The sequence below is a fragment of the Sarcophilus harrisii genome, chromosome 3 (assembly GCF_902635505.1).
Source record: "Sarcophilus harrisii chromosome 3, mSarHar1.11, whole genome shotgun sequence".
Classification (NCBI taxonomy): domain Eukaryota; kingdom Metazoa; phylum Chordata; class Mammalia; order Dasyuromorphia; family Dasyuridae; genus Sarcophilus; species Sarcophilus harrisii.
Genome location: NC_045428.1, coordinates 524,657,613 through 524,801,791, shown reverse-complemented (window position 1 = coordinate 524,801,791; position 144,179 = coordinate 524,657,613). Strand labels below are relative to the sequence as shown.

At 35.2% G+C, this 144,179-nt stretch overlaps 4 protein-coding genes and 1 long non-coding RNA gene across 11 annotated transcripts in view; 2 read left to right on the top strand and 3 right to left on the bottom strand.

Annotated features, from left to right (window-relative positions):
* The window catches only part of THSD1 (thrombospondin type 1 domain containing 1), a 25,406-nt gene extending 3,023 nt beyond the window's left edge, over positions 1-22,383 (bottom strand). The window contains exons 1-4 of one of the 2 annotated variants that reach the window (XM_031961969.1): positions 21,996-22,383; positions 14,776-14,926; positions 10,129-11,091; positions 5,744-5,902 (exon numbers count right to left, since the gene is read on the bottom strand). In XM_031961969.1, the coding sequence (XP_031817829.1) occupies positions 5,744-5,902; positions 10,129-11,091; positions 14,776-14,833 (1,180 nt within the window). In that variant the 5' untranslated portion in view covers positions 14,834-14,926; positions 21,996-22,383. The remainder of the gene's footprint in view (positions 1-5,743; positions 5,903-10,128; positions 11,092-14,775; positions 14,927-21,995) is intronic. The other variant, XM_031961970.1, reaches the window with a different exon arrangement.
* A 2,941-nt stretch (positions 22,384-25,324) lies between these two features.
* On the bottom strand, positions 25,325-66,142 carry VPS36 (vacuolar protein sorting 36 homolog). Of its 2 annotated transcripts, XM_031961967.1 has the most exons (14): positions 65,866-66,142; positions 57,949-58,017; positions 54,523-54,593; positions 49,682-49,796; positions 47,254-47,343; positions 46,184-46,270; positions 38,342-38,374; positions 38,010-38,087; positions 36,700-36,834; positions 35,629-35,694; positions 32,688-32,752; positions 30,915-30,999; positions 29,256-29,332; positions 25,325-27,903 (listed from the first exon to the last, which is right to left on the bottom strand). In XM_031961967.1, exons 1-14 carry the CDS (start codon positions 65,959-65,961, stop codon positions 27,810-27,812), a joined length of 1,161 nt encoding a protein of 386 aa, XP_031817827.1. In that variant the 5' UTR covers positions 65,962-66,142; the 3' UTR covers positions 25,325-27,809. The 2 variants fall into 2 exon arrangements, with proteins under 2 accessions (XP_031817827.1, XP_031817828.1); XM_031961968.1 differs by lacking the exon at positions 47,254-47,343.
* A 645-nt stretch (positions 66,143-66,787) lies between these two features.
* LOC116422764 lies at positions 66,788-82,553 on the bottom strand. Its single transcript, XR_004233287.1, has 3 exons — positions 82,488-82,553; positions 70,338-70,422; positions 66,788-69,571 (listed from the first exon to the last, which is right to left on the bottom strand). It is a non-coding gene; the product is annotated as an uncharacterized LOC116422764 (long non-coding RNA).
* Positions 82,554-82,664: 111 nt separating this feature from the next.
* CKAP2 (cytoskeleton associated protein 2) lies at positions 82,665-107,059 on the top strand. Of its 2 annotated transcripts, XM_012545257.3 has the most exons (9): positions 82,665-82,824; positions 85,020-85,104; positions 91,345-91,429; positions 91,546-92,429; positions 93,023-93,230; positions 98,274-98,444; positions 101,786-101,855; positions 103,492-103,774; positions 106,193-107,059. In XM_012545257.3, exons 1-9 carry the CDS (start codon positions 82,767-82,769, stop codon positions 106,452-106,454), a joined length of 2,106 nt encoding a protein of 701 aa, XP_012400711.2. In that variant the 5' UTR covers positions 82,665-82,766; the 3' UTR covers positions 106,455-107,059. The 2 variants fall into 2 exon arrangements, with proteins under 2 accessions (XP_012400711.2, XP_012400713.2); XM_012545259.2 differs by lacking the exon at positions 85,020-85,104 and having other exon boundaries at positions 82,667-82,824.
* Positions 107,060-114,286: 7,227 nt separating this feature from the next.
* Positions 114,287-143,423, top strand: LOC100927409 (serine/threonine-protein kinase Nek3). Of its 4 annotated transcripts, none has more exons than XM_012545260.3 (17): positions 114,287-114,341; positions 114,753-114,885; positions 116,708-116,842; positions 119,560-119,653; positions 119,753-119,850; positions 121,134-121,217; positions 124,395-124,462; positions 124,554-124,640; positions 127,068-127,122; positions 130,701-130,901; positions 131,081-131,153; positions 134,147-134,190; positions 136,736-136,838; positions 137,679-137,822; positions 139,213-139,347; positions 140,790-140,913; positions 141,387-143,423. In XM_012545260.3, the coding sequence occupies exons 3-17, from the start codon at positions 116,726-116,728 to the stop codon at positions 141,469-141,471; spliced, it is 1,512 nt and encodes a 503-aa protein (XP_012400714.1). In that variant the 5' UTR covers positions 114,287-114,341; positions 114,753-114,885; positions 116,708-116,725; the 3' UTR covers positions 141,472-143,423. The 4 variants fall into 4 exon arrangements, with proteins under 4 accessions (XP_012400714.1, XP_023355409.1, XP_031817825.1 ...); XM_023499641.2 differs by having other exon boundaries at positions 114,310-114,407; XM_031961965.1 differs by having other exon boundaries at positions 114,310-114,885.
* The last annotated feature ends 756 nt before the right edge of the window (positions 143,424-144,179 follow it).

The following is a 144,179-nucleotide window of genomic DNA, read 5'->3' as shown; positions in this document are numbered from 1 at the left end:
TGGGCAGTTCAGCCTGAAAGTCCATTACTAAAGACAAATTTTATTACAAATACAAAATGTACCATAAACTGAATACATGATCACCAGAATAATTAAACAATGCAAGACATCATAACAAGAATAACAGGCTGGTATCACTAGTTGGAAACTAGAACTTCTGTCCTTCCTAAATCACAAATCAAAGAAGAAAATATTTTTAAAGCACTAAGTACAGAGCCTGGCACATAGCAGGGACTCAATATATGCTTGATCCTTTCCCCTTCCTCTGACAATAACATTTTTAAATGGCATTTTGAGGCAAATAATAATAATAATAATAATAATAATAATAAGCTTACACTATGCTCAAAGGGCTATAAAACTATGCAAACCCTTTAACCCAGCAGTGCCATTACTGGGTCTGTGTCCCAGGGAGATCACAAAGGAGGAGAAGGGACCCACGTGTGCAAAAATATTTATAGCAGCTCTTTTTATAGTATCAAGGGACTGGAAATTTAGCCATCAATTGGGGATGGCTAAGTTAAGTTATAGTATATGAATAAAATGGAATATTATTGTTTTATGAGAGATGATGAGCAGGCTGATTTCATAAAAGCCTAGAAAGACATGAATTGATGCTAAGTAAAGTGACAGAACCAGAAGAACCTACCAATGAAATCATACATGTTAGGTGTTTCTAGATTTAAAATCTCAACAATTCTGAAAATATTTCTTCTATTTATTACCCAGAAATGCCCTGGCTCTCCACTGTATACTTTTGACTTGTTCTACTGTGATTTTTCTCCTTTTTCAAATCTTTATCACTTTTTCCCTTATTTCTGGTTCCCAACTTTGGAAACAGTGAAAAGAAGGCTGACTAGATTTGGAAGAACTGGGTTTCAATACTCTTTTCCCTACTGTGTGGCCTCATTTTCCTCATCTGTAGTGAACTGGACTAGAGGGCATCTGAAGTCTCCTCCCATGATAAGTCTCTGCAATCCTTTGATCTCTGTTCCATGAAGCTGTCTGCCCTAGCTATTATAATCAACATTCTCTATCAATAAAAGGGAAATTAATTATTAATAAAAGAAAATTAATATTCCACTAGATGGAGCACTGATACAGCAGCATCAAGCTGGCACAATCTCTTGCTGAACAAGACCAGCCAGTCAGTCAATCAACAAGTAGTTATTAGGTACTTACTATGAGCCAGACATTGTGCTAAGTGGCCAAAAGAACATACAGAACGGGTGGAGTCAGACCGCAATGAAAAATATTATTTTTAAAGCTAAACCAAACTTTAAACCCCTAATAAAATGTGATAACTTAATAACAATTTTTTTTTCTTGAATTGTCCCATTTAGGATTCTTGATTCTTTAATTTTCTTGAGGGCAAGGGCTGGTCACTTTTGCATCTGAATCCCACTGCCTGGAACAGTGCTGACATATAATAGTGGCTTATAAATCCTTCTTGCTAACTTGACTATATAGTAAATTCAATGAAACTCAGTTGCAATATAAGTCATGATATTGCCTGATTAGCTTATATTTTGAATCAGAGACCCGAGTTCAGATTCTGAATTGCCCCTTAAATCTTGGGCAACAGCCTCCCAGCATCTCCAGCTGTCTCATCTCTAAAACTGCAGTTGGATGAAATTACTCCTAATGTCTTTTCCAATTACAACTTCCTTAGCTTCCTTAGAACCTGTAGTCTGAAACTTTCCTGAGAATGTTTTCCTGGCCCACCTGTGGGCACCAGCCAGGCAAAAAGTATTTATTAAGTACTTACTATGTGCCAGACACTGTGCTAAGTGCTACTGTTACAAAGAAGGGTAAAATATAGTCTCTGCCCTTAAAGAGCTTACATGGAGAACACTATAAGCAAACAAAAATGAACAAGCTATGTATAGGATAAACTGGAAATAATAGAGGGAAGGCCCTAGAATTAGAAGGAGGGAAAGAGTCCCTGTAGTCAGTGGAATTTTACTTGGAATTTGGATTTTTAGGCAATTGCTTAATGATCCATGATGGCCTGAGCATTGGTATGTCCATTTCTAAGTCAGAAGAGTAAAATAGACCAGAGAGAAAAGAATATTTTTTTCAAAGTATTTCTGGGACTTTTTTTTTTAACCCATCTCAGAATTCAACCATAAAGGGGCTTAGTGCCATCTAGAGTATTTGTCTTCATGTCCATTATAAATTAAAGGATGTGAATGAAGTTATCAACTCTGAATGCAAGGAACACTTCCATTTCCTTAAAAAAAAATCATGAATATAGAAAAAATCTACCAGACATGTAGTTGCAAGTATGTATATTAAAGTGAAAATACAAGGTGGGAGGCAATACTATAATGGGTGTTACAGGTTGTACATAATGTTGGACTTGATTGATGTATTACTTAGTTTTGCTGAGCTGGGTTTGGTAAAGTGCTCAGCAGGATGCCTAACATATATTAGACCCTATATAAATGTTAGCAGCGATAGCTATTTATTTTAGGGTCTAATATATGTTAGGCATTGCTATTGTTATAGCAATGCTATTGTAATAGCAACAAGCTATTGTTGCTGTTAATAATTATAAGGTCTTAAATGTAGAAGGTAATTAGAGTTGCCTTTAAAAGTTAGATGTGTATTGTGAAGCCCTGAGTAGATATGCTACAAGAGAATGGGATATCCCAATAAACAGAATTTCAGCATGAACAGGTAGCACCTAGGTGAAGATCGGTGGAGATTTAAGACAACTCACAGAAAAAAAAAATCAAGGGAAAAAAGCCTACATGACCCAAGAGAAAGAAGACAGAAGGTAGCTCACAAAGGTCATAAAAAAGACTGAGAAAGGAAGACATGGGGAGAAAAGCTAAGATGTTGGATCCAAAGTACTTAGTTGGAAACAGGAGAGAGATGTCTGTAACAGAGAGAGAGACAGGAATGAGGGGGTGAGGGGGGGGGGAGAGACAGATAGACAGACAGACAGAGACAGAGAGAGACACAGAGAGACACAGATAGAGACAGAGAGAGAAAGAGAGAGAGAGAGAGAGAGAGAGAGAGAGAGAGAGAGAGAGAGAGAGAAGAAGAAGAAGAAGAGGAGGAGGAGGAGGAGGAGGAGGAGGAGGAGGAGGAGGAGGAGGAGGAGGAGGAGGAGGAGGAGGAGGAGGAGGAGGAGGAAGGGAGGGAGAAAATAAGAAAGAATATAAAAGAATAGCCTATATATGGTAATTTAATAAGTTGATCAGGGGCTTTGTCACAGACTAAACAGAGAAACTAGTGAAAGAATTTCCTAGAGATAAAAACAAGGGTACCAGATGAGTCAGTGAGGAAAGGGCTGCTAGGTCACTGAGGTTTTAGAGAGAAGACAGGATGAAACCTGGAAATAAAAAAAAAGGAACTTTACTCCTTGAGTGACAAGAAGGCCAAGAAGAGTGGTCTACTGTTCTAGAACTAGAGGATAAAATCACTTGGTCTGAAAGCATGATCTATAAAACCCAGGATCAGGGCCTAAGACAGAGGCTTTATAGACTAAAGGAATAGACTAAAAAGGAATGACAAAGCTGTTGCTTAGATCCAAAGCTTTAAAACTGAGTAAAGTTCATTGAGAATTATGTACTTGAAAGTTCATATTACCAGCAAAACATTTACTTGGTATCTACTGATTTGTGCCTCTGAAATGTTCTCATATTAAGTTTAATTGTACACTTAAACTCTATGTGAGTCCATATGTGTATTGAACTCCAGGATACAAGTTGGAGAAAAGAAAAATACAAAGAACAATTTTGATGGGAGAATGTTTTTAAAAGAAATGAATGTGAATGAATAGGAAATCCCTCAATCAACTTACTTAGATATTTTATAAGCGATATTCAACAGATGGACGCATATCTCCACACTCTGTCATTGTTCAGTCATTTCATCATGTCTGACACTTCATGACCCCATTTGGGATTTTCTTGGCAAAGTGGTTTGTCACTTTCTTCTTCATATTATTTTACAGATGCAGAAGCATTAAGTGACTTGCCCAGGGTCTCACTGCAAGAGTGATTAAGGTCAGATTTGAACTCAGGAAGATGAGTCCAAAAGGTCTGGCATAATGCAGCAAGAATAGTGTCAGAAGTGTTAAATCTGAGAATGAGTTGAGGCTGGTGAGGAAGGATGCGGGGGGTGGGGGTGGGGAGGGCATTTTTAAGCTATCTCAGAAAAAGAAGAAAGGGCAAAGAAGGCATAGAACTGTTCTTCACAATAGATGGCATTATTTAATAATAAATGGAGGAGTTAACTTGAAGCTTATTTTGCTTATTTTTTCTGCCAAAGAAAATGGTCTTTGTACGGCTTGAGATAAAAGAAAAATGGCTATAAAAAGCTGAAATTCGAGACAAATAAAGTGGTGGTAAGAGAGTCTCTGGTTCTTCTTGTCACCTGGTCCCGTTGAGCTACATCTTTGGGTGCTCAAAGAACATGATCTTTAAAAAAGTATAAAAAATTAGAAAGGGGCAGAATGGGAGAAGAGCTAATGTCCTCATTTTCAAATATACAAGAAGAAAAAAGTCTATAGGGACAGCTAGGTGGTTCAGTGGATAGAGCACCAGCCCTGAAGTCAAGAGGACCTGAGTTCAAATGTGACCCCAAGTGTGACCACTGGGCAAGTCATTTAACCCTGATGGCTTCAGAAAAAAAAAAGTCTATTAACTTTAGACAAGTGAGCCTGACTTCAATTTTTGATTCTAGAATCTATCAGGATATTTAGGGAACATTTTGAGAAGAAAGCAGTGGCCACAAAAGACCAGCCCAGCATCCTCAAGAAGGGATCATACAGACTTGTTTGGACTAATACGCAGTGAAGTAAGCAAAACCAGGAGAACAATATACACAGCAGCTATAATAACATCAGTAAAAACAACCTTGCAAGGCAGCCAAACTCTGACTAACTGTAAGGACCAATTTTGGCCCTGAACAACCAAAGATGAAACTTTCTTCCTTCCTCTTAGTAGAGAGATGGAGGACTATGGATATATAATGTTGTATATGTTAGCATCCCTATGTTGGCTGCATTTACTTACTTACTCTTTTTTGTCAACAAGAGAGAGTTCAATAATGGTGTGAGGGGGAAGAAGATGGGGATATTGGGAAATCCTGTGATGTATATTAATAAGACTTTAAAAAAGGAGAGGAGGAACATTCAGAGAATCTAGAAAGTTGGAGAAAGGCCAGAACACAAGAGTTTGGCCTTTAATGGAAGAAACATCTTCTATTCTTAGTTCTGTTTCAATAAAAGAAAAAAGTTTCAGTAAAAAATTAAGATTATCTGTCTAAAGATACAATGAAGTGCTATTGACACTCTACTTGGGTTTATATATTTCTCACCACTTTCTTCAAACTCTGACATGAAGGCATGAGAAAAAAAAAAAATCTTCCAAAAAACTACAACAAAAATCCTCAGGAAAAAAAGGGAGGGGAAAAAAGTTTTCTTTTCCTCAAATTTGTCATGTCTCCCCTTTCACATTCTTTTCTTTCTTCCCACCACAAGGCAGCCCTTCGTATCTTTAATTCAATTATATCTCCTCACCAATTTCCTCTGTTTTGTATCACATACTCTTTTCTTGACCCTCTTAGATAATAGTGAATATGTGCATTGTTATTGGGACCAGGTCTGTCTAATTGCCATTTCTGGAAGCTCAGGACAGAATGATTCCTGGGCCTAGTCTTTGGTCCCCTCTGAGACCATCATGAATGTCATGCCCAATGTGTTGGAAACAGAACAAATGATACTTACTAAAGCACTCTTCCAAAGAGCACAAGGAAGTCTCTATAGATGTTCCAACACAGCCAGGCTTGGAAGGGAAGGAGGTGAGACAGATTCGCTGCCGATCCCGTACGCCGTCACCACATGTTACACTGCATGGGTTCCAGGCCTGCCATAGGCTCCATGTTTCTGTGAGGGCACAAGGTCAAATATGTGATGCTATGTCCTCTAGAGAAAGTTTGGAAGTTTCCCCCTATTAGGGAAAAGGATAAAGAGAAAAAAGAATATGAGCAAACAAAGCAGAATTTGATTTTAGGTCTTCCTTACTCCAACTCTAGTTTACTACATCATGCTGTCTTCTGAAAAGACCAAAAATCAAACAAACAAATGACTGAATGAATGAGTGCTTCTGCCTTATTGATAAATTCACTTTAAAAGTAAAAACAGGCAACACTGCATTGCATTGACTGCTGGAATAAGTTTACCATTAAAAAATCCAGCCTTTGTTTCCTGAGCCACCAACAGCTATCTTATAATACCTATGGACACTGCCCCAAAACTAAGTCAATCCAGACAGATCTCACTTCTGCTCATCAGCTGACCGAGAATTCCATAGCAACCCGCAGTGTTGGGGAGATGCACTCTTGAGCTAGCCAGGAGGTACTTTCTTTAGGATGAGTCATGGAACTTGAATTCTTGGCCCCTTCTGGTAATTAAAAGTCTCTGGGGACTTTCACAAGAGCTGGAACATTTACAAACTAATTCCCTGGGCCAGCTCCAACTCAGGTGTGGTAATTATGTTCCATCCAGCATTTCAACAGAACCCAGCTTTGTGCTCTACCTACTGGGTATCACAGTGGGGCCAAAGAAAAACCAGGAATATGGTTTCTTTTTTTTGTTGTTGTTGGGTTTCTCAATTTTGCCCAGGTTGGAAGTGTGATGGCCACCCACAGGTCCAGTGATCACTGATTGTAGGCTTTAAATGTTCTATTTCTGAGGTTTGCCCTTTCTTAGTTAGTAAGAAGGCTTTCTGCCTCTTAGGGATCCACCATATTGGTGCTGGATTTAGCATGGACCTCTCACTTCACCTTGACCCTACAACAGCTCAGAGCTCTGTACTCAAGCACTCCACCAGCCTTCTTCCCCCTATTCACCTTCCATCCAATCCCCCCATCCCTCACAGTGTCAGGGATTTCAGGAGTGTGCCCCTACCATACTCAGAAAGGTCCTCAGAGGCAGTCTAGTCCAACCTGTATCTAAACAGGAACTCCCTCTACAACATCCAATCTTTGCTTCAGGGGAGAATTGATGACCTCTCTACCATATTGGTATAGCCTTGATCTTTAAGCAGTTTTTCCTGAGCTTCGCCCTAAATCTCTATCTTTGCAACTTGTACCCAGTGTTCTTTCCTGCTTCTATTCCTTGGATCCAAACTGAACAGGTGTAATTCATCTTCCTTCTATGTGACTGCCCCTCATGTACTTTAAGACAGCTATTATGGACTTTCAGGCTTAACATCCCCAGTTCTGTCAAGGGATCTTAAGAGCTTCAGCGTTATAGTGATACTTTCCTGCAAAAGGTAGCTAAAAATGCATTCCTTATAAAATGTTTTGAATATAAAAGCTCTATGAAAGTTCAAAATGTTATCATTAGTGTTCTAGTATATTGTGCTCTATACCATTATACTAGAATATATTATGCTATACTATATCACATTCTAAAATAATTATATTACACTATAAAACATACTATTATATCATACTGATTTTTAAAATATTACTATTGCTGTTTTTCTTTCTTCTCTTTTTTTGAAATCTGCAGAGAATAAATACCACTTTAGTGAAAAGTAAAGCCTCAACTAATATCTATTTCCCCTTTTCATCTTTATGCATTTGCAACTTTTGACTTCAGAACAATAAAATAGATTCCATAAAAGCCACACACACACACACACACAAAGCAGCCTGGTTATTTTTCAGTCACAGCACTTCATACATATGTGTAAAATAAGTCCAGCTGGCTTTTTATTCTGTGAGCCAGCTGCAAAAGCTAAAGACTCATTGATATTTCTTTAATCTTTTTTAAACTGCATATAAATGCAAGAATCTTTAAATATGGGTCAGTTAACCAAATTAATGTGTTTTAACCTAAAAGCAAGAATTCAGTTAGCAGATGTTTGCAAAGTAAGCAGTTTCTATGCAGAATAATCTCCTTTCCCATACCGCCATTCCTCTCTTTCCACAGAAATATAAAATCATGAACTGGGCCTGGCAATAATATTTTAAATCGGTGCATATAATCTGTCTGCAATTTCCTTACACCCCCATACAATACAAAGGAATTAGTCTCAGAAAAGAATTGATTCTATGATAGTAACATCTAAACAAGATATGTTTATAAGAAATTCTAATGGAAATGGGAGAGTCCTAGTGAAATGCTGTATTATAAAGTACAATCTATATAGCTAGAGATGAAGAATCCTATCCTTCATCTACTGTATTGGGTATTAAGGAATACACACATGCATATGCCTTTCTCTTGAAATAAATTCACATGTCTCATGGACTTGTGATAATTGTTTTTAGTTAACATGGGGAAGCTTCATGGGAACATTAGTAATGGAGGAGGATATATGGTGACAGAAGAAAGAAGACAGAATGGCCAGAATCAAACCTGATTTGAGAGGGCTTTTTAATTGTTAAAAAGAAAAAGAAAGAAAAAAGCAAAGATGGAGTAAGAAGGAGTGTGATTTTTCCTATACACTTATTGTGTGTGAACTGAGCAAGAAACTCTCAATGGAGAAGGACTCCAAAGAGCTTACATTCTGAAGACCCAAAAATTTATACAGAAAAGGAGACATAGACCTAGACACACACACACACACACACACACACACACACACACACACAAAACATTCTCTCTCTGTCTCTATCTGTCTCTCCGTTTCTCTCTCTTCTCCCTGCCCCCCTTTCATTCCATTTCAAAAAGATTTGGAGTCACTGCCAAGCTAGTGGTTTATGGAGCACAAATACATCTACTTCTATAGAGGAGTGTGGTATTTGGGAAGAATTAAACTGAGATGCTGTCTTGACTGGCTTCCTAGAGCATTAGTTTATATTTCAAAAATAAGAAATAAAAAATAACTATTCAAGCACACTTGAACATTTGATTTAGGAGGTGAAAGCCTAAAAGTTACTGTAAAAAATCTGGGTAGGCACCATGTTCCTAGATTTACTGGGGATCATGTCTCAGCCACATAGATTTTAAGTCAAGATTTATTTACAAAGGTAGGCAAAAGAGTGTAAAATCCACAGTCTTTAGCTTCTTTTACCATTTCTAATTTGGCTGTATGTTGTGAGAAAGATAACAACTCCAGGCAAAATGTTACATAACTAATAGGACACTTGAATTCTTTTTTTTTTTTTAATATTGCTTCTAAAATTCAACCAATTTCCAATAAAATCCTACCTGATATTTCATTATCATGTGTTACTTGGTTTTTGTTGCTTTTTAATTTTTTTATATTTTTTGTTTTTTATACTACAATTATTTCTCAAGTATCCCCAGTGACCCCTTCTCTCTCTACCTCCAAAGGCATATGAACCTTAAACTAATTATAGGTCTTTGAAAACCATGGAAACCCATGCTAACAGAAAGAACCTGATTCTAAGTCAGAGGATCTTAGTTCAAATCTCCCTTCTGATACTTTCTTCGTATGTGCCCTTGGATTGAAACAAACAAACAAACCTCTTTAATCCTCATTTTTTTCTCATTGATAAAAAGGAGGGTTGAACTAAATGGCATCTGAGCTTCCTTCCACCTAGAGATCTATGCCAACTAGAAGATTCTCTTTCATTCAAATATGGCTCTAGTGAGCAAATCAATGGCTATCATCTAATTACCATCCTAGCAATGTTCAGAGATGTGCATCCATCCACCCAAAGACTGGCTCCCACGTAAAGAATTTTTGTTTGCAGCAACAAAGGAAGATCATCTGAGACACAGAAGAACTATGACCTGAGAAGGAGCAAACCCAAAATCACTGACTATAAAAACGAATTAAAATAGGTGTATTTCTCTCATTTATGATGGTAATTAGTTATGGCCTACTCAGATAAGAGAAAATTGATAAGTAAAGCTCAGCAAGATATACCAAGAAATGAGACTGGGCTCTGAATGTCAATCCTCGTTCTGCCACAGACCATAGTCTTTTTACCAATTACTCAAGTCTCCTTATCTTCCAAAATAAGAACAATAATGATATAAATTGATTTCCTGGAAGGAACAAATGACCAAATGGATCTACCTCACTTGGAAAATTAAGGAGTCTTCTAAATGTTAAGTAATAAAGCTAAAGACTGTGGGAAGAGCCAATTCAAGACATTATAAGAAATAAAACAGATTGCAATACCAACCTATATTTCTCTGAATCACCATGCACTTCTCCCTCGAGGAAAAATGGCTTTTGCTTGAAAAGCTGAACTCAAAGCAGTATTTATTTTTCCCCATGGCAAACAAAGTACAGTTAAATGCCGTTTTGCTGGCTCCTAGGGGCACGATGTTTTCAGCCAGCCATCCAGGCCTGTCCCCAGAATTCCTGGGGGTGTCCTTGTACACAGTAACCATTCCTTGGGCAAAAGTGCATGGAGGGGGCACAATGACCACATCCACCAAGGACTCACACGTTAGTTCTGGCAATGTCATCAGCTTGTAGCCAAATCTATGGACCAGGTCAATGGGTCCTATTGAGGTAATGACTGATTCGGTATTATGCAGTTTCAATAACACAGAGACATAGGCTTGGGAACCAATGGGAGCACAGTCAAACTCTATCCACTGGACTGGAGCAAGGTTAACCCTCTTGCTGATCCTTATTTCCAGTGGTTGATCCCTGCTGTCTTTCAGCTCTGAGATACTATTAGTAAAGGTGACGTCCACTGAAATGTCTGGTCTGTCGGTAGTGAAAGAGCACAGAGGCTGATTTGTAAAAAGTCCCACCTGCAAGATACTTCCTGTCGTCTTTGATGTCTGATTGAAATCGATGTGGAACACTGGCCACTCCACCTTCAGGAAAGCATGCTTCTCTTGCCAGGGGGCTCTTGTGCTATTGTCCATTTTTGCCGGACTCAGTAAGAACCGATAGTCACCTGCTTCCCTGAAATAGAAACATTCAAACTCCAAAGTGCCCTTGGACTGGTTGGTCAGGAGGTACTTGGTGGTGATGGTCTGATTTTTGCTGGCCTCCAGCAGAAGGACGGACACATTCCTCATTGCCGTATTATTTCCATCAGAATATTGGAACTCTACATTCACCGAGTTGTTGCTTAAAGCTACGTGACCTGGCTGCCCCAAGAGGAGGTACTCGGCTTCACCAAGGACTGAAAGGAAACAACACAGAAAGCATTTAATAATCCTGATGAATATTTACAGGCACCCGTGCATGGGTGGGAAAGATAAATGCAAGAAAAATGCCCCCAATCATTCTTGACAGCTCTATTGTTTAATGTTGATGATACTGAGAGGTCCTCAATCAACTCAATTCAATTCTACTCTACAAATAACTGGCATCATAGACTAAACAAAGGGTAAATGCACCAGCCTAAACATCAAGATATTCAGCGCGGATCGCAGCACTGAGAGCTTAAACACTGTGTAATTGGATCAAAGGCTGGGCTGCGGCCAAATGATCCAGAGCTATTCAAAGATGAGATGGGCTCCCATAGTTGGGAGTGAGTTACACATCATTAGAAATCCACAGATTCTTATCTAGGTACAGATTGGGCTGGATGACTTTAGAGGTCACTTCTGAAATTCTGTGATTTAACCATTCTGTGGTTCCCTTCCATCAGTCTAAAGGGATGAAACTAGTACAAAACACATTGAGATTATAGCATGCAATAACCTCCCTTCACATACATTTATGTGTATGTGTGTATAATATGTGCATACATATAGGTACAGACATACAAATATGTACATTTATAGGCAAATATATGTGCAGATACCTACAAACAAATACATGTACATCACAAATACATACACATATATGAAGCAGGGGAAATAATTCAAAATTTTAGAGGGGAAAATGGCAAATCTTATTTCTAGCACTTATTATATTTGTTGTTGTTCAGTTGTTTCAATCATGTCTAACTCTTCAAGACCCTATTTGAGATTTTATTAATAAAGATACTAGAATCATTCGTCAGTTCCTTCTACAGCCCTTTTACAGATAAGGCAAATAGAGTTAAGTGTCTTGCCTAGCATCACACAGCTAGGAAGTGTTTAAAAACAGATCTGAACTCAGAATTTTGAGTTTTCCTGACTTCAAGTCCATCACTCAATATATTGTACCGTCTATCTGATTACTTGGGCATAGGATTTTCTGGTCAATGATTTATGTATAGAAAGGATATTTAAATAATAAAATCATAGGCTTTTGCGTTTTCAAGGGACCATAAAGATAATTCCATTATTTTACAGATGAGAAAAATAAAGTCCAGTGACATAAACTCAGATCTTTTGTGATTCAATTTGGTTCCTTTTCTACAGCATGATAAAGAATCAACTGTGTTGCATCTCTGTAAATGAAAAGGAGAAAAACCTAAAATTGATTTGAAATTCATAGTTTCCTGAATAGATAGTTCAAAGTCTTCTGCTATGCTGGGAATTTTTGCCAGCAAAGAAACCAATGTCAGGCTAGCTGGATGTGGTGCTGAATTTTGGATGGCTATGTAATGTTGGCGCTTTGTTCTGCCAGGCTAATAACAGAGACGCTTACAAAATCCAGTAAGGAATGAATAGATGCTGTGATGTTTTTATTTATAAGTTAACTAATCTTTTCTCTGGAAATGTTGATGACTTTATAGTAAATGGTCTTATTATAGAACGGACAGATGTACAGACACTTAAGGATTAGTTATATATATATGCTTTTTTTTAAAATCTAACTCAACTTGGAAATAATTAAAGTGAAATATACAAACAGAACCCATTGCCTACAACACACAAGTATCCTTGTTTCTCTTTTGAAATGTGTCCAAACATATATCACAGGAGACAAAATCTGGCTTTGTTACAATTAACTGTAACCCTGCTGGGATGAGAGTTTGTTCTAGAAATAAGAGCTTTATAACCTCTGAAGAATATCCATTCTGCTCTAACGGGCCCATACATAATAATGGACTGATTTTTCAAATTATTTGAATTACTAATAGGAAGAAATAGGTAAACAATATGATTTTATCCCTTCAGTTTATTTTCCTTTTCTCATTTTTATGAGAAATCTTTTTTTTCCTGTTTAAAAAGTACTTTAATAAAAGTGTTTAGGAGGGTTCTTACTGTTATACTGTCCTTGCAAGATCAGTGATAAAATAATAAAATGATAAATCATTCAAGTACATCATATCAGTGAGTTCATTAGCTAGTATTTGCTAAATAATGTGCTAAGCACTATTATTTGAGAAGTAAAACAGCCAGATGATAGATGACACAGTGGATAGAATACCAACTGTGTAATCCAGAAGACTCAATTTTTTTTTAGTTTAAATTTGGGCTCATATATTTATTAGCTATGTGATCCTGGGCAAGTCCTTTATACCCTTGTTTGCCTCAATTTCCCCACCTATAAAATGAAATGAAGAAGGAAATATCAAATCATTTTAGTATTTTTGCCAGGAAAACCCCAAATGGGGTCATGAATGACTGAATAACCAACAATAACAAAGCAGCCATGAAAGAAGAAAGAATTCAGCTTCTACTTCTATTTCAATGTATTTTATCCCCATATTTTCTGATTTTGGTCTCAGTTGTCTCCTTAGTTTTTAACCCATAGCAAGTTATTTGTATTTTACACTTTTCTGTATTCCTAAGGGAGGGGACTGCTGTCTTTTTCATTGTGACCCTCAAATATGGGAGAAAAAACACACTCCAAAATCAAGTCACTTAACAGCCAGTCAGGAACATCTAACAACATCTGTGCCTGTATCCTCTTGATATGTACAATTGGTCTTCCTTAACTGAGTCAGCCTTTTATTCTCTAGTCAGGGTTATCTGAAATATCACTACACAACTCTCTAACTAGACTCTTGGTCACCATTTAATTGAAAATGATGAGACGATGAAATTGCCTTGTTCTTTTTTTTTTTAAGTTAAACAACAATGGAAGGAAATCCTCCATTTGATTGATGGCTATAAAAGGCTAAAAAAGGATGAGATAGGAGTTGATGGAGTTTAAAATGGGTTTTACAAACCACATACACTCTGTTACAATCTTTCCTTATTGGCAATCTTGGTTTATTTACCAATTTTGAAATAAATTCTTCTTCTACTTTCATGGTATTTTGATATTTACATGGTATTTTGAAATCATCAAAAGAGCACATTAGCTCAATGCAAATTGTGGGGTTTTTAAGCAATTTTCCAAGTTTCAGACAATCTTTCTTTTCTATTTTTCTCAAAAGTATCTTATTTGTTATTTATTACTATTTATTATTTTATTTTATAAATTTATAATTTGTTATACAATTTTATAAAAATTCTATAAATTATACATATATATTTATAAATGAATTATTGTTTTATTTATTATTTATTGCTATTTGTCCATAGTATTTTATTTTTCCAATCATGTGTAAAGTCAACATCATTTTTGTAATATTCTGAGTTTCAAATTTTTTTCCATTCTTCCCAAGACAGCAAGAGATCTCTTATAGGTTCTACATGTACAATAATTTTCAACATATTTCCATATTACTCATGTTGTGAAAGAAAAATCAGAACAAAAGGGGAAAACTACAAGAAAGAAAAAGCAAACAAACAAAAAAGGTGAAAAAGAGTATGCTACAATCAATGTTCAGTCTCCATAGTTCACCCTCTGGATGCTAATGGCATTTCCATCCCAAGTCTATTGGAATTGGTAAACAAGTTTTCTACCAAATAATATGATCTCTTATCCTTCAAAAAGAATTATCAATCAACATCATGAAGCTTGTAAATTTTACATCCCAATTCCTTTTTGTTTTTAGCTTTGTGTGTAGGGTAACACTTGTACATATTTTACTCACCATAGTCACAGAGCATCACTAATAATAGATTTGAAAAGTCTTTCAACATTTGTTTCATTCTGATCAGCAGCACCCCAAGTCCTTGGACTCCTCATGTCCTTTCTCACAACCAAGTCACGTGTACTTTTCTCAACAACACCTGCAATTGCAACTTTAGAAAATAATAGCCTCGATCAGTACAGTTCATAAAATTGAAGTCCCTCCAACAGTCAAAGTCTAGGATAGCAAATACATTCATTTTCTCTCAAATAAATGTGACTCCATTCCCTTCTCTTTATCCAATTATAAATAAGTCACTTAAAAGCTGTAGCACAGTGGATCAGGGCTTGAGGTCAGGAAAACTCATCTTCCTGAATTCCAATCTGCCCTTACACCCTCACTCACTGTGTGACCATAGGCAGGTCACCTTATCCTGCTTTCCTTAGATTTTCACCTATAATATGAGCTGGAGTAGGAAATGGCAAACCACACCGGTATTTTCGCCAAGAAAACCCCAAACGAGATCAATGATGAGTTGGACACAACTGAAATAACTGAACAAACACCACTGAACAACCTGACATAAACCAAGAAGGCATTTCTGAAATTGTTGCTTGTCCTCCATGTTTGAAGAAGACTAAGAATTCACAGATGAATTCACAGTTGCACAAAATCATCAGCCTCATTCTATTTTCCTGAATCATGGAATCAAGTGAAAAGACAACAGTCAAGGGGGCTCGTAATAGCCCAGCATGCGGTGAATGATGCAGGTATCTCTGATGTCCCACCAAGCTCTAAGCCCATCACAACACCTGCTTCAGTCACCTTTACAGCGGTTGGAATGCATCACTCTTACCTGCCCACTCCACTGAGGGAAGTCTTCACAGGTTTGGAGTAGAGAACTCTCTAAATCAAGAACAGTTACCCCCCAGTCCAGTTTAGTGCAAATGCCACAGATGAGATCTGGGTCAATCAAGTAGATACCAACGAGAGATAATCAGCTGTGGAAAGGGTTCAATAGCCTCCCAACAGAGATGCTAGTTCCCCTGAACACCCCATAGACCCTTATGTCTAAGATATAAAGATATAAAGTTTATATTCTCAGAGCACAGAGCAGAAGCACAAATTTTACAATTATCTGGCAAATTTAATCAGCATAAATCTCCAATCAAAACAATATGGTCAGTAATAGTCAGGTAAGTGGTATAGTGATTACAGCAGTGGACTAAGAGTCAGGAAAATCTAAATCTAGCCTCAGACACTCACTAGCTGTGTGAGCCTGGTAAGACACTTACTGGCGGCCTGCCTCGGTTTCTTTATTTGAAAAATGAGGATAATAACAGCCCACTCTCCTTAAATCATCTTGTGAGAATAAAGTTAAGATTTGTAAAGTGCTTTATAAGTCTGAAAGTGCTATGTGAGTGCTAGTTGTTATTATTATTTTAATCTAATATTCTCTTGTTTGACTGCTTCTTGCTGTTCAGTATTCAACCATGTAGGATTCTTTCTTATTAAAGATACTGGAAGAGTTTGGCATTTCCATCTCCAGTGTATCCCCAATTTACAGGTAAAGAAAAAGTAAAGGCAAACAGGGGGTTAAATGACTGCCAGGGACACACAACTAGTAAGTGTCTGCAGTAAAATTTGAATTCAGATCTTCTTGACTCCAGACCTGATGCTCATTGTCCATTGCTCAAATTTCTAGATTTTTGCTAAACTTCCAATTCAATCCAACAACCATTATATTAAGGATCTACTATGCATGCAGCACAGTACAAAGACAAAATAATATCCCTTCCCTCAAGAAGCTTACATTCTACTAGAAAAATACTACATATAAACAGATAATCATACATATGATCATTTGAGAATAGAGGAGAGAGAATGATCAACTAAAGAGATTAGGAAAAGTTTCATGTAAGAGAAAACTTAGAAGGTAAACCTTAAAAGAAGCTAGGGAGGAGGTTGTTTGCAATAATTCAAGAAAAAAGTGATACCTTCTTGAATTCTTGACTTGAATTCTTGTGGTGACTTTATGAGTAAAGAGAAAAGAATGGATGCCAGAAATGTGAATACAGAAACAAAAAGACTTGGTAAAGGATTTCAGACACTTTTAAGGACATTTACTTAGAGATGTTCAAATGACAGGCAATTAGTGATATGAAACTGGAGCTCAGGAAAAAGTTTAGAGCTACATAGACACATGCATACAGACAGATACACACATATATACATATATAAATATATCCACACATATATGTATGTTTATGTATGTATATGTGCATGTATATTTCATATTCCTCAGAATTATCTGCACAGAGATAACAATTGAACCATGGAAGCTGATGGTTTGACTGAGAGAAAGTATAAAGAGAGAAGAAGGAGGATCCAGGACACAGCTTATGAAACCCTTCATGGTTGGGGAAGAAGGAACATTCAAGACAAGAGAGTATTTAGAAGGAGAGAATGTTCGATGATGGGAGGTCAAGAAGGAAAATCAACTCCACTCTTCATGGGATGTAAAAAGAAAACTCTAGTCTTACTTTCCTAGTCTCAATCATTGGTCCATTGGGGCTGAATCAGTAATCTATCTGTTCTGCTGCATAAATTTTGCTAATAATAAAAAAAAGCCAGCATTTATAAAGCACTCAAAAGTTTGCAAAGCATTTTACATATAGTATGTCATTTAATTTTCACAATAGCCCTGTAAGGTAGTGGTTATTATTAGCCCCATATAACAGAAGAGAAAACTGAGAATGAGGGCAAATCACACAGATAGTTAAGTGTCTGAGGCAGGATTCAAATTTGAGTCTGTCACTTCAAGTCTAGTAGTGTATCCATTACACTTCCCATGGTAAAAAGTTGGATCATAGCTGTTGATGTTTTGGATATAGTGACAGTTTTAAAAATAGTTATTAAGCCAGATAGTTTTATTTAGAGGAGGATTTATATCTCTTTTCTCTTTTTCTGGTCCTTGGAGCTTATCACAGACTAGCAATCTGGGTTTGGTACAGGAATAAATGACATTTTTGTCCTTCCAAAAAACTAGACTTATTTAAGGTGATATCATCTAAAGAAGGATTAAATGAATAACAAATATCTTGTATTCTAAAAATAAAATCATTTTACTGGTTTTTCTTTTGTCAGTGTTCCAAACTTTGCTCTTGCTGAAGCATATCAGTATAAGGATGATTCATGCACCATTTAAAAAAATTTTTTTTACTGACCACCTGGGAGAATAGGGAAAGTCTGGGCGGCTTGTGGTTCAGAATGATTTAAATCAGAGGCTCTCTCTCTCTCTCTTTCTAGAGTCAGATCAGGCTATTTGACTGTAGTGTAAAATCTAAGGTATTTGGGTGCCCATTTCTTCTGGGAAAAAAAAAAATCTGTTTTTCAGATCTTGTTATTCAAACATGGTTTTTTATGTGTGTGTATATATATACATATATGCAATATATATTGTTAATTACTCATATATACATATAATACATGTATTTATATATATTTGTAAAAAAAGTTATAAATTGTTTTAAAAGTTCCCTGTTGCATCTCTAATGCATTTGACATTTAAAAATATATATATTATATGTGTTTGAAAAAATGTACAGGTTATCTATCAGATTGCTTACTGTCTTGGAAAGGGGGGAAGATAAAAAAGAAAGGGAGAAAAATCTAGAACACCAAGTCTTACAAAAATGAATGTTGATGCCCATCAATTGGAGAATGGTTGAATAAATTGTGGTATATGAATATTATGGAATATTATTGTTCTGTAAGAAACGACCAGCAGGATGATTTCAGAAAGGCCTGGAGAGACTTACATGAACTGATGCTGAGTGAAATGAGCAGGACCAGGAGATCATTATATACTTCACAACAATACTATATGATGATCAATTCTGATGGACCTGGCCATCTTTAGCAATGAGATGAACCAAATCAGTTCCAACAGAGCAGTAATGAATTGAACCAGCTACACCCAGCGAAAGAAGATGACTATGAACCACTACATAGAATTCCCAATCCCTCTATTTTTGTCCGGCTGCATTTTTTATTTCTTTCACAGACTAATTGTATACTATTTCAAAGTCCGATTCTTTTTGTACAGCAAAATAACTGTTTGGACATGTATACTTATATTGTATTTAATTTATACTTTAACATATTTAACATGTATTGGTCAACCTGCCATCTGGGGTAGGGGGTAGGGGGAAGGAGGAGAAAAATTGGAATAAAAGGTTTGGCAATTGTCAATGCTGTAAAATTACCATGCATATAACTTGTAAATAGAAAGCTATAATTAAAAAAAATGAATGTTGAAAACTATATGTATTTGGAAAAATAAAAAATACTAAAAAAACTTTACAGATTAGTTTTAAAGCCCCCACATTATTAACTTTTGACATTATATATGTACATATATATATGCATACATTTCAAAATTGTCTATTATGCTCCCATACCCAAAACTTCCATCATTGAAATTAAGAATAAATCTAATTTCTCTCAATGTTGGATTACTCAGTATTTAAGAAAAAAAGATATTTACATCAGAATTTTTCTTTCTCATTCAACAATAATGGATTGAAAGAAAAACCAGATGTTTTCCAGCACTTGTATGATAAATTAGAGCAAAATAAAAGTTCTCCTAGCCAGAATGATTGAATCCTTACAGAATTCCTCACCTTCACAACTGAAACAGCGAAATATAGCCAAAAGATGCAAACAAAATCATTACAGAAAGCATCATTATGATCATGGACCAGAATAAGGTTTTATGAATTAAGATGTGTGTCTCATATTCAATAACATGGATTAGGAAAGATTGTTCAGTTTCAAAAAGTTTTGCAGCTTTGCCAAAACTGCATGCTTCATAGTCAGGACCATTTAAAATAAACTCGGTGATTGAATGATAGAGATTATGATAACAGCAATGATGACTAAAATTCCTCATCTTTAAATATGATGAAAGTCTTTCTGAGATTTGTATTGTATGGCTATCATGGAGGAATTCTAGGCAGACTTTCAAAAAAGAAGAAATATGCTCAGGCTTTCAGAAGTAAATGAGAAAATTCTGCTAACTAGACCACTAACCAAAAAGTAACAGGACACCCAGAAAAAAAAAGAACTTTTAAGAGTAAGAAACAAACTTTGCTGAGTGTTATTTCTCATTTATTTTTGTTCTAGCTGGTTCTTATTGTATTTCTTCTAACTTACTGTGCACACCCACCACTGAGTCATTTAGGAATGTTTAGCTTTAAAAAAAATTTAAGGAAAAGAGAATGTTGATATATATACTATGTATATAAATATAAGCTCATATTTAAAGAAAAAGCAACTCCAAATGTATATGCTGGGAATGGGGAAAGGAGCTGTTTGTAAATACTCTCACTGGGCAAAGTATCAAGCCAAAAAGAAAAAAAAAAAAAGCCCAGCAAGAAAAATATCTGTTTTGACCAAAAGTAATAGCTTGGGGTTCCCACAGACTGCTTTCATAACTGGGGGAAATGAACTAACAAACCCTTGAGTATTTTCCACAATATAAATATCTGATATCTTTTCAGTGACATCCTCAACTGAGAGAAAAGTATATAAATTGGTAGAATTGAAGAAAATTTTTAATTCCAGAATCTTACTTAAAAAGAGATCTTATGTCATGCTATATGTGTTCACATTTGGTTTGTTTTCCTTGTGCCCTGCTTCATTTAAGAGTATACCCTAGTAGAGAAGTTCCTATACCTGGTCTGTGTTACAAAGTTATACACCTTTACTCTATGTTCTCAAAGTTGTTAGGTTGTGTCCAACTCTTTGTGACTCTGTGAACTGTAGCACAACTTTACTGTCCATGGGGTTTTCTTGGCAAAGATACTGGAGGGGTTGAGCATTTTCTTTTTTCCACTGGATTAAGGCAGACACGTTAAGGGTCACATAGGTACTGGAACTCAAATCTCTTTGACTCTAGCCCCAGTACTCTATTCAGCAAACCATCTAGTTCCCTCATTCTAAAGGTACACCACAAATCCCTATTTTAGCGGTGATTCTTTGCTTCCAAAATATCTATATCGTGATCACAGGGTCCTCTTAAAATCACTTTCATAGAGTAGGTGCTTAATAAAATAATAATGGCTCATAAAGCCATTCAATGCTTGATGTCCCAAAGACAAAGACGGGAAACTTTCTGCCAGTTCCTTAGACTTCCGTACTGCAGAGCTTTAGAATTCCATCTGTCTGGGTATTCCCTGGGCTGGCTGATACAGCGCCACTTTAATGAGCTGTGGCCAAATAAAGTCATCACCTGGTGATGAGCTACTCAAAATGGAGCAAGGGTGGTCCTCAGAATGCCAACAAGTAGTCTGTCCACACTTTGGTAAAAGCCTCACAAAGCCTGCACCTTTCTGGCACACCTTAGGAGAATCCAAGATTACCTGCCCAATATAAGCAACACAGATATGGGGAGGTCGATTAGTACTAAAAGTCCTCAGTATTTCCACAGGATTATTAATTATTATCACTATCAGCATTACCACTATCCTCACCATTATTATTAATCACCACACTGGTGATTTCATCAACGTAGGGAACTCCCTGTTGGGCACTGCCTCTACCCTTACAGATTAGCACTCCTTAGTAATTTATTATTTTAGAGCTGGAGGTGGGTTTGAAGAGGATGACTTGCTAATGTTCAGAAATCTAGTTTATGTGTCAGAACAGAACTTGAATGAAAGTAATCCGACTCCTCTACCCTAAATTGCCTCTACAAGACACAATTTAAAAATCCTACTACAAAAGTTGAATGACTGCATACTTTGGGTATTTCTGATTTCAGCCAAACTCTAGTGCCCGTACCACATGGCAAAGCAAATGTGAAGGTAAAATCTCAGCCACTCGTGTGTGTGTGTGTGTGTGTGTATAATGTGTCCTCGTCCAGAAAAAAGCCAATGGGAAAGTAGAGGGAATAGAAAAGGGGCAGTCGGAAAAGTAAAGGGGAAAAAAAAGGGGGGGGGGGATTTTACTTGAGGTTTTTGATGTGAAACTCGTCTCTTGACCGAGAAGGCAGCTGTGATTCAGATAAAATTTCTGAACACAGCAAGAGAGGAAGTCCCAGTAAATCCACGCGTAACCAGGTGGGCCATCACGCATCCCAGCGCAAAAGCGCACAACTCCCCAAGTGCCAGGAGGCTGAGAATAACTCCTGAACTGGATTACTTCAAGAAAAAAAGCCAGCCAGCCCGGTCTCTTACCTCCGTAATCTGCAATCTTTCAGTACTCTGCTGGGATGTTTGGGCTCTTCTCCTGGGCTAAAGAGCTCGGTGTTCTTAGTCAGGGCGACGTTAAGAGCAGAGACGCCGAAGCCAGCCCCGCTTGCTGCGCCCGGAGGGACGTCTTGGCCCCGCCGCTGTCCCGGAGCATCTGGGAGTCGGTCCTTCCTCCCACCGCACCTTCCCGGCTCAAGTTAACTGGGCAGCCAGCAAACAGGAAAGGGGAGGGCGAGGAACGCCCTGCCCGGCTCAGCCCTAGCCCGGCCGGCACGCCCCGCCCGCGGACAGCCCTCGGCAGCTGGCTGCACTGGATGGGAGGGAGGGAAAGAGCGAGAGAGCAAACGCGCAACCTAGGCAAGTTTCGTGTGCGTGTGTGTGTACGTGTGTGTGTGTGTATGTGTTTCTTTTTCTCTGCTGTGCAATGCATCCTTTCCTCCTCCCACCCCTTGCCCTGCAGGAAACGGGACAGGAAATATGCAGGACCGTAGAGAATACTGCCTCCAATCTCCCCAGCTCCCAGCCCAGCCACTAGAAGCCCAGTCAGCGCTTTAGCTTCTTCAGCCAAGGATATTCCCTCAGTCGGAAGCAGACGGCTTAGTCTATCCCCAATTCTCCAACTTCAGGAGTTTCAGGGGGAGTCAATGGTGGTCTATCAAGACCTTGGGAAATTCTAACAATTACCTCTCTCTCTAAGACTTTTTCTTGCTTTCTAAGAAGGAAAAATAAATCTAGCGGAAATGTGGAACGCCCGCTTCTCTTATTTAGTGGCAAATGCCATTAACTTGAATGCCAGTTTCTGGGCACTGCTCTGATCCGACCCGGGAACTCTGATATCCTGTGCTTCTAAGGGTTTCCTGATGAACCAGAAGAAATGGAATTTCCCATTAGGAAAAATTAGGGACGTGGCCCTAAATTGAAAAGAGGATTCGCGGGTGTAGATTGAGAACTAGAAAAGCATCAATCATTTTCGACTTCGATATCTTTTTTTAAAAAACTCAGAAATGACTCCTTAAGGTTATCTACATGCCCCTAAAGCAACATATTATAGTTATTTGCTCAAAAGTACAAGACAACAGAAGAGAAAATTCTCTTATAAATCCATTCACGTGTATTTACTTGTGCGTTGGGCAGTTTGGGTTTTGCCTTTTTATCACCAGCATGGAGCAAAGCCTTGCACTAACAGGTGTTTAATAAATGCTAAATTGAATCGAATTATATTACATTTTAGTGTTACATAGACTGCTTACAATTTATTTGCTTTTATATAAAGTATTACATTTTTAACTTAAGTTAAAACCTTCTAGCTTTGGCTCCTTGAAATTTTCAATGGGCTTTTAAAGACCAATACGACCACTTACATCATCTTAAGTCAAAAGAGTTTCAAAACATTTTTACATCATCTTTAAGAGTCAAGAGAGTTAAAAACACTTATCTTTTAAATTAATTTAGCCAATAGCACTAATGAAATTGTTCAACTGCAAAAAAAAAAAAAAAGACATCACTGTCCCCTTTAACTCCTGGAAGGGGGTTAGTTTATTTGGTTAATCCCAGTTAATTCTGTAATCAAGTGTTCCTTGTGTAGCATTTTTAGATCAGCTTGTTTTCTGGAATATTAAAACGCAAAAGAAACATCCTCCTTTCTGTAGGAAGAATCAGGTATAGAGAACTAAATTCATATTGCATGCAATGTTATAGGTTAAGGTAAATTCTTTCTGAATAGGCTTTTTGAACAAACCATACTTAGGTTTAGCAATCTTTTAAAAGTGATAAATAATTAACAAATTAAAATGTATTAAAGAATTAAAGTGAAGAATAGCATTATTCTTGTCAACAATGGACTATAAGGTATTTAAATACCTAATTCAATGTTCCTAGTGCAATGGGATATTTAGCAAAGCTTTGTAGGATTAGTGATCAAGCTGCTCTCCTTATCCTCAAAGAACTGTTCTGAGGTCTATATTCTTCCTTTCTCCCAGTGATCTTTTGTGAACTCCATAGGTTCATTTTTTCTAAAAATGACTCCTAAATTCAAATACCTACTCTTTCTCCATTTCCCTCCCGAGTTTCACTCCCCTATCAACTGTCTTGATTACCAGACATCTTCACTCAGACATTTCCAAATTCATGTACAAAATAGAAGTCATTATCTCCTTTCCCCTTTCCTCCAGCTCTTTTACTAATTTCCCTATTTCTGATGAGGGCACACCCTCTTTTTTGTTATCCAGATTTACTTCAACATCATCTTTCTCCCTTACTCCTCTCTCCATATACACTGAATTACCAAATATTATGAATTTATTCATATGCACCCCTTTTTTTCATTTATGTGGCCAACACCCAGTTGGTCCTTCATCATATTTTGGCTGAATTACTGCAATAGGCAAAACTTTTACACAATTGCTAAACTGATATTCTTAATGTACATCTGACCATACTTCTTTTCTCCTCAAAAAACCTATTGCTTCCAAGATAAAAACTCCTATACGATTTTTAAAGTCCCTAAGTCTTATTCGAATCTCCTTTTCCAGGCATTATTATTCCCTCTCATACAGTATCCTCATACACTACCTACTTTCCAGCCAAACTGGTCGGAATTTCTTAGTACCCATAAAAACATTCCATCTCTTACTTATGTACATTTTGCAAAGGCTTTTTTCCCCATCCCATCTAAACTATTACCACTAAAACAGCCAGATATTTTTCAGATAATGCTGTTTCACTATTCGTAGACCCAATATATATGAAGGTGATTTTTTTTAATCCAAATTTAAGACCTGACTAAATTTCATTTCATAGGATCCAATTCTCTAGTCTTTTTCTGGATTGTCCAGTATTAGTAATTCCTCTTAATATTTCTACGAAGATCTTTATCCCAGGCAATAGGCAATGAGTTATCAACGAGTATGGTTCAGCCGTAGAGAAATGGCTAAGGAATGATGAGAGAGGTTGGACAGAGCAAAATTATAGAAAGGTCTTGAATATAAAATATGAACTTAAATATAAAACCTTTATAGCCTGATGCAAGTAAATGACATAATGAAAGTCATGTCTTAGAAGGACTGTTAGAAGGGTTACAGGGTGGATTAGGGTCATTTTAATATATGTTCAGTCATTTATATAGTCATAGCAAAACTTTTTTAATAACAGTTCATTATAAGAACTCTTAAAATCATTAAAACAAAGGGTTTGGTAGTATCTTTCACATTTGTATTAGGCATCTAACCATCTAGAAGGAAAATGGTGATCATATTTTAGATTACTATCTTTTTTTTTTCCAAACTTAAAAAAGGAGAAGAAAATGCCAACTTAGGAAAAAATCTCTTTATTGTGATGATTTATTAATATATATTATATATCAATCATTTAATTTAACCTTGAAAAGAGCTTTACATACACAAAGTATAAAGTTTTGTTTTGACAGTAAGTGGCTCAAGAAGTGCCATTATAATAAAGCTAAGGATACAGATCTGTGTCTTAATGCTCCTAAGAGGTAAGTCATGAAAGCACTAAATAATAAATATATCAAATAAGAAAAGCACCGAGACAGCATTTTGAATGGGAGTCAGAGTTCAATAGTTCTTATTTCAATATAAGCCTACTAAGAACAAGACCTGAATGATGCCCCCGTAAGACAGTCCAAAGTCATAAAAAATAAGGGTTGGGACAAGAAATAGTGGAAAGATGTCCAGTTAAAAATAATGCAAAATAAGAAATTCTTAACATATCTAAACATTGATTTTTAAAAGATAATAATGCCTCCAGAATAGTGTCCATATGTGATTTCCCCCTTTTTTCTTGTTTCCTTCACTTTATAATTAGTTATTGGCATCTCATTCATGTTTTGCCACTGTCTCATGAGGGCAAACATAATAGCTGAATTGCATTAATTTGATGTGACTGACCTAAACCCTTAAAGCTCGAACCACTGCTTAGTATAGCTATAATTCATCAGTAAGAGAGAATAAAGTTGACATATCAGTAGTTTAAAAAAAAAAAAAAAAAACTTGATAAATGAGATTTTCTGAGTATCATGTATAAAAAGCATGCTTTGCATCTTTGGAGATCCAAAAATCACAAGGAACGAACCTAAAGTATAAACTTAAGGGTTTTAATAATGGAGGCAGAATAGAGAATTTGCAGAACAAAAATAGGTGTGGCAAAACAAAGCCTAAAACAAGGTTCTCTAGAGGCAGCACTTCTGATGATACTCTACCAATATTAAATAACTAAAGCCGATATCCAGGAACTGACAATTATGTATAGAGAATGGCTAGCTGGCCTAGTAGGAGGTATTTTCTGAGTGTGAGGTTGGAAATTCCTTGAGATCTTCACACAAAGGTCCTGGAATGGCTACTAGCAGTGATACACAAAGGGACCCCACATATCTTATAAGTTCCTTTGAGAGACTCCAGTATAAACTTGAGTTGGCTAAATACAGTCACTGAAGGTTGGTTCTTTTATAGGTACTAATCATCCTGTAAAATGGTGTATACATACGATGAAAAAGTTTCCTAATCTATCTCCTTGGCTAAGCATTGCAGGGGACTCTACTCTGACCTCAGGCATATGTCCTGAATTTTAAGTTATGTGTTGTTATACGATACACTGTACAATTGTAAAACTGGAGTCTTAACTATTTTCATTAGTGGCGATGCGTTTTTGGTCTTAAAATAATGCACAATGTATTTCTCTCAGTAATATTTTTCCTTACAGAGCAATAATACAACAGAGCAGGCTTTTTTGCATGTTAAGTAAATGAGGGCAAAAGAAATAAAAAATATTGCTGGAATATGGTAGAATTTCTTGCTAGTGGTGCACCAGAATTGTTCATTGTTGAAATCTTTTAAAAGGAGGAAAAGATGGAGATGCGTGTGTGTGTGTGTGTGTATCTCTGTATTCTGACTTTCTTCTTTTTCCATTTCAAAGAAACAAGGTAATCAAGTTTCCAGGTTCTTGATAACTGTTTCAAGATTTTCTATAGCAGCCTAAAAAATCCCTAGGGTGGCTAACTTCCAAATTTGGAATCATCTCTCTAAACATGTCTAAACAACTTCTAATTCAATTTCAAAATCCAATGCATTTTAGAAATAAAATGACATAGGTGCATTCTTTAAATGCCAGTCATGAATTTACCACTTAGTTAAAAATAAAGAAATTACTGTATCAAGTCTCTACATAAGTAAGCCAAATAAAATACTTAAAAAGGATATTCGATCTGGCCTCTGGAAGAGACACAGCCTATGACTGCTTCTAAAATCTCCTGAAAGGAGGTGTGTGTAATACAGCATTATCCAGTATCACATTATGTTTCCATAGTGTCACAGCACTCTCACTGCAGATATGGCATATTTCAGATATCTCCAAAGGGTAAACATTTGACATGAACATGAATCCTATTGCGATTCAATCCATTTCAGTCATATTATCAATATAACTATTAACTGGGCTAACCCAGATTTATTCTCATGAACTAAACTCCTTTCTTTCAAAGCAGCTGAACTAAAGAATTCAGTTATAAACTCTTATTTCACACTGACCTAGGAAAGGTCAACATAAACATAACATGATTTAGTTTTCATGACAGCTTTGACTTTTTTCTTTAGTACATTTCCATATTAATCCTAAGTGAGCTTTCCTAGAACATACTATGTAGGGAAAAACATTAGAAACGCTGTCCTATACTGCAGTGTTCTACCAAAATTCCTAATTGAATAAAGGTTTATCTCATAGTTGTCTGTCATTCAGCCAATGCATGATGAAAGGGTATGGGTAAAGAATATTACAAGTACAAAATATTTAACTCTGGGTCATGAACAAATTTGGATAAAACCTCAAGCCTTCCACTGAATCATCTCTGCAAAGATGGCCCATCTTTTCAGCAAGAAGCAACCTAAAAGACAAAGATAAAAAGAAAATGAAATCATTTGTATATTCAATTAATCAATCCACAAGGATTGATTAAATCCAAATCATGCTACCCACTAGAGACACAAAGAGGAAAATGGAACAGTACCCTCCTTCGAGGAGCTTAAATTCCAGATGGAGGAATCGTGTATATCTATGGGGATATATGAAAAAGAGGGCACTAGCACCTGGGAAAATCAGGAAAGGCAATACATAAAAGGGAGGATTATTTAGGATGTAAAGTAGGAAGTCTAAAAGGCAGGGGGAAAGAAGAAATGCATTCCTTTTGGTCAGAAGACCCAGCTCAAAGGCACAGAGATGGAAATGGAATAATAAAAAGATTCATTTTAGATGACTAACAGAATATGCAAAGGGGAATGATAGACAGGAAGATTCAACATTTAGGCTGGAGTGAGATTTTAAAGGTTTTAAATGCCACAGTGAGCACCTTATATTTGTCCAGGTGGGTAGCTCAGTGGACAGAGCACTGAGCCCGGAGTCAGGAAGAAAAGAGTTCAAATTTGGCCTCAGATACTAATTGTGTGACCCTAAGCAAGTCCCATATCTGGAGAAGGAACTTTAGATTTTTGCCCAAAAAATCCCAGAGAGCACTGGCATGCTATGGTCCATGGAAGAGTTGGACACAACTAAATGACCGAATAAGATGTAAAGATGTAAAGTAAGAAATGTAAGTGACTGGAGGTTACCAGATCTGGCAATCTATCTGTGGTGAGAATTTGTTGAAGAGACCCTAAAACTGTGAGCCAGGGTGATCAGAAGAATCTAGCTGTCCTTGGGAGTGATAGATAAGTTTGGAAGAGAAGTGGGTTTGGAAAGAGAAGCATGAGTTATTTTGGATAATTTGAGTTTGATATGTTGATGGAGCATGCACTTTAACATATTCAATAGTCAGTGATGTATGAACCAAAGTTCAAGAGAGACTAGAGCTGCATGCATACACACACACACACGCGCGCACGCGCGTTTTTAATGTGTATATCTGAGAGTCACATGCAAAGCTTCCATAATTAAATCAATGGGAGCATAGAAAGAGGAAAAAAAGGTGGCCTGAGGCAGAGCTTCAGAGTACACCCACAGTGACAGGCTATGATACGGATGATGATCCAACAAATGAAATTAAAGAGGAGCACTCAATTTGGCAAGATAAAAACCGAGAACAATTCATGGCAACCCAGAGGAAAAAAAAGTATCCAGGGGAAGAGGATGGTCAGCGATGTCAAAATGCTTAGGGATTAAGTAAAAGCCTTCAGATTTGGCATTAAGAGAACACAATGATAAATAGTAACAAAAATGGGCAATACACCCAACATAATTTACCTTTCTTTAGCTAAAAGAACAGACATTCCTACAAGTTTGGCAAATTCTTCGGATGTGAGAGATCCCTTTTCCGATACCTATCACAAAGAATATCAAAATAAAATGTGTTATGAATTTAATTGGCAAGACACAACACTTAGTCCCATGAATCTGATCAAATGGGACATTTTAAGATACTGAATGTATTACACATATTCAAATAGTATTAACAATTAATTTAATTTTCTTTACTGTTGTTTTGACTCTACCTACCTCACAGTATTATGAGGAAAGCATTATGTAAACCTTAAAGAGCTATAAACATGAGATAATACTATTACTAAAATGAGGACTCAAAAGAAAATATTTCAAAACCTAACAATCTAAATTATAATATCTCCATAATAGCATAAAATATATCTATAATATATATGGCAGATCTATGTGGTATCATGCTGCTGCATGGTTCAACTAACCATGGAAGAGGTTAATTTAAGAACTTCATGAACTGAAACATTTGAAATTCAGAGATCAGAGTGAAAAGGGATCTTAGTGAATCATTTTGTGAAACTTTTCCTTTCACAATGAGGCTATTGAAACAAAAAGGAATTCAGTGATCACCACAGTTGTTAAAATTATGCGAGTTCAATAAAGACAAAAATATTTCAAGCGTCTTACAAAAGTAACATCAACAGAGAAAGGAGCTTGGTCACTCTCCTCTAGGCTTAGGGAGTCCTGTGCACACAGTAAGCACCTAGTCTCGCTGCTGAAATGAACTGAAGCAAATCTTCTGACACAGTTGCCTGAGTCAGTAGCAATTCCTGTACTCACTACTGTCAAAGCTCAACCACATAATGCTTTAATTCAAAACCAAAAACAAAACAGCCAAAGCTAAGCCTACTTTTCATTTAGTAGGCTTTTTAACATTAACCTACTTTTTCACTTATTTCCAAGAAAAAAGGGATAGGTAAACTGATGTTCCAGAGAACTATTTAATTATATGTTTGATGCACACTGCCTCCTTAATATACTATGGTGCAAAAAGATCTGTGACTTTGTGTGTCTGGAAAACTTCCAGACTGGGACTATCCTATCCCAACACAGAATGACTTAGCAATGTGACATGCAGTGACTTAGCAATAAGCAACCATCTCTCAGAAAGCTTTTATTAAGTGCCTAAGATGTTCCAGGTATCAGGGAGTGGATACAAATAGGCTGTAGCCTTTGTCCCTCTTTTGTTAGTGAGTAAATAAGAACACAAGCTGGATACTCCAATATACACACTGACTAATGAGAGTGGTGGAAGAGGCACCCACTGGGGGAATTAAAAAAGACTTCAAGAAGTAGGTGGTACCTGAGCTGACAAGGAGGCCTGAGGGCAGGGAGGCTAGGTAGAGCTCCTGGCAGTACAAAAGCCAGTAAGTTGCCCAGGGTTGCACAGCTCCAAGAGTCAAAGTTGAGATTGAAACACAGGCCTACGGGATTTTATATCAAGGGGTATTATCTACCATACCACAATGCTTCACTCCTTAAGAACAATTTAAAACATTAGAAATTATATATCTGAAAACAGCTTTTTTAACATGGCAAACTTCAAAAGGAATTTGTATTCTTCAAGTTTTACACCTAACAAGCTTAAAACATCTTTGCAGACTGTGAAAGGATATCCAGGTCACATACCGTCTCTAATGCTGAAGCAAGCATTTCCTCCTCATTGTGGGACTGAAGCTCAATGACCATGACACCACTGTCAAAAATTCGGAGTCTGAAAACAAAAGATGAGAATAAAAATAAATCATTTGGACTCTTCAGCAGCTAAGTAATCTCAGCAGTTGAAAACTTGTAGAGGGTTTTTATATTCATATGTAGGAATGATGTCACAGCAGAAATAACATTTAAAACATAATAGCCCAAGAAACTGTGAAAAAATATTTGATCAGTGAAATACAGATTACTTCATGACTTCCTCTCATAATATATTCTTATAGTGGGAAAAAGAGGATAAACTGAAGCCTGACTTTCTTACTTGTAGATTATGCAGATCAACCCTATGTGAGAAGAGCTAATCATTTTGCCTTTATTTCTTATTTCACTGCCAAATTCTTCTAGCCAAAGAATCTGTTCATCTGTCCAATCCCGACCCCTCCACTAATTATATTATTAACTGTATGTCTACACCCGCCACCCTCCACTAAAATCTATTACTATCATGTCTAATGTGGATATGACTCTTAATTATTAAAGGTTATGCCAGAGGACTGAAAGCTCTGGTTGAGTTTAACTACCAAAGCAAGAAAAGCTTAAGCCGTGAACCCTGCCACAAATCGTACTGTATACATGCTGTCCAAGGATCAACTTTACTAAGAGACATTCATCACAGAAAGTTAACTATCCAAAAACCTCAATTAAGGCTTCAAGAGATTACAACTTGAGCTAGTGGGAAGAATATGCCAAGAAAATCAAGAGATTCTTGTATTCCTGCCATATACAATCTCAATGGAAACTCAGGAGATAGAGGAAAAGTATCCATGTAGGGGAAGCATTTGGTTCTCCCTACTGGCTCCTGTCCAGCTATTAAAACTGGCAAAGCAACCGAATGAGGCCCAAGTGTCCCTACTCAGTCCATCCTCCATTCAGCTGTCAAAATGATCTTTCTAAAGAGCAGGCCTGACCATACCACCCTTCTACTCAATAAACACCAGTGATTTCTTATTTAAATATTTGGCTTCTCTCTATACCTTCCAGGATCTAGGAACACTAGCCTTTGTGCTATTGTCACACAAAGCTGTGGCTTTGGGCCTTTGTGCTGTTGCTCATATTTAATGTTCAACATCACATGCAGGCCAGTTTCACTGGTTCCTCCTTTCTCATCTCTGTCTTCTCATTTGCCTAATTTCCTACAACATTCAGTTTAAATTCCAGTTTCTTCACAAGATTTTTCCTGTTTAAACCCCACCCCTGATCCCTATACCTCTAGTGCCTTCTCTTAGAGGGCAGGGGCCATGGATCTTTTTTTCCCTTTTCTTTGAAATACCCAGCACTAGTATATAATGTGTTTAATAAATATTCGTTGAAACAAAGAGAAATCAAAGAATTAGTCAATTTATTCAAGTTCCTGCAAAAAATCAATAATAGGCTTTTAATTTCTTTTTTGGTTTCAAGATTATGACCTTTAAAATATAGCTATAAAAAGTTTAGCCAAAGACTCCCTGAATCACTGACAGAATATAACAAAAAGAATCTGGGAATGCAGAAATAGCCCTTGAAGTTTAGACAGGCTACTGAAACAGATTCAGTCAACATGCATTTTCCAAATATCTTTAGTATGGCAAGTATGATTTGGGGTCTTTGCTGTGCACTAGTATAAAGATCACATTAGTAAAATAAGCCTAGCAAGTACTATCAGAGTTCAAATTGCAAAGATTTATTGTCCATCTTAAGACTTCCCCTTACCTGAGAGGTAATTTCAGTGCTTCCAACATCTTACAAGCATTTACTAAGTCCTCTGGCGAGAGTAGCTAGTAAAAAGAAATAACCTTGTTGATATTATAAACAAACATATAATGTTATTTAAAAGATACATGAACCACAAACGAGAGAAGCTTGTAATCCAAAGGCATATTTATCAAAGATTTTAGGTGATATGACCTAACCACCTGAAGGGCAATATGAACCTAAGTGGAAATTAATCAACTCCCCAAGGAGGCGATACCCAGATGTTCACCATTACCTTCTCTCTTCCATGATCAAGTCCTATTCACGAAGTGAGGATGCAGCTCCCAATAAACTAAGCCCACCCTTGTTCTCTCTGGCAAAGGAGGGAACTGAGGAGTGTTCCTGGATGGGTCTCCATGCAGTTTCCACTGTGTCAAATTCCTGGAAGTAACTCCTTTAAGATACAGCTCAAGTGCAACCTTCTATGGAATAGTCTTTGACCATCCCAATAGCTGTCAGCTCTCTCCCTTCCAAACTACCTTGTACTTAACCACTTTGTATTTATTTTCTTTAAACTTATTCCACAGAGATTATTTCATTTGTACTTGTTTCCTCTGCTTTACATATAGCAGGTATTAATAAATGCTTTACTGACTGACTAAAGTAAGTTGTGTGAAGATGAAACTTCAACTTTCCCATTATATGTTAGATGGAATTTTTAAAAAATAGTAAAGACATTTACAAGATGCCCAACAATAGTTGGCTTAAACATAAAAAAAAAAAAAAAAAAAAAAAAAAAAACCCAACACACCAAGCTTATAGAAACAAAATCCCTTTGTAGCAAATGCTTGTAAGATATCCAAATTGCTTTATTTTTAATGGAATTCCGTTAAAGGGTTACAATGCTAGACCATAAGATTCAGAACTGGAAGAATCACTAAAGATCATCTAAATCCAAAGCCTTCATCTGACATAAAAAAAACACACAGAGAAATCACATTCCTAGATTGCAAAAACTAGAGAAGAAATGAAGCTAATATCCATCAGAAGTACTTTGAACCAGGAGAGGCAATATAATAACAGTAACATAAAACATATATTAAATACCTATTATAAGCCAGGCACTGACTAGATAATGGGGATACATGTACCAAGAATAAAACAATTCCTAGTCACAAGAAGTACATGTTCTAAGGGATGAGACACATTACATATAAAGATATATGTAACTTAAATATAAGGTGAATAAATACAAACAAATATAAAGTAGTCAAATTTAAGACAGGAAGAAAAACACTAGTAGTTAATAAAATAAGGAAAGGCTTTATGGAGAAGATAGTACTTGGGCTGGGACTTTTTGAAGGAAGTAAAAAGGAAGTATTTCAGGCAACCAGCAGAGCATAGAACAAAGGCACAGAGATGGCAGATGGAGTATTGTTGCTGGTGGGGTTTTTTTTTAAGCATTTAATTATTATGTTTAGTTAAATATAGAACCCAATAATTTAAAATAGAATCACTCTGGATTTTACATGTTCTAGTAATTTTCTAATTTTTTTTTTCCCCTCAATAGCATTTTATTTTGCCAATTACATGTAGTTTTCAATGTTCATTTGTTGTAAGATTTTGAGTTCCAAATTTTTTCTCCCTCCTTCTCTTTTTTGGTCCCTCTCCAAGAAAGCAAGTAATCTGATAAAGATTATATATGTATAATCATTTTAAACATATTTCCACATCTGTCAGGTTGTGAAAGAAACAGATCAAAAGGGAAAAATCATGAGAAAGAAAAAGCTAACAAAAAAAAAATGAAAACAGTATGCTTCAATCTGCATTCAGTCTCCATCATTCTCTCTCTGGATACAGCTAGCATTTTCCAAGAGATGTAGCACTGTGTGTATAGACCAGCTAGAAGAACACTCTGGCTGCATTAGAGAGGTACAGGAGGATAGTGTTGTTCAGTGAGGCAGAAAGGTGGGGTGGGACAAGGTTGCAAAGGCTAAATAGAGAAATTTATATTTTATCCTCAAGGCAAGATGAAGTTGGGGAGTTGAATGAATAGGGAAGTCAGATAGTCAGATTTATGCTCAAGGAAAATTACTTGGAACATGGAGGATGGATTAAAGAAATGAGAGACTTTAAGGCAAGGAATTCATTTAAGAGGCTGTAGTCAAAAAGTGTTAAGAGCCTAAACTAAAATAGTAATTTTGTGAGCAGAGAAAGAAGGGTGAGATGTGAGGGACACTGTGAAGGCAGAAGGTAGAAGGCCAGATTTGGTAACTGAGTGAATAACAGGGTGGGAGAACACTGAGGAGTTGAAGATAATGCCAAAGTCATACAGCGGGGAGACTAAAAGACTTCAAGAGAAATAGGGAAGTTTGGAAGAGGGAAGGGTTTAGGAGAAAATAGGAAGAGTTCAGTTTTTACATGTCTTTGGCTTGAGATCTGTCTAGGACATCCAATCATACTTACACCATTTCAACCCTTTCCTCATCCTAGATCCATATGGCACCTTTGTTTAGGTGGTTGAATTTTTGGACATGGAAAAGGATAGGAAATATGGAAAAGTCAAAAAAGAATGGAACACTTTTAAGTATAATGGCTACTTTGACGAGAGGTCAAAATAACTTCTTTCTTCATTACTACCTATTACTCCATATTCAAGATCTTTGGTACACTAAGAAACCAGACCAGGGGCTTTTTATACAGCATTATCCAATGCATTGAATTTGATATGACTAAGTTAACAAAATACTTCTCCTATAGGCAATTCTTCATTAACATATTTAACATTAAAATGAAAAAAAATTAAAATCTTTTAAAGTATTTTTAATCTTATTAATAATAAAAATTAACATAATTTTTTAAATAAATAGAATTATCCTTGAGAGATTTATTATAATAGGATTTTCCCTAGATTTCATCAATGTCTAGATTCAGGAGAATGTCAGAAATGATTTCTTACTTCCATTCCTCGAGCTCGGTTTACTAAACAGTATACCTCTGTGAGCGACATTATTCCCCCTCGTTCCTGTTTAAATATGAAATAAATAAACTTAATACAAAATATTGTGGCAAAGCTTCCTGAAATTAATATAACAATATTAAATCAAAGTACACCAGAAAATATGAATTAAAAAATACTGAGACAAATTCCATATTCAAATTTTAAAAGTTCCTTTTCAAGTTCAAAAATAGGGTTACAATTAATGTTTAATATTTACTAATTGTTCTATAATTCATAGTTTTATAATCATAAGGAACAAGGGGCATTAGAGATCATCCAAGAAAGATATTCCTATTAGAAACAAAAATATATTTTACAACAACCCTGACAAGTGGTCATCCAGATTTTTTTTTCAACACCTTTCCAGGCAGTCCTTTGCTTTATTATATTAAGACATTCCTGCTTATAAGGAAATCTTCTTTGCAACTTCCACTATTAGGTGGAACTGTAATAGTTCCACTCCCTTGAATCACAAAGAATAAATCTAACCTTTCTTTTCATATGGCAGCTGCCTTTTAGGCACTTGAAAAACGCTATCACCTCCTCCACCTTCTTCCTAAAACTCCTTTCTTCAGGATTAGGTGCAATGTAAAGCCCTTTTAGAGAATATATATGGAAAAAAATATGTACATTTCCCCTGTATGTAAAATTAGAATATTTACAACTATCATATAAAATAGCCCACTAATCTGTCTTAAAGACTATTTTGTTTTAGGTATTTGGAAATGACATGAGTTAGAGATGGAAAACAAATGAACCTGTAATAAGATATACTAGTATAATTTTTTACTAAGAAAGCTGTATATCTAATAATAATCTATAAAATATAATTACAGTAAAAATTAAATGTAAGAAAGCAGAAAACTTAAATTTCATTGAAACCAATTAATACTTATTTCAGAAAGAAAAATTAATTAGCTGAAGGCTAATCAAAATATGAGAAGGGGTACCTCTTTCAAGGTTTCTGATGACTTGACACTGAAGGAATTAAATACTAACAAAAATAAGGAATTTTTATTTTGCATTTACCTCTAAAGGCACCTGAAGTATTCCCGCTAGTTGTTTTGCCAACTGCATATGGTAATGTGTGCCTGAGCCATGTGTTTCCCTGGTAACTGGATTAGCTATACCCATGCTCAGCAAGTAAGATTTAAATCTGATAGTCTAAATGGGAAAGAAGAAAAAATATATATATCAAACATATGGCAATTAGATTTTTTTTCTTTTAAAGTTTAAGATCTTTATTTCTCCTGGCCACCAATTAAATGTTTAAATACTTTCACTCTTTCCTTCCCACTTCCTTCAATTTATTGAGTCTTGAAATGTGAAGGGACCTTAGCAGTCAAGTCACTACATGCTAAGACATCTTTACAACATTCTCAACAAAGCACAGCTAGCCTCCATTTCAAAAACTTCAGTGAGAGAAATTCACTATTTTCCCAAGGCAATCCATCACTTTTTGTTTTTCAGTTATTTCAGTCATTTCTTATTCTTCATTACCCAATCTGCGTTTGGTTTTGTTTCTGGCAAAGATACTTCAGTGGTTCATCATTTCCTTCTCGAGATCAATTTACAAATGAGGAAACAAAGGCAAACAGGGACAAGTGACTTGCTCAGAGTCACTCAACTACTAAGTATCTGGGGTCAGATTTGAACTCTGAAGGATGAGTCTTCTTGATTCCAGACTTAGCAGTCTACCCACTGCACCATCTAGCTGTCTATCATTCTGGGCTAGTTCTTTTTGCAAGGAATTTTTTCTTTACATTGAATGAAGAGTCAAAATCTTCCCCCTCCCCCCCGCAAATTCCTATACTATAATTTATAATCTCTCATTATTTGTAATAGAAAAAGGATTTTCAGCAATACTCTGGATAAATTTAATAATATAGCCTCCCCTTCCTTCAGCCTCCCCTCACTTCACCAGTCTGGCAATTATGAACATTAAGGTAACAACCACATTTAATACCAATCACAAGGTTATCATTAGAATAAATATCCTCAAAAACCTCAACTTCAAACAATTTTGAGCCTAAAAACTGATTTTCAAAAAAGTTGTAGAAAATCATCATCTTTTAATCCCCTCCTTTAATATTCCTAGCACCCTCATATTTATAGTTCAAGAAAAGACTTAAAAATCATCTATTATCTGTTATTGTTAACACAACAACTTTAAGTAAAAAGTCTTATACTTCTGAAATATTTTCATTCAGTTTCAAGTCCCCAGAAACAAAAACTCTCTATTAAAAGGTAGACCATCAAAATATTTATACTGTTTGCTTGTTTACACACACACACACACACACACAGCTTTCAATCCTTAAAAAATGCAAAACACTTACTTCATCTTCTGTGATATCACCTTGTTTATCCTTAATTTTATTAGCTATAGATTTGGATAATTCAACCATTTCCTTTGCCTGTCAGAAAAAAGTATCCATATTTTCTATTTACAAAAGAAGGTTCATGTTTAACATATAATGGATTACTTGTTTAGGGGAGGAAGTGGGAGGGGGGGGATTTGGAACACAAGGTTTTGCAAAGGTGTTGAAAATTGTCTTTGCATATATCTTGAAAATAAGAAAATATTTTCTATATACAAAAATTTTTAAAAGCAAAATATGCTTTAAAACAACACAACTATTGTGAATATAACAAATGTAAATTAATATACCTTGACCATGAGCTTGCTGAGGTCTTCAAAAGCCTGAAATGAAAAACAATGAAGTTTTAGTAGAATGGATATAAAAGGATCCAAATATTTTAAAATAAAGAAAGAAATGTTCCTTTGATAGCTTCATTATGATATAAATTGAAGATGGAAAGGTCTCTCTAGCTAAGAAATTTATAAAACTTTCGGAAAAATCACTATGAGTAAATACAAATATGCTAAAACTTCAAATAAACTGAATAACTTTTTTTTTTTTTAATTTCCTCAAAAGCACCAAAAGAGTGCTGCACCTGAAATAAGGAAGACTCCTCTTCTTGAATTCAAATCTCACCTCCATTACTTACTAGTGTGGCCTGGATAAATCTCTTACCCCAGTTTGCCTCAGTTTCCTCATCTATAAAATGAACTAGAGAAGGAAATGGCAAACCACTCTAAGCTCTGTCAAGAATATCCCAAATGGAATTACAAAGAGTTGGACAAGACTGAAGCAATTAAACAACAAAAATTTTTATTGGTTTAAAAAATAAAAGGGCACTTCAGAACTTTCAGAAAACACAACTTAGTTTGCCTTGAAGTCAGTAATAAAATACTGCCATTTGATTTCCCTCATTAAGAATTTAAGGACCAAAGCTGTTTTCCATGGGGTTGCTTTGTTGGCCAAAAATGGCTAGTACAAATGCAGAAACATTCAGTAGAGACATTTTTACCTTTAATAGGAAGGTGGGATTTTGTACTTATATGCTTTGAATATCAGATTTCTTAATAGTGATTTGATTTGAATAGTGAGATTTGTGTATGAGATTTTTACAGTGTGGTCTTAATACAAATAATGAACCTCAGTGAAGTGATTACATGTAATAAAATTTGCACTAGTTGAAGTTGTAAAATTATGTAAAATTTTCATAATTGGTTCTTATTAGATGAAACTGTACAGTAGAAATTTGAATAATGTAACTTTCATACAATTCATTATTTGTTATTCATTTATTAATCAGGATCTGGTTGCATGTTTGTAGTGCTGTGTATGATGGAAAGGATTAGATTTAAAAAGACATACACACTACATACATATATGCCTACACACATGCACACATAAATGACAAAAACATATTCCTAGGACTACAGCTAAATAACCCATTTCAATGATTCAATGATTAAGTCAACATTTAGTATTACACCTCATTATATTCTGATCTCATTAATATAGATAGTCCCTTCAACAATGCCCACCATGACCCATGCATTTCATTGCTTAATTTACAAGGTATATGCATGGGTGATTTTACAGCACTGACAATTGCCAAACCTTTTGTTCCAATTTTTCCCCTCCTTCCTCCCACCCCCCCTTCCCCAGATGGCAGGCTGACCAATGCATATTAAATATGTTAAAGTATAAATTAAATATAATTTCATTGCTTAATTTAAATAATGAACATAAAATTTTTTTAATTTACTGAAATTTTCTCCAAAAATATCATCATGAAATTCCACAGTGAAAAGGACAGATTTTGTTGTTCAACCTTCACTCAATAAGTATGCCAGCAAAATGTAAAACTTAACATTCTAACAGGAAATGACTAGTTATTGAAGTGGTAATTATTTCTGGGTCAGCTGACTATATATACTTGTCCACAGACATGTTACAGCAACAATCAAAATCTAAATTAGATACTAAATTAGAAGAAAAAAAGATATGACATACAATTGGGGCAATGCCAACCTGATCTATTTAAACAAGTTCTTAGAGCCAAAAAAAAAAAATAGATAGAAAGCAGATATTGATGTAGATATGACTATTCCTAAGGAAGTTTAACCTATATAAATCAATCACCACAAAAAAGAGATTAAAAAAGCCTTGAAACCTCCTCTGGTAGCACACACTTGATCTCCTTGCCAAGTAAAGAAATAAGGCAGCCAAGGGCAATACCAATTTAAAATAAACTCATTTGTAGAATCTGACAGAGGAAGATGATGGAAGATCATCAGCAGTGCTCACTCATAAAAACAGCAAAACGTTAAGGAGAAAAATCAAATCTACAGAAATCTTGAAAAGTGAACCAGATTTTAGGGATATTTAAGGATGACATTAGAAGAAAAACAACAGATGAAGAGTCGAAATAATTTCTAAGGTTTTTCAAAACCAACCTTTTCCTCAATCAAAGGAAATAAAGTGGAAAGAGTCCACCCCAAATGGACTCTAAAATCACAGTTCCTGATGAACTACCTGAGGATGGAGAAATGGCCCTGAAGAAAAAACAAAGATGGGATGAGCACCGGACCAGACCTCATCTAGGCAAAGGGTATCTGTGAGGCTGCTATTAAAGGACTGGGAGCCTAGGGTTAAAAAGGGCCTCGGGGACCCTGTCACACTGGAATTCGAGTGGCTTGCCCAGGATCCCAGAGGTAAAAGGGAGATCTCTGGGGCCAGCACCCTTCCCACCATCCCACAGCACCCCAAGCATTTGGAAAAATCAAAGTTCTCACTGGCAATGAAAACAAGGCAATTAAGAAAACAGCACTGACCTCCACCCACTATGCCTCCTCTCCTATGAAATGTGTGAAGATAATCCATCCTTGCATTGAAGGCCTCACTGATTAAAATAGGAGTAGAAGCAAGGAAGGTTTTTTTTTTTGTTGTTGTTGTTGTTCTTTTAGAGCAGAAATGCAACTGACTGAAAGGGGTAAAGAATAACAAATGTGCCAATACTCAATTTTTGTCGGCTCTGAAAAATCCCATTATTTGATTGACCAAAATGCTACTTCCCTTTCTTAAAGGCTCTCTACCCAAAGGGTATACCCCATTTAATTTTCAAAATCACTTAACAGTTCTTGAAAGATAAATCTTTACTCAGTAATTCTATAATTATTAACAGCAAATGAGGCATAAAACAAGATCTACAAACTAAAGATATTTATCAATGTTATGGAGACTCTCAGTGCAAAGTCCAAATAAAAACATAGTAAGGTCTTTCAGAAGCATCTGCCTTTGCAGATGACATTGCTGATGACTAAAAAAAGCAACCCCCAAAACACTATATAGACTCCCCTAAAAAGACCCATAATCACTCAGAAGAATTTTGGCTAACAATCTATGCAAGAACAAAAAGTGGAAGAATGCTTTATCTAAGCTATGGCATGCAGCTGGATGCAGGAGGCTCATGCTGCTGGTCCTTATATCTTAGATCTTACTGCATATGGACAACAAACTGGGCATAGAATTAAACAGGAAGAGATTAGAAAGAATTGAAACAAAGACCTATCTTTTTAAAAAAATCAACATTCTTTTAGTGATGTTGTGTGTCAAATCATGAAAATATTAAAATACTAAAGCTGTAGGTCACTCTAACAAAGGGGAGTGAAAAGACAAGCAAGTGTGATTAGGCAACAACCTATCACCAAAAATAAATGGTTTAAAAGATTTTACCAAAGAGAAATATGAAAAGAAATAAGTTGGGCTGCTCATGTATCAAGAACAAAGGCTAAGTGGACAACTCACATCCCTGGTCAGAAAAAGTCAAGCGTACAAGCATTTATTAATAAGCAGCTAGCACTGCTAAGCACCAGGTACCAGCAAGAATACTGGCAACACAGAGAAAGGCAAAACCGTCTCTATTCTTTATTCTAAGGAGCTCACAGGCACTACAAGGGGAACAAGATGACAACAACCATGCACAAATGCATACACAGATAGAACGGAAAACAGAGATATAAACAACATGTAATCTGGAGAGGATCTCAGAAGGAAGACAATAGAAGGAGCAGGAAAAGCTTCTCTCTGAAGGTGGGACTTTAACCAAGACTTGAAGAAAGCTAGTGAAGTGAGGGGGTGAGATAAGCAAGGAGAGGAGCAGGCCCAGGGGACGTCTAGTGAAGAGGCACCAGCCCAGGAGGAGCATCATATAGGAGACTCAGCAGGAGGGCCAGTCACTAAGTCACAGAGTACTTAGAGGGTAATGGGGTGTAAGAAGCCTGGAAAGGGAAGTTTTATGAAGGGCTTTGGCTATCAAATAAGCCAGAAAAAGCCCGTTATTTTGGATGGATTCCACCTCAGAGACTCTGTAGGAAGACGTGGGCAAAAGTCACCCACACTGAGAAGGAATGGGCAAGTTGCAATATGCATTACTGGAAGAAGTCTTCAGAGCACTGAGACTGCAGATTCATCAAAGTAACAAAAAATATTGAAAATTTACACTGAGTATAAAAGAGCACATAAGTTTCGGTGAATCTTAATGTTTTAAAAATCAGAAAAAAACTTTTGGAATCAATCATTTAATCCAATTCTAATCTAAAGCAAGAGAGCCTTTCTATGATCCTTCAAAATGTGTAGCCCACACAAATATTATTTCTCAGTTCACCAACCATTCCAAATTTAAAAAGAACTGTTCTGAGTATTTTTTTTAATAATTAAATAGCAATAGGTTTATGGCCATTTCTATACTAGTAGAATATCATCCATCTGCAAAAGGATTTTGCTAATGAATAGTGTGTTCTGTAAAATTCTTCTGCCCACCAAGGGCAGGCCTGGAAACAAAGAGGAATATGCACACACCTAACAGGAATTTCCTCAGATAAACAAAGGCTAAAACATTGGATTCTTATCAGCAACAAACAGCAGATGCAGGAAACCTTTTGTGGGAAACTCTGGGCACCAACTCTGAAATTAAGTCATTAACACTGAAGGTCTGCCTGGGGCAAACTAAAAATCGTGCGTTTTCTCTGAACATAGAACACATACATGGAGATTTCACACACAAAAATCCTGGAAATATAAGTACTAACAATATCAAATTACTTTATTAATAAAATACATCTTCACTTGGAAAAATATCATTATATCTAAATACTAGTAAATTCACAAGGAACACAAACATATGACTGTAAGTGACTTCTAATTTATAAACATTTAAAGTTGGAAGAACCATGGAAGAACCAAGAAACATGATGTGAGTCTATAACTATTCTTAAATGTAGTTTTTGACCTTTGAAAGGAAAGATTAAGTGACTTGCCCAGCGTCACAATCAGAATTATCAAAGAATATGAATTGCAAGTACAAAAGGTCCTTGCCTGCAAGCTATTCAGTCTCAGGATCAGATCTTCTAGCCCATGCCCCTTTTCATTTTCCTTTTACCATATCAATTCCAAGTTTCCCCTGAAGTTGTGAACTGGGTGTTAAAAGTACACACAGCTATAAAAAGTGAGGTGTATAAAGGAATCCCTGGCACAGTAGATTCAACACACCTGGTGTTAGGGACACCTGTGTTCAAACTCTGGCCTTGTGTTACCTGTGGCACCATGGGCAAGTCCCCTAACATCATAATTATCTCAGAGAACTGCCCTATGAAGGTATGCAAGAGATCTGTTTGGAGGAGTAAAACCTGAGAAACAACAGACCCTCTGATATTCAGATACCTTCTGCTCAAACAGGGCATCATTTCTCTGGGGTTTATAGAGATTAGATTCAATGACTATGGTGTCATGTTAACTAGTAAGGTAGCACTGAGTATGGAAATAAATACTAAAGGAGTCAGATTTAACACATTAGCTGTGTATCTCTGGCCAAGTCGTTTATCCTTTTACATCCCTGATTTCTTTGGCTAAAGAAATCCTCAATTTCTTCAATTATAAATAATTAATAATAAATAAAAACAATAAAAATTATTGTGAGGATCAAATGAGAACACATTTTAAAAAGCATACTATTAACTTTATTTTGTATAAATAAAGTACTATTACTATCACTATCATTATTAAATTCGTATCAGAGCTACAGAGCTTCTCTGTGCCTGGAATGCCTTCTCCTACTTTTCTACCAGCTATAATCCTATCTGTTTTTAAGGCCCAATTCAAATGCCAATTAACCCTCCTTGGTCCTTCTTCAACTAAAATTCTTCCTTCTCATATACTCTCATAGTATCCTTTCAAAATCTACTTTGCATCGTGTGTGTGTGTGTGTGTGTGTGTGTGTGTGTGTGTGTGTATAACACGTATATAAGTCTCCTTACTAAGCAGGAATTGTGTTTTATTTACCTTCAGCTCTCCCACTAAGTTTCATAAGACTTGCTCAATAATTACATTTTATAATGAACTGACTTCTCCAACTTAAGGCACAAAAAGTTAATCAGTGGAATCAGCATGAATAAAATAAAATTGTTATCTTCTATATTTTATTCACTATTAGAAATTTCCTTCAAGAGCACCATGAAAAACTTCAAAAAGATCCTGGAGAGTCCAGCTGCAGAAACCAAGTAGCAATGTTATCTACAAGTAAAATAAATTTCTTCTAGCTGGCAGATTCTTTTAAAACAAAGTAAGACAGCATGTGCTGTCATTTTCATTCATATATGATATAAAAAACGTAGGCAGTCAGATGGCAACATGGACAGATTGAGCACAGGCCTTAGAGTCAGGGAGACCTAATTTCAAATCTAGCCTCAGATGTTTATTAGTCATGTGTCCCTAAGAAAAGCATTTAATTGCATTATGTTTCAGTCTGCTCATATAAAAATGTAAAATGGGGAAATAGCACTCACCCTACAAGATTATTGTAGTGATTAAAGTTAACATGGATCAAGTGCTTTGCAAATCTTAAAGCACTATAAAAATGCTATTATTACTTGTACTATTATTGCTATTGAGCATATTCATAACTAAGGTAGAGCAGGTGAGCATGGCATATGCCAAAATGAATAATAAGAAAGAGATGAACTCAACGGTATAGAAGTACTCCAAGACAATAAAAGGATAAGAAGAATTCTAGTTTTGGCAAATTCCCTAGCAGAGGATTTATAGAACATGGCAATAGTCACATAGAAGGAGGAGCAGATGTGCTATGGAAAAACCATTACAAGATGCACAAAAGTGATGATTAAGTGGTAGGCTTCAAAAAAGTCAAAAGTATAAAATTTGCTTACAGATAAATAAAGTATACAGATCAAATCTTAGTAAACAAAAAATACTAGATTTCCAACAACACAACAAAGTTACCAAAAACCAAGATAATTTTGGATGTTACTAGTAAGTCAGTCATTACAATACAGAGTATGTATAAAACAAAGTACCAATAATCTCTTTCCTTAGACTTAACCACAAATTAAACAACGAAATTTTGCTATATGTGAAGTAACCACTAACCACCATCAAAGTTTAGAATTATGGGGCATATGCTAAACAATTTTTTGTGACTTTTCATTACGTTAGACTGACATTTTAATGATGTATGCTTTTAGAAGTATCAGCTGAAAATGGAATTAATGTGTTTAGAAAGATTTCTTTTAACTGAATCATATGGGAATCAAAGATCATTTAGATATATCATAGAAAACTACAAGTAATCTTACCTATATCAACTACTATATAATTTAATTCAAGTTTTGTTTTATTAGATAAGATTCCTTTTAAATTTTTGTTTACATGTTTTCTTCCTTATGATCACTCTCTATTCAAACATCTCTTGTTTGAATCACCAATTCCCCAATTATCAACAACCCAAACTTGTGAAAAGTGATGTCAGGGTTAATACTCATGAAATGGAATTTTCCCTCTAAATTAAGTCAACTGACCTGAAAAAAGAATTAATATTTGGGACCCTTTACTTAAAAGCACAGCTTTAACCAATTAAGCTGAAACTTCAAAAAGAGTTGATCTGTCTTTCCTTTACTTCTTTCTGAAAAAAGTATTTGACTAAATCATACCCACCTACAAGAGTTGTATTAAAAGCAGGGGTGACTTTATGCCCCTACATACATAGCAGTTTATAGGATAAAATGAGTCACAGTTGTATCTAAAAACAATAAATGCAGACAGGCTCAAAGGAAAAAGTGACCTGGAAGCAGAGCAATAATTACCTCGGAAATGTTTTTGTCAGTTTCTTTTCTCTTTTCTTCTAGTTTCCTTTCAATCCCTACAATTCCAACGGCTCTTATTCTTCCTGGCTGAAAAACAAAAACACAGATGATTCAGGAAGGAAACTTCAGACCTTTTTCACCCACCACACTGTTTTCAGTAGAGGAAAAGGGTCTACAAAGAACCAAAATAAAACCATGAATTAGCCTGTCAACAGTATACTCTTTTCATCCAACTTCCTTTCAAAACATTCCCTTATCAGATGGCTAAATAGCAGAAAATAACTAAGCATAAACAAAAGTATATATGAACCTCTATTTTTTAGGTAATTATCAAAATTTCCAACTTTCTCCCCATGTTTTTATTACTTGTGACTCTTTGCTGAGTATGGTATTATAAGCATGCTAGAATAGAAGTCAGGAAGATTTCAAAATTCATCTCCAAAATTGACTGTGTCACCATGAACAAGTCACCTACCCACTTTGTGCCAGTTTCCTCATTCATAAAATGCCTGTAATATCTATCTCACAGATTATTAAGAGGATCAAAAGAAATAACATATGTAAAGTGTTTTACAGACAGTAAAGCCAAAATTCCACAGACATATCAGTAATTATTGTTAATATTATTATTATCTGAACTGACAGTATAGCATATACAAGATTTTTAATGAAGTCTTCCCTGGGCCTCAAATCATCAGCTCTATCTTTTGTCATTGCAGTAATTACACAAGTAATTTTCAAATATGTCAACATCTCTATATAACCAATGTGATTAATTTAGACTAATTAGAAAAGTTCCCTTCCATATAGAATATTTTCTGAAATAATTTCTTTCTATGCATCAATAAAAATTATTTTAAAAATTAAGTTGTCTATTTCTATTAGCAATATATATCTGTACTTTTTATCATGAATCATTTAGAAGAAAAGAAATTATACTGTGTCAGAGTACACTGGTAATCAAAATGTCTTTGCTCCTGTTAAGTTCTGTTTATAATATGTATTATTCCTTTTATGATTATATAGAAAAGCATAAAAGTAAAAAATGTCAATGGTTTTAAAAAAAATACCTCTTGTCCACTTTTTCTCTGCATTAGTTGAGACACTGGCATATTCTCCCATCTTCTATGAGTCATTTCTTCTGATAAACGCCTATAAAACTATGTAAATATGTAAAATTGAGATCACCAATCTGTAGAGCCCTTCTATGTCATTACTTGAAATCTCTTCACTCTGATACAATAGCTAGATATTAACTTCAGTCACTCTGACTGGTGCTCTCATAAATGACTCTTTTCTGAGGGCACCAGCAGAAAGACAAAACTAGTTGCTTATACTACTCTCAACAAAAATGTCCTAAATTATAGAGATTGTTTAAAAATAACATTTCATTTGCCTAGCATGTAATTTGTATCAAAGTAAATACTTTAGAGACTGCTAAAATAATGTCAGAAATAATGTATAACCATTTTTCAAAAAGGGAACTTTAAAATAATGTATCTAGTTAAAATGTAAAGGCAAAAATCAGGAACCAAAAAGATGGTGATTTTCAGGTACACTAATGACTTCGGTCACTCAATATTACTTAATATCTACGGTAAACTTGGTGTCCTAGAGAGATAACAAAAGGAGGCAGAGAGAGGAAGGGACATGAAAGAGATAGCCAGAGAAATCAAACAAAAGAAAAATGACTTGTTAATGTTTTTAAAGCAACATACCAACAAGTATACTCTAATGGTATAGAAACTAAGTTCTATACTTAGCCTGGTTGGGGTTGGGGTTAATCAAGAAAATCTTTGTAGAAGTGTGTTTTGGTAGTCTTTGAAAAATAACTGCTTCTCCAGAAGCTGGGGACCATGCTCTTGAGAATCAGTCTGCAAATAAGCTCTAGGCAAGAGTGCACGCAGACAACACATGTATATATGTATTTAGTTATCTAGCCAAAGTGTGTGTCTATATCTATTTATTGTCATCATCTTCTCACCAAGGCATTATAAAGGTTTTCTACTCTTAGTCTTTTGCACTCTCTTTCCTTCCCCATGTCTCTTCAACTCAATTACTTAGCGTATAAACCAAAGGCATAATTGAAAAAAATTACCAACTTCCAGCCCTCCTTGGGCCTTCCACTCTCACCATGATCTTAAGCTGATTAATTCTATTCTGTCAGGGTTCTTGTAGCAACAAAGGACATGTGCTTCTGTCTAGAACTGGACTACCATTCACCCTGAGCTCTCTCAGCCTGGTAAAGGGACAATGGGGTAAGACACCACCAAGAGATGATTCTCTGAACACGCTCAGGCTAGAGTATGATCCACATTTCACGGTTGTATTGCTGGGTGAGTCCCACATTGGAGAGAATCGACACTTGCACCTACATGCTCAAGTCTGGCAACTCCCTTAATCACCTATTGGGTGCGAGGCACTGTGTTGTGAAGCAGAAGTACAAAGAAAGGCAAAAGACATTTCCTGTCCTCAAAGCAGTTACAATCTAATGGGGGGAAACAATATGTAAATAACTATGTACAAACTCCATACATAATAAATCAGAATCAACCAACAGAGGGAAGGCACTTAAATTAAGAGGGATCAGGAAAGGCTTCTTGAAGAAGGTAGCTAGGACTTGAAGGAATCCAGGGAAAGGAGGAGCAGAGATAAGAAGGAAATCAGGAGACAGAGTGTCTTGTTTGAGGCAAGAAGGTCAATGCCACTGGATCAAAATGAGGAGTGTGTATGTGGTTCAATCATATTTGACTTCTCCTGTCCTCATTTGGTGTTTTCTTGGCAAAGGTACCAGAGTGGTTTGCCATTTACTTCTCCAGCTCATTTCACAGGCAAGGAAACTAAGGTAAACAGGGTTAAGCAGCTTGCCCAGGATCACCCTGCTGGTAAGTGTCTGAGGCCAGATTTGAACTCAAAATTCAAATTGGAACCTGACTCCAAGTATTGCACTCTATCCACTGAACTATCTAGTTTTCTGTGGGTGTATGTGTAAGGGGTAATCAGAATGAAAAGGTTGGAAGACAGAAAGCAGTTTATAAAGAGTTTTAAACACCAAAAAGAGGATTTTATATTTGGTCCTGAAGGTAACAGGGGGTCACTGGACTTTATTGGGCAGGAGAGGTGACATGGTCAGACCTGTGGTTTAGGAATATCACTTTAATAGAAAAATGGAGAATGCACTGGAGGAGAGTGACATTCATGGTGGTACTGTAATTTGCAAAGAATAATGTGCCATAAGCAAAGCATCTAAACCTTAAAATGACATAAAAGCATTCATTGGCCATACCTGTTCTTTGCAACAATTAGTTCTTTGCAAATTACAATTGAGAGAAATGAATAATTATTATTAGTATAAAAATAATATTAAAAATCTTTAAAATAATCATGAAAGAAGAATGGCACACTATAACAGTGCTAAATTCTTATATTTAACAAGGACTTACACCAAAGATAATGACATGTGTGCTTCTAATCAAACCAACATCTACACAACCTTACCTCAATCTGGCCATGTTCTTTGAAAGAAAGTTTGATATAGGAGCTCTTGCTGCTTTGAAAAGGACCAGGGTCTTTGTTGGAAGAAGCTGGGTGAAGATGAATCACTATTTTGGCACTAAAGAAAGAATATACATTAAATATGCCAATGCCTTTGATACTTCCAATTCTATTTTGACCAATATTGAGAGTATTTCAGATCACCTCTTGTGAAAATTTAATACAAAGAAATCCCAGGAGAAAAAGTGATCTATAAATTGAATTTTAGATTAAATATATATATAGATCTATAAATTCATCTATAAACTTAGTGTCAATGAACAGATACAAATGCCATCTAAATCAAAACTTATAGAATAAAAACCAAGAGTCCAAGAATTAGGCTATGATCTACAGATTAAATATGACGTTTTTAGAAAACAAATTCAAAGTGAAGTTGCTATACTTTTAGGTGGTGTTTTATTCAGAGTTTTCCATTTGTAAAACTGTCCCTAGAGGTACAAAATCACCTTTAACTTCAGCCAAAGCATACTACCTTAGCTAAATGGAAACAAACTAGTTTCATTAATAGGACATTAACTTATCTGTATAAAAGCAGCTAGCTGACATATTATTAAATTACATCCAAAACTAATATTTTACATTGTCATTTGTGGGAAAACAATATTTCATAAACAGCATGATGTAGAAAGATACTTCACAGCAAAAACAACTCTGCAAATGTTATTGCTACTTGTTATTTAAAAAACAAAACCATCAAAAAAAAAAAAGGTTCATAATGATCAGGAGAGTGATCCACACTTCTAAGTTACAGCCCTCATAATTCCTTTATCCTTCAAAAAGTCCTACTCCAGGAATGCTCCACTGAGACATGCAAAGAACCTGGGGCTCTCAAAGGTTAGATCAACATAGAACAAGCTCTAGCAGGTCCTTCCTACAGGCAAGCTAAGAAAATGTCAAGAGTAAGCCTCTCAAAAGACTTTATGTCTGTGCTAGCTCCCAACTTAATAAAGCAAGAACCATATTACCAAAAGGTAATGAATTTTTTGAGCCAGGGAAATCCATGAAATCATCTCCTAAGGCATGGAGGGACCATGATAATACCCGATGAAAAAAATCAAAGATCTTTTGATATATTAATTATAATTCTTGCTTGAAAAAGTAATGGACTAAAATGGGCCCAACTGTGTAACTGCTTCTCTACTGGATCAGATCCCATCTACACAAATGCCTATAAAACTGACTGCACAATACCAGACAACTGAATTTATTGAGTAAGCATTACACCAAGCCTACTTGTAGTATCAAACATCTTAGTATTGTCAACAAAGGCAACATAAAATATTCTCTACACAATTTTTTTATCCTTGCTTTTTAAACTAATTCGTTTTCTCAATTTAAATATAAAAACAATTTTAATTTCCTTTTTTCCAAATTTTGGGTTCCAAATTCTCTTCCTCCCTTACCTATGCCTCTCATTAACAAAGCAAACAATTTGGCATAGATTATACAATTTCAATTTTTATTATTTAATTGAGGTGATAAGTAAGAATAATAAAAAGCTAAAGATCCAATGTATAGAACTGTTATACAAGTTAATCCTTCCAATAAATCAATGCAAGATTCCCATCAAGATGGCTGCCATTTGACATAAGGGAAACTACCTACCCAAATGGCCCAAACCTACTCCCACTGTCACACAAGATGGAAAGAATGATCAAGAAATTTACAGAGAGAGGCAGCTAGGTGCCGCAGTGAATAGAGCACCAGCCCTGAAGTCAGGAGGACCTGAATTCAAATTAGACCTCAGACACTTAACACTTCCTAGCTGTGTGATCCTGGGCTTAACCCCAATTGCCTCAGGGGAAATTTTTTTTTTTTTTTTTTAACACAGAACCTAAATTATAATCAGTGAGTTATTCCACCTTAGAACCACTCAGAAAGGTAACAGAAAAGTAAACTGTGAACAAAGCCAATGTCAGGACAAGGAAGCCTCCCACATCACCACAGATGGACAGAGACAGAGCCTGCATGACTCCATATTCGGAAGCAGGAACATGATTCCTTTAAGAAAGCCTTAAGAAGAGACTGTGGGCACCGCCAGGGACCAAAGCAGGGCTGTAGCACTCAAACCAATAAATCCCAGGGACCAGGGGCTCCAAGATCCCAAATATCCTGCCCTAAGACACCATAGAGAGCCCTTATTGCCTAATGCTCCACAACTCAGAGATCATGGGGGAAGCTGTGAGGGGTCGAACAAGACTTCACAATGGATCCTAGAGGAAACAGGGAAAAGTTTGGTGGGTGAGGCATAGGGAGGAATGATCTGGTCTTAGGAACCCCTTTTTTGAAGATCACTGAAGAAACTGAGTGGAGGATAGTTTAGGGTAAGGAGACAGTACGGGAAGGGAAGTGAACAAGGAAGGGGATGGCAAGAGTCCAGGCATGACATAGTGAGGGTCTGCACTCAGAGGAGGCTGTGAGAGGGGTGAAGCAGAAGTTTAAAATGACACCAAGGTGGGGAACCTGGAGTGTTAGGGTACATGTCAAGTCGTCTGACAGGTCATGAGTGGGCAAGCCTGGAGGTCAGGAGGGAGCTTATGGTTAGGTGAGTAGATCTGATAATCACCTGCAAAGAGATGATAAGGGAATCCACAGAAGACATTTGGTCATCAAGTGAAACAGAAGAGAAAAAAAGAAGAGGACCCTGGATAGAGCTGGAGAGATTCCCCTCCCCCCCCCCCCCCCCCCCCCACCGTGGTTAAGGGGATAAACCTGGAAAAAGATACAACAAGAGAGACTGAGGAGTGTTCAGATAGTCAGGAGGGGAAGCCCAAGAAAGCAGAATGCCAAGAACTGGGAGAAGAGAAGGAGGCTGACAGCATCCCAAGCTGCTTTTCCAGGAGGAAAAGCCCTGAGAAGAGGCTGCTTGATGTGACATCTAAGAGCTGGGGGTGACCACGGAGAGAAATGTCAAATGAAAGCTGAACTTGCAGACACAAAAAGGAAAGGCCAATATTAAAGGCTTTTAAAAGGAATGTAAGCATGAAAGGGAAGAGAGCCAGGAGGATGGATAGTGAGCACGCTTATAGGAAGTGAGAGTTTTTGGATGGGGGGGAAACGGAGCCTGCAGATGAGAAGGATGGGCTGAAGAAGGCAGGCTGGGATGCTCTCCCTTGGGTTCAGACAAGAAACTAGAGAGCCACTAGAGGGGGCGTAGATATCTGAGATGAGGAGCAAAGCAGAAGAGAAAGTTTAAAACACACAGGCAAGGAGAGGGGAGGAGGAGTGAAAGCTAGAGGAGGTATAAGGAGGATCTGGAGAAGCTGTGGTGAGCAGACAATTGTCTTACTGGGGAGACATAAACAGCAGCTTGCTGCAGAGAGGGCCAGCCTGTATCACACAAATTGGTCCTGGATTTGGTCAATACAGTTTCATAACTTTCTCCATCTTCATTCAGCAGGATGGGAATAGGAATGAAGGGAAGAGAGGTCATGTTGACCACAAAGAACCAATTTCAGGGTTGCAAGGCAGAGCGAAAAATAGATGATAAAAAATTATGATCTGATAAAGACATTTCAAAGTTCATGAAGATGTTAAGTGGAATGAATACTGTGCGTGATGACCAACTCTTTATTTAGCTAGGTGGATTGGATATTAAGGTCACGGGAAATGAGCAGATTGAAGAACTGAGGAGCCAGGATGTCCCTCAATTTCATGCTTTCAAAAAGAGAATCTAAACTTATTGGTTTTGGGCATATTTGGTCAACTGAAGTTATTTGAGCCAGTGATTTCACTTATAATAAGCCTAAGAAAAAGACTGAGAAGTAAACATAATCACCTATAAGGAGAAGATATTTAGGTATTTCATCTTTCCTTATATACTTATATAACTTATAATACAAAAGCTTTAAGATATTATTTCATGTCAATAAGGCAAGTACAGAAAATTAATGTATACAGGACTCTCCCTAACCAATGTCAGCAAATTTATGTAGAATCAAAATGCTATGATAATAAAATAATAATAAATGGCTATCATTTATACAGTGCTTTAACATCCTCAAAGTGCATTATCATATCTCATTTGATCCTTACTATACCCTAGAAGGCAAAAGTCTTCTCCATTTTAATTTTCATTTTTATGTAATCTCCATTTTACAGAAGAGGGATATAGAGGAGTATAAAGATGGATTCACACTCTAGTTTTTCCTGTTCCAAATCCAGCAGTCTATTCACTGGGCCAACTGGTTGCAATTCATGATATCATAAAAGGAAATTATCCACCAAGGAGAGAGCTTAATAAAAACATATTCCTATCGTTTAATGGCTCACAAATTTTTTCTCAAGTGGTATTTTATTTTTTCTCCAGCTACATGTCAAGAGAATTTCTAACATTCCTTTTTATAAGATTCTGAGTTCCAAATTTTTTTCCCTCTCCTCTTCCAAAGATAATCAGCAGTTTGATACATACATGTTCTATCACATAATATAGTTGGTCTTCATAATGTTGCTGATGCTGTGTGCAGTGTTTTCCTGGTTCTACTCATTTTGCTCAGCATCAGTTCAAATAGGTCTATTGAGGATTTTCTGGGGCCTGTCTGTTGGTCATGTCTTATTATAGATTGGTTTTCCATTACATTCATATACTCACTATTTCCTACATGCCTCAGAGTAAGATTGAGTCTCCTTAATCAATCTCAATTCATTTTTTGTGTATCATTTCCTTTCATTTCATTGGCCTTCCCTCCTTGCAAGTAGATTAAAGACCTTTCATTAAGTTAAAAAAAAAATAAAAATAAAAACATATTTTAAAAATAGGGTCATATAAAATCTTATCTTACCTTTTTCCAATACCAGCTGCTTGTTCTTCAATGAATACAATTTGGGAAAGAGGAATAGCAATGCAACAATCCTATGACATAATTAATAGAAAATAAAAGAATATGAGATTAATCTGGGTGCTTTGCTTTACAGCATTCAGTACTCATGGTCCAATAAGCATTTATATAGCAGCTACTCTGGGCTATCTTGGGAATATAAAAGGGCCCTATGGGGGGGAGGGAAAGACCAACACAAAGACAAAGCAGAAATTTGCCACAATCCATGAGGTGATGACAGGGAAAGTTAACAGAGCAATTCCTTAGATTTCAGATTCAAGATTAATTTTATCTGATTTAAAAAAAAAAAAAAAAGGCTGACCAGAACCTAAGGCCTCAACAAAAAAATGTATAAATAGAAAAATAAAGACAATAGAAAAGAAGCAAGAAAATCTGAGAATAGAAAAAAATTATTTCGGTGAAGGGATCTGGGTTCTCTTTTAGTTCTGCTACTGTGACAAGGACCACAATGCAAATAGGTAACAAAACAAGGTAGTAACAGTTAAATTAAAACAATTAAAAACAAAGTGGGGGGTAGAAATGAGTTACAGAAGTTCATTCAGAACAAGGAGAAATCAATGATTCATAAATTCTTGATTTTTAAAACTACTGTCCTTACTTTTCACTACTGCTTAAGTCCTTCTTACTAACAATACTTTGATGCTACCTGGATGTAATCTTGAAAACAAACTTTTAGAAGTTAAAATGACAAACAAAAAACAAAGAGTTAAAGACCTAGGGTGGCATAAAAAGATTTTGAAACAACGACATGCAAGGTCAAAATATAAGATAGGCCAATAATAGAACAAGGATAAGAAATCAAATGAACAGAAAGCCTCTCTATGGTCATTAAGTCATTAACTTACTAAGTCAACTCAAATTAAAAAAAAAAAAATCCCACCATACCTTGAAAAGAAATAAAAATAAATAAAATTTTAAAATTACTAAAGTTAAGTTTAACTAACAATTAACCTCTTCTCTTCTACCTCCCCCCAAGTAAGAGGGGACATCAGAAGAGAATTGGAGAGGAATAATCCACAACCTGAATAATGCACTTTTGAATGAGTCAAATGGTTTTATCAGGGAAGCTTAAGAGTTGTAAGGAGCTGCCAAAGTGGATGGGTTTTCCTCAGTCCTAGTGCACTTTGACCTATGGGCTCCCTTGACACTGCTGCCCCCCTCTTGTCCCTCTTGGGGTATCCATGGTCCTACGTGGTCTTTGCCAGTCACACCTTAACGGCCTAGTAGTATGCATGGCCCACCCTATGCCCCAACTTGTCTAAAATTAGACTCCTTCTTTTCCTCCTAAATCTGTCTGTGGCACCACCACCTTCCCAGCCTCTCAGGTTCATATCCACGGTACTAACCCCAGCTCCACACTTCCCTTTCCCGGACCCATCGATTGCCGATTCTGCTTTCCCCACATTTCTCCCCCCAAGTTTTCCACAACAAGTTCCCTTGGATCACTGCGGTAAGCAGCCTCTCAGCCTCAAGCCTCTCTTCCCTCTAGTCTACACCCCTACCCACCCTGACAAAGATGTGACCTGTGATCCCCCTGTGCCTCCTGCTCTGGAGCCTTCCCACTGCCTCTAGGATAAAACAACAGCTCCTCAGTTTAGTTCCCTCCCCAGCCTGGTTCCCCTGCCTTCCTAGCCACCCTCAGGACTGCCTCTTCACTGCCACTCAGCCGCCCCAGCTCTCCTCTCTGTCCCTGCCCCTCACTGCCTCTCTCTGGCCTTCGCCACTCCCTGACCCTGGAATGGGCTCCCTCATCGGCACTGCTTCACAGAACCCTTTTCTTCAGGGGATCCCCAAAACATGAAGCTTTCTTCTTCTACATGAAGCTTTTCCTGATCTTCCCAAGCACCAGTAACCTCCCTCTCAAACTCCCTTGGACTGACAACTTGTACTTATTTGTTTATTTTTTTATACTCATTTATGTCACTGCTGTCTGCCCATAGGTTGCAAACTTCTTGTCAGTAGGTTTCATTTTTTGGATTTGTCTACCCAGTCCTCATATAATCAATCTTTGGCATGTAATAAAACCTGATAGAAAGTTCCCTATTTTCAAAGGAAATCTTTTAAACTTCAGAACAACTCTAATCATTAGGAATTTTTTTTCTTCTCAAGAGAACCAAAATCTGCCTCTCTTAACTTTGACCTATTTGACCCACTTCTTCAAATTCCACCTAAAGTCTTCTCTTCTTCAGGGTAAACATAATGGGTTCTTTTAAATGATTCTCGAGTGACTTTGTTTCAAGTTCCCTCACCATCTTGACCTTGAATAACTGATCCCTGCTTCCCAATGTTCACAGAATAGGTTAGTTGATTGAGGCTAATTGGTATTGATAAACCAATTTCTGCCAAAAAAAAACAAAAACCCAAAGGCAATTTTTAAAAATATAAGAATTTTTTAAAGTCCATAACCTGTCTCTGTTCCAGAGTATTATAAGCTATTAGAGAGCTACACAAGATCACATTCTTTATAATACTCTCAAGAAATAGCTTATAATATTAGATGGACTGGACCTAATATCCTTGAAGTGTTTTAAGCTACTCAGAATTAATGTATTAATTACATAAACAAAACTCACCCAGAATCACCTTTTATCTTACTACATTAACTCAAATTTATATAAAAGATTTACAAATATTTTCATTATGATATTATATTAGATAGGTATAAAGTATTATTATTCCCATTTTACACATGAAGGAACAGAGGGCCAGAGAAGGTAAGCAACTTGTCTCCGTCATCCAACTAATTAAGTACCAAACAATCAATTAAGAGGTATTGGTTCAGCACCTACTCTGTACCAATCCCCAAACTAGATCTCAAATTCAAGTGATATTCTGATATAGAGACCAGGAGCCCTACAGCAGGAGGAAGGAATACAAATGATAATCCTTCAAGACTATTACAAGAAAGGCCTGATATTATCCATCTTATTTTCATTACCTGTGGGAATGAGAAGAGATGGGCAGTCTTGTTTTGTGTCATTACTACTAGGGAGAAAAACATTTTCCTACCACATTTATGGTAACGCTGTGCCTCATGTCCTAAGAGACAATGCATTTCCAACAGAGTTAGGACCAGTGTAGAGAATTGGAGAGCTTCCATTATATTTCCTATTTTCTACAAAAGATTCAACTAGTTCATACTCTTCTGGAATTGAATGAAAGAAAGTAAGAGTAAGCAACAAAATTTTGTTTCAGCCTTTCTCTAATCCAATTCCCTCAAGAATGTCTTATGAGATATGATCCCTATAGGCTAAAGATGAATAAATATTATTATCTCTCTGCAAACTTTAACCACTGGGGGACAAGGGGGAGTAGGGAGTTTCAAGTAGATGAGTTACATAAGAACATATGCAAAAAATTTAAACTTACATGATTTTTCTGATCTCGCCAGATTAGTCGGTGTGTACTGAGGAGAAGGACTCCAGCATCAAATTTTATCTAGAAAGAAGCATAACATAATATAGATAGTATTCAAAATTGTCAAAATTCTTTTACTTAATTACTCAATAGCATTCTCAAATACTCAATTGGAACTGTCATCTAATTAATTCAAGAGTTTTCTCTATGTCTGTCCATTGGTTCTTTCTAAAATTCACCCCAGGTGTTCAAAAGAAATACAGACTTTTAACCATGGCAGTCCATTTCTACATTAAAGTGAATTAATATAATACTTTATTACTATATAGTAATACTTTAGAAATAGTTTACAAATTTTGCATAGGAAACACTGTTAACCATTCAAAAGATAAGAAAAAAGACAAAAATGCCTACACATACTTATAAACAGGCAAACATACTTTCCTTTTGATAACTGTTCCTGAATGAGATAATTTTGCTTTACGTAAAGGAAGACAACTACTGGGGAATCTCTTATTGGGAAGGATTATGATATTTAAAAAAATAATCCTTAAAAAATAAAAAAACAAGCTTTTAAAAGAAACAAAAAATAATTAAAATAACATGCTTACATGCTGTTAATAATAACATGTAAGATAGCTGGGGGAGGAGAAAAAAGCATTAAAAATAAAAAAGAATAGGGTTAGCATAGGGGGCAGGAAAATACTGGTTATATATGGAGAAGACAGAGTAGTCTAGTTATGCTGAGTAGTTTGGTTTGACTGGATCATAACAAATACATGAAGAAGAGAAGAATGAGATAAGATTAGAAAGCAGGATGGTACCAATCTGCAGGTATTTTGAAGTGTTAAATAACTACAAACATTTTTCAATAGGCAAGAAAAAGTTATGGCAGATTTTTGAAGAAAGCAATGACCAGACTGATCTTTGCATAAGGAAGATCAGTCTGACAGTATTGTGAAGGACAAATTGCAAATGAGAGAACAAAATTTAGAAGTAGTATTGCAAAGGTACTACAACAGTAATAGTCCAGTGGGAGACTAAAATAATCCAGAATCGTGACAATGAGAGTATGAATTAAGGTGGAGACTGTGGGAGTATAGGAGGAGAGAGATGTGAGAAATATCAGAGAGGCAGAAAACAAAACTTTTAAAGTGGTAAGAAGTGAGTCAGAAGGAAGAGTTAAAGAAAAGAGAAAAAAATTAAAATATGGAAAACTAGGTAGCTAATAGTGCCACTGAGGGAAATGATGAAGGGAGAAGGAACAGGCTTTGGAGAAAAGTTATAATTCAATTCAATGCACATTTATTAAGTACTGATTATATCTATACATGGGGCTAGGAACTGAAGAGGCAGAGATAAAAAGGAAACAACTGTTGTCCTCAAGAACTTTGTATTCTATGGTGTCAAGATAAAATAGCAGGGAGCCTACCTGAGTTGTAGTAAGTGCTTAATAAACGTGTATGGACTGACTAGATACATGTACACATAAGACATAGTAAATAATTTTAAGAAAGAGAGAATTAGTAACAGTGTAGGAAGAGGGGAAGAGGAGTTATCAAGAGAGATCTTGTAGGGGTGGCACCTGAATCTAAACCGTGTTTGGAACTAAAGTCAAGAGTCTGTGAGGCAGTTACATAAGCTAACTCTGTGAGATACATTCTTCAAACAGGAGGAGGTAGAAGGGAGGCCCTTGTGCAATTAGGAAGATGGAAAGTCAAGTAGAAAAAATAGCCAGCATTCCAGTATGATTGGAGGGGAAGGGAGTGCATTGCCAAGGGGAGAAAGGAAAGAAGGGGAGAGAGAGGAAAAGGGAGAAAAAGGAAGAGAGACTTCGGGGGGAAGAGGGAAGGGAGTCCATGGGAAACAATCTGATATATAAGGCTGGAAAAGTAGGTGAAAGCTTTAAAAGCCAGACTAAGGATTTTGTATTCTATCACAGAGGTGATAAAAGAGCCATTAAGAATGTTTTTTTTTTTTTTAAAACAAGGTCACATGTGTATTAAGAATAATAATTTTAATATATATATATATATATTTTAAAAGAATATTAATTTGACATTTGATCAAATGAATTAATATTTAAAGTTCTTTGCAAAGTTTAAGCTGTATGAGGGATGGACTGTAGCGGTCAGAGACTGGAGACAAGAATAATTAGGAAGCTCCTTCAAAAGTTCAGGAAAAAGGATTCAGACCAGTAAATGTAATAAAGTGCATATGTCAAGAAACACTGTGGAAGAAGCAGTAAGCTTGGCAAATGATTAGATGTGGGGGGTTAGGAAGAAATGACAAACACAAATCTCCTGGGTTTTGAACCTAAGGACTAACATGATATTGAGGCAATCAAAAGTACGGAAGCTGGGAGGAGTTCGGGTTGAAATGAATTTGATTTTAGCCACATTGAATTTGAGGTGGCAGATAGCAGACACTGTCAGTTCCAGAGAAATGATATAACACATGCTTATTGGCAATATAGGCCTGGAATTCAGAAAAGTAGTAATGTGCAGGCATAAGCTAAGGATAAGGCGACACTAAGAAAACCAGATGGAAATATCCCAATAGTGAGTTTGGTATAAAGTTTAAGAGATCTGCCTCTGCCACTGTGCATCATTGATATTTCCTGAGAAAGTCAATCAGCAATCATTTATTAAATACTTACTATTTGCCAGTACTGTGCTAAACAACAAGGAGAGAAAGAAACAGCCCCTCTCCTCAAGGAGTTCATGTTCTAAAGCAGTAATCTGTATAGACCAAGTGCTTAAAGAGTAGGTGGACTAGCAGAGAGCCGAAACAGGAAAGGCCTCCTGTGGAGTCTTGAATGAAGCCAAGAAAGCTATGAAAGAGAGGACCAGAAGGAAAGCATGCTAATTCAGAGTATTACACAGTTTGAAGGTACAGATGGGCATCCTGTGAAAGGAACAGCAAATAGGCCATTGGACAGGGATGGGAGTAAAATCTAATACTGGATCACATGATGAAGAGTTTTACGTGCCAAGGATACTATTTTATAGGTGACATGAGAAGAAATAAAGAGTCACTTTAACATGGGCCTATGTCCAATTTAGGAAAACACTTTGGCAGGTATGTGAAAGATGGATTGTACAGGGAAGTGACGTGAGGCACAGTGACTGATTAGAAGGTGATTGCAGGAGTTCGGGAGAGAGGTGATGGTAATAATAATAATGTGGTGGCTGTGTAAGTAAAGAGAAGAGGACACAGACATGAGATGTCATGTAGAAAGGAATGACAAAATTTGGCAACAGATTGAATGTAAGGACTTGACCAAGAACAAGGAGCCCAGAATGACCCTAAAGTTGCAGGACTAAGTGACTGAAAGGATGCTAGTATCCCCAAAAGCTATAAGGAATTTTGGAAGAAGAAAGGACTGGGTGTGAGAGGTGGAGATAATTAACTGTTTTGGACATGCTGACGTTGAGAAGTCCATGAGACATCATTTTGTGATGTCCAAAAGACACTTGGTAAATCAAGAAAGAGGCTAGGGCCAGACAGTTCTGGAAACTATTGTGCATAGAGATGACAACTGATCCATGGGATCTGATGGGATGTCAAAGTGAAATGGGGAGGGAAAAAATGTGAGGGCCTGGGACAACTTGAGGAACACCCGCAATTAGGGGGAGTCATATATGAACAAAGAATCAGAAAAGGAATCTGAGTGGCGGCCAGACAGTTAAGAAGGGGACCAGACTGAGGAGAATAGTGTGCTGGAAATTTAGACAGCAGGGAATATGGAGAGGATGTGGTAATCAACAAAGTCCAAGTTTGCAGAGAGCTCAAGAAAGGTGAGGATTGAGGAAAGGTCATTTAGAGATCATCAATAAAAGGAGTAACTAACTCCCCAGGGGTAGAAGAACTCTGACAAATGAAAATAGTGGAAGTAAACTTTTTTCCAGCTAACTAGACACTGCCAACAGTAATTTATCCATTTCCTCCAGGCTGGACCATAAACAAGACACTCCATCTCTTAGCTCCAGGCATTTTCTCTGGCTATCTGCCATATTTCATATCCACCTACTGCTTTCCCTGCTTCTTTCAAGTCCCAACTAAAATCTCATCTTCTACAGGAAACCACATCCAAGTCCTCTTAATAACTGTGCCTTCTCTCTAAATTATTTCCTATTTATCCTGTATTTTAGATTGTTTTCCTCCCAAAAGTCTGAATCGCACTTGGTCCAGAGTCCTTTTATCTTAATGTGCAAATGCTTTACCCAGCTTTATGTCAGAATAATTTTGAGGATTTATAATTAATTAGGCATCTGTTTCTTTACAATTCATGTTCAGATTTTTTTTTAATGCCATAGGAATATGTTAAAATTTATTATAAGGATTTCACTAAAATGAAACTCCCTCCATCAATATAAAGTGTAAATTGTCTATAATCTTGTCTGAAACACAGTGATGAGAATTTGAATAGCCAACTAGTGTTAAAGACAGGATTTGAACTCATTTATTCTTTATTCTGTGTCTATGAGATCGTGATGACATAAGAAAAATGTAACTAAAAAAAGAGTAAGAAAAACTATTTAAATGGTCATTTTCTACTGAACATGAAGTATAGTAGAGAAAGCACTGGGCCTAAAGTCATGAAGACCCAAATTCAAACCTAACCCATACACTTAATATCTATATGAACCTCAGCAAGTGACTGAACCAGTTTGCCTCAGTTTCCTTAATTGTAAAGTGGAAATAATAATAGCATCTACTTCACAGGGTCGCTGTGAGAATCAAATGAGACAATATTTGAAAAGCATCTTATCCATAGAATGTATTTAACAAATGCTTTTCCTTTCCCTTCCCTTACAGAAACTGTATTTATTGGTGTGGTGCAAAGAACATTGGATTTCAAATGAGAAACCTAGGTTTAAATTTCATCTCTGTTATCGACTATCCATATGACTACAGAGAAGTCATTTAATTTTTTTTCATGGAGATGATATATCTATACCTGTCAGTCAAAAAACATTTATTAAGTCCTTTCCATGGGTCAGACACTGCTAAGCACCAAGGATACAAAAAGGCAAAAAGACAATACCTGTCTTCAAGGAGCTCATAATCTAATGGAGGAGACAATAGGCAAACATATAAAAACAACGTACATAGAGGATAAATAGGAAATAATTAACAGAAGGAAGGCCCAGAAATTAAGAGCAGTTGTAAAAGCCTTCCTATAGAAGAAGAGATTTAGTTGAGACCCAAAGAAAACCAGGGAAGGAATGAAGAAAAGATGGGACAACCATAGAAAATGCCCAGAATAGAACTGGAGTGTTCTATTAGTGAATCAGTCAGGCCAGTGTCACTGAATTAAAAACTGAAGCATAAGAAAACTAATAAGAAAATGGGATGTATACATTTTAAAGCACTCTATATGTGAACCATCCATTTTTTTCCATTGAGGTAAGTAGATTTTTATGATTAATAATAAATTTTCAAATAATCTTTTGTTTTCAAAAAAATAAAGTCCCACTGTTGGTGGAGTCGTGAACTGATACAAATCATTCTGGAGAGCAATTTATAACTGGACACCAAGGACAATTAAACTGTGATACTTTGATTCAGAAATACCACTACTAGAATGTATCCCAAAAAGATTAAAAAAAAGGGGAGGGGGGGGAGGATCTACTTATACAAAAATATTCATAGCAACTCTTCTTGTAGTGCCAAAGAATTAGAAATTGAAGAAATTATGCCCATCAATTGGGAAATAGCTGAATAAGTTGTGATATGAGTGTCATAGAATACTATTATGCTATAAGAAATGATAAACAGGCAGATTTCAGAAAAACTTGGAAAGACACATATGATTTGATGCAATGGGAAATGAGCAGAACCAGAAGAATATCGGACACAGTAATAGCAATATTATATAATGATTAACTATGAATGACTTGGCCATTTTCAGTAATACAATGATCCAAGACAATTCCAAAAAATGAAGAAAACCCAGAAAAAGAACTGATGGAGTCTAATGCATATCAAGGTATACTATTTTCACTTTTTTTTTTTCATATTTTTTCCTCCTTCTAGTCTAATTTCTCTTTTCATAATATGACTAACATGGAAATGTTTTACATGATTGCACAAATAAAACCTATATCAAATAGCTTACTGTCTTGGAGAGGTGAGATGTGAGTAAGGGAGAAATCTGGACCTCAAAAATTTTTAATGGAGAAGGTAGGGAGTGCAGTGGATAGAGCACCAGCCCTGAAATTAGGAGGACCTGAGTTCAAATTTGGCCTCAGACACTTAACACTTCCTAGGTGTGTGACTCTGGGCAAGTCACTTAACTCCAATTGCCCCAGCAAAAAAAAAAAATAAATAAAAAAAAAAGTAAATGAATGTTTAAAGTTATCTTTACATGTAATTGGAAAAAACAAAAGATTAAAAAATAAAATTTTAAATTAAAAAAAAAGTATAATCCCAGGGATAAAAGAAGTTACAATCCATTGAGTATATTATAAACTTTAAATTTTCAATATTCACTGGTTTAAGTGACTACATAATGACCCCCTTGTTAATTTATAAAAACAAACAAAAAAAAGGATGTGGGATAAGCTTATTATATAATTACCGTATATGAAAGAATGTTGTCAGAATTATTACTAATATTTTTTAAAATATGACTACCAGTGCATTAGTATTATTCTGGGAGGATAAAGAAGCACTAATAATAAATAGAGGCTGAAAACAGTTAAAAATTGTCTGCTTTAATACAGAACTGGTCTTTCGGGGTATATTCTAGGTATGGGGGGGTGGGGTAGGGGGCAATAAAAATAGCTAAGAAAAAAGAGCTCTTTAAGCCATTTCCTTTACAGTAACTATTTTACTTCACTTTCCTTAAAACAATCACTTAACATTGTACCTCTTATGATATTTTTGTATAAGTTGAATTTCTTGTCTTACTTCCTCTATTAGATCATGAACTTCTAGGAATTCGTTTAATAAAAAAAAAATCTCTGTACCTTAGGTATAATAGGCACTTAAAAATTTGAATTATATGACTTGTTCTAGCAGAGGGAGGAAGGAGGGACATATGAAATTGGCTTTGGCTGACGAGGAACAAGCATCATAAATATTAAGGTAAGTTAACACACGTTTAATTAACTAGGACCAGCAGCCAGAGACTCAAGTGTGTTACCCTTAAGAGATGACTGACCACATCTTCGGCACTTTTGCTCCATCTCCTTTTTTTATTTTAGTCATCTCTACAGTTCCATTAGGGGGGACAGGACAGTGGGGAAGAGGCAGGAGAAAGGAAGGGAAAGAAAGAGAGGAAAAGAATTAAAGACGGAGAGAAAGAAAGGAGGAAAATAGTGGAGGAGGAAGAGGTGGAGAGGAGGAAGGAAAAGGGGGAAGGAAAAAAGGAAAAGGGGAACAAACAGGAGAACGGAGGAAAGAGGGAGAGAAAAGGAAAGGAAAAAAGCGCTGAGGTGGGAGAAAAGGAAAAAGGGGAAGAAGGAAAGTAAGGGAGAGAGCAAAGGAACAAAGAAGGAAGGAGAAGAGAGATTTAGAGGCAGGAAAGAAGGAAAAAGAAGAAAGGGAAAGGTTGGGGGGCGGGGGGAAGAGAGCTGTCCCCGGCCGCTCAGGGGGAAGGTCGGGGCGGGGGCACGGCGGGAAGCCGGAAGGGCCAGAGCCCGCATTCAGGCTGGGCCGCCGGAGGATCCAGGGGCGCGTAAGGGGCGCCGGTGGCAGAACCACCAGCCACCGGGGACGGAGCGGCCCCTCCCCCCGCTCCTGCGCTCGGGAGGACCACGGCTTCCCGAGAAGCCCCCGAGGCAGCTCCCCGGACTGTGCAGCGCAGCCCCCCGGAACGAGGCACGGGCAAAGCCCGGACCGCTGCCCGCCTGCTCCCCGGCCCGGCCTCCTCCATCCGAGCGGAGGCCCGCCGCCCGCTCGCCCCCTGCAGCCGCGCACCTTCTCCTCGCCATCGTAGATGCGGACCCCACGCTGCTGGATCACCAGCGTCTCATTGATTTCCAGGAGGCCGTTTGTCCACACGAACCGGTCCATGACACGCCGCCGCCGCCGCCGCCGCCGCCTCCGCAGTTCCGGGCCCGGCCCAGGCTCTGCCCAGTCTCTCTCTCCCCGGCCGCGGAGCCGCCAGACCGGCCGCCTCCCGCACTGCGAGGGCGTGGCGCCCCCTGGCGGCCCGGCTGCTCCGCGGGAGCCGCCAGGCGGGGGCGGGGCGGCGGCCTGCAATTGCGGGGAGTGGGGGGGGAAGAGGGAGGGAGGAAGGGGATCCTTCCAGATCCGCTGTTCCGAAACTCTCGGTCTCTCCCCGCCTTGCATACAGTAGGCATAAGGTGGGGGTGATAATCATACTGACGTTCCCCACCCCCAATTAATAGAAACCTAGTCCCGCCCCCTCCCCCGCCAAGAAAGCGAGCCAGCCAGCGCTTGTACCAGACACATATTTGTACTGAAGCGAAACAAATCCCGGTATCCGCCTCGTTCAAAAATTGCCTGCATCCGCACCTTGCGTCCATCACGTCGCTGTCGGCTGGCTCATCAGTGGTCCTCTGGAATCCTGGGTAGTCACTGAGGTTGAGCAAAGTTCCTAAGCCTTTCAAAGTTGTTTCTTCTTTGTATGTTTATTAGTTTGTTAATAAATTAATGATTCTAATTAATTTACTAATAATCAGATTATTCTGGTTCTGTGTCCCTTCTGCATCAGTTCATACACGTTTTCCCAGGTTTTTAGTAACCAACATTTATAAAATGCTTTTTGTTTGCAACACATGGTCTCATTTGAGCCTCATACTCTTTATCAAGTAGGTGCTGTAGGGTACAAGTGTTTTTCAGATAAAAAAAAAATCTGAGTCCAAATAGTGTGTTCCATAGATTTTATTTCTAACGAATGACCATGGGCTTTTTATTGACACTGGTAAGAGTATCAGTAATAGCTTATAGTTAACAAAGTTTATTGATTTTACTTATAGAGAGGCGAATTTTTAACTGAGGAGTTTGTAAATAAAACTTTGAAAGTGTGGTGGATAACGAATAGCAACTGAGGAAACAATCTGAGCAAAAGAAATTTACTGCTTAGGCAGTCAGAAGGAATGAGTTAGTGGATTCGCCCATAGGTCCAAAGATCCTGAATACAGAGTGAAGGAAATTTTTAGACATAAAAAACAAATAAGACTAATTGATTATAATAACATTAACCAGTATACAAAATTAGATAATGTGATTTCTAATCAGAGGCTTTCCTATTTGGGAGGAGGGGATCAAGAACCAGTACATTTCAGAAACTTCTATATATAAAATGAAAAGATATTGATTAATGGCAGCTACCTGAATGCATGAAACAACAGATGACATATAATCTAGCTGCCCATAGATGAATAACAGAAAAAGAGGCAAATACAAGAGGCAGCACTAGATGCTCATAAGATAAGACTCTGATGGGTTCTTTTCATTCCCCACTGAAGCAATTCTATTTTGTAAGTGATCTTCATTTTAGTTCATCAATTCTCCAGTCTTGATTAAGGGGGGAGGATCCAGTCCACTCCCCCATTAATCACTTATTTATGAGCCAAAACAAATCAAGGTTTATCAAATGCTCAGGATCAGAATTAGAATTGTCTAAAAAGAAAAGACCACTAGGTGTCACTGTCTCACAGCATAGGGCAACAATTGATCCGTAAGAGAAAAATAAAAATTAAACTTGAAAAGAAAAAAAGAGCCCATTTGCCTTTGATGTTGAATAATGCATTATTCTGTAACCAAGTAAGCTAGAGGGAGAGATTCCACCAACGATCTTTTGGGTCAGGAAATTGTGTTTTTTCTGTAAAGGGTTGAATTTCATGAAGGTTGATTACAGTGTCTATTTACAGATTAACATCAGAACAAGAAGGAATGATTAATCATACAGAGACCCCTCCTAGTGATAATGTAATAAGATCAAGAACCATGAGATTTTATAAAACTAATTGTGTTAAGAAATCAACCTTCATTTGGAGGGAGGAATTCACTAGTAGCATGGACAAGTTTCTCAATTCCAAGTGATTAAATTTCGAGGGACCTGATCTAATGCTGACACTCCAAAGAATCTTCTTCTCTAGCCCATTTTCTTTTGCAGGATTACTCATTAACTTTTTCTTTTTTCACAGCCATACCACCACACATTAAAATTTCTAGTGCTTCTTCCCACCAATCCTGTAGTATGGTTAAAGACTGAGACTGCTAGGGCTAAATAAGTGATCCCACAAATTCCAAAATAATTTGGGGGAAGAGGAATAAGTTTTATTTCTGCAGATGAAAAATTACCAGGGAATGCTAAATTCCATAGAAGATTGGTGGTATCTAAGCTTTGTCCAGTCTAAGTGCTGTCAAATCTAATCTGACCTAAACTGTTTCTGGTGAGATTTGCTTGGATTTACAATCTGCATAACTGTTGTAAAAACAAACTCTGGCACAAATGAAAAAATCTCCCGTTTATATCAGGGAAAGTAATGCTGTGGTTACAATTGATTACTTTGCCAAAGTCACTGGTATTATAGTGACCAGAATCTCAGGTTAGAAGCATATTAATAGTAACACAAACAACCCTGGCTACCAGAGGCTGATCTTAAACGTGAGCACTTCTTAGGGGATAAGGATCATTGATCTGAGGTCAGCCCAATTTAGGATCTTCCTATTAGAGGCACACAAATTACTGCACTGAAGCCACAACTGAAAAACTTCCAATAAACAGTGCGATTTAACTACATCTTGATTATAGCAAAGTATCATTCTCTGTAATGGGGGATGGCTTCCCAGGAATTGGGGCCCCCCCATGTCATATATATGACATATCTAATATCCATGAGGCCCATTAATTTTCAAGTGCTATAGTTTGTCCTGCTTCACTGTGTAATTTAACAGCATTGAGTTTTTTCCAATCTTCCTGAAAGGTATAGATGGGGAGGAGAACCTAGCAGATAATAGTAAAACTAAATAACAAGAAAACCTAGAGTTACACAAGAGATAAACAATAATATTTAGGCATAAAGTAAATGGTATAAGCATACAGACCAGGTAAAAGGATTCTAATTTTCTATATAAACACCAAAAATTCCCAAGAAGCAAGCAGATTATTGCCTGGGTTTTCCACTCTCAAATCCTCTTGAGAGGAGTTAACTGGAGAGAAAAGAGCAACAGGAAAAAATATCAGAATCAAAACAATATAACAAGGAGTACCAATATCTCTTGTCACAATGAAAATGACTAAAAATATGACACATAGAACAAGTGCTAAAATAAAAAACTTCCATCTTTCTGAATATGTAGAATATTCAGAAAGATGGGTGCTTATTGCTTCTTCATTCTCTAAGGAAGAGTTAACAGACTGAGTAAAATTGTTAGTAGTTGAAAATATAAGCGACATAAAGTAAATCACAAAATGCATTATGAATCTAAATAGGGAGCAGGTTTTTCTTGAGAATAGTGGATCCAAGCCTCCCTCTCTCCGATCTCCATTGCAGTAGTGATAGTCAGCAACACTTTGGAACAGGCCTCCCAACAGGAGAGCTGAGTTCTGCTGGTTTGCTGGGGATTTTTAATGCAGCTCCTGTGTCATGGAATTCTTTCAGTCTCTTCTGTAATTCTTGTATGTAGGAAGCAACAAAAGTATCGCCTCCTAAAAATGATACGTATACTGGGTTGAAAGATTTTGAAACAAAAAAATTTCAAAAGGAAAAACAAGTAATTCCTCCTGGGTCTGCTCTTGAGATGGAATTGTGAAGGGTAAATAGCAGGCCATTTAATGTTCTGAAACAACACAACTTGCAAATTATAGTCTTAAATTCTTTATTCATATATTCAACTTGACCAAAACTCTGGGCATAACAAGGAGAATGAAATTTAGAAGTTATACCTAAACAGGAATAAGTTGAGAAAGATTGTGTTATGAAATGAGCTTCTCCTGAGTCAATATGATATTGTAGGACCAAACTGGAGGGCAATTTCTTTGGGGATTATTTTAACTACAAAACTAGCAATAGCCCTTGACTTAGGGACAAGTTTCTATGTAGTGAATCAGCTGACCACAACATTTGGGGTAATTTTGTAGTGGCTAAATTTCCATGTGACAAGCAGCATGAGGAACAGAAGCTGCCCCAGTAGCTGAGAAACTGGTGGTTGGAGGGAAAGAGCTGAAGAGTAGGAAGTTCAGGATAAAAAGAAGTGACCTTGTGGGGAGGGAGGCAGGCAAAAACGATCGCTCAAAGCTATCCAGAAAAACCAGTAGTTCATCTGTTCAATAGATTTTTCAAAGGCTAGCTTTAATTTCTTCAATTTGCAATAGTAAAGAGATCCAAATCAAGGCTAAAACAAATGACATATCAAAATGTACACAATTGAATTGCTTGCTGTTTATTCATTCCCTTAAATATTAAAAACATCACCTGATCCCATGATATTAAAATTCTATTCAAGGAGGAATCCACAGGTATCTTGTTATTACTGGTACTGATTTTTTTTTCATGACTCCTAGGGAAAATAATAATAATAAAAAAAAATTAATCCTAAACCATCTTATTATCTGGGGCAAATATAATTTGGTCCTATACTTTCCCAGTGAAAATCTAAACTTTCCCAATTCCTGGGGCAAATCTGATCTTCTCCAGTTCCAACTTAATCCAAACCTAAGCTTAACCCAACCCCTAGCACAAGAAGCTTGGGGAAGTACCCTTTCCATCCCAAGAACAGAGCTCAAACTGTAAAAGTAATGAAATAGGTTGGAAAAAATGAACAAAAAGCAAAAATAGAACCTGACCATAGAAAGTTATTATGGTGACAGTGAAGATCAAGACACAAACTCAGAAGAAAACAATGATAAAGAGCTTATATGTGAAACCTTAAAAAAAATGTGAAATTGATCTCAGGCTCAAAAAGAAGCAAAAGGAAAAGGATTTTAAAAATCAAAAGAGGAAAGGTAAAAGAAAAATTGAGGAAAGAAATGAGAGTGAAGCAATAAAATGAAAATTAAGGAGTTAACAACTTGATTAGAAAATGGAACATACACAAAAATTTACTGAAGAAAATAAGTTCTTAAGGAGAATTGGCCAAATAGAAAGGGGAAGGGGGGAATGGGGTTAAAAAAAAAAAAAAAGCTAGCAGAAGAAAATAATAGCTAAAAACTAGAACTGGACATATGAAAGCTAATGATTACATGAAACATCAAGAATGAAGCAAAATTGGGGTGGCTAGGTGGCACAGTGGATAGAGTACCACCCCTGAAGTCAGGAGTACCTGAGTTCAAATCTGACCTCAGACACTTGACACTTAACACTTTCTAGTCAGTATGATCCTGGGCAAGTCACTTAATCCCAATTGCCTCAGGAAAAAATAATAAAGAATTAAAAAAATAGAAAATATGAGCTATCTTATTGGAAAAGCAACTAACCTTTATGTATTTTAGAAATGATACTGTTATCAGAGATACTTATTCTAAAAATTTTTTTCCAGTTTTCTGCTTTCTTTTTGATCTTGGCTAATAATTGGTTTTATTTGTACAAAATCTTTTAAATATCAGAATTATCCATTCATATCCTACAATGCTCTCTACCTCACTTATTCATAAAAAATTATTATTTATAAATCTAATAGGTAATATGTTTCGTGCTTTTCTAATTTACTTATATCTATTTTGACCATAACTTGGTAAAAAGCTTATGATACTAGTCTGTACCTAGTTTTTTGCCAGATTACTTTTCAATTTTCTCAGAAATTTATACCAAATAATGAGTTCTATGCCAAAAGTTAGATCTTATCCTTTTTTTTTTCCAAAAAATAAAATTACTATAGTCATTTATTATTGTGCATACCAAACTATTTTACTGACCTACCACCCTTTCTTAGCCAGTATTAGATAATTTTGATGATTACTGCCTTGTAGTACAATTTAAAATCTCATACTGCTTCATTTTTTTGCCCATTTATGTTGGAACAAAAATGTCAACAAAATAATCTTTGGTACTTTAATTGGGATGGCACTGAATAAGTATAGGTAGTATTATCATTTTTATTATATTGGCTCAGTCTATCAATGAATGTAAGTGGATTAGTGTAGATAGAATTATCATTATCATTACATTAGTTCAGCCCATCAATGAATAATTCATATTTCTCCAATTATTTAAATCTGACTTTTATTTGTATAAAATTATTTTAAAACTAGTTCCCGAGTTGCTATTGCAAGTATACTCCCATGTATTTTATATTGTCTATAGTTATTTTAGTTATTATTTAGGCATATAGATGTTCAGGGAAGACTAGCAGTACCTCTACTGTGAGGACTGCCAAGCCTTTTTTAGGACTACTTTCCATCTTTGGTATCCATCTGATACCCAATTCTTACCTGTAGTTCCAAAATGCTAAAGCATGCATGGTAGTCATACTCTAATAAAACCATTTAGGCAAATGAGTTAAAACGGGTTAAGGATAACTGAGGGATCTTAGACTCATAGGTGAGTCAGGGTGTTTCTACCCCTAGGATGTGAAGACCTGCACTGGAAAAATGGGTGGATGAGAATTTAGTGGATAAAAAGCAGATGTTGTGGAGTAGTTAGAAGTTGAGTAGACATCAAAGATGATAAAGTCATCTACTGTATCCTGAACCAAGAATAGTTTGATGGAAATGATGCAGAAATTCAGAAGCTACTCAAATGGAAAGACCTCCACAGCTGAATAGTTCATCTATCTCTAAGCATTTGTCTCCATTAAAAATAAAGTACAAGTGAAGCTTAGAAATATATAAGATTCCTGACTTAATAAAGAGCAAATGCTGATAATAACAATCCAAAGTGCTTTTGTGATGCCTTGAGGGCTATTTATAGGCAAAAGATATGTGGTACATCCCAATTACTCAATGCTGATGGATCCACATGGATTGGTGATGGACATAATCCTGGAAAACTGAAGTGAAGAAGAGATTTTGCATACCCAGTAATATAATTTTTGAATGCTCAGTTGGCAAAATATATGGTGCTCATTCTATTCCAGCTGACCTTTTAAAGATAGGAATTCATTCCTCATATAAAAGCTGGTGGAAATCTGGGTTATATGGGAAAAGGAGATTAAACTTCAGGAGTCAAGGCTATGTCCAGTGTCCATCTCCATCAATGTCTGTGATAATTATAGGGGGGAAGAGGTGGTCTCCCTCTTATTCCTCATTGATGGTAAGATACTGCCAGAATCCTCCTTGAGAGATAGACCCTTCACACTTGAACATGGCCATCTACCTGAGACCCAGTGTGCCTTCCAAAAGGCCCTGGTGCTTGCTGCCTAATAAGTCAGGAGAAATGCCAAGAACAGAATAGCGGTCTGTATGGGATGTTTGCTGATCTGCCTACAGCCCTCCTTCATGACAGTTTGTAGAAGATCTGGATTGCATTATCCAGCAAATTTGGCAACATGCTTTCCAGGAATGTACATGTGGATGTGAGGTTCACCGCTCATGGCCAGAGGAGCTCAATGTTTGGGAAGCTCTGGAGGAAAGGGTGGGAGAAGAGATATATTAGGTTATCTAACTGAAAGTCTATAAAGCTGTTGTGTACCAAAGAAACCTGGACAGTATATGCAGCATAGTGTGCCCATATCAAAAAAGGTCCTGAGCTCTATGAACAAAGCAGTATTTCAGTAGCTTAAAGAAACACAAGATGGGCACATTTAGAGACACCTCCACTCTATATTTTCACATCAACAGTTTGTGCCCAATTCGGGGTAATCTTTTGAACTTTTATTGGTCTGATCAGTCAAAACTGGACACCATGACCACAACATAGAGGTGTCATTTTGTTTTTCTTTAAGCACAAAGGACAACAATCAAATGAAATATCTCTTACTATCTCTTCTTTCAGAACTTTGTTGGTTAATATGTAGAAATGCTAATGATGTATATTGGTTTATTTTATGTCTTCCTACTTTATTAGAAATATCAATTTGACTAATATTCTATTTGAATTTCTAGAATTTTCCAACTACATCATAGATTCTGTAAAAAGAGAGCACCTTATTTCCTCACTACCCATTTGTATTGCTTCAATGTTTTCTTCCCTTATTGCTATTTGCTAGCATATCTAGTACAATATTGAATAATAGTGGTGATAATGGGCTTTATTTCTGATCTTATAAGGAAGGCTTCTAGTTATTCTCATTCCAAATTTTTGCTGATGGTAGGTAGATCTTGTCATTTTAAGGAAAATCCATTTATACCTATGCTTACACGTGTTTTTAATAGGAATGAGTATTATATTTTGTCAAAAACTTTTATAATCACAATTTTTATTGATTTTGTTATTTAATCAATTATGTTATCTTTTCCTCATGCTGAGCCAGCTCTACATTCCTGGTATAAATCCTCATTGATCAAATGTATAATTTTTTGTCATTTATTGTTGTCTAGCTAGTAAGTAAGAATTTTTTGTATCCATATTCATTAGTGAAAATGGTATATAATTTTCTTTATCTGTTTTTGTTTTTCCTGGTTTAGGTATCAGCATCATATTTGTTTCAAAAAAGGAATTTGGTAGGACTGTTTTTGCATGTTATTACAAATAATTTATTTAATCTTGAAATTAGTTTATCTTAAATGTTTGGTATAATTTATTATTTGATCCTGATGCTTTTAAATCCATCTGCTCCTGATGCTTTTTTTTCCTTAGAAAACTTATTTATGGCCTGTTCAATTTCATTTTCTAAAATAAGTTTACTTTGATATTCTATTTCCTCTTCTGTTAAACTGGGAAATTTATATTTTTGTAAGTGTTCTTCCATTTCACTTACGTTGTCAAATTTATTCACACATAATTGGGTAAATTAACTCCTAATGATTGCTTAAATTTCATCTTTATTAGTAGTGTCTTAGTTATGTCATCCTGGGCAAGTCACATAATCATGAGTCTCAGTTTACTCAACTGTAAAATGAGGATGCTGGCAGTATTTACCTCAGAGTTTTGTTGTGATCATCAAATGAGAGTTATAATATGTAAAGTACTTTCTTAACCTTAAAATGCTACATAAATGCTACAATTATTTAGTTCTTCTTTTACACCTGTGGAAACTGAGTTCTACAGAAGTTGTCATTTGCCTAAGATCAGACAATTAAAAGACTAAGCTAGGATTTCTTTTAAATGTATTTTTATTTAAATACAAAAATAAATACAAAATAGAAAAAACAAAACAGACAAACTGTCATATGCACAGCAGAACATAAGAGAGGACTCAAAATATGTAACAATAAATTTCTATTTCAAGAAAGCATACATAAAAATAGAACACATTGTATTCTACTCATCTTTTTTTTTTCTTCCCTGGAGTTTTTTTTGCTTTCTGCTGTGAAATTTTTACTTTATTCTTTTTTTTTTCCCTTTCCTCTCTTCCATCTCACCCAAGAAGGTATAGTTAAGCATGAATATATTTATGTCCACACACATATACACATATATGCACACATGCATATATATATGCATATATACATAAATGTATATAGATATCTTTAATCATATATATATGGTTGTACTATACTGGTTTCCTATTCCTGGAGACTCTGCTACTTCTACCCTACTACTTTGCCTTACTATTATTTAACCTATACCCCCTCAAGGGATCTCTTTTTTATTCTCTTCTCCACACTTTCTTCCCATCTTTCCGCTCTCTTTTTATGCTATTTCATTAATCTACACACTGTACCCCATTCCCAATAATCTATACACCTTTCCTCATTCTAACCTTTCCCCTTATTTCTTAATAAATTTAGAAGACTATATATATATATATATATATATATATATATATATGTATTACTCCCTCTTTAGATCTTCCTTCAGTTCTCCCTTCTGGTCTAGAACCCAAAACTGAGAACTTCACCCTCTTGTAAGCACCTACAGCCAGTAGCATCCCTACCCTACAACTTCTATACTCAGCAATTGAATGCTGGTTTCTTCTTGCCCAGGGCTAAGTCTCAACAGCACATCTGGGCCTGCCATTCCTTATCTGAAGAGATTCCCTCAATCTCCCCTTCTCATATATCCAGCTCCCCAAGATACAGCTAATCAAATACCCCACAGCTAATAAAGATTGGCTAAGTGGGCCAATGGCAGGAGAAGGCTTGGTTGAATTTAAGTGGGCATTTGTGGCGGTAGATCCTAGTTGAATCTCCAAAGTTACTCCCCAGGCAAGAAGAGAGGAAAATTGACAGGATTATCTTGAGGGGGTCCCTTTGTTGTATTTAAGTGGGCCTTTGTGGCAATGGGCCTTTGTGGAATTCCTTACACTGACAAAATTATCTGACCCCACAGTTAATGTATGCAATCAGTGGACCAAGCTGTAGATGTTAATCCCTGCGGTTATTTTTCTCCCATAAAAGAACCTATTTGTACCCCTTTCTTTGCTAACTCCTTAGGAACTTAGCCCATCTTATGGCATCTTCCCCCTTGTTATGGTGTTTCTCCCCTTGTTAATGGCCAGTTCCTACAAATTCTTTTAAGACACCTGGCTACTTGAGTCAGAAAACTCAACACCTACATTGTCAGGTGAAAGTCCCTGGGGCTGGGGCCCAGGCTGTACTCTTGGTGTTTCAGAGGAACTGGCCTGGAAGTGCTTACATGTCATAAGAACCAAACCTGGTCCTGATTTTTCTTTGCTCTTCTCACATTGTCCCAGGAGTATAATGTTCTTCTCTAAAATATAATGTTCTCTGGGAACAGGTTTCTTGCGGGGCTTCTGGGAGCAGCCTTCCTTTCAGTTCTGTGTAATTACCCCAAATGCAGCTAGGAATTAAAGTCCAGATCCTTTATTGTTTCCTCCAAAATAGCCCAGTTAGCTTTCTTAGAGACCTATCTCTCTCCTTGATTCCAAGAGTTCTTGCCGCTAGTCCTTTGTCTCTTCCACCTTCTGCCTCTAGCTCCCTCAGAATGTCTCCAGCCAGCATAGGGGTGGAAAATGGAATGAATCTATCTCCTCCTCCGAGACTGGGCTTGTCCTTTTGTGGGCTCCTCCTTATATATGCTCTCTTAAAGGTGTGAATCTTGTAGAACTCTAATAAGTATTAAGTATTAGTGAACTAGAGAATTGTTAAGTACCCTGCTAAATTGGATTGTTTCTATCAATTCCAGTGACTTAGCACCTTGTAAGAATCCTAACACAGGAGGACCACTGTTCTCCAACTTTTTTGTTTTTAACCATTCTACAATCCCCCTGAGATGCAACTTTTCCTTGTTTGTGGAGGAAATCTGAAAAGCTTGGAATTTTCTCACTTATTTTCCCATCTTCCCAGAATTCTTTCTCCAGAGCTGGGATTCTTAGATTCTCTGATTTCATGTTCAACACTCCAAGCTCAGTATTCTTTCCTCTGATTTGTGGAAGGGTTGCTGGGTTGGGGATATTTTGCTACTTTGCCCATGTCATACTTTGAGTCTGAAAAACAGGTCTATGCTCCCTTCTGGAAAGAGCTATCTAAATTATAGCCTACAATCAATCAATCAATTAACATTTATGAAATACCTATTCTGTGCCCAGCGCTGTGCTAAGATAAAAAAAAGAGATAAAAACATAAATGTCCTTACCACTAAAATAAAGGAGTTTTTCTAGAGAAAAAGATATTTGGATAGTGGTAGTCACAGACCTATAGAGAATAAAGATAGAATCCCAGTATGAAGTATGTAGGGTTAGGTATTCAGGGGGTAGGAGAATCACTTTTACAGTCAAGATATTGAAAGAGTCCTCTTTAGATAGAATTAGTAATCAATTGGCAAATGAAAAGTGGTTTGAATTTAAAAGGGTAAAAGAAAAAATGATTAGCAATCTTAGCAGCCCAAACTCTGTACTTGAATTCTATGTTTGGAATTATGAATTATGGTTTGGCAATTTATGTTGATTCTTGAAGGTGAGGAGAGTGGTAGACTTTAGGTAGAAGGAGAAAAAGATAGACAAAAAAGTGAGATGAACTGAATGATAATTTGGATAACATGACTAAGAAGTTCAGAATGGACAAGCATTCCAAATGAATGAGTTCTAAACTGAACACCTAGAAGAAACATCTGCATCTTTGAACTCCACAGATCCATATAAGTATTTAAGAGCTGAAAAAAAAAAGATATGGCCATAGGAATTTTCTGCCTTTATCAGAACCTTTGACTGTACAAATGTTTTCCCAGTTTATTGCTTCACATAACAAATTCAGGTGACAGGCACCCCAAACCAGTATTTTAATAAGGAATCATCCCTGGTTATACCAAATAAAGGCACTAGATAGAGCCTGAAGCAGAGCCTTATTACCGTGAGAAAAATGGCCTTACCCACATAACATATTGATGAGTTGTGTGAATGAGTGCAATTCCTTTTGCTCAAAGATAGGCTCAGAAGGGAAAGAATTCGATAAACTCAAAATTCTATGACAAAAATAGGAGATTTTATTATACACTAAGAGGCTTTCCCCTTAGTGTGCCTGTTGCTCAATGAGGAGAATCTGCAAAGAATGGTTACCAAAAGACCTATTTTATGAGTGGTCAGACCAGGATTTCTCAAATGAATGTGAAGTTTTTCCTGAGAATGTGACTTTCTAAAAGATCAATAAAAGTTTGATTTGCCCTTGAATGATTTTTCTTATCTCACTCTGAAAGGATATGAAACCATTTAGAGTTTAGGTTTTTTTTTTTTTTGGCAGATCAAAAGGGCCATGGTTTTTGTGATTTTACATAATTTTTTTACAGCATTCATTCAGGTAATAGAGTTCACTCACATCAATCAATATCTGTGATTGACTCAAATTTTATATATCTTTCTTTTGATGGCAGTCAGGGCTAAGTGATTTTGCCAGGGTCACACAATTAGTAAAGTATCTGGCATATCTATATCTATAAATCTATATTTTTTTTCATTCCCATCACAGAAGTACCTTACTTTTGCTTTTTTCTTGTTATTGCTGTGGATTTTATACTGAGGCTAAAGTGAAGGAAGCATCTCTTCCTGAGAGGCAGCATGATAGAGGGTAAAAGTACTAGTTTTAAACTCAGAGAACTTGACTCCAAATTTCTCATCCTGAAAATGAGAAGATTGTAGTAGATGACCTTTGGTACCCTTTCTACCTCTATAATGCTATTCTGAACTCTCTTCATGCATCATGAAAGGAGCTCTCCATACAGATGCTGCAGGGCAAGGGAAACTGGACCTCTCCCTTTTAATAGAGAAGATTTTGCCCAATTATACGATAAGAAAACCAAAAACTTAAATGAAATGGATGAATATCTATAAAAATATATGTGTAACTTAACAGAAGAAGAAGAGATTTTAAATAAACCAATAGGGAGGGGGAAGGGAGTTGAACAAATCATAAATAAAATCTCAAAAGAAAAAACCAATCCACATATATATTACAAATAATAGCATAATATTATATATAATATGTAATTATATAACAATATATTATATAATGTAATATTACATATTATTACTACATATATATTATATTGCCAAGCATGGAGATATGACCGAGGGACAGAAAAAATCAATCCACATATGTATTACAAATAATAGCATAATATTATATATAATATGTAATTATACAACAACATATTATATAATGTAATATTACATATTACTACATATATATTATATTGCCAAGCATGGCGATATGAGCGAGGGACAGAAAAAATCAATCCACATATGTATTACAAATAATAGCATATTATATATAATATGTAATTATACAACAACATATTATATAATGTAAGGTTACATATTATTACTACATATATATCATATTGCCAAGCATGGCGATATGAGCGAGGGACAGAAAAAATCAATCCACATATGTGTTACAAATAATAGCATAATATTATATATAATATGTAATTATACAACAACATATTATATAATGTAAGGTTACATATTATTACTACATATATATTATATTACCAAGCATGGCGATATGAGCGAGGGACAGAAAAAATCAATCCACATATGTGTTACAAATAATAGCATAATATTATATATAATATGTAATTATACAACAACATATTATATAATGTAAGGTTACATATTATTACTACATATATATCATATTGCCAAGCATGGCGATAAGAAAAAATCAATCCACATATGTATTACAAATAATAGCATAATATTATATATAATATGTAATTATACAACATATTATATAATGTAAGGTTACATATTATTACTACATATATATTATATTGCCAAGCATGGCGATATGAGCGAGGGACAGAAAAAATCAATCCACATATGTATTACAAATAATAGCATAATATTATATATAATATGTAATTATACAACAACATATTATATAATGTAAGACATATTATTACTACATATATATTATATTGCCAAGCATGGCGATATGAGCGAGGGACAGAAAAAATCAATCCACATATGTATTACAAATAATAGCATAATATTATATAATATGTAATTATACAACAACATATTATATAATGTAAGGTTACATATTATTACTACATATATATCATATTGCCAAGCATGGCGATATGAGCGAGGGACAGAAAAAATCAATCCACATATGTATTACAAATAATAGCATAATATTATATATAATATGTAATTATACAACAACATATTATATAATGTAAGGTTACATATTATTACTACATATATATTATATTGCCAAGCATGGCGATATGAGCGAGGGACAGAAAAAATCAATCCACATATGTGTTACAAATAATAGCATAATATTATATATAATATGTAATTATACAACAACATATTATATAATGTAAGGTTACATATTATTACTACATATATATCATATTGCCAAGCATGGCGATATGAGCGAGGGACAGAAAAAATCAATCCACATATGTATTACAAATAATAGCATAATATTATATATAATATGTAATTATACAACAACATATTATATAATGTAATGTTACATATTATTACTACATATATATCATATTGCCAAGCATGGCGATATGAGCGAGGGACAGAAAAAATCAATCCACATATGTATTACAAATAATAGCATAATATTATATATAATATGTAATTATACAACAACATATTATATAATGTAATGTTACATATTATTACTACATATATATCATATTGCCAAGCATGGCGATATGAGCGAGGGACAGAAAAAATCAATCCACATATGTATTACAAATAATAGCATAATATTATATATAATATGTAATTATACAACAACATATTATATAATGTAAGGTTACATATTATTACTACATATATATCATATTGCCAAGCATGGCGATATGAGCGAGGGACAGAAAAAATCAATCCACATATGTATTACAAATAATAGCATAATATTATATATAATATGTAATTATACAACAACATATTATATAATGTAAGGTTACATATTATTACTACATATATATCATATTGCCAAGCATGGCGATATGAGCGAGGGACAGAAAAAATCAATCCACATATGTGTTACAAATAATAGCATAATATTATATATAATATGTAATTATACAACAACATATTATATAATGTAAGGTTACATATTATTACTACATATATATCATATTGCCAAGCATGGCGATATGAGCGAGGGACAGAAAAAATCAATCCACATATGTATTACAAATAATAGCATAATATTATATATAATATGTAATTATACAACAACATATTATATAATGTAATGTTACATATTATTACTACATATATATTATATTGCCAAGCATGGCGATATGAGCGAGGGACAGAAAAAATCAATCCACATATGTATTACAAATAATAGCATAATATTATATATAATATGTAATTATACAACAACATATTATATAATGTAATGTTACATATTATTACTACATATATATCATATTGCCAAGCATGGCGATATGAGCGAGGGACAGAAAAAATCAATCCACATATGTATTACAAATAATAGCATAATATTATATATAATATGTAATTATACAACAACATATTATATAATATAATATTACATATTATTACTACATATATATTATATTGCCAAGCATGGCGATATGAGCGAGGGACAGAAAAACAGGTCAACATATCTCTGCCCTGAAGGCCCTTACGCTCTAAAAGGGAAGACTTTTACATTCAAACAAGCAAAAAAAAAAATCGTACCAAGCAAACTTCATAGAGGACATATTAAAAAAATTAACAGGTTTAATAGTTAAGACGGTTTGGGAAAGGCTTCCAGGAAGATATGAGGTTTAGTTGGGACTTGAAGGAATGAATCCGGGAAAGTCGGTCGGCGGAGATGAGCAGACGGTCCCGCTTGGGACAGAACAATAAACTGCATTATACAAACTGTACACAAAAACAGATAAAGCGACCCTCTCCGATTCCTTCTAGGACACAAGTATCATCTTGCTACCGAAACCAAAGAGAGCCAAAACGGAGAAAGAAAACTATAAACCAAGCGCGCAGACGCGCGAATTTAGTGGAGTTTTAGTTAAGGAGTTTACGGAAACTACCAAGCCGCAGACGAGTCTTTTCTAGGACTAGCTCCACCCCCAACTTCCCACCTGATTGGGAGAATCCCAGAAAGGGAGAAGACTTACTCCGGTTTATTTTGGTTTGAAAGTCCTTAAGACCCACCCCATAGCTAGAGTACGCCGGGACGCGACCTAGCAACCGCAACTCCCCTCAGCTCATTGGTCCATTCAATTCAAGCTCCGAGCCAATAGGCGGAGGGCATGTGAACGAACGAACGAATCGGAAGGCGCGGCGCGCGGGTCGAACGCGGCTGCCTGTCGTCTCCTCCGGTCCAGTCAGACGGAGCTGAGGAGGCGCGCTCTTCCCTTCTGAGGAGACGCGGCCCGAGGCGCCCCGCGGCCATCATGAGCGCCACGGGCCTGCAGCTGCCCACCACCCAGCGATCCATGCCGCTGTGCAAAGGTGAAGGTGTCGGGACCGCGAGGGGCGATGGGGGATGGGTGCCGGAGGCTGGCTCTTGGGGCCTGAGAGATTCGGCCGAAGCCTCGGTCTCGGGTTGGCCTGCGGGGGTGAGGGGCGGCGGAGGGCGTTGCTTTCCTCCTCACTTCCGGTGAATCTGTAGCTTTAGACTGGCAGCTTCTTGAGGGCAGAGCCTACCCTTTGCTTTCCTTTGTTTCCCCAGCTGAAACCAGCACCCCGTACGTAGTAGGTGCTTAAGAAACACTTATTGACTGACTGACTGGTTTGCGGTGGGTAGTTCGGGGAGTGGGAGTAGGTCAGTCCAGGGGAGACACTTGGTTCCGGCTGTTCAGAACTGTCTGTGGCGTATGGTCTATTGAACTAGGAGACTGGGTGATGGGGTGCATGGGGGCGGGGCTGCCGTGGTTCCTCAAGGAACTCCCCTCTCCCTCCCGTCGTGTGTCCTTTGCGTTAATGCATCTGCGCTACTGACGCGGGTAGCCAGCGTGATCACCACCTGCTTTCTGCTGTCTTCCCAGTCTCAAAGGCGAGCCTACCTTTGGAACAGCATTGCACAACCCTTAAAGTGTTATTTAAATGCTAGCTATTTTTACTACTATTCATATTGTTATGTAAATACTAGCCATTATACTATTGCCAGTTATATTTATGTTGCTAATTATTCTGTTTATATTAATGCTTGTTATTATATTATGTCATACATGCTAGCTATTCCTTCATTTATATTAGTAAATGCTAATTATAGTTGCATTCTATAAATGCTACTCTATATCATATAAATGCTAATTATTTTATATCACACTAGATGCGAATTTTATTTTTATTGTACAAATGCTATAGCTCCTCTATAATAAATATTGGCTATAATATTCATGTCGTGAGTGAATTATACTTACATTGTACAGATACTAGCTATTCTATTTATATTACGTAAATGCAGATTCATGTAAATATGCCTTATGTTTTTATATAAATGCCAGATTTTTATCATGTAAATGCTAACATTTGTAATTATGTTTTATATGTGTTAGCTATTATTTCTGCCGGTTTTGAGGGTATTCTATTGCCGGTTATGTTTCTTGTGGAAAACGGATGGTAGGCATTTGAATGTCTCCTACTTCTTAGGTTATTAACTTTGAGCCAGAGTAATGCTATGGAAAGGAATATTCATTAGTGAAGGAAGATATTTGGATAGTGGTAGTCACAGACCTACAGAGAATAAAGATAGAATCCCAGTATGAAATATGTAGGGTTAGGTATTCAGGGGGCCGGAGAATCACTTTTACAGTCAAGATATTGAAAGAGTCCTTTTTAGAGTGAATTAGTAATCAATTGGCAAATGAAAAGTGGTTTGAATTTAAAAGGGTAAAAGAAAAAATTATTAATAATCTTAGCAGCCCAAACTCTGTACTTGAATTCTATGTTTGGAATTATGAATTATCGTTTGGCAATTTATGTTGATTCTTGAAGGTGAGGAGAGTGGTAGAACCCCAGTGATACTACTTAATGCATGGCATGTGAGTGGCAGGGTCTTCTAGGAGATAGTGCACCTACCTTGAAGTCAGAAAGATCTGGGTTCAAATCTTGTTTCAGAAACTTGCTAGTTGATTGAGCCTTTTGTAATTTGTATAGATTGCTTCTCCAAACCCTACCTGAATGAATTGCTATATTTAAAAATAAGTTTTCATTTTATTTCAACCTCTACTTCAATCATGCATCCTTCTTTATGATATATCTGTGCCTCAGTTTTTTTATACATAAAATAAGGGATTTGGACAGTGGTTCTGTTTTGATCAGAGGTGGAGAATATTTTTGTTGTTGTTGTTTTGGAGAATCTCAGCACATTAAAAAGGCATTTGGGAGAATTAATCATACCCAATTGATAGCAAATTTTGAATTCCACATAATTCATGACAAGTTCCATACAGTTCATGACATACCTAGCTAGTGTGCCCTGACATATCCTGTAAGAACCACTGGTTTCCAGCCCTAAATCTATGCTGCTGTGATCTTGTTAGATAAAGCAGAATCCATTAATTTCTACTTTCCAGTGATATAGAGGCTTTACTTTGAACAGATATTTCTTTGAAGTACTGTTAATTGAAAGAGCTTTAATTTGTTAGTATATTTGTTGAAATTTCAGTGTAGTTGATTTATCTTTTCCATTTGTCTATTAGAACAAAGAAGACAAAAATTTGAGGAATATCTTGCAAGAAAGAAAGCCTTTTCTTCCTTAAATTTACAGGAAAAGCAGATAACCAGGTAGAGTAAAGCTTATTTGAGTTTTATAACATAACACTTAAGACAAAGGTATTTCTTTTTTTTTTTTAAGCTTTTTATTTTTCAAAACATATGCATTGATAATTCTTCAACATTAACTCTTGCAAAACCCTGTTCCAATTTTCCCCCCCTTCCCATACCCACTCCCCTAGATGACAAGTAGTCCAATATACGTTAAACGTGGTAGAAATAATATGTTAAATCCGATATATGCATACATGTTTATATAATTATCTTACTGCACAAGAAAAATCAAACCAGGAAAAAAAAAGAAAAGAAAATGCAAGCAAATAACAACAAAAAGAGTGAGAATGTTATGTTGTGAACCACACTGAGTTCCCACAGTCCTGGGTAGATGGGTGTCTTCATCACAAGATCATTGGAGCTGGCATCAAATTATCTCTGTTGAAGAGAGCCACATTCATCAGAATTGATCATCGTATAATCTTGTTTTTGCCGTGTATAATGATATCCTGATTCTGCTCATTTCACTTAGTATCAGTTCATATAAGTCTTTACAATCCTCTCTGAAATCATCCTGCTGATCGTTTCTTAGAGATGAGTAATATTCTATTACATTCGTATACCATAACTTATTCGGTCATTCCCCAGTTAATGGAGATCCACTCAGTTTCCAGTTCCTTGCCACTACAAAAGAGGCTGCCACAAAGATTTTTGCACATGTGAGTCCCTTTCCTTCCTTTAAGATATCTTTGGGATATAAGTCCAATAGAAACACTGCTGGGTCAAAGGGTATGCACAGTTTGATAACTCTTTGGGCGGAGTTCCACATTGCTCTCTAGAATGGTTGGATCAGTTCACAACTCCACCAACAATGTATTAGTGTCCCAGTTTTCCCATATCCCTTCCAGTATTTATCTTTATCTTTTCCTGTCATCTTAGCCAATCTGAGAGGTGTGTAGTGGTTATCTCAGAGTTGTTTTAATTTGCAGTTCTCTGATTAATAATGACTTGGAGCACCTTTTCATATGACTAGAAATAGTTTCAATTTCTTCATCTGAAAATTGTCTGTTCATATCCTTTGACTATCTATTGGAGAAAGACTTAAATTCTTATAAATTTGAATCAATTCTCTATTTTAGAAATGAGGCCTTTATCAGAACCTTTGAATGTAAAAATGTTTTCCCAGTTTATTGCTTCCCTTCTAATCTTGTCTGCATTAGTTTTGTTTGTAGAAAACTTTTTAACTTACTATAATCCAAATCATCTATTTTGTGATCAGTATTTCCAGTTCTTCTTTGGTCACAAATTCCTTCCTCCTCCACAGATCTGAGAGGTAAACTATCCTGTGTTCTTCTAATTTCTTTATAATATAATTCTATCTAGATCATGAACCCATTTCGACCTTATCTTGATATTTGGGGTTAGGCATGGGTCACTGCCTAGTTTCTGCCATACTAGTTTACAATTTTCCTAGCAGTTTTTGTCAAATAGTAAGTTTTTATCCCAAAAGCTGGGGTCTTCGGATTTGTCAAACACTAGATTACTATAGTCATTGCCTATTTTGTCCTGTGATCCTAATCTATTCCACTTATTGATTACTCTATTTCTTAGCCAGTACCAAATGGTTTTGATACGTGCTTCTATATAATATAGTTTTAGACCTGAGTATAGCTAGGTCACCTTCATGGGCATTTTTTCCCCCACTAATTCCCTTGAAATTCTTCTAGATGAATTTTGTTATTATTTTTTTTAGATCTGTAAAATAATTTCTTGGGAGTTTGATTTGTTATAGTACTAAATAAGTAGATTAATTTAGGTAGTATTGTCATCTCCATTATATTCTTTTGACCTATCCAAAAGCGCTTGATATTTTTCCAATTGTTTAAATCTGACTTTATTTGTGTGGAAAATGTTTTGTAGTTGTGTTCTGTGGTTCTTGATTTTCCTTGGCAGATAGATTCTCAAATATTTTATACTATCGACAATTATTTTGAATGGAATTTCTCTATCTCTTTTAGCTGGACTTTGGCAATATATAAAAATGCTGATGATTTACGTGGATTTATTTTGTATCCTGAAACTGCTAAAGTTGTGGATTGTTTATAATAGTTTTTTGGTTTATTTTCTATGGATCTTTATGTATACCATCATATCTGCAAAGAATGATAATTTGGTTTCCTCATTACCTACTCTAATCCCTTTAATCTCTTTTCTTTTTTTATTGCCAAAGATAACATTTCTAATGTATTGAGTAGTAATGATGTTAGTGGACAACCTTGTTTTATCCCTGATCTTATTGGGAATGGTTTTAGTTTATCCCCATTACATATAATGCTTGCTTATGGTTTTAACTAGATGCTACTGATTATTTTAAGGAAAAGTCTATTTATTCCTATACTCTAATGTTTTTTTTTAATAGTTATTGGTTTCAAATTTTATCAAATGCCTTTTCTGCATCTATTGAGATAATCATATGTTTTTTGTTAGTTTGGTTATTGATATAGTCGGTTATGCTAATAGTTTTCCTAATATTGAACCAACCCTGGATTCCTAGTAGAAATCCTATTTGGTTATATATAGTGTTTTATCCTGGGCATGACTTTCTGTAATCTCTTTGCTAATATTTTATTTAGGATTTTTGCATCAATATTCATTCTCTGTTTTCATCCTGCCTTGTTTAGGTATTAGTACCTTGTCTATGTCATAAAAGGAATTTGGTAGGAGTCCTTTCCCTCTTTTTTCAAATAGTTCATATAGTATTGGAGCTAATTGTTCTTTAAATGTTTGGTAGAATTCACTTGTAAATCCATGTGGCTCTGGAGATTTTTTCTTAGGGAGTTGATTAATAACTTGTTCTAAAATAGAACTAGTTAAGTAGTTCTCCTGCTTAACACATGTCCCACATGCATGAGAAAGTTATTCCTTTTATCTCCACATTTTAAAAATCCTAGTTTCTTTAAAGGTTCCATTCAGATGTACCTGCTTACAAGATGTCCTTCTTGATTTCCTTTTTGCAATATGTATAGATTAGTTCTCCAAATCCTATGAGTAAGTAACTATATTTGAAAATAGATTTTTATTTTATTTCAACCTATACTTCAGGGTTGCATCCCTCTTTATTGATATACCTGAACAAATAGTTGCCTAGCCTTTGCTCAAGATTCTACAGTGACAGAGGACACAGTATATTGCAAGACAGCTTATTCTGATGATCTTATATTGCAAGACAGCTTATTCTGATGATCTCAAATTGTTGGAATATTTTTCCATATATTGTGCTGAAATATTTTTATCTATAACAACCTCCATTGGTTCTCCTTTCATTTTCAGTCAAGCAGAATAATCTATCTTAAAAATTATAATTCTTCAGGGAGTTTTTGAGCCTGAGAGTATTGATCCAGAAAGAGAAGTTGTGACATTTTATCTAGACTTACATTTCTAAGCTTTGGGCTTTAATAGTTGGTTGCTTTATGATCAGCCACTTCAGTTGACCTCTCTAAGCCTCATTTGAGAATAATATTTGTGCTATCTACTTGACAGAATTTGTTTTGAGGAAAGCATTTTGTAAACCTCTTAAAGAACTATATACATTTTTTTAGTTTTATTATGACAAGTGGAAAACCCTGTGAAACTTTATTTCAGAGTGATTAATAATATATTAATTAGGCTAGCTAATACTCAATAAAGTGGTGGTCAGTGGTTTTTCTCAGCAAACTAAAAACAAAAACATGGAGAGCCTGAAAGCCCTAATTTTCATTTATTCATTCATTCATCTATCTATCTATCTATTTTTGGCGAAGCAATTGGATTAAGTGATTTGGTCACACAGGTAGGAAGCATTAAGTATCTCAGGCCGGTTTTGAATTCAGGTCCCCTTGAATCCAGGGCCAGTGCTTTGATTCACTGCACCATCTAACTGCTCCTACGTTAAATATATTTTGAGAGGGAATGCTTTTAACAAGTGAAAATCACCCCTGATGGTCAACATTTAATGAGGAGGTAGCCTTCAGCATCTCCTGCTTGGATTTGGGTTAATCATGAGATTTAGCTACTTGCAACAGTCTGGGTAGGGGGAATCTGTCTCCATCAGATTACTCTGGTTGGTTTTCTCCTTCATAAGCTAAATTCTAATAGAGGGTTAAAAGACAAGGGCTCATTTCCTTCAAATAAGAACATATCCAGACTGGGTTCTGTTTACTAAATAGAAGGTCTCCTACTTGGGTGAAATTCTCCGCAAAATCAAGCATGATCCTTAAGAGTTGGGACAATCTCATCTTATCAGTCATGTCTTTCAGAAACCAAAATTCTACAATTTCTGGGCCCTAAATAGGGAAATAAAGGTCGAAAAGCCTGAATCCTTAGTTATTAATATAATAGCAAGTGTAGTTGTATGGCTTAATCATTATAATTACACAGCCTTTAATTTTGATTTTTTTTTTTAATTGTTCATTCTGTGGATGTTGTTATCTTCATTGTATATGTGAATTTCCTTACTACTTTTCATGTCTTCTCATGTTTCTCTGAATCTGTATTTATCATTTTTTTTGTGCCACAGTAATATTTTAGTCATCACTTTAATACCTTATAATTTTTAAAGAGCTTTTATCTACATCAATCAATAACCCTGTGATGTAGGAAGAGAAGAATTGTTTATTCTCATTTTTAAGTGAGGAAAACTGAAGCATGAAGAATTTGTGATTTTCCTAAAGCCACATATTATGTGGTCTATGTGTAATAATGCCTATTCCAGATTTTGTTTTCCTCATTTAGTTCAGAATTTTCTTCCTCATTACACTTAAACTTATGACGAATGACTAATAGAAGTTGTGATTCTGTTTAAGAAAGCAGGAACATAATATATTTTAGAAATATTTCCATTGGTATTGATTAAAATAAAAAGTTTTAAATAATGAATTGACTGGTCAGCTATGCAGAGTAACTAAGGATTTTGGATAGTTGAAGTTTTATTGTATCTTTTTGTAACATTATTTCTGTTTTATCTCTTTTTACTACATTTCAAAACTAATTTTACTGCTTAAAAATTCTAAACAATGGCTTATGGGACTGTTGACTTTTCAGATAACTATTTTCTTTGTGAAATATTTGGAAACTAGAAGGACTTGGAAATAATTGGAAATTGCATACCTTACAACCTGGGAATCTATAGTGATAGGATATTTCATTCTGAAAATATTTCCTGGGGTATGAAAGTTTCTTTTCTTTTGTCTTCTAATCTCTTGTTTCACCTTACAAAGATAATTGTTAACATAAAAATTCTTGCTGGAAGACTCTTGTGACTGTCAAGCGGTCATAGAGATAAGCAAACCAATAAATGTGAGGAACTTAATATGGATTTTGAACCAAAACAAACTAAAACATCTAAACCGAAAAAGTTTGTTACCTCAGAGATACCAAAGAAAGATAAAAAGGATCCATTTGTACAAAACCATTTATGTTGTAGCAAAAAAAAAAAAAAAACCCTATAAACTAAGTGGACACTCATAATTTGGGGGGGTGTCTGAACAAATGATATCATAAGAATGCAATGAAATATTATTAATGCCATAAGAAAGGGATGGTGTCAGAGAAAGGTATCTGAGAAGACTTAAATTAGCTGATACATAGTGAAATGAGCAGAACCAAGAGAACAATTTATACAACAGCAATATTGTAAAAATAATCAAGTTTGAAAGCTTTTAAGAATTCCGATTACTGCAGTGATTATCTAAAATTCCAGAGAATTGATAATAAAACATGCTATGACAGATAATTGATGCATTCAGGATAGAGAATCAGCCATATAATTTTGGATATGTCTAGAACAGAAATTTGTTTTACTTGAGTTTCCAAAATTGTTCCTAGGGTTTTCTTTATTTCTTTTTCAATCTGGGAACAAAGAATAGAAGCAAATAAAATTAATTTTTATTATTTGAAAAAATGGAATTTATCTTTAAAATAAGGTAATAAAGGTATCATGCCAAAACATACCAAAACTAAAATTCATATCAATATATTTTAACATAACTGTTTATATGTAGTTTGAATTTCTTGTGTGAAAACCAGTATGTTTGCTTTTTTTTTTAATTAAAGAAATGCTGAAGTATCAGGTATTATGATACCTCAAAGTGGAAGTGATTTATAATTAGCTCAGACTTTTTATAAATGAGAGCTTTTAAAGTATGTGGGGAAGTAAGGAATATGTATATTTAAACAATTCAAATTCTTAAAATTTTTCCTTTGTCTTTTTCTTTTTTAAAGCAATACTACTAACTATAATAAAAAAGTAGCTGGAGACTCAATCAAAAAAATTCCAAAGGCACTAAAGCTTACCAGCACTAAAATGGTACGTCTAATATTTAAATCCTTTATTTTAAAATTTTATAATTTAGTCCTGTGCTTGTTTTTTTCTCCGATAGAAATTAATCATAAATTACTGACTCATCTAATTAACTATTTCAGGATAATAAAGAAAATGTTAATCGGCCTATATGGAGAAAAAATATCCTGACGGTAGAAAGAAATGGCATTCCTTTAAAATCTACCAATGTATTAACAAATTCAACCATAGAAGTTGATGTCTGTTATCCTGAGAACTGTGATCAAGCTATACAAGTGTTACCAAATGAAGATGACCCTAAAATTCGCTCTGTGTCACTTAGTCAAACCTTTCGCCTTCAAAGAAATAATAAGGAGAAACAACTAGCTGCAGAGAAATTGAAGCAAGATGCTACTTTGCCAAAGAAGCCCGTCCTTGGTTCCTATCGTGGTAGAGTTGTCCAGTCTAAAGTTGACTCATTTCGAAAGCCATCAGTGGTTTCAGAAGAAGGTTCTATGACAAATAAGACAACTTCAACTACTATTCCTAAAACTCAGTCTGTAAGCAGAATCGACATAGCTGTGAAAGGCGGTAGAACAACATCTATTACTAGTTCCACTAAATCTAATAGTATTCCTTCTTCCCAGAACAAAACAGCCTTTCAGTCTTCTCGGAAAAAGGTTGATGCTATCCAGAACAAAGAGAAAGAAGCCACTGTTAGAACAGCTGTCAATGTTACTATCCGAAGAGAGCCTCTTAAAAAGAGATTACCTGCCTCAAATCCAGTTCCACCAAATGGCAAGACTGATTTGATTTCTAGTGTAAAAGAAAATGAAGCTTCATCAAAATGTACAACATCTGTAGCTGTAGCCATTCGTAATTCTGAATCCAAACCTGCCTCAACTTTCAGTAGTAAATTCAGAGAGGATTCCAAAATCGTTGATAAGAGAAGATACACATTAACAAGACCACCTATCAATACAGGACAAAGAACTACACTAACCAAAGAATCGGCAGAAGAAAGAAGGTAAAAATAAATCACCAAAAAGGCTTACTAAATTATTTTCATAATAGTTTACAAACTGCTTTTTAATACAGTATAATCTACTAGGCATATATTTCTTTTTTCATGGTTTGCAAATAACTTTAAACTATTCTAGAAAGATGGCCCCTAAAGCAAAGTATATGTTTAGATGTTTTTATGTATATTTTTTAAATAATCTAAATTGAAACTTGGTTCTTTTGGGATGACCCTTGAGATTAACAGCACCTAAATTTCAAACCCTGGCTATATGCAACTTGAATACCTCCTTAGAATGTTGAATCCTTTCCACCTTACCATCTTTGCTTTTTTTTTTTTTTTTTTTTTTTTTATGTGACAAAGTCCTGTTGAATGTTAGCATGGCAACATTAAGCATGGTACAGTAGAAACCACAAGCTATATATAATCAGAGAATCTAGGTTTGATCCTGACTCTGACACTTAAAATTTGGGTAAATTGTTTTACTCCTCTGGGCTTTGGTTTCCTCATCTGTAACCATAGGTGACTTAATGTGGACAATCTCTAGGATCTCTTTTAATTCTATATCTATGATCCTCATATATTTTCTTTCATTGTAGAGCTCGTCTGCTTGAGTGGCAAAATGACAAAAGAAGAGTAATTAAAAGACCCCCTATATCTGGTGTACCTGCTCCATCTAAGATGGAATTACCAAAAGAAAAACCAGTTGAGTCTTTCTGGACCACCATTGCAGAAGAAGATGAGCAAAGATTATTCACTGATAAAGTTAACAAAATATTTTCTGAATACTTGAACTTAATTAATAAGGTATTTTAGAATTTTAATTTATTTAATTCAGTAGTTACTACTTCATTTGTATACATCAGTCTTGTTTGTCTAAATTTTCAGTCATGTTTTACCAATGTCATTTTTGAGATTAAAAATCTTTTGTATAAAAATAATCTTATATTTTTGAGTAAACCAGTTTATAGGACTATCAGTTATAGAAGTAGGAAAATTAGTCTCATTACTTGAGTGACAAAATTTGTTTATCTTACTGGATTTTTATAGACAATAAATATTTGTAGCAGAACAGTGATAAGATTTTCAAATTCCTTTTTCTTTTATCACTGATAGTCTTTTATCAAAAATGTTTAATAAGCACAAAATTGACAGTACTGAGAGAAATCAAAATATTATATATTGAAAGCACAACCACATTTTTGAAGACCATATAGACCACAAAGCCTGTTCTCCTAGCTCACCAATCTTTGTAATTGAATTCTTTTGAAAAAAATTTTTTTTAATTATTGATTTTACATCCCCTAGTTTCACTTTACCTCCTAGAGAGCTATCTCATACATCAAAAGTTGTGTGTGTGGGTGGGGTGTTTTTGTTTTTGTTTTTGTTTTGTTTTTTTGCTGAGGCAATTGGGGTTAAGTGACTTGCCTAGGGTCACACAGCTAGGAAGTGGTAAGTGTCTGAGGTCAGATTTGAACTCAGGTCCTCCTGACTTCAAGGCTGGTCCTCTATCCACTGCACCACCTAGATGCCTCAAAAGTTTTTTTTTCCACCCCCAAAAGAAAAAGAAAAGGAAAAATTAGGATAACTGATCAATACACCCAAAAAGTCTGAAAATATTTCCAATATACAACATTTGTAAACCTTCCACCTCTGGAAAAAAGGTAATTTGTTTCATATCTTCTTTTGCCTTGCCTTTACTTTATACTTTTGCAACATTCACTCATAAATTTATTTGTATATTTGTTTCCTATGTTGTAATTAATGTTTACATTGTTTTGGGGCTCCGCTTAATTTACTCAGCATCATTTCATGTTGCTTTTTCCATGCTTTATTCATATTTCCCTTTTCTTAAAGAATAACATTCCATTTCATTCCTGTGCCACAATTTCTTTAGTCATTCTCTCAATCTATAGCCATGTACTTTGTTTCCAGTTTGTTGCTATCACAAAAAGTACTGCTGTAAATATTTTGGCATATATAGGAATTTTTTCTTCTTAATGGTTTCCTTGGGGTATAAGGTACAAATGGAGTTTCTGAGTCAAAAGATAAATACAATTTAGATATTTTATTTGGATAATTTTAAAGTGCTTTCCAAAATAGTTGTATTGATTTATTATACAGTGAACTAGGGTACCTATCGCTGCACAACTTCCAACATTGACTGTTTCCATCTTTTGTCACCTTTGGCCAATTTGCAGAGTGAGGGGTTCCTCAGAGTTGTTTGATTTGCATTTTTGTTATTAGAGATTTGGAACACTTATCTCTCGTTTGGTTTACAATAAATCTTCTCATTAACTGTGAAAGGTATGTAATCTGCTTCTCTTCCAATTTTTTTTTTTTAAAGTATGACTTAAAGTAGTAAAGTAACATCGCATTTAAAATTAGTATGTAATATAAGGTGTTGGCTTAAGCCTAATTTTTGCCAAAATGCTTCCCAATTTTTCCAGCAGTTTTTATCAAATAGAGTTCTTTTCTAAGAATTGTGCTGTGTGCAATATTTAACAAGTATATAATTTCTTTCTAGAAATATTTTTAATACCTCTTTTAAATTGAACATCCATATTTTTTTCATTAATAGGCTTAGATTTGTCAGAAAGGTCACCTTGGATTTTATCTTGAGGTCCTTTGCTCTTTGGGACAAATGCCATTTTTTTTATCAACAATTTCTTGTGGGTGGAGAATAGTCTTGTGTTATTAGAATTTTCCTTCTTTGTTTTATGTATGATAGGGATTTTTCTGGTTGCTTGCAGAATTTGTTGTTTGGTAGAATTTAACTATTATGTGTTTTGGAGTTTCCCCCAGAATTTTTGGACTTTTTTCTTATATTATTTCTTACATGATGGTGTCAGGTTTTTGACTTGTCATTTTCATTTAGGAAATTTAAATCCTTAAGTTGTTTCTAAACATCTTGTCTTCAAAATCAGTATTCATATGGAGAGCACACTATCTTTTAATATTATTGCTTTTTGATTCTTTTCTAAATTGTCCTTTATTTCCATATATTTGCATTCCTAATTAGTTATTTTCTTTTATTTCTTTAGTAAGACTTGTCACTATGAATTCTTTTTTTCTGTTCTACCAATTATTTCTGTTGTATGGACCATAAATTCTGCTTTCACTATTGTTAATTCCTTCATTAAATCATTCAGGAACATTTTAATGTGTTTTCTTTGCTCTGTTAGGGATCTTCAGGATCCCTCTCCCTCATCAGGTATTAATTCAGTTTTCCTTTGTTTTGCGATATTTATGAATGCCTGTGCTATTTTACCTGATCTAAAGACCATATTTCCTTCTGTTATTATCATCTTCCTTGTTGTTTATCTGTTTATGCTCATCTCATTGAGTTTTTTCTCTCTGAGCTCTTTAGTAGTATGAGTCTTTTTTCTTAATTCTACCTATTGTTCTCTTCCTAACTCTTTCCCTTTTGATGGCAGTTCCTGTGGGAGCTGGATCTCAAAGCTATTTTAGCTTCTTTATACACTAGATACTGGACATTTCACCAACCTTGATCTGTGCTCCAAGTAATTTCTCTGGGGTATTGAACTAGCCTCACCAGGATGTTGGGCTCTTTCCTACAAGTTTAGTAGATTTCCACATAACCTTAAGTGTGTTCTGTCTCATTTCTCTTTTTTCCTCAGTTCTCTGATTAAGCTCTAATGTGATATATCTGGTATCACAACCTAAGTCAGTTTGACTTTCAGGTTTCTGAGACACTAGGAGAAGGGGGGAAGGGTCAGGGTTGGAGACTGTTCACCAGCTGAATTCTTGATAGAATTTGACTTAATGAGTAAGAATCCCATGAGAACATGGGGAAGAAGTCCTACTTAGTTTAATTCTTGCCTTACTGTAGAACTTTGACCTCTGGCCATATGCAGACACATGTAATAGTTTACATGTTACTTTTTCTTTTAACTTTTATCTTATTTTTAATTGATAACTTTTGTTTTTATATTTCCTTCATTTCCAGAGACAGCTAGGTGGTACAATGAATAGAGCACTGGGCTTGGAATCCGGAAGAGCTAAGTTCAAATTTGGTCTCAGACACTTAATAACAGTGTAATACTGTGAAATGGATTTAATAATGGCATCTAAACCCCAGGGTTATTTTGAGGCTCAAATGAGAGAATATTTGTAAAATGCTTATTAGTACAGTACCTGGTACATAGTTGATAATAAATGCTTGTATATTTCCTCTTAATTTTCTTTTTCTTCTTTTTTTCCTTCCTTCCTCCATCTTTCCTTTATTTCTTCCTTCAGAGTAAATGTTGCCCATCTCCCCTCCAGTAAGCCATGTCTTGTGGCAAAGGTATAAAATGTTGTTCAACAAAGCCAGCCAACATATCAACTGTGCATTACAATATATTCCAAACATGTAGTTTCCCATCTCTACCAAGAAGGGAGGGAGGTATAATTTTTGAACTCTTCAGGATCTAGTATGGCCATTTCATACACCTACTTTTTCATAGAAGGATTTGGTGGATCTCGTCTTTTCCTACTTTAGTAAAACATTTGTACAGTCTTATATTTTTTCTTTGAATGTTACAATTTTCTTGTAAATCTTTCTCATCCCAGATTATTGTTTTTCCTTTGAGAACTCTTTTTTTAACTTATTTCATGCATAATGCTGCTTTTTCTAAAACTTATGTGGTCCTAGGAACCTTTAGAAGTTCTAGTACTATTTATCTTCTGAACTAAGGTTCTTTACCTTAGTATCATAAGAAATTTTGTACTTTTATTTAACTACATTAGGGCCAGGTTAAATTTCAGAAGACCAAAATTATTCTCATTTTTCAAAGTGTTTAAAACTGTTATTGATTAGACTTAGAGATCCATATTAGCACCATTCTTTTGCTTCAGATTGCAAATTGATTGAAAGGGATTTAAAGGAAGAAACATGTAATATGCACATTTTTGCAATTTCATAGTAAATCAAGATATTGGTTCTTTTGGAAGCTAGATAAAGATTTTTCTTTAAAAAGAAGCTGAGATATTAACTTACAAATATGAGTAGTCCCCACTTTTCTTTTTGTATATATATGTATTATAGGAAGTTTCACTGAGAAGTAGAATTACAGAAAAACTAGTAGGTGGTTTCTTTTTATGTTGACTTGGTCACCATCTAAACTATAGAGTAATGACTCTATTATTAAGTCAATATTAAAATTTCATGGAAATTATCAGATGGGTTACAGAATATTAGAACTAGAAAAGGAACTTTGGAAGGAAATCATCCATTTCAAACTTTTAATTTTATAGATGAGAAACCAGTTCTGGACAAATGAAATGCTTCACTCAAAATTATACTGTAAGTGGCAGAGCTAGAACTTGATCCCCACTGCATATTCTACTATACCAAGAATTGATGATTAATCATCAAAACTAAGGGTGAAATACTTTTTTTTTTTTTTTTGCATTTTTGGGTATGTAGATATGTAATTCTTGAGGAAATTAAAAACTGTTGTGCAGCAAATCTCAAATTTATAATACTTCAGAATTTAACATTTACTTTTGCATGGATAAAAAAAATCAATTACAGAAAAATTCAGTTAGGCATTTTACACACACAATTTTTCTGGTCTCATTATAGCAATCATGATAGTTAACTTTTTTTTTTTATTCCAACAGTGTTATTCAGACCTCTACTATCACCTCTTTTTATTGCTCTCTCAGACATTTTATATTAATAAGCATCTCAACTATTACATAAGAGAAAAGAAGTAAATCATTTCTAGGATTATCTTTAAAGCCAAATACATAGTCTAGCCAATTATCAGTTATCCATAATGTTTTAAGCAGGAAAGATAAATACATTGTCATTTATTTTACTTGTTTGTTCTCCAACTTTAGGGATGTCCAAGGGAAGAAGTACTTTTAACACTGGAGGAGCTTATTGTAAAAATTCCAGATGCCAAGAAACTTGTTAAATATTGGGTGTGTCTCGCACGCCTTGAACCAATTACAAGTCCTCTTGAAAATATCATTGCAATATATGAAAAAGCCATTCTTGCAGGAGCTCAGGTGAGAACTACAATTTATTAGTATTTATTATTGTATGATTATTGCAATTATTCTAGAAACTATTAGTGTAAATTATAGGAAATTAGTTATTTATATGGTTTGGAAAGGATCACAAAAGCTCTGCTGTTAACAAAATTGATTTCTTTTAGAAAATTATCATCCATTTCCCAAAAATGATCAGCATTGATGACCTAATTATAAAAGTTACATGAAACAAGAAGTAATTTGTTAATTTGGAACAAAAAAAATATAACTGAAAAGTATAGATTACATATTTGCTTCTCAGAAGGAGACATGTATGGGAAACAGAATTATAACTGGTTTGCATACTGAATCTGCATTTTAAATTAAAATGAATTCTGTGTTCTTAAGGAAACATTTTGCTTTCATGGAAGGAAACTTACTTGGCAAACTGAATTGGAACAGGTTTGCTTAAGAAATCTGCTTTTTAAAGGAAAAGAAATTTGAAAATTTTGTCTGAGAAGTTACTTTTCAAATAGAAAAATACTTGTCCAGCATGCTTGTTAACTACTTTAGAGCAGTTTTACTGCCTCATTCTCTCAATACATTTGCATCCATATTATGTGGGCAATAAAATAGCATTGTTTTTTCAAAAATATATTCCATGTTCAGATAATTCTCTCATTTTAAACTTTTGTCCAAATTCATCTTTATCATTTCTAAATACACATCCTATTGTATACTATACATAATACTTCTTATTGACAGAATATAATTGCATACTTTTTTAAAAAATGAAATTGAGAACATGGCTTATGGACAGCATGTATAATCATTTATATTTGCTATGGCATTTAAATGAAAGGTAATTCAGGCCATTTTTTAGAATTAACATCACTTCCTTCTTCACCCCCAAATTCCAATTCAAAATTAATCAATTCTTTGAAAAGTCTTTATTTATATGATTAATTTTTGGTTATGAAAAATGGTGCTAATAATCACAAATGCAAAAGAATCAGCTTTACTAAGTATTTTTTAGTGGTTTATTAATCAGAATAAATAGTCATTTATTAATCAGAACAGTGGTTTTTATACTGGTCTCAAGATTATGATCAATCTTAAAATTTATTGAAGTGCTTTTGTTTATATCAGTTATGTCTATATTATGAGTTAAAGAATTATAATATTATTATAAAAGTAATATTAACTTGTTGGAACCACTGAAAGGATCTTGATCAGAAAATTCCTCTGTGATGATTGAGGCCAGTTCCAATGATCTCGTGATGGAGAGAGCTATCTATACCCAGAGAAGGGGACTGTGGGAACTGAGTGTGTTTCACAACATAGCATTTTCATTTTTTTGTTGTTTTTGCTTGCATTTTGTTTTCTTTCTCACTTTTTGTTTCTTTTTAACATGTTTAACCTATATTGGATTTCTTGCCATCTAGGGAAGACAGTGGGGGAAAGAGGAGAAAAATTTGGAACACAAGATTTGCAAGGGTCAATGTAGAAAAATTATCCATGCATGTGTTTTGAAAATAAAAATCTTTGATTTAAAAAAAAAAAAAAAAAAAAAAAGGAAATTCCTCTGCTACAGTTCTGTATGACTGCTATACTAAATGGAATCAATTTGTCAAGCATCTTTAATAGGTAGAATTGATAGGAAAATGTTTGATAATACAATTAAAATGAGTATTGTTCTGAAGCATTCTTAAGACAAATTAAGAAGTAAACCAGTGTCAACTCTCCCATAACCTTCCGAACAAGTTGGAATATTAAGAAACAATCGGCATCTTTGGAAACATATATTTCAAGTCTTCTATCTTACACATAAATATAAATGTCCCACAAAAGTTTGTTAATATAAACCTCTGACTGTATTCCAGTATGTATGATCATAAGCAATTTTCTCCATGGGCTTTTATAGAGCATATTCCTAAAGCATATCTTCTTATCTTTTCTTGGAGGATTTGGCCAACAACTCTATTTTCACATATATTTGAATATGTCTCTGATTATACATGGCATTGTGTCATATATTTTGGGAAGTATGAAACTTTATCAAACATAGACCTTCAAGAAGCATACAATCTAGTGATGGTATTAAGGGAGAAAGGGAAGTTTAAACATTTATATAGCAGCTACAATGTGCCAGGTGCTTTGCTAAGCTGTTTGATCCTTACAATCTCACAAAGTAATAATAATAGCTAACATTTACATAATACTTACTCCATGCCAGGCACTGTACTAAGCACTTTAAAGTTATTCTCTTATTTGGTCCTCACAACAACACTGGTGGGAGATAGATATTATTATCTGCATTTTACAGTTGAATAAATTGAGGCAAATCAAATGGCTTACTCAGGGTCACATAGTTATTAGTAAGTGTCTGAGGCCAGATTTGAAGTCAGGTCTTCTGACTCCACACTCCATTTTCATAATGCTTATAGTTCACAAAGTACATTTTCGTGGATTGTCTCATTTAAATTTTCTAGTCCTGTGAGATAGAGAGAGAGGTTGACAGATGAAGTTATTCTCATTTTATAGATGAGAAAACTGAGGTTCAAATAGGTTAAATGAACTTTCCTTACTCATACAATATAAATGAGTGAAAAATATGAACTGATGCTTGGGTCTTTTGATCGCAAATTAAATATTCTTAATTAATTAAGTATTCTTAATTAATAAAATGAGGGTAATAGCACCAATTTCATGGAATTGTTGAGGGAATCAGTGCGGTAATATATGTAAAGCATTTTTCAAACTAAAACATTAAAATATGAGCTGCTGTTCCATAAGAACTAGAGAGAAAAGTCTCATACAAATAATATGATAGAAATATAATATAAGCATTCAGAAAAAGGAAAGACAGCTAGGTGGCACAGTAGATACAGTGCTATTCTTGTAGTTAGGAAGACCTTAAATCAGATTTGGTCTCACACACTTAACCAGCTACTTTAAAAATAAAACTCTGCCTCAGTAGGGACATTGATCTGAGTGTTAGGCTAAGAATCTAGAATTTTTGCAGAATATATTGAAAAATAGGAGACGCTGGAACCAAATAAACATTGGATGATTGTTTCTATAATCGTGGGGTCATAAAAGCCTTGATTTTAGGATGATAGTAGTAGGATTAGGAAGGAAAATAGTTATGAGATTAAAAACCCAAATATTCATGTATATGTATTATACATATGTGGAAGTATACATATATGAAGACAGGAAGGACCCTTATTTCATATCTTAAATATTTCTGGTTTTAAAGTATGAAAATGTGCTCTCTTAATGTTTACTATGGCCAACTTAGTGTTTTGAGACTAAAAATTTTGTCTCATTCTATGCTTTTCTTTACTAAGAAGAATTAATTTTTTTTTCTTAAGCCTATGGAAGAAATGAGACACACATTTGCAGACATCTTAACAATGAAGAGTCAAGTGACAGCTAATTCTGGTAAATTACAATCTTTTATTTCCCTAAAATAATTTCCTATTTCATTAGTTTTTATTAGAATGAACTTTTGTTTAAGCTTTTAACTTTGTTTTAGTCCCATTCTATTATTCTTCTAGCTAAATTTACAGCATTTTTTTCCTTCATTCATTGTGGGAAAAAGTGAGTCTCTTTGATGTTTAGTGAATTTATTTTCTAGAAAAACTTACCAGTTGACCAACAGATATTTCTGCTCCAGAGATAGTTTATAGAAGTAATTTTTTAATAAGCAAAAATAGGTAGACATTTGAGCACTTATTTTAGGTTATAAGTCATCTGCCTGCTTTGAAATTCCCACATGAACAGAGGATGGATGGAGTAGCCTTTTACATCAGTATATATTAGACCAAATGATTTTTCATTTAAAACAGAAGAAAAGAGATGAAGATGTAAGTAATATTTTCATACATTGGACTTAATCTGGCCTAGGAAGAAATTTCAGTGATATGTAATTTGTTTTTACATATTAAAAGCAAGGTTCCTACTGGTGTGGTGGAATAAATGTCTTAAAAATTTGCTATACTTGTAAGTCATCTGCTTTAGTAAGTATTTTCAACTTTGCTCTTTATCTTTAATACTCTCTTTACTAAAGGGAATTTTATGTCCTAGGTTTTTCTTCATCAGTGTAAATATTGAATCTGAAAATAATTTGGGGAAAAAAATTGGGAAGTAGTGGAATACAAGAATTATAGCATTAATAAGACAGCATGGCACTCTAGCCCACTGCAAGTTCAGTATTTTGGCTAAATTAAATATTTAACCTCTATTAATGCTTCACTCCTTCCTTTTGTCAGACAACATGAAGATTGTGTCTATGTTTTAAAATTTTAGGAGGTCCAATCACTTATGAAATGCTAGAGCTAGATCATTTAATTCATCTTTTATTTTAGGGAGTAATATAGGCAAATTCAGATAATTTTAATTGGCTTTGCAAAAGCAAGATATGAGGAGGAAATGATATTAAAAATGGCACTTTATAGGGAACATGTCATAAATAGAAAGACCAAGTAACATTAGAGGTAAAGTGGCATTATAGGTTTTATCACTTTATAATGGTGTTTTGATGTTAAGAGGTTATTTTGAAATAATAATTATAGGTAACATTTGTAGATCACTTTCAACTTGATAAAGTTCTTTACATGTATTATCTCATTAGATTCTCACAATAACTCTTTAAAGATAGTACTGTTATTTTCTCCATTATATAGGTGAGTTTTTATTTTGCCTGTTGTGTAGAGGAGGAAATGGCTTTAGAAGGCTTCAGTCAGGGCCAGATAGCCAATATCCGAGTCAGATTTGAACCAGCATTTTTCTGACTGTTCTATCCTTCACAATAAATCACTTAGCTAGTTTGATAACCTCATATGGAATTTCCCAGCTTCTAAGAATAGATTTTCATGTGTCTGTTTTTTGATATTTTAGACTCTCTGGTCTCTAAGATAATTTAGAACTGAAGATTATGAATAGGATGCTTAGTTGTTACAATTTGTCCCTTATTTTTGGCTTAAAAATTCAGTCACCTATATATGTTTTCTTTAACCAGAAACCTTTCTTGTAACATTGACTAAAAGTTTCTAATTTTTAAATGTATTTTCTTCAGGGGAGAATGTTGATGAGGTTTGTTCAACTAATGAAGAAGTCAGAAAACTATGTGAAGAAGTTATAAATCAGGATAAAACTGATATAGTTGGGACATCAGCAGTGGAAAATTCAGAATCAAATGATAAAGATCATAAAACAAAGAATGTAAAAATTCAAGTGTTTGAAAGAGAGCAAGAGGGTAAAGCAGAAGATTCAAACAGTGATTTAGAGACTCCTGACAAGGAAACCAGGGGTTCTTATGTCATTAAATATAATGTATCAACTACCCCATATTTGCAAAGGTAAGTCACAAATTTCCAAAATTTAGTGTATCAAGGTACAGAAATTTACTTGAAACATATAGACCCCAATTTCACACAATTAATGTAATATAATGCAGAAGTTCCCAAATATTCTTGATTCATGGCACTTTTAATATCTAAGTAATTTTTTTATAGCACCCCTAAACCAAAAGAGAAAAACCTTAATAATTCCATTTGGTATGGACCTAAAAGGCCAAAGAAGTGGACCTCCAACTTTTAGCTAAGTGAAAAAAATAAAATTTGGATTACTGACTATTCAGAGTTGACAGATATTTATATAAAATTTCTAAGAAACAAGAAAATTCTAGTAGTTATTGACATAGCTGAAAAGACAAATACACGAAAATATTTCAAACATGAGAGACTCGTCAGAAGGAATGTAGCATCTAATGTTGAAAGATAAACTCCTTTGAGCTAGTAGTTATCACAGTGTCTATAGATGGACAGATGTATTAGACTATTAATTATCACTATGTTTTGCTGGAAAATTTAAAATATCCTAAGGGGCCCCTTTGAATTCAGTGTGGTATCTTGGACTGTGCATAGTTTGGGAATCAAGGCTGAATGCTTTAAAAAAAAACTAATCAAACATACCTCTGATGAAATTCACTGAACTTTAACTCAGTTTAAAACATTTTCTTGCTCAGAGGTATTAAACAACATAACTCTCCACATTGACTGACAATGGGCAACCGTTGTGCATCCTGTACTAGATTAAAATGTAATAGGCAAATGGTTAACTAAATAAATTAAAAATATAAAAATAAAAATATGACACCTCCAGGTAGCCCTTACTCTGTACTTGTGCCTGTCAGGGCTAGAATTCCACATAGAGATAATATATGGTTTCTAAGTCAAGATGTAGCCTGCAGAAATCCTTGTATATAGTTTAGTGGCCTTGTTTCTGTTTGAATTTGACACCACTGATTTAGCTAGTCTTTTAAAAGATTCTGAAATCCAAATGTTGAGATTGTTAGGAGAATGATTTCTAAATTAAATAGTGTATCATTTGGAGTTTTCTGCTTGAGTTTTTTTGTCATTTTTAGTCTTTTTTTCCCCCTTCTCTAAATTCCTACTTCCAAAAGAAAATTTTTTCAAGTCATTTTACTTCATTGTGATGATGAAACTTTGGTTACTGAAAATACATTTATGTTAGTGCAGCATCATCTCAAGTATAATGGGAAGCATGGTGTAGTGAATAGAGAACTGGTTTTACAATCAGGAAAACCTGGGTTCCAGTCCTCCCTCTGATACAAACTAGTCCTGGGCAAGTCCTAACCTCTCAGTGACCTGGACCAGTAAGGGATCACTGAAGGCCACATAGTGACTTAGAAAACCATATGAATAACACTGCTTTATTTTTATTTATCTTGTGACATATTTCCCAGTTACATTTTAATTTGATTTGGTTTACACTCAGGAGTGTTATGACTGCATTTGATATATTGGAAACAGTTAGACAATTGGCTAAGATGTAAACTGAAGAGCTGTTCTCACTGGAAGCTCCCTACCCAGATGAAATCAGGGTCAGGTTTAAAAAACAAAATAAAACAAAAAAAGGTCTCAAATATTCAAATGGATTTATAAGCTCATCAATTTGGAGATTTCCTTTAGCAATGTCACATACATGCCTGCCTGTCTATTCCCTTTGACTCTTCCCTTTTGTCTTCCCATAAATTCATTACAAGGTATTAATCAAGTATTCTGGAGGCCCTCGTTAACACTGTAATTGTATCAGTGGAAGCATTCTGCCACTTCCCCTGTCATATTTTCTTCTTGTTGTTAACAAAATTATACAGTTTAAAAATAACATGTCAACAACAAATCTTATCTATATAACACTCTTTTTTAGTTGAAAAATCTTTTTTCCCCCCAACAAACATTTTATAATCATGTTATTAGTTCCCCCTTGTACAGCAGGTACTACATATATGATATGTAATATATCATATATGATATTGTTTGTGATATATGATTATATATGATATTGTTTAAACTTTTAGTTGAAAATTCTTTAAGTAATTGGGCTTCCTATATATCAGATATTCCTAATTGTGTGGCAGGAAACAACACAATGATGAATTGTTTAATGAAATGAAAATATATAGACTATAAAGTGGAAGGCAAGATCAAAAAGAGAAGTTTTTTTTTAATAAATAATTTTTAGTCCTCTAAGATGATATTTTATCTTTGAGTTAAGAGAGTAAGAGGGGAAACAGCTGGTGTCTGAATATTATGGTATGAGTTTTAATTTCTCCTTTTTGAGATTAGCAGGTAGTTATACTAATGTTCTTTTAATGTTACTTGAAGATGAACTGCCTCCTAAATCTTAGCACTTAAAAAAGTATAATATAGTTTGATGTGAAGCTTTAAGAATAACTTTGTGTTCTCCTTTAGTGTGAAAAAGAAGATGAATGTTGATGAAAATAGTTCTTCATTTAAGGACTTGAAGTTTCTGACACCAGTGAGACGTTCTCGACGTCTTCAGGAGAAGTTTTGTAAATTACCAGATATGTTAAAAGACCATTATCCCTGTGTTTCATCTTTGGAACAGTTAGCAGAACTGGGAAGTGAATCAAGCGCTTACATATGCCGTCCAAACACTGCACTCTTTGCAAGTTCACTTGACGAAGAAACAAAAGAAACAGAAAAAAAATGAAGCTTTAACAAGAGAATTTAAAAATTTATCTGCCTATTGTGTTTCAGATTTCACATTTCCCACAGATATGTAGAATATTACCTAAGTTATTACTACAATGAAAATATAATTGATAAGGTACTTTATATAGCAGAATTTGACTTTTATAGATTAGTAAAAGATTTATCCTTACTTTCAAAAAGTAACATATTAGTTCTTTTTTTTAAGATTAGTAGAGAATCTTTGAAACAAGACTATTAGGCATTTTATATTTCTTCATTACATTGTTTTGAGCACGAAGAATCTCAGTATAACTAATTCAAGAATAACAAAGCTATTACATATACCTACATTTTTATGACTATTTAAATAAATGTATACAATTTAAACAAAAGAACAGTGTTAGAAAAGGTTTGTGTTGGAGGAAGTATGCTAACATATTTTTTTTTTCTATTAGAAGAAATGTGTTCTTAGTAAAATTTAAATAATTTAACTGGGATTTTTGGAGTAGAATCTACATTCATTTAACACTAGTCTTCCAAATATTTCTCAGTATTTAATAACTAAAACTGAAATTTTGTTGAGCTTTTTAAAGATAAAAATTATATTAAAAATTTTATCATAAATAACTTTTACAAATGTGTCTCTTTGTTACATATATTTAAAGTTTGCTTTTTTTCTGTTAAGAAAATCTGTAGGGATTCTTAAATATAATAATGTCTTAAGGTGAAGCCTCATTGTTTAATCTAAAGTATTATGGATAAGTAAATTTCTCAAGTAAAGTTTTAGCACAGCCATAGAATTGGCAAGGACTTAATAGGTCATTTAATCCATCCTTACCCATAATCAAGTCACTGAAATACCCTTTTGTTTGTTTGTTTTTTGTTTCACTCCTATAATGTGCTAAACATACTAAATACTGGGGATAAAATAAAAAGCAAAAACAGCCCCTGTACAATTTTAAAGGAAGAGGTAATGTATGTATGTGTGTGTGCATGCATGCATGCAGAATAAATGGAAGGTAATCTTAGGCTCCAATCTTTAGTGACAAGGACCTATCATCAAGGCCCCTCTCCCCTGCCTTTTTTTTTTTTTTTTTGGATACGTTTATTTGTTAGAGTGGTCTTTAATATATCTCCCTATAATTTTTGCCTGGTAAGTGATTCCGCCCTCTACAGTCCAGTAGAATAAATCTAATTGTTCTCATTGCTTTTCATTTCCCTGCTAAAATTCTATAAAGGATAATAGTATTGTTTCCACTCATATTAAATTTCTTTATTCTTCTACAATTTAATCTTTTGGTCCCACGACCCTTAATTGCTAAATTTAATGGCCTTTTCTCAGTCTTTATTGTTTTTAGTGCTCTGTATACTTTTGACCAGACTTCCAAGTCATGTGTTCATGTAACTAACAAGGTAGAGGATCCTCCCTTCTGGCATGTGCCATCAAGGATGAAATATAATGAGCCTAGGAGAGTATAAGAAATACAAAACATTGCTAAAGATTTTAGGAGGAAGAAAATTTACATAAAACTTGAAACAAATAGATGATGTAATAGAGAACTTAATTATAGAAGGGAAGGTGACTCCCAGTACATCTGAATAAGTTTGAACATTTCTTAATAAATATTGCAAGACAATCAACATCTAATAAAAAAAAAAAAAAAAGACTTTGTAGATTCCTAAAAATACAACTAAAGCACAGGATATTCACAAATGGTTCCAGAAAGAAAAAGCCAAGAAAGCAGAATTTATGGCCTGCACAACAGAAATAATTGACAGAATCCATAGTGGCAGATCTCATCAAAAAAATGAAAAAAGTACAACTCTGGTTGAAACTGCAAGTACACAGAAGTAAAAAGGGAAACCCAAGAAAAAAATTATGTTCATATGTGTCCAAAGGACTATAAAACTGCATGCCCAGTGTTATCACTGCTGAATTTGTATTCTAAAGAGATTATAAAAGAGGGGAAAGGACCCACATGTGCAAAAATGTTTGTGGTAGCCTTTTTTATAGTGGCAAGAAACTGGAAAATGAGTGGATGCCCATTAGTTGGAGAATGACTGGATAAGTTATAGTATATGAATGTTGTGAAACATTGATGTTCTATAAGAAATAATCAAGGGGCAGCTAGATGGTGCAGTGGATAGAGTGCCGTCCCTAAGTCAGGAGGACCCGAGTTCAAATGTGAACTCAGGCACTTAATACTATGTGACCTTGGGAAGTCACTTAACCCAATTGCTTCAGCAAAAAAAGAAACAATCAACAGGATGACTTTAAGAGAAGCCTAGAGAGGCTTACATGAACTGATCCTATGTGAAGTGAATAGATTCAGGAGAACATTGTACATAGTAACAAGATTATGTAATGATCATCTATGATAGACTTAGTTCTCAACAACACAGTGATCCAGGATAGTTCCAATAGACTTGGGATAGAAAATGCCAACCACGTCCAGACAGAGCTATAGAGACTCAGTGTGGATTTTTTCCCCTCATGGCTTTTTCCTTTAGTTCTGATTTTTCTTTTACAAATACATTTTAAATGATTTATACATCTAGCTTATATCAGATTGTTTGCTCTCTTGGGGAGGAGGGATTAAAAAAATGGAAATTCAAAATCTTAGAAAAATTAATTTTGAAAACATGTATTTGTAAAGATAAAATATAAAAATGTTTAAAGAAATAATGTTCAAAGAAAACATTTTATACAAGAAAAACATTGATCTTGACACATGACACCAAGACAACTTACAGATTATATACAAGAACACAAAAAAATTGCAGAACTCCTAAACATTAAAAATTGTCACTGAAAAGAGATTTCTATAGGTTTGGCAGGGGATGGAGTAAGTGTGTGGTATCTATAGCTTGCTGCAAATTCAAACGGTGGAATTAAAAATTCTGCTTACAAACGAGAGTTAGATATAAAGGAGAGGCAATCTGAAAAACATACACCCTAAAAGTTATGAGATAAGAATAAAGTGTTCCAAAAAGCAAAGGTAGCTGAAGATGCAACCCATAATGAGATACCTTTGCAAATCTAATAATGAGGATGGGCTGAGGGGAGACATTCAAAAAGGAGAAGCAGTTGAAACTTGCAAATAAAACCATGGATAAGCAATTTATTTGCCTTACAAGAGAAATAAAAGAAAGTTAAACATATATAGCAACTAATGAAAATACTAGATAACAAAATGATTTACCCCAGAAAAAAAGTAAAGATGTTAACGACAAGATGACAGGCTATTTAGAGATTTGTTTGTATAAGTACTGATAAATATGAAAACAGCACTTAATTAGAAGTAGTGGTGATGTATGGACAAGCCTGAAATATGGACTAATCCTTGAAATACCCCATCTATAGATGAGTCAATGTATTTTTGGAGAAATGGAACTACTGAATGAGAGAGCTTATAAAAGGGGAAAGGAGAGAAAGAAGACAGGAGAATATGTGCTGTACCCTAATCAAGTTAATGGCAAATAGAGAAGGAAAAATAATAATTGTAGTCTCAGAAGAAAGCCTGCAGGTGAATCAGTGCAAAGAAAGGGGCCGAAAAAGAAGCAAGAAAGGAAATCATAATTCACTGATGCAAGTGGGTACTACTGAAGAACTCTCCCATGGAGAAAGTTATGACCTTACAATGAATGGGCATAGTTAGGAACTTGGTATTTCAAAAGACCAATATCTATGATTGTTTTTTTGCCTTAATGGACAACATCAGGAGGAGAGTTTTGTTTTGTTTTGTTTTGTGTTTTTGTTTTTGTTTTTTTTTAGTGAGTGATATTCCTTTTTTTTTTTTTTTAAATTAAGGCTTTTTATTTACAAAACATATGCATGGGTAATTTTTCAACACTGACCCTTACAAATCCAAATTTTCCCTCCTTCCCCCCACTCCTTCCCCTAAATGGCAGGTAGTTCAATACATGTTAAATATCTTAAAATATATGTTAAATCCAATATATGTATACATAGCTATACAGTTATCTCGCTGCACAAGAAAAATTGAATCAAGAAAAAAACTGAGAAAGAAAACAAGAATGCAAGCAAACAACAACAGAAAGAGTGAAAATGCTATGTTGTGGTCCACACTCAATTCTCACAGTCTTCTCTCTGGGTGTAACTGGTTCTCTTTATTACTGAACAGTTGGAACTGGTCTGAATCATCTCATTGTTGAAGAGAGCCACATCCATCAGAATTGATCGTCCTATAGTCTTATTGTTATCATGTACAATGAACTCCTGGTTCTGCTCATTTCACTTAGCATCAGTTCATGTATGTCTCTCCAGGCCTTTCTGAAATCATCCTGCTGGTTATTTCTTACAGAACAATAATATTCCATAATATTCATATACCACAATTTATTCAGCCATTTTCCAATTGATGGGCATCCATTCGGTTTCCAGTTTCTTGTCACTACAAAAAGGGCTGCCAGGAAGAAGGAGAATCTAAGCCCCTGGGGGTAACTGACATCTGGAAGCAGGTGAGAGCATAGTTTCAAAAAAGATTTCACAGTAAAAAGTGGGGGAAATTAGTTATGGGGACACCATAGAGTAGTAATTAACTGAAAAATTAGAAATAAAGAAAAAACTATAGGAGTAGTAATTCCAGCATCTCATCTTTTAGAAGTGATCTAAGAGTAAGGCTCAACAGAAGAAAAGGCAAAATCTCTAAGACAGTCTATAGAAACTTTGGAAGAGAGAATGATAAAAGATATCTTAGTTTTTAATTCCATGGGGAATACAGGGAAATTTTTTTAAAAACCAACAAATATCAGAACTTCAATCTAAAACTAAAAGTTTAGAGGAGAATGGGAGAAATCCTTTTTTTTAGAAGGCACAGAAAATGAGAACAAATAGAAGAATACTAGAGGAAAGTGGCTTTTACTTGACTAACAGAAAAAAGGAGATAAATTAAATGACTAGGTAAAAGGAAGAAAAAGGAATTCAAATTCCAATATTAGGGAAAGGAATAAAAAATGGGACAGCTTGAAGGTGAGAGGAAAGAGAAACTATATGAATAGGATTGCCTTAAAGTAAATTAAACCAAAATAATTGAAGAGATAAAGTATGATATTTACAAAGGAAGCATAACAAAGAACTTCCTAATTCAGGAGGAGGGTTGGAGAATACGTTAGAGACCAATAGAGGAAAATATAAGACTAACTCCAACTTTATAAATAGAGTAAACAATCTAATAAAATGAAAAAAAATTGATATTCAATAAGAAAACAAAAACTAGTTGCTTACAAGAAATACAGCTTAAAAAAAAACAATAAAAATAAGACTGGAACAAAATCTACTATATGTCAAGTGAACCAAAAAAAAAAAAAGCAGGGTTATCATACTCTTGTTATTTGATCATATCTGATTCTTTGTGAACCTACAGACGATATTGTCCCTGGATTTTCTTGGCAAAGATACTGTAATGATTTGTTATTTCCTTCTTCAAGGAATTAGGGCAAATAGCTTAAATAGCTACCCAAAGTCTTATGGCTAGTAAGTGTCTGAAGCCACATTTGAACTGGGGTTTTCCTGAATCAAGGTCCTGGCCTCTGAGCTGTCCAGCTGCCATTATGCTACCAGACAAAGCAAAAACAAATTCACAGCATAAAAGAAGATAAAGAAACTACCTCATATTGAAAAGAACCATAGACAACAAATCAATATCAATAATAAAGTTACATGTTCTAAATGCCTTTGCATAAAAATTCTTAAAGGGAAAATTAACTGAATTACAAAGTATAGAAAATAATACAAGTTTCAAGATATTTTAATCTCTCAGTGAGAGATATATATAACATATATATGTTATATATAACATATATATGTTATATATAACATTATATATATATAAATATAACATAAAATGGATAACATAAAATTAAACAACTTAATTGAAGAAACTAGAGCTAAGACACTTATGGCATATTACTATTAAAAATATATGTATTACTTAATACCAATCAGTTGTGTTAGTCAATAAACATTAAGTGCCTACATGTTAGACACTACACTAAATGCTGAGGATACAAAGAAGGAGACCTCATGCAAATTACTATGAACAAACAAGCTATATTCAGAAATAAATTAATAATAGAAGAAATGCACTAGAATTAATAGGTAGCAAAAAGCTTTCGGTATAGATGGGACTTTAGCTGGGACTTGAAGGAAGCCAAGGAAGTTAAGAGGCAGAGATGAGGGAGAACATTCCAGGAATGGGGGTTAACTAGAGAAAACAGGAATTGGGAGATGGACTGTCTTGTCTAATGAACAGCAAGAATGTCAGTGTCATATTTGGTCTTGGACATAATAAGGAGTCACTGGAGTTTAGTGAAGAAGGTGCTAGTCAAATCTCTGCCTTGGGAAGTCCACATTGAGCTGAGTGGATGATGAACTGGAGTGGGGAAAAGTCTCTTAATAGGCAGAACAACCAATAGGCTACTGCAGTAGTCCAAGGTATGAGAGCCTGACCTGAGAGGTGGTAGTGGCAACGCTGGAAAAACTGGGAGGCATTCTGGTAGAAATTAGTTCTATACCTTAATTCCACATCATATCCCACAATACATTCCATACAGGATCCTGTTATGAGAGATCATATCTAAAAAATTACAAGTAGATCATATTCCTTTTGCAGATATGGGAAAAGTTGTATTCTTCACTTAATAAGGGAGAGAAGCAATTACTAAAGATAAAATAGATAATTTTGATTCTACATTATCTTTTTCTTTTGAGTCCCATCAAAGATTTTGTCAAGCTTCAGCCTTGGATCTTTTCCCACCACAGCTGTCTTTGCCCCTTCTTATCTGATGCTGGAGAAAATGCTGAAACTGCTGAGTGGGATCCCTACCAGTGATGCAATACACATGACCTCAACTGGGTTTTCACTGTGGTAAGGCAATCCTTTTAATTCACTCCCTTATTTTTGAGCTAGTCTGCTTGTCCTATGTTGGAGTGAGGCCAGATTGCTGTCGACTGCTGCTCTGTGCACTGCAGAGATGATTGCAGAATTCCTCTATATTCTGCAGGAATCCTATGGAAAAACTTTCTTTTTCTTTTTTTTTTTCCATTAGCATTTTATTTTTCCAAATACATGTAAAGATAGTTTTCAACATTCATTTTTGTAAAATTTTGTGTCCCAGATTTTTTTCCCTTCCTCCTAACCTCCCCTTTCCTCAGGACAGCAAGTAATCTGACATAGATTAAATATATGCTATCCTTTTAAACATATTTCCATATTTGTCATGTGCAAGAAAAGTCAGACCAAAGGGGGAAAACTATTAGAAAAAGAAATAGACAAAAAAATGAAAATACTATGCTTCCATCCGTGGAAAAACTTTTGCCTATGAGAGTTCTGACCAAGGTCCATTTCCAGTACTTAGTTATCTTTGTGTAGAACTTGTTTGTAGTTAGTAATTTACAAGTTGTCTCCCCCAGCGGATTGTGAGCTCCTTGTCTTTTGCTTTGCTTTGATTCCCCAGCACCTAGCACAGTGCTTTGCACATAGTAAGAGCTTAATAAATGTTAATTGCCTGAGCCACTCATCTAATTGAACAGGAGTTCTGATAGTTCCCACTATATTAAACTATTTTCAAATTATTATTACTGGTAATAAGCAATTAAAACACCCAATATCAATGCTACTTTAAAATTTAAGCTATTACTTAAATAGTACATTAAGCGTTTGGAATTTTTGAGCAAAAACACTAACACCCAGCACGGAATACTATCGTTCTAGTTCAAAGACAAGTACCCTATAGCTTTTGTGTTTGGTTTTGATCCAAAAACCACAAAGCCAATTCACCGAGGGCCCGGCCGCACTAGTATTGTGCCCCTCTCTACTGGGCGCTTCTGTTCCCGCCTCCGCGCCCGGTGGGCGGACCGGGAGGTGTCTCTCCGCAGCTGGGGGTGAGCGCTGCCGGGGGCTGCCGGGTCGCCGGCCTCGGGGAAGCTCGGGGCTGCAGATGCACGAGGGTATAGAAGGACTGGCTCCCTGGGAGGGCGGGGAGAAGAGCTGAGCTTTGCAGCAAGGGGCTTAGGGCCGCTGGAGCTCTCTGGGGAAACAAAGGGGTGAGAGCGCGTGCCCTGCCCTTCCTGGCTGGGCAGGTCCGCCGGAGCCGCCCTCCCTGCACCAGATCTGGGCCGCTGCTGCAGCCCGCCTTCCCGCCCTCCCCCACGCCCCGCTCCTGGCAACCCCCGCGGGAGGGAGTCCCTTCCCTTTGGCACCTGTGAGCTCCGCTAGAGGCGGCCTCCGCGGCTGTCTGCGCGTCTCAGTGAAACCCGGGCGTTTCTTGCTAATATTTATTTATTTTTTTAAAGTACTGCTTGGGGAATTGGCGGTGGTCCCTTGAACACTGATACAAAAGGGTAAAAAACCCGCGTAAGTTCTCCTAAGCAGCCTTAAGCGTTCTCCGTGGTCCCCTCAGCGGACCACAGAACTCCGCTTTGAGAGGTAAGGCGCAAGCTTCCGTGCACAGCGGCAGGTCCTAGCCCCTTTCTCCATCTTTTTTTTTTTTTTTTGGCGATTAGTATTGATTAACATTTGCAATTTTATATTTATTTAAATGCTAAGAGCATATGGTGGAATGGTAAGGATTTTTTTTCCCCTTAAAAATTACGAAGCTCAGTGATAATAGAAAAGATTTTCAGGCTAAGGCTGGAGCGTTAAAAAGTGAAATTAGTGCATTATAAATGTCTTCAAATATTTTAAGGACCGCCTTGTCGAAGAGGAGTTAAATTTATCCTGCCTAATTTTCCCAGGATAGAATTAGCAAATATTGGGGGAAGTTTACAGGAGGCGCGATCAGTATTAAATATATTGGAACCATTTGATTGATGAAGACCACCTTGTGAGGAGGTTAATTCAGTCTCTAAGGATGTTAAAATCCAATGCCCCGGGATTATATAAAGGGGCTTCTTCACTGGGCCAGGTGTTGAATTCATGATTCTTGAAGGTTCTTCCCCTTTAGATCCTATGATTCTAAGTCCCATAGGCCCTCATTCTAAGGATTATTAATGTTCCATTTGAAAGAAGCGAATATTAAAGGGACAGTAATTGATATTCCCCTCTTATTAATTTCTAGAATTGTTGCCAACTCCTAAAAAAACTAAATAAATTAGTAATCTTAATATAATGATTGTCCCCCAAATCAAAAGTTGTTAGTGGGTATATAGCCCTTGATCATTGTTCATTGATAAATTTTCCTCAGAATACATAGGAAAATTCTACTGGTTGGCTGATTAGTCCTTAATAAAATAAAATTATATATATTTTTTCTAGGGATTTTCCTAATGTCTCTAATTTTATTGCACATTACTACTTTTTCATATCCCATATTCTAGCCAAATGATTCTATTGCTATTCTTGAACTTGTTTCTATTTCCCATGTCTGTTCCTTTGTAGAGGCTTAGTATATATTGTTAATTGCCAATTAATTGCCCCTTCTCTTCATCTCTGTGAGAATCCTGTGAATTCAGTTTATGTGCCATTTCTTGGGGGAAGCCATCCATGAATTCCTATTTGTTCATACTCTTTCCTTCCTCAAATTATCATGTACTTAGACTTGACTTGGTTATACATTTTTCCTCCATCAGAATGGATCCTCAAAAGGACAAGAGCTGCTTTTCAGTTTCTATATTCCCAGCATCTAACATATTGCTTTGCACATAGTAGGTGCATAATAAATGCTTGTTGGATTGAGACCAGGAGCTTCCTATGCCTGTAGAAACACAGGTCCAGTCCCCAGCAGTATCCCTAAATTCTAACAGAAAATAGATCACATCAAATTAAAAAAAAAAAAAAATCATTGAACTTAACCTTGAAGAAAAATGATTTGCATCTCACTTTTTTGTTATATTTAAATTTTCTATAGCATTTTTCTTCCATTCAAGGTAGTTTTACCTTATAAAAGGGATCATGTTTTGCAATTTAGTTACATCTGACTCTTTGTAATGCCATTTGGGTTTCTTTTTTTTTGGCAAAGATGCTGGAGAGGTTTACTATTTCCTTCTCCAGCTCAGTAAGTGCAAAAACTGAAACAAACAGGATTCAGTGAAGTATAAGGTCACATTTGAACTCTGGTATTCTTGACTCCAGGCCTGATGATTATCCACTGTACCACCTAGCTACCCAAGAGGGATCATGCTTGCCCATTATTTGCTTTTTGTTGTTGTTTTTTAGTTTAACCTGAGTCCTGGTTCTTACATTTTGTTGTTGTTTTTTAATAGTCTATAAGATTTGGGAGACTAATCTATAAACTGTAACTTTCACCAAGGTCAACTCCTGCTCCATTATGGATAACTACACAATACTGAAGGTGATTGGGGAGGGTTCCTTCGGCCGGGCTCTTTTAGTTCGACAAGAAAACAGCAACCAGAACTACGCAATGAAGGAAATAAGGCTTCCTAAGGTAACTATTTCAGAAATGAACTCTCAGATTTGGAAGGGCACATACTCCCCAGGCTTATGTTGAATGAGATTTATAATGAACTCAGGATGAGCATCAAGGTTAAAAATAATGGGCTATATATGCTGTTTCTTTAAAACAATGAGTCATCAATCTGGATGTAGATGGTTACAAAGTGACCTTTACACAACTTACTGAAGAAACCATCATTGTTGGTTTGCTCAATGTTTCAGCTGTAGCAGAAGGAAACAAAAGAATGATCAAAACTCAAAAATTTCCTGATACTGGTGAGAGTGCTTTGAGAACCAAAGTGTATGCTGTATGGAGGTGACCTGCTGTCACCAACCTCCTCGTTATGTTAAAAAGTTAAGTGCAGGGTTAATATATTTATTTAAGTGCTACCTGTCCAGAGAAAGTCTAAGGAAGGCAGCATGGGGTGGGTTAGTGGAAAGAAGGCATTGTAATGTAGGCAGGAGCCATTAGTGATGGTTTCTTTAATTCTTACCCTTTTTTTTTTTTTTTTTTAATGCTGGGTAAGTAATTTTCTTCTCTATAGGTCTCAGTATTCTGTTGTTCAGTCATTTCAGTCCTGTCTGATTATATGAAGTTTTCTTGGCAAAAATACCAGAGTAGTTTGCTCTTTCCTTCTCCAGTTCATTTTACAGAAAAAAGAAACTGAGGCAAATGGAATTAAGTAACTTTTCTAGGGATACACATCTAGTAAGTGCCTGAAGCTGGATTTGAACTTAGATTTTCCTGACTCTAGACTTGCTCTTTGTCTATTTTACCACCTAACTGATCCTACATTTTGATATGCCCCATAACTATTCCTGGGCCTTATTAGTATAAAATTTCTGAGTTGGACAGGCATAGTGTGGTAATAAAACCAACAAGTGAGGGAAAAATTATTCAACTTTGATTATGGACATAAGTGAGGATAATTTATAAGAATTCCTAAATTCTTTACTTGGAGATTAGTGAAATTTTTGGCAAATATTTTTCAAGAAATGGCATGTAAAAAAAAAAAAAGCTAGAATTCTGCTGGATCTAGATCTCATCAATGTAGATGCTCCCTACAGTGATGCAGATGACCATCTTTGTGCCATCTGTCCTGTGTCCTGAACTTGCAAGAGGTCACTCAGTATATGTGCTGTCTAATAGCACCACCCGATTGTGATCTTGAAGTGGGTGGGCAAGGAGAGCACATGGTTGTTTTCTATAGACTTTGTCCTGATACAGTAGGATGGTGTGTTTGACCCACAGCATGAAGGAATTAGGATATGGGAAATATTTTATAATGGTATTTTACTCTACTTGGATTTAAAATAGGTATTTGATGACATTTTATTATATATATTATATGTTGTTAGTGTAAGACTATTAATAGGCAATCACTGCCAGATTATAGTAGTAAGATATAATAGATTTTACATCTCTCTCCTTAGAAGATATTAGAGTACTTTATGGGAAACACTTTCTTTTGCATGTTCTTGTTGCATGTGTTAAATACCAGCATGCTACATGGCGTCTAGCTAATTTGGTATTATCTACATGAAAGGAAGAGACATAGCAAGATGTAAAACACAAAATACAGAATCCTAAAATCATTTATGTTGCATCCTGGGATGCTTTTATATGCATAGCTGTGTATGCATAGCTGTGTAATTAGCATTTATCTTCCCAGGATTGCTTTGAGAGTCAGATGAGCTAATAAAGGCTGTCTCAAATGTTTTAGGGCAGTTTTAGGCTTTAATAACTTAAAAGTGTAAGTTTTAAGTTCACTAAGACATTTGGGACACCATATATCCAGAAAGTGCTTTGCAGACTTTAAAGAGCTATAAAAATTCTAGACTTTATTAATATTATCATTATTATTTCCTTTTCCCTTTATGTTGTGCTCAGACTATTCAAAATTGCTTTATGTTTTTTTTGAAAACACACTGGTTGGTTATTGCAGAGAAGATCCCAGAGGTATATAGTACGATGGGTGAATTCTGTTTAAAGCACATAGTTTTCCACAGGCTGCTTCCAGACTTGGAGTCAGGGTATCACTCACTGGGTATAACAAAAAGAATATTGGTTCTGGAGTTAGAGAAGCTGGGCTGCAATCTCACCTTACATACTTATGTCGTAGTGACTTTATATAATTTATGTGTCCTCCCTATGCCTTAGGGTTTCATCTAAAAAAATGAAGGTTTTATACTTTTCTCTCCGAGCTCTAGTTCTAGTATTCTCCTATGACCCCTTTAAGTTCCTGCCTTGACTTTTCCTAGGGACATGGCCAAAGGCAAATCATTTAATCTGAGCCTGTTCCCAGAGATAATATTTGCACAACTTCATGAAGCACAATATAAATATGAATTATCATTTTATTATGCAGGTCACAGAGCACCTAGTGTATTAAATTCATAGGAGACCTCATGAGTGGATTTGTGTAAAGTCATTTAAATTAGCTGTGTTTCTAAACTAGTTAAAGAATATAAATGCATTATATGAGGACATCGTAGAAGAAAGAGCTTTGACTGTGGAGTTGAAATGTGATTCCAGTCCTTGCAAAGATATTTACCAAATAGTAATGAGTCATTTTATCTCCCTTTGCATCAATTTCTTTACCTATCTCAATATAGTTGTTTTTATCATTGAATCATTACTGAATTATCTTTACTGAATTTCTTGTGATTATATTTGTAGAATCATACTTTTAAAATAATTTTTTCCAGTCTTCCTCTGACTTAAAGAGCTCTAGGAAGGAAGCCATTCTATTGGCTAAAATGAAACATCCCAATATTGTTGCATTTAAGGAGTCATTTGAAGGTAAATATCAATTTATTTCATTCTTACATAGTAGTGTCCACATTTCTGAATATTATTGTTTATGGAATAATTAACTAAGGAATCTTAAATTTATTCAAGCTGATGGACACCTATATATTGTGATGGAATATTGTGATGAAGGTGATCTCATGCAAAAGATTAAATATCAAAGAGGAAAATTATTCCCTGAGGATACGGTAAGAGACCACTTTCTTAAATGTCTCATTTGCACTTAATTTGGCTGCCCTCTTTGCTATGTTTTCAGTCTCATTAAATGTAAGCTCCCTGAAAGCAACCATGGCCTATATCATAAATGTTCTTTGCATATGTGCATCTAAAACATAATCTAATAAATATATAGACTCATTTTAATTAATCACATTTTCATAGAACAATAGAATAAAAAGGAAATCCATTTAATTAGCTAAGATTTGTCATGGTGTGCTAGGGCACTATAATGTACAAGAATTTTATAAAGACATATGTCTTTAAAATATGAAATAATGTTAACCTGAAGAAACTGGTGGTGAAAGTGGTCATTAAACTCCCAAAATAGCAGTGAATTATATTTTTTGTATTTATGCTATGCATTTCATGTTATTGAAGTATAGTTTATATTTCTGTGAATGGTAATACCAAATAGACATTTCGAAACTACTTGGATTTCGTCAAATGAAAGAAAAACAAACAAAAGTCTTGAAATGAAGTAGTGATTATCATCACATGTAAAATAATCATATGTGAGTTTGGTGTTTTTACTCTATGTCTAAATATTTTAATAGATGAGCTATTAGTTTTCTGACATATGGTGATGGCAAAACATTGTGGCATAGTGGGGGAAAAGCACTGACTTTGTAGATGTGAGCTTTGTGCTCAAATTTTGCTTCTGACATTAAGAGACTTTAACAAGATTACTTAGGTAACCTGCTTGGCCATCAGGTTTTTTCCTGCAAAATGAAGAGTTAGACTTGATAGCTACTGACATTCCTTGTAGCATTAGATCCATAATCCTATATTAATGATGATGATATGATGATAAGATAATGTTAATGATGAAGATGGTGATGGTGATGGTGGTGATGGTAATGAGATAATGGTGATAATAATGATGAGATGATCACAGTCATGAAAGTGGGGTAAGATGATGATGACGACGACAACGATGATGATGATGATGATGATGGTGATGCTTGGTGTTCTGATTTTATTGGTAAAAGAAATTCCCTTACTGATGGATATCAGTACCTGTTCTATCTTTGATTGTCTAAGGGCACTGAGAGGTTATGGCCAGGGTATTGGTCTATGAGTCATACTTTTATTTCTCTGAAGACAGCTCTCTACATCATCATTCCTTTTTTCATATTTTTATTTTTACAGTAGTTTAATTTGCCCAAAATACAACATAAGTGGATTTTTGAAAAAAATTTTTAAAGAAAAAAAGCACTTCATGAATCAGATTTTTTTTTTCTTTTCCTCATAGATACTTCACTGGTTTACACAGATGTGTCTGGGAGTGAATCATATTCACAAAAAAAGGGTGTTACATAGAGATATCAAGTCCAAGGTGAGTGAATTTTTATAAAAAAAAAATTTTTTTTAATTAAAAAAAAGTTCTACCTGGAAATGTTAGTCTCTTTGAACAGTTTGGGGACTTTATATCATTTATTTTACAAATATCTTCCTGCTTACAGATGAACTTGGATTAAGCATTTTAGTTGAGCATGTCACTTATTAAAACTGTAACAGTTTCTTATAACTCTTAACTTTTCAAAGTGCTTTCCTGTCTTCCTGCTTAGTTTACTCACAGAACATCAGTGTGAGATAGGTAGGGCAATAGGTAGTATTCCATCTTAATTGAGACAAAGAGATGAGTTAATTAGATATTGGGTTCTAGCAGCCTCAGCCATTCTAAACATAAAGCGCTTATATTCTACTCTGTAGATTAGGGCTTGCTTAGAGTCTGTGGACTTTTACTTTACATATAGTATTATCAAAATTGATTATATTTTTCTAGCTCACAGTAGATCAAAAGTAGCAAATCAGGAGAGGCTAGGAAATAAATAAGACAAGCAATTTGGCTGTACTTGGGGTCAGGTAAGGTTCTCAGAACCTTAAAGAGCCTGAGGGCATGTAAGCACAGAAAGATGCTGTTATTTATGACAGACTAGAATTATCACCCCAGTTATGTTCAGAACTTGGGGTACATCACTTAATGCATACCTTGGGAGCAAAGTCATCTAATTCACTTTGTCACCTGTGTAGAACAAAGGAGGCAGAGACACTTACCTTTGTGGAGCTAGATGGCACAGTGAATAGAATGCCAAACCTGGAGTCAGAAATATCAGTTGAAATCCAGCCTCAGACACTTACTACTGTATTACTCTGGACAAGTCTCTTAACCCTGTTTAATAATCTGGAGAAAGAAATGGTGAGCCACTCTAGTACCTTTGCCAAGAAAACCCTAAATGGGGTCACAAAGAATCAGACACAATTGAACAACAAGCTATGTAACAAAGAGACCTCAATAATACCTTTTTGACTTTGCCCCATTGAAAGAAAATTGAGTTGAGCCTGATGATATATTCCTGTGTTCTCAGCTATAAGAGAGGATGAGGCTGGTGGATCTTTAGAGCTTAGGAGATCTGAGCTACAGTGGATTAAACACAAATTTGGCATTAATATAGAAAACCCTGAGGAGCAGAGACCATTAGGCTGCCTAATGAGGAATAAAGAGTTACAAGTCAGAAATGGAGCAGGGCAAAGCTACTGTGCTAACTGGAAATAAATCAAAACAATGAGTGGTCCTTGTACTTCCAGCCTAGCCAAGATAGGAAGACCCAGTGTAGAAAGAAGGAAGGAAAAAAGGAGGGAGGGAAAGATGGAAGAGAGGAAGGAAGGAAGAAATAAAAGGGAAGAAAGGAAGTGTCGAAGGAAAAGAGAGAAGAACAGAGAGAAGGAGGGAACGAAGGAAGGATAGAGGGAGGGAAGGAATAGAAGGAAGAAAAGGAGAGAAGCACAAAGAGAAGGAGGGGAAGAAGGGAAGGAAGGAGGAAGAAAAAAGTAAGGAAGAAAGGAAAGCCAGAAGGGAAAGTTTGAAGGAAGAAAAGGAGGAAAGCACAAAAGAAAAAAGGGAAGGAAGGAAAGAGAAAGGAAAGGAAAAAGGAAAAGGGGGAAGTAAAAGAAGGAAGAAGGGAAAGATGGAAGGGAAAAAAGGAGCGAGGAAGAGATAAAAGTAAGAAAAGGAGGGAAGAACAAAGAGAAGGAGGGAAAGAGGGAGGAAGGAGGAAAGGAAGGAAATTGAGCCAATCTGTCCTGTAAATTTTTCCCACCTCAGAGATGAACTTCTCTGCCCATTTCAGGTCTTCATTGCTCTCCCACCCAATTACCTCTTCTTCCCATCAAATAGCAACAATAATGGTTCTTACCAACATGCTTTCACATAAATTATGTTATGTGCTCCCTCAAAATTACCTTTTGAAATTTGCAGGGTAGGAATTAATACTTTCTTTTTATAGATGAAGAAACTGTAGTTCAGAGAGAGATTATGTGACTGGTTCCATATCACACAGCTGCCAGATAGCACAGCCAGAACTAGTTGGTCAGTCCATTATTCATGAAGTGCCTACTATGTGCTAGGCACTGGGCTGATTGCTGAGGTTACAAAGAGAGACAAAAGACAGAACCTGCCCTCAAAGAGCTCACAATGTTAAGATAAAAATTAGAACCAGTTGTTCTGACTCCTCGAATCACCCTTTCCCCCACTGTCCTATTATGCTTCTGAGGAAAATAAATAATATCAAGTATTTACTCCTAAGGATGGAATGACTTTACATTGTATGTTTTATTATTGTCCCCCTTTTGTGATGTTCTAGAAACACTCCGTTCCTCCCTTGCTGTTGCCTTCCAGAAGCATAGGAAGCTGGGTGAAAGCTCAGCTGCTGAAATTCCAGCAGGCATTCCTCCGCTGGGTTTGCCATCATCTCAGGGGTCTGCTATGTTGCCATCACCTCAGGGGACTTCTGTGGAGCTCTCCATGAACTCTGGAGCAGCAGGAACAAGACCCACAGACAGACTTAGGAAATTCTCCCTACCCCCTCTCAATGCTTTTTAACCATTAACATTTATGCGGGGGAAAAAACCCCAGCCTCAAACACATCTAAACTGTTCCTTCAGACCTCAACTGGTTTTGAATTCAGGTCATCCTGATTCTAACTTAAGTACTTCCTTCATGTTGCTACCTAGTTGTCTAGACTACTTAAAATTTAAAAAATAATTTTAAGATATGAGTTTCTGAAAATACCAAAAATGTGGAGCTAGAAAAACTTCCTGGCCTTCTCTTGTTACTTATTCATTTCACCCTAAAGGAATTTTAGCATCTCCTATCCGGTTTCTCCGACTTGAATGAAGCCCTACCTGGCAGGTCTGCCTTGCCTGAAAACTTTGCTCGATAAGTATATTAAATAGGGTCTCACTGGGACATTCCCATCTCCCAGTCATCCTATACCCTACTAAGCCCACAGTCCTTGCCAGGATTCATCTGTTACTCCCAATGTCCTGTTCTACATAGAGATGTTACTGTTAACTAACCCACTTGTATTCTCTCTACAATTGAACGCAAGGTCTCTGAGAAGTGGAAATTAGATCCTTTTTCCTGCAACGGTTGGGAACGCCTGTCTTTTAATAAACAATAGAGTATTTGTTAAAGGGACAATCTAATATCTCTTTCTTTTTGTTAATGCAGAATGTCTTCCTCACCCAAAATGGACACATAAAATTGGGAGATTTTGGATCAGCCCGACTTCTCTCCAAGTATGTACTTCTCTTCTTTGAGAGTTTAGCAACCAAAGCATCTGCCATTCATTAACAGTCTGAAAAACATCATTTCTCATTGTTCCTTCAGGCCTATGGCATATGCTTGTACATATGTGGGAACACCTTATTATGTGCCTCCGGAAATCTGGGAGAATATGCCTTATAACAATAAAAGGTATGTGATTCATCCATCTGATAAAAAGGTAAAACTCTTAGAAGAGAGTTTTTTCACCTTTTTGGTGGCCTGGTAAAACCTGTGAACTCTTTGTCAGACCTATGTTTTTAATTGTATAAAAGGTAAATATAATTATCCTTCCACATCACAAGATTTATGGGCATGATACTCCATAGATCTGGAAAATCCATGTGAAATTTTTTGGCCCTTCCTTTGTAACAGAGAAGAAGTTTGAATTGTTTCTTTTTCAATTATGGCATGTTTACACCTTATTATAAAATTTGGGTTAAGGATTTGGTTATAGGCTTTGTGTCCTAAGCCAGCCTTTGGATGTTGTCTGCAGCTTCCACAAACCCCGCCTAAATTCCCACGTAATTTCTTATATTGACCCCCTAAATATCAAAAACACAATAGAGAAAGATATAGTTATGGAAAGGATATTGAATTGTACCATTAAAGAGGAAACCAATTATTGAAGTGCAGTTTCTATCTATTTATCTATTTGTGTGTGTATCTATATATTTGTGTGTGTATACACACACACATATTTTTTTTTTAATCAAGTTCACAGACCCCAGCTTAAGAACATCTTTGAGAGTTCATAATCAAACTAGAGACAGAGAGGATCATGGGGAAGTAAAATGGATGATTTTGATTACATTACATTAAATTAGATTCAACACACAAAAACTCAATGGAGCTAAAGTTAGAAGGAAAGCAGGAAGTTGGTTTTGGTGGGGTGCTTTATAGCAAGTTTCTCTGATAAAAGTCTAACATCTGGAGAACTAAGCCTAATTTATAAGAATAAGAGTCCTTTCTCAATTGAGAAATGAAAAATTCGAAACTGTCAACAATCATAAAAAAATTCTAAATCACTATTGATTAGAGAAATGGAAATTTAAAACACCCTCTTGGCTAATCTGACAGAAAAGTAAAATAAAAAATGCTGGAAGGAATGTGGGGAAAAAAAGGAATACTTCTGCACTGTGGTAAAGTTTGAATTGATTCAACCATTGTGGAGAGCAATTTGAAGCTACAGCCAAAGGGCTGTAAAACTATATACCTTTTGATCCAGCAGTACTTCTACTAGATCTGGACTCTAGAGAGATCAAAGAAAAAGGAAAGGACCATATGTATAAAAATATTTATAGTAGCTCTTTTTTTGTGGTGACAAGGAATTGGAAATTGAAGGGATGCCCATCTATAGGGTATGACTGAAGAAGCTGTAGTATCTGATTATGATGGTTCCAGAAAAGAAGCAGGAGAATATCATATGGACCTAATAACAGCAGTATTCTACTAACAACCAAATGTGAAACACTTAGCTAGTCTGCTTAATAAAATGATCCACAACAATTCCAAAGGATTCATGATGAAAAAAGCTATGTATCTTCAAGCAGAGAGCTTACATACTCTGAATATAGATTGGAATATATTGTTTTACTTTATTTTTCTTGATTTTTTTCTTGCAACATGGCTAATTAATATGGAAATACATTTTATATGGTTTCATATATATAATTGGTATTTTATTTCTTGCTTTCTTAATGAGTAGAGAAAAGAATGGAGGAAGGGAAAAATTTCAAACTGAAAATTAAAAAAAGAAAAAAAAATAGAACATATTTATTCCTTCTAGAGGAAAGTGACCAACTTGGTGAGAAATTAGAAACCACATTATATTAAAAAATGTTTGATGAAACTGGGTTTTTTTTTTAGTACATAGAAGATAAGATTTGGGACCTGGAGGAATTACCTAATGGCATGCTAGCAATCTTCAAAAATTTGAAAGGTTTGCAAGAGAAAATAGACTTCTTTGAGGGTGCTACAGAAGCCTTAAAGAGCTAGGACCAGCAAATAGAAGTTATTGGGAACTATTTAAGTTCAGCATAGGAATTTCCTAAAAGTTAGATTTTTTTGGTAATATAATAATCTCCTTAAAAAATTAGTGAGCTCCCTACTATTACATCAGCTTAATTACCTCTCTGGGATAGTTATAGGGAGATTCCTACTATATGTGGGACTAGGTGAACAATAAATATCTTTTCCAATTTTTAAGGTTCCTTGAATATAATATTTCTTAAATGTTTTTCTTTAAGATAAATACTAGCCAAGTGACACGTGAATAAGACTACTCTTGAGGGAACCAGACTAAGGCTAAGCATGAGTCAGTATGTATTCTTAAAGGACACCACTTAACAAACTATTCAATTAGATTTGAATTTCATATGCAATGATCTTTTTTTTATTATACAGTTATGCTTGTTTTATTCCTCAAATTAAAAGTAAATATTTTTTAAAAAGTAAATTGCCTTAATAGTAAGTGTGATATCTGTCCATCTTAAAAGAGGGATTAAAAAGAACTTTTTGTATTTGAATAACCTTAGTTTATATGATCATTTGGTAACTTTATTTTTTTTTATGTTTCAGTGATATATGGTCCTTAGGATGCATATTGTATGAACTCTGTACTCTTAAACATCCAGTAAGTATGCTATACAAAGTAGAACCCTCAAACCATTATTAACTGGTCTTTGCTATGCTTAGGTTTTAAGGAATATACCATTATAATAAGAGGCTTTATTCCTTGAAATGGATAGATTAGGAAAATTTCCACATATTTTTATGATTCTGAACTTTTATTTAAAGATTATTTAGCAGAAAATAGAAGTATGAAATATCTCTTTCATCATTCTAGTTTTCTAATGAGTAGTCAGATTTTATTTTTTAGTCTTTTCTCTGATTGAAAAAACATTGGGAAAAGGAGTTCTTTGATAATTCTTATGTATTTTCACTATGTTTTACAAACGTGTTTATTCCTTATAATTTCTAGTTAATCAACCAACATTTATTAAGCACTTACTCTCTTATTCACTGTGTTAAGCACTTGGGATACAAAGAAAGGCAAAAAGCTGTAAGAAATGGTTATGATTTTATTGAGAGGTTAACAAAAAAGAGATTAAGTAATTTTTAATATTACCCAAACTTTATTTTGACCAGTGCTTCTCAAATTTTTTGGTCTCTGGGACCCTTTTGCACTCTTAGAATTTATTGAGGATCTCCCAAAGAGTTTTTGGTTTTGTGGGTTATATCTACCAACATTTACTGTATTTTAAAGTATTTTATTATTATTATGAAAATTGTTTTGAGTTTGTGTACCCCTAGAAATGGTCCCAGAAATCTCCCCCAGGAGTCCTCAGATACTTTGAGAATCTCTGGGTTAGATCATAGTTCTGATAAAGCTAGGTCATTCGTTTATTACTTAAACAAATATTTGGCAAATATCAAATTCTATGTGCCAAATACTGTGTTAGATATATGGAGGATCCACAACGGACACATTTCCTTATTTTCAGGAAGTTTGCAGACAGAATGCTACAGCTGTACTCAGTTAACCATAATCAGTGTAAACGTATAATAATGATGGTTTAAAAATGGCATATTAGTATGTGAATGGGGAAAATGTTTTGAGAAGGCAAAGCTTCCTGGAGGGGAAGGCATCATGAAGGGTAGCCAAGAATTGGACAGGCAGTGGGATAGTGTGGGGGTGATGTGGGGGGAAACTGAGTATCTCAGGAGGAGAATGAATCGCTTTTAAGCTTTTTAGGTTTACAAACAGAAAAAATAATATTTTATTGCTACTAATTGAACCCTAAAACACCCTAGCTCACTAATGTGGGAGCGTTTGAGACATTATTTTGAGTGACTGAAGAAAAGCTTTATTGTGGCAGGGAAGGGGAGGGGGGGGAAATGTCACCCATTTATATGTGTTTTTGTAATGAGGAGTCATTAGCATCATCCCAAGGTAAAAGACCCAGGGTATGTTTGATTGTAGCAGCAGATTTTTGATGAATAGCCTTGATCTCTCGAACTTCATTTTTAAATGATTTCAAAAATCTATCAAAGCCTGAGTTGTCTCTTTTTGAAAAGAAAGAACATGTATTGAGAACTGTGATGTAGTGAATGATAATTAGAAATCTGTGATATATTGCCTTTATTTTCTCCTAATTCATTCTTTATCCTTTGGAGATCATAGAAATTCAAATACAACAGCTGATTAATATTAACTTCAGAATCAAAGCAGATCTGTTCTTTTGTAGCTCAGCCAGATTTTTTACTTATTTTACATTTGTTGGGTACACATTTTTCCCTTTATTTTTTTCATGTTCATATCTAATTATAGGGGGAAAAAGGCCCTAACTATTCTTATCTCTTTAAGGCATTTTCCATTTCTAAGGAAATTTTTTAAAAAAACTTTAAATAGGTTGGTTGTCAGGATGTTCATTCCTAATTTTAGTCCATTAAAAAAAGAATACGTTTAAATTTTACTTCTATTTTAACACATTAAGTTGCACATCTCATTCTCCATTTCTACGTAAAATTCTACAGTATATACAAGTTTAAAAGATTTAGCTTTCCCAGAAGAGTGGTTTAAAAATCTAAAAAAATATAATTTCTCTTTCTGTGTGTCTCTTGTCTCTCTCTCTCTCTGCCTCTCTGTGTGTGTGTCTCTCTTTCCTCCTCCTCCTCTGTTTTTGTCTCTCTGTGTCTCTTTGTCTCTCTGTCTTTGTCTGTCTGTCTCTTTCCCCATCTCTGTCTCTCTCTGTCTCTCCCCCCCCCCCTTTTGTCTCTCTCCATACACATCCACCGGTGTATATGTATACATGTATCAATGTTTATATGTATGGGTGTGTCTCTTTATATATATTATATATTTATACATATACACATACATTTTATCAAAAAGAATAAAGGAAAATGGGATAAGATATAGGTGAAACATGTTGGAGCTGTAGTCTCATTATTTTAGAGGACATAATGTTGACAAGTCATTTTTCCTTCTGTGAAGTGGTTCATAGAATCCTAACACTTAGAGCTCACAGGAACCTGCCCCCTCATCCCCATTTTATAAATGAAAAAACTGAGTCTTATTTATACATAGACTCAAAATGTCATGGAGTTTAGTATTTAGCAATAAAAAATGCTTGTCATTTTCTTGCTAAATAAATAGTTCATTTGAGTATCTTTGGGAAACAGAAGGTGTTCTCGGATAGTTCCTACAGTAGGAAGGGGGAATAAAATGCCTAGTCTGGGGTACAGACATATTTAGTATGTGACTATGGAATACTTTTGTTAAATATTTATTGAAATAATAAATGAATGACTGAGCTTCATGAGCTCTATTTTTAAAAATAGCTTTTTATTTACAAGTTATATGCATGGGTTATTTTACAGCATTGACAATTGCCAAACCTTTTGTTCCAATTTTTCCCCTCTTTCCCCCTCATCCCCTCCCCCTGATGGCAGGTTGACCAATACATGTTAAATATGTTAAAGTATAAATTAAATACAATATAAGTATACATGTCCTAACAGTTATTTTGCTGTACAAAAAGAATTGGACTTTGAAATAGTGTACAATTAGCCTGTGAAGGAAATCAAGAGGGATTGGGAATTCTATGTAGTGCTTCATAGTCATCTCCTAGAGTTCTTTCAAACTGGGTGTAGCTGGTTCAATTCATTACTGATGAGCTCTGTTTTTTGACCTAAGATTGTAAGAAAAAAAAGAGGGCAGGAAATAGACAATGATGCTGTTTATCCTGACTATCCTGAGAGTATGAAGGAAGAGTAAAAGCTTAGGATTTTTTTTTCTTTTTAAATATTCTCATATATCCCTTTGGATTTCTATTAGACCATTTGGAACTAGTCATCAGGCATTAGAATGATGCCTGTTTTGGAACTTCTTGTGGATGAGCAGAAAAATCACTTGTGGAGTCTGAATGCAGTTCAAAGCATATTTTTCATTTTCTTGACTTAATTGTGTTTTTTTTCCTTTTTGGTCTATGTTTTTTTTCACAACATGACTAATATGGAAATATATTTTGCATGATTGCACATGTGTAATCTATATTAAATTGCTTATCCTTTTGGGGAGGGGGGAGATGAGAGAATTAGGGAGTTGAAACTCAGAATTTTAAAATAATGAATGTTAAAAATTGTCTTTACGTGTAATTTGGAAAAAATAAAATATTTTTGAAAATAAAGCTAATTTTAATATTTTAGTTTCAGGCCAATAGCTGGAAAAATCTTATCCTCAAGATATGCAAAGGCTCCTACAGTCCCCTCCCATCTCATTACTCCTATGAACTTCACTATCTGATAAAACAGATGTTTAAGAGAGATCCTGTGTGTCGTCCTTCAGCTACTACAATTCTCTCCAGAAGCTCTTTAGCGAAGCTTATCCAGAAGTACTTATCACCAGAGGTAACATGTTGAGCTGAGCCATGAGTTGGTTTTTTAAAATGTGATAAATTGACCTTTGTACTTTTTCAGCTTCAGGCACTCATATTGATAATTGGGTAAATGGACATCATTATGATAGTGACTAAGGGGTGGATAGATTATTCACATCACATTTTCTAATATTTTATTTCAATTTACAGATAGTCAAAGAGTATGGTGAGCAAGTCATAGAGGAAACCAGAAAGTCAAAGAATGATACACCAAGGAAAATGGGTAAGAGTTTTAGAATTTTATTCTTATGAATGTTTCCCCAAGTAGACCTTGGTGGAGTGGTGATTTAATTTACACAGTTGCTCCCTCCTATGAAATCACCCTTAGCCTAATGAAACCTCCTTAGGTGGGCTTATGATGACTGTAGAAAAGGATTCAGAGGACACAGTTCCTAAATCACCTAGAAATGTTAATTTAATTGTTGTTAAGGAAGAGGCAGTCCAATAGATAAGAGTGCTCAGTCAAGAAGACGTGAATTCAAATTTGACTTCAGATATTTACTAGCTATGTGACCCTGAGCAAGTCACTTAATTCTTTTTATTTCACTTTCCTCATCAGTAAAATGAGCTGGAGAAGGAAATGGCAAACTATACCAGTATCTTTGCCACGAAAACCTCAAATGAGGTGATGAAGAGTCAGGCAAGACTGCAACATCAACAGGGAGAGTGAGAGCTTAAAAATTCTATTTTTATTAATAAAAAAATTCTTACATTTGTTAATGAAGAAAAGTATATCTCAAATGAATGTGAAATAATTATCAGGCACTGTAAATCAAAATAGATTTGTGATTTGGGTTTGTTTCTTTGGCTGGTTTTTGCACTTCAAGCTATTTTTATTTAAATGTTTGACATGTTCAGGAATCACAGAACTTATGTTTGACAACTTTAGTAGTGATTTTGATTTAGCAAATTAAAGTGTAGCCTGTTAAATTGAGGGCCTCATAAAGTATTCTTCTGTACAGTTTTTCCCAAAGGCCACATAAATACAGTATTGGTGTGAAAATGTATGTCTACAAAGATTTTAAAGTCTGTTTTCAGGCAAAGCAGTGCTTTCTTACTGGGCTAGGTTATCTCTCTCTATTTTTAAGAGGCGATCTGGGTTAAGTGAGTTGCTCAGGGTCACCCAGCTAGTAAGTGTAAGTGTAAGCTAGTAAGCCACCTAACTGACCTTGTTAGTTATCTCTTAAATGTTAATCTAAAATCCTATCCTATAGCTTTTCTGAACATTGTCCTTTCTTGATTTTTCTGTCCCTTTTCATTAATGCCCCATTATCCTAGGTCTCCTATACCAAAACCAAACATCAGGGAATGGCTGGAGAGACACTGGAGTGAAAACTATATAGGAATACGGTGACAGTGGCTCCTATTTGCTTTATTAAATGCTGCATCATTGATTTGCAGCATCTCAGTTTTGAGCACAGGACAGATTCCATTTTTGTATCACAAGAAGTCATTTTTCCTAAAGCATAGGTCTGACCTTATCACCTCCCCTATTCCATAACCTTCCCTGGCTCCTTTCGTCCTCTAGAACAAAATGGAAAATCCTTCATTTGGTAGGTGAAGCTCTTTACACCCTGACTTCAACCTTCCTTTCAGTTTTCCTGCTCTCATACTCAGTGGATCCCAACACACCAAACTTTGGTCTTCCTTGCACATGATACCCTACTCTTATTCTGTACCTTTCCCTTGCCTGAAATGCTTTGCCCCATTCCCAGGACTTGGACTCAGAAGTCCAGACTTTATTTAAGATTAATTCAAGTACCACTGCCTCCAGGATGCTTTTTTCCATCCCTTCAGCTTCTAGTGTCAAACATTTTAAAATTATCTTGCAACTACTTCATATTTATCTCATGTGTTCTTATCTATATATGTTGTCTCTGCTGTTAAAAAATGGGCTCTATGAGAGCAGGGACTTTTTGCTTTTCTTTGCCTCCCCAGTACTAGTAATTGCTTACTGATTCTTAATGACACAGAAACGCATCTTTTATTTTATTTTTTAATGTTATCTTTCTTTTTTTATTTTCAAAACACATACATAGATTGTTTTCAACATTCACCTTTGCAAAACCTTGTGTTCCAATTTTTTTTCTCCCTTCTTTCCCCCCAACCTCACCCTAGATGGCAAGTAATCCAATATATGTTAAATATGAGCAATTCTTCTATACATATTTCCACAATAATCTTGCTGCACAAGAAAAATCAGAGCGGAAAAGAAACAATATGCAAGCAAACAACAAAAAAGTGAAAATGCTATGTTGTGGTTCATACTCACTTCTCACAGTCCTCTCTCTGGGTGTAGATGGCTCTTTCCATTACATCCATTGGAACTGTCCTGAATCATTTCAATGCTGGAAAGAGCCTTGTCCATCAGAATTGATGAAACACATCAATTTAACATTTACAGTCTTTCATTGATATTATATACCTTGGAATATTAATGATAACTAACACAAATATAGTGTTTCATATTATTCCCCCATTTTGTTGATGAGGGAACTGAGTTGCACAAAGGTTAAAGACCTTGCCTATGGTCCCACATCTAGTAAATGTCAGAGTAGCCTATGAATCCAGCCTTTTCTGGACTTTTAGGTCCAACACTTCCATTACCCTAAAATTTCCTTTACCTCCCAGAGTTTTGAGGATCAGATGAGATAATAAATTTGTAAAGTTCTCAGCACAGTGCCTAGGGCACATAGTAAGCATTCTATAAATGCTAGTAGTTATCATACAGAAGAGTCCCTTCTATTATTTCCTATGAGAATCAAAAGTAATATAGAGTGACTGGGGAAAAGGCTAGGTTATTGAAAGAGTGCAGGTATTAGGTATTGCTTTTCTAGCCTAAGTAGACAAACATTTGGCCTTCAATAACCCAGTTGAGGGAAGGAATGTGATATATAAGACCCTACCAGAGAAAAATCAGAATCAGGAGACTTGTGTGGTAGAGGTTTCTCCAAGGCATTCTTTTTGATCCTACTGGTTTCTCCATAAAAGAAATAGTTGAATTCATCTTAACCATTTACTCAGTAGAAAGGGGTATGGGAGCAAAATAGCAGAAGTGTTCCTTTAAGAGTTGAGTTGTGTTTTAGGGTGGTTAAAACTTTGCACCATTTATTCCAACAAATGTTTTAGCTTCATTATAAAACCTTATAAAAATTGAAGTTGACATTAAGTAATGTGAATATTTTAAAGTATGTTTTTTTTTCTTTCCTCCCTTAGGCCCTGTCAAAACAAATATCTCAGGAAATGAGGCAGCTATTGTGGTGAGTTAAATCCAATTAATAAGTGTTTATTGAATACCTACTTGCTCTCTACCCAGGGAAGCTAGGTGAATCAGTGGATAGAGTACCAGACCTGGAATTAGAAAGGCTTACCTTATTGAGTTCAAATTTGGCCTCAAAGATTTACTAGCTGTGTGACCCTGGCCAAGTCACTTAATCCTGTTTTCTCATCTGTAAAAATCTATAAAATGATGTCCTCTCTTTTCTCAAATAACTTTTTACTTTGAGATAAATAAGATTTGAATTTATAAAAAAATATACCCAAGCTGTCTCCAGGCTCTCTGCCTTTCATTCTATCCCAGGTACCATTGCTAGTTCTGCTTCCTAAAGGATATTTTAAACAGAAATTCCACAGCTAAAAAACTGACAGTGATTCTCCATTGTCTACTGAATAAACTCCTTAGCCTGGTATATAGGGATTTCCCTGATCTGATCCCAACCTCCCATTTTAGTCTTTCTTGCCTCAAATCTACAGTGTTGACAACAGGCTTGGCCCCATGGGTAAAAAAAGCAAGACATTTGTATTATAAGAGCCTGAGTCAGATCTAAGATGAGTTCTCTCTTCTCATTTCCTAAATACCCTAGAGATTGGGGCTTGGGGCAGGGAAGAGAATTTATTTAGAGGGTAGTTGGAGTGGTAGCTGGAAAAAAGAAGGTTAAAAAGGTAATTGATATTATATGAGAGAGAAGCTGCATAGAAAACACTCCTCAGCCTATATGTATTGATATTGCTCATGTAAAAACTTTTCATGTAATTGAATTTTTTTGTTTTACCTTTTATAATTATTTGTCTCTTTCTCCTTACTCTCTGTCTCTGTCTCTGTCTCCCTCTCGCCTCTGTTCTCTTTCACTGTCTTTCTTCATCTTTTTCTTCCCCTTCCTCCGTCTGTCTCTCTTTATCTCTTTTTCACTCTTTCTGTCTTTCTCCATCTCTCTTTGTCTCTCTCTCTCTCTCTGTTTCTGTCTCTCTGTGTCTGTCTGTCTGTCTGTCTCTCTCTGTATGTGTCTCCTTCCTCTCTTTCCTCCCTCTCTTCCCCTTTCTCTCCCTCCTCTCACTCAAGAATTCTCCCATTAGAGAGCCAAACAAGGGAGATAGAGAGTGCATAAGCATAGGATCATACATTGTTTTTGCTGAAAGAGATCATTTAGTCCAACCTCTTCATCTTATGAATTAAGAGATTGTACCCTAAATAGGGAATTAATTAGGTCACTCGCCCAGCTAATAAGATTCTGGATCAGAATATGGACCCAGATCTTTTGGACATTCAAGTCCTTTGCTCAGTACAAACTTCCTTCCAGCATAAGTGCCATTTGTAACAAGAACATGGAGGGTTCTATTGGCTTTTGCCCTGCCCTTCTTACATCTGACTTGTTCAATAAACACCTATGGTCTTTTAGAATCTGTTTCCTTTGAAATTCAATTTGGGCCCCTTCTACATGAAGGCTTTCTAGCATTGCCCACCTGCTGTTGCCCCCTCCCAATCGTACTGTATTTATATTGTCTATGATTATGTGTACATGATATCTCTCCTAATGGAATGAAGGCAAGGACCATTTCATCTTCATCTTTGTTATTCCCGAGCCTACTGTAATGCCTGGGAAAAAGTCTGCATTTAGCAAATTTTTATTGAGTTGTTAATTGTTCAGTTACTACTTACCATATGGTAGGAACTATGCTAAATGCTGGAAATACACATAAAACAGAAAGACAGTCCCTACCCTCAATGAGCTTACATTCTGCTGGGGGAAGATAGCTCATAAAAGGAATCTAAAAGGAAGATGAAGAGATTAAAATACCTGGGATGGAAGGTATGGTAGAAAAGTAAAAAGTGGGAGTGCAGGCTGGGGGGGAAATGAAGGCTGGACCTCTTTAAAAATAAAGATTCTGAGAAGAACCATCCTGTCAGAGAGAGAGAGGCTGTCATTGTAATTAAAATCTGTGAGAGCATTCTGGAACATTGTAGAGAAAGTCCAGGAAAGCTGGACCTGCTCTTCCCAGATTGGTTGGTCAGAAAGGTCACAATATGAATTCTCTCTGGAATACTGTGTTCATTTTGGATTCTAGGACCAACATTGATGATCTGGAACATGACCAGAATGGTAAAGGGACTCAAGAGACAATGTTATATGAAGATTGGATGAGAGAACTTGGGCTGATTTACTTAGGAAAGAAAAGATTTGGGGTTGATCATGGTGGTTGTTAAATGTTTTTAAGGTTAAACTATAGAAGAAAGGTTAGACCTCTGGCTTGTCCCTGATCCTAGGACTAGTGGTTAGAAATTACATGGGAGTAGATTCTGATTTGATATAAAGAAAAACTTTTTCATTGTTGAATATATTAAAAGTTAAGAGTATAAGATAATGAATTTCTCATCCATGTACATCTTTAAGCATATGGATCCATACTTTAGGTAAGGCTGGACAAGTGAACTTACAAGGTTCCCCCTAATCCATGATACTGTGGTTTTTTCATATTTTTATGTGACAATTGTGTTTTTCTTTTCTTTTTTTTTTTTTTTTTTGAAAGGAAGGGGAAGAACAAGGTAAAAAGTGTAGCCATGCTGACTTAGAGAACATTAATAAAAATTTGGCTGAAAATGCATTGAAGCGAATAAGCAATGAGGAAAAAGGTAAACTATTGAAGTTCTAATGCTATAATTCTGTTGTTACTGTAGTTATTCTTCTTGGGGGAGGGAAGGGGTAAATCTCTATCTTGGGGGAGGAAATGCTCAGGTATATCTTGCTAGGACAATTGGACAGATTTTTTTCATGTCTTTCCAATAGCCTCAGTGTTTTTTATATATCTACATATATTTGTATATATATATATATATGTATATATATGATTATATATTCATAAACAAATATATTTTATACAGAAATTTACAAAACACACAATTTTACATTTGTATAATGTACAAATTATACAATGTACATATATGTGTATTTTAATTTATGTTTTAGAAGGTTAGTATTTGTGAATTAATGAGTCTGAATAAGAGGTCTTTTGATTTTCTTTTGTGATCCATGTGTTGGAGTAAGCAGTCTAATTTTTTCTATATTTGTTTCAACTATAAAATAATAATACTTTCACACAACTTCCAAATAGTGCTAATATTTTTTGATAGAATTTGTTTTCTTTATGATTTACTATTTATTGACTGTCCGTATTAGATCAAGAGCAATGCAGAACAATTATTTGATAAGTTTTCTTTGAACTTAAATTCTGAGGTTATGTAACATTAATCAAACTATACTGATACATATATATACATACTGTAAAATATATCAAATACTTTAGTAAATACGTTAGTTTTTATTTTTGTAAGCCTTGAAAGGTCAAAAATTTGTTTTTTATTGCTCCACTCCTTATTTGAGAGTTAAGAAGATATCACAGCATTTTTATTGTGCTATGTTAGCTAACTGTATAAATAGCATATTAACATTCCTCCTTTTATTCTATAAATAAGAAAACAAATCAGTCCATCTGAAGAAAAATAACTCACCAAGCCCTCAGAGGAGACAGTGGGAGAAGAAAATATCTAATACAGCTGTAAATGCCTTGGAAAATGCATCAATACTCTCCTCCAGTTTAGCATCAGAAGAGGATAGAGGTGTGTAAAGATACTATTGAATGTATTTAATTTCATTATGTACAACTCTTATTTTTTAAGATATTTTATTTTTTAAAATATTTTTCCAAGTATATGTAACAGTTATTTGACATTCATTTTTTAAAACTTTTGGAGTTCCAAATTTTCTGCCTTCTCTCTCCATCTTCCCAGAGACAGCAAGCAGTTTGATAGAGATTTACATATTTAGTCATGCAAAACTTATTTGCCTATTAGTCATGTTGGAAAAGAGAAAACAAACCAAACCAAACTCCAAGAAAATAAAAAATGTATATTTTGATCTGCATTCAGATTCCATCAGTTCTTTTCATCATAAGCCCTTCAGAATTGTCCTAGGTCCTTGTATTGTGGAGAATAGCCAAGTCATCCACAGTTGACAATATTGCTGTTACTGTGTACTCTGCTCTTCTGGTTCTGCTCACTTCACTTTGCATCTGTTCATGTGAGTCTCTCCGGGTTTCTCTGAAAACATCCTGCTTGACATTTCCTACCACACAATAGGATTCCATCACAATCATATACCACAGTATATTCAGCCATTTCCCAACTGATGAGCATTCCCTCAATTTCTAAGTTCTTACCACCATAAAAACAGCTACTATAGATATTTTTATTCATAGAGCTCCTTTTCCTTTTTAAGAAAAAAATCTCTTTGGGGTACAGATCTAGTAGTGTTATTTCTGAGTCATGTATGTAAAATTTTATAGCCTTTTGGGTATGGTGCCAAATTGTTCTCCAGAATGATTGGGTCAGTTCACAAGTTCCTCAGCAGTGCATTAGTGTACTTATTTTCCCTCATCCTTTCCAACATTTTTCATTTTCCTTTTCTGTCAATCTGATGTGAGTAGAGTAAAAGTGATATATTAGAGTTATTTTAATTTGAATTTCTCTAATCAATAGTGATTTAGAGAATTCTTGTATAGCGATTAATAACTTTGATTTCTTCTGAAAATTGCCTGTCCACATTTCGACCATATATCAATTAGGGAATGACTTGTATTTTTATAACTTTGACTCAGTTCCCCATATATTTGAGAAATGAAGCCTTTATCAGAGAAACTTGCTGTAAAATTTCCCCTCATTTCTATTTCCTTCTAATCTTTATTTCATTGTTTCTATTTGTGCAAAACCTTTTCAATTTAATGTAATCAAAATTAACCGTTTTTATGTAGAGTTTTCTAAGAATTCTTTGGTAACCTGCTGGCAGTGTGTGGATAATATTTAATGGCCATTCAACTTAAGGCTTATGGAAATTGAACAAGTTTTTAAATGCCTTTTTTGGTTTTGATATATGATTTGAAAGATACATTTTATGTTCCATGTCAGGCAGTTGTTTCAATGTGTACTAATTCTTTGATTGTGCCCTAACTAGGTGGTTCTGTAATAAAGTACAGTGAAAATAATACCAGGAAGCAATGGCTCAAAGAATCTCCAGAAACTTTGTTGAATATCCTTAAGAATGCCGATCTTAGCTTGGCATTTCAGACATATACAATATATAAATCAGGTAACTAATGACTATTCTTCATACATTCACATAAATGCTTAGAAATTAAATGTTAGAATTTAGAGTTGTTTAATATTTTAAAGTTTTTAGGGACAATTTTCCTATTCCAGTTAAAATGTAGTAAGAAATTATCAGGTTTTCAAGAAAATTTGTTACAAATTTACATTGGTTAAATGGATCATAAAATTGATGTTATTTTAAGAGGCTATATATGTTAATCCCTCTTATTTTAACAAATAAAACCTTAATTGCCTTAATATTACTATTTTACAATTCAGAACAAACTATTATGAACTCCAAGGGATAATCCAATTTATTTTATTTTACTGGAATTTTATTGAATACTGTTTGAAATAGTAAGCTAAAAATAGAAAATCAGGGAGATTTATAAAATTAAATGGACTTTCTTTTGGGAGTTTTTTTGTGCTATAATGATGTTTTTTTCGGTTCACCAGTGGATCAAGATAAGGGAATAGAACATCAGAAAAAGAAATTTAAAGCCTTGATAAGGAGTCAGAATTTTAGCCTTATGAACAAGTAATTTTATTTGCTGAATAAGTAAAGTGAGGCAGGGGTGTGAGGGTAGGATTGAACTAAATGATTTTTGAAGGTTCAGTTTAAAATTCTGTAAATTGTTGATTCGGTATAGGTGAGATGATATTACAAGGAAGAATTTTTTCCCCTATTAACTTCCAGTAATTAAAACTCTTTGGACAGAGTCCAAGCTACGTTGTTATTATATCAAGTTCCATGCTAGAGTGGGTAATGACATAGCAACTCTTTGTTATTTGTAATAGGATTTGCCTTTTATCAGGCTGGATTTTTTGTTATCCAGTAGTTAGAAAACTTGAACTAGCACTCAAGGAGCCCAAGATTTTATTCCTGGTCATATACCCATATTATATAATTTAAGGAAGACATTGAACCATGTTCTTTCATCATTCTCATCTTTTAAACAAAGATCCCCACGTTAAAATGTTTTGCAATTCTTAAGCAGAAATGATCATTGTGAGTTACATGTGATAGATACACAGGCAGTTATGATATATTCTTATAACCTTTTTTTTCACTTTAATACTTGTGTAAGCAGAACACTGAAAGGAAAAAATTGATTATTTGAAAATTGTCATGGAAACACAACTGAGTCATTTGTTGGGGGAAAATAACATTCCTCAATCAATTCAAGTGTTTAGTTAAGTACCTACTATGTGCTCAGCACTCTTATGCGAGAGACAGAAGTTAAGGACATGATTTCTGTTCTCATGAATCTTATCATCTAGTTGTATCTAAATGATGTATTTATATTTTGTACCTATATGATGTATATGTGTGTCTCTGTGTATATATCTAAATATGTGTGTACATCTAAATATACATTCACATGTGTGTGAATGCAAGATTAAGAATTTTTTTTAAGTTGATATTCTTTTAATCTTTTGAAGGCTCAGATAATTTCCTGAAAGGACCTCTTTCTGATGAAGAAGAAAGATCAGATTGTATAGATGGAGATAATGATATCATCTTGGATCCTGAGAGACTTGAACCTAGATTAGATGAAGAAGACACGTATGTTTAAATAAATCTAAAAAATTTTTGTTAGCATGTGTTTGCTTTAACAAAATTACTACCTAATAATTTCATGTTGAACATGGGAATTTTATATTATTTTTCACCCTGGTTGAATACAGGCATTTTGTCCTGTAGAAATTAAAAAATTCTGAAATACAAAATTTCATTCCATTGTTGATTGGGATTTGTGTATCTAATTTTTTAAATCTTCTACCCCTTGTATTTTTTTCATGCTTAATATTTAGGAATTTAAAAACTATACTAGAAATAGTAAAAAATGAATTTTGATATAGTTTCCTATCATCCTCTTCTCCTCAAAATCCATTTAATGATCAGGACAGGGGGAAAATAAAGGAGGAAAGAGAGAAGAAAGCTTTTTTTTTTTTTAATGATTGTGATATCTTGTATTAAATCGACAAATATTTGAGTGCCTATAATAAAGACTTTATATTTTCATTTCTCACATGTAGGGATTTTGAAGAAGATGATGATGATCCAGATTGGGTGTCTGAACTGAAGAGGAGAGCTGAATTAAAGTGTGTGGCTCATGAATAATTCCAAAAGAAATGTTTCTTAAGCACATTCAGAAGAATTTTTAAAATAAGTAATCAACACTGTGTAAGTTTACTTTGGCAACAAAATAGATAAAAGCTGTGAATATTAAAGATGAAGGGTTTGATGAAAATCACCAGGAAATACATCTAGAACCCCAGTGGGTTTTTTGAAGTAGATGTTAGTTCTATATTAATCCTCTAATTGGAATAGCATTGTGTAAATTGTTTTCTTTATAGGTCAGAAAGAAGTGGTGCCATTCCAGGAAAAGATCTGAGATTTCTAATATTTAATGTACTTTTAATCCTAAAATACTTTATAGGGAAGAGCCCTGTATCTTGATGGTTGTGGCTGTTTATTCACAAGGTTTTGACATATTATGTAATTATACTCTTACCATTTTTTAATTTGTGGAAATATTTTTAGTGGGGCAGTTGTTCTTACGTAGTAGGATCTTTTCCCACTGATTGACAGAGGAGCCAGTGGAGATGGAACAGAAATAGGAAAATGAAAGTGGAATGAGAAATAAGAAGCTGAGAGTGGATTGAGTTTCTAGATTACACCAGAGGTCAGGCATGAGCAATAAGAATAATACTGGTAGAATAAGGAAGAGCAGATCCTTGAGAAGAAATTCAAGCTCTGTTTTAATGTCAGTTCTTTAGAGACAAAATATTTTGCAATTGGACAGTTCTTTGACTGCAGTATTCTTTGGTAGAATGTAAGTTATATGAAGGCAGGGGCTCTATATTTATTATCTATAATTCCTGCCACATGGTAGGTACATGGTAGATATTTGCTTTAAATTGCTTGGGTAGTCTATTTTTTTCCTAGTGTTTACAGGAAATAAAGACTGAAAAATTGATAAAGACTGAGCAAGGAATGTGACAAGAATAAAAAAGCCATCAGAACCCGTATGTGATAAACACTGTAATAATTATTACAGTTTTGCTTAATATGATGTAATTTAAAAAACAACTTCCTAAAAATGTTAAGGTCAACAAAATCATAGAATTTTCTATGGGAATGACTAAGGAGACCTAGTCTAGACTATTTATTTTATAGGTCAAGAAACTAGCTCAGAGTGTTTGTGACTTGGGCAAGACTGCACAGTGGCAGATTAAGAACTATAATGTCATCATGTCAGTCAGTCAGCAGGTATTTATGAAGTGCTCATTACATGCCAGGCATTGTGCTAAGTGCTAGGCAGAAACCATCCCTGTTCTCAGGGTGTTCCCATACTTATGGGGAAGACAACATATGAACAAATAGGTACATACAAAGTATTCCAGTGTTCTTTCCACTGTATATGTTTTTCTCAAATGATCTAATGGTTCATTCTGAGGTACAAAGTACTGTGCTACGTTTTTGTGTGCAAAGGCTGATATAAAATTAATTGCTTTATTAATATATGGGATCGAACAGAAATAGGATGAGAATGAGTAGAATTTCTCAATCAGATCAGAGATCAACTGTGAATCATAAGAGAATAGGACAGAAAAAGGATGTTATGAGTTATCAGAGAACAAAGAAGACGATACTAAACTTTGGCTTATAAGTAGGATCAAAAGCAAGTCTGAGATGGCACAGAGAATTGATGAGACAGAAACACTATTTAAGCTGAGGATCAAGGAATTAGGAGAGATTTCATGGTGAATCTGATGTAGATAGGAGATAATTAAGAATTAGAAATATATAATTGGCTATGACATCGACTAGGTAGTTTATAGCCTTCATTTTTTAATAATAAAAAGTATTTAAAAGTATGCAAAATTTCAACATAATGTCCTCATTCCATTTGGGACCAGGACCTGTTTTTCTGTTTTGTAATCTTAAAATGTCTAATGTCAGGAGTCATACTTCTTTGGAAAAATCATAATTTTCCTGATTTTTCTGAAAACATCTGGTTACCTTTTCATAATTTTTTCATAATAAAAGTTTCTGTTTCTTGCATTAGACTAATTGTGAAGTTGTTTATTTTTGTGCACATTTATTTCCAAAGTGTTATTTCAATAAGGCTAATTAAAAAACCAAAACTCTTAAGGTCATCTAGCTTTCTACTGAGTTGGCTGTCTGAATAGGAGATAGACCACTCAACTCCTTCATACCTAGTCTAAAACCCTTGGATTTACACCAAATTTATGACAAAGAAACCTGATGGAAAACTATCATAGTGAATCATACCAGAATTCCATAAAATTGAATCAGAAGCCCAAGTCAGTAAGAAAAGGGACCCCTCTAGCAGAATGAATATTAGCTTGAGGAGAGACAGAGTATGTATAACCTGAAAGATTCTGTCAGAAGGCAGCAAGAGTGGAGAATTTTTCTGAGGAAAGGGAGGTCGGGAATATGCATTTGTTAAGTACCTATGTGCCAGACACTGTGCTAAGAACTATACAAATATTATCTCATTCAATTCTTACAACTCTATGATGTAGGTTCTATTTATTATCTTCAGTTTACAGTTGAGGAAATGGGGCATAAAGGTAAGTGCTTTCTAGAATGAAACAACTAACCTGAATCTGAGGAATTTTAATTCAGGTCTTAATGGACTCCAATTCCAGTATTCTATCTATTGCCACTGTGACACCTAACTGACTCTGAGAGAGATAACATGTTCAGAAGGAAGTAGTTCAAATACTCCTCACATACTATATTTAAGATCACACAAGACAAGACAACTCCTATTGAAAACCAGAAGAGATCTTTGATTA

Bases quoted from the DNA above. Each gene is read 5' to 3' on its own strand.
- VPS36 (XM_031961967.1), bottom strand. From the start codon at position 65,961: ATGGACCGGTTCGTGTGGACAAACGGCCTCCTGGAAATCAATGAGACG. The intron at 58,018-65,865 runs GTGCGCGGCTGC...GCTTCTTTCTAG, and splicing joins TCTACGATGGCGAGGAGAAG to ATAAAATTTGATGCTGGAGT. The intron at 54,594-57,948 runs GTAAGTTTAAAT...ATTATGTCATAG, and splicing joins GGCGAGATCAGAAAAATCAT to GATTGTTGCATTGCTATTCC.
- CKAP2 (XM_012545257.3), top strand. From the start codon at position 82,767: ATGAGCGCCACGGGCCTGCAGCTGCCCACCACCCAGCGATCCATGCCG. The intron at 92,430-93,022 runs GTAAAAATAAAT...CTTTCATTGTAG, and splicing joins GAATCGGCAGAAGAAAGAAG to AGCTCGTCTGCTTGAGTGGC. The intron at 98,445-101,785 runs GTGAGAACTACA...TTTTTTCTTAAG, and splicing joins CCATTCTTGCAGGAGCTCAG to CCTATGGAAGAAATGAGACA.
- LOC100927409 (XM_012545260.3), top strand. From the start codon at position 116,726: ATGGATAACTACACAATACTGAAGGTGATTGGGGAGGGTTCCTTCGGC. The intron at 119,654-119,752 runs GTAAATATCAAT...AATTTATTCAAG, and splicing joins ATTTAAGGAGTCATTTGAAG to CTGATGGACACCTATATATT. The intron at 127,123-130,700 runs GTAAGTATGCTA...TTAATATTTTAG, and splicing joins TCTGTACTCTTAAACATCCA to TTTCAGGCCAATAGCTGGAA.